The following is a 135,779-nucleotide window of genomic DNA, read 5'->3' as shown; positions in this document are numbered from 1 at the left end:
TTCTTCTTTCTCAAGATTGCTTTGACTATTTGAGGTTTTTTGTATTTCCATACAAATCTTGAAATTATTTGTTCTAGTTCTGTGAAAAATATGGCTGGTAGCTTAATAGGGATTGTGTTGAATTTGTAAATTGCTTTGGGTAGTATACTCATTTTCACTATATTGATTCTTCCAATCCATGAACATGGTATATTTCTCCATCTATTAGTGTCCTCTTTGATTTCTTTCACCAGTGTTTTATAGTTTTCTATGTATAGGTCTTTAGTTTCTTTAGGTAGATATATGCCTAAGTATTTTATTCTTTTCGTTGCAATGGTGAATGGAATTGTTTCCTTAATTTCTTTTTCTACTTTCTCATTATTAGTGTATAGGAATGCAAGGGATTTCTGTGTGTTGATTTTATATCCTGCAACTTTACTATATTCATTGATTAGCTCTAGTAATTTTCTGGTGGAGTCTTTAGGGTTTTCCATGTAGAGGATCATGTCATCTGCAAACAGTGAGAGTTTTACTTCTTCTTTTCCAATTTGGATTCCTTTTATTTCTTTTTCTGCTCTGATTGCTGTGGCCAAAACTTCCAAAACTATGTTGAATACTAGCGGTGAAAGTGGGCACCCTTGTCTTGTTCCTGACTTTAGGGGAAATGCTTTCAATTTTTCACCATTGAGGATAATGTTTGCTGTGGGTTTGTCATATATAGCTTTTATTATGTTGAGGTATGTTCCTTCTATTCCTGCTTTCTGGAGAGTTTTTATCATAAATGGATGTTAAATTTTGTCAAAGGCCTTCTCTGCATCTATTGAGATAATCATATGGTTTTTATTTTTCAATGTTAATGTGGTGAATTACATTGATTGATTTGTGGATGTTGAAGAATCCTTGCATCCCTGGGATAAATCCCACTTGGTCATGGTGTATGATCTTTTTAATGTGTTGTTGGATTCTGATTGCTAGAATTTTGTTGAGGATTTTTGCATCTATGTTCATCAGTGATATTGGCCTGTAGTTTTCTTTTTTGTGGCATCTTTGTCAGGTTTTGGTATTAGGGTGATGGTGGCCTCATAGAATGAGTTTGGAAGTTTACCTTCCTCTGCAATTTTCTGGAAGAGTTTGAGGAGGATAGGTATTAGCTCTTCTCGAAATTTTTGGTAGAATTCAGCTGTGAAGCCGTCTGGACCTGGGCTTTTGTTTGCTGGAAGATTTCTGATTACAGTTTCAATTTCTGTGCTTGTGATGGGTCTGTTAAGATTTTCTATTTCTTCCTGGTTCAGTTTTGGAAAATTGTACTTTTCTAGGAATTTTTCCATTTCTTCCACGTTGTCCATTTTATTGGCATATAACTGCTGATAGTAGTCTCTTATGATCCTTTGTATTTCTGTGTTGTCTGTTATGATCTCTCCATTTTCATTTCTAATTTTATTGATTTGATTTTTCTCTCTTTGCTTCTTGATGAGTCTGGCTAATGGTTTGTCAATTTTATTTATCCTTTCAAAGAACTATGTGTTTATAACAGTTAACGTGTGATAGGTGATTTTAACATATTTAAAAGAGTGCTATAGCATCTGTTCAGAAAAGATTATATACTGTACAAACTATTCGAGTCATACAAAACCATTGTTTTCAGTGTCTTTTCAACTGAGAAGAATCCTATTCAGCACGTTTCTTCTCCTGAGGTGGTTCATACTGAGCAAGCTTTGTTTTCAGTTTTTTATTTTCTTCTACAATAGCTTCATATTTCTCTTTCATTTCTGCCAATTCTAGGCGAAGCAGCTCTATTTCTGGATTTTCTGGGGTAGCAGCTCCTAAGTGATGCTTTAAAAAATCCAAAGCACTATTAGGTTTCTCTGGTTCTTCATACAAGGCTACCAATACCTTGGTCAGCATGTACAGCACCCCCGACTTCTCCAAGTACCTCTGGAACTGCTTGCGCTTAGAGTCGGTGGCTTTGTAATGGGCCATAGTGACAGTGGCAGCGGCGTAGCTGGCGCCGGAGACCGTGGCTCCAATTTTCTTTTTTAAAATTAATTTATTTGGCTGTGTTGGGTCTTAGTTGCAGCACATTATAGGGTCTTTGTTGAATCTGGATGCTATTTTCTTTGGGAAATAGCAGATACCATGATCTTAAGGAACCTCAGTACTGCTCTACCCTCCCCCATCATTGCAAGCTTCTCAAGGGTGCTAAACACAAATAAGGCTCCCACTGATATCAGACACCTCCACTCTATGTATGACACAATTCTTAGTGACGTCCACATTGACTGGATGATGCCCCCATGCTTCTTGCCTCTCACCCCCTGTGATTTTGACTTCCACCCTAGCTTAGTCATTCACTCCTGTGATTGCACTAAAGACCATTGTTTCTGAGGCTGTCTATGGGGAAGGACCATTTTTTAAAATGTTCAATCCATCATAGGCCAATTATTTTGTAAAACAATCAAATTTTGATGAAAATAAATGGAAAAGCATATAGAATACAAGGCTTGTTTTTAATTATTAGAACATACATCAAATTACTATTTCAAATTGCTTTCAGTTCAGTTCAGTTCAGTCATGTCCAACTCTTTGCAACCCCATGAACCGCAGCACACCACACCTCCCTGTCCATCACCAACCCCCGGAGTTCACCCAAACCCATGTCCATTGAGTCGGTGATGCCATCCAACCATCTCATCCTCTGTCATCCCCTTCTCCTGCCCTCAATCTTTCCCAACGTCAGGGTCTTTTAAAATGAGTCAGCTCTTCACATCAGGTGGCCAAAGTATTGGAGTTTCAGCTTCAACATCAGTCCTTCCAATGAACACCCAGGACTGATTTCCTTTAGGATGGACTGGTTGGATCTCCTTGCAGTCCAAGGGCCTCTCAAGAGTCTTCTCCAACACCACAGTTCAAAAGCATCAATTCTTTGGCACTCAGCTTTCTTTATAGTCCAACTCACATCCATACATGACTACTGGAAAAACCATAGCCTTGACTAGACGGACCTTTGTTGTCAAAGTAATGTCTCTGCTTTTCAATATGCTGTCTTGGTTGGTCATAACTTTCCTTCCAAGGAGTAAGCGTCTTTTAATTTCATGGCTGCAGTCACCATCTGCAGTGATGTTGGAGCCCAAAAATATAAAGTCTGTCACTGTTTCCACTGTTTCTCCATCTATTTCCCATGAAGTGATGGGACCAGATGCCATGATCTTCATTTTCTGAATGTTGAGTTTTAAGCCAACTTTTTCACTCTCCTCTTTCATCAAGAGGCTCTTTAGTTCTTCTTCACTTTCTGCCATAAGGGTGGTGTCGTCTGCATATCTGAGGTTATTGATATTTCTCCCAGCAATCTTGATTCCAGCTTGTGCTTCCTCCAGCCTAGCATTTCTCATGATGTACTCTGCATATAAGTTAAATAAGCAGGGTGACAATACACAGCCTTGACATACTTCTTTTCCTATTTGGAACCAGTCTGTTGTTCCATGTCCAGTTCTAACTGTTGCTTCTTGACCTGCATACAGGTTTCTCAAGAAGGAGGTCAGGTGGTATGGTATTCCCATCTCTCTCAGAATTTTCCAGTTTGTTGTGATCCACACAGTTGAAGGCTTTAGCATAGTCAGTGAAGCAGAAGTAGATGTTCTTTTAGAATTCTCTTGCTTTTTTGATAATCCAACGGATGTTGGCAATTTGATTTCTTGTTCCTCTGCCTTTTCTAAAACCGTCTTGTACACCTGGAAGTTCATGGTTCGTATACTGTTGAAGCCTAGCTTGGAGGATTTTGAGCATGACCTTGCTAGCATGTGAAATGAGTGCAATTGTGAGGTAGTCTGAACATTCTTTGGCATTGCCCTTCTTTGGGAATGGAATGAAAACTGGACCTTTTCCAGTCCTATGGCCACTGCCGAGTTTTCCAAATTTGCTGGCATATTGAGTGCAGCACTTTCACAGCATTATCTTTGAGGATTTGAAATAGCTCATCTGGAATTCCATCACCTCCACTAGCTTTGACCCTGCACGGCATGGCTCGTAGTTTCATTGAGTAGAAAAAGCTGTGATCCATGTGATCAGTTTGGTTAGTTTTCTGTGATTATGGTTTTCATTCTGTCTGCCCTCTGATGGATCATACATTTACAATGTAATAGTTTCTGCTGTACAGCGAGGTGAATCAGTTATACATATACATATATCCACTCTTTTTAGATTCTTTTCACATATAGGTCATTATAGAATATTGAACAGAGTTCTCAGTGTTATACAAAAGGTTCATCTTTTTTATATATACTAATGTGTATATGTCAATCCTGATCTAATTTATCCCTCCCCCCATTACCCTTTGGTAACCACATGTTTGTTTTCTACATCTGTGACTATTTTGGTTTTGTAAATAGGTTATAATCTTGCTTCCTGACCTGAAGATTTTACATTATTTCCTGTCTCTTCAAATGGTCGGTTCTCCCTCTTTTCTTCTTAACCTCAAACGATGATATTACCACACTTAACAGAGGAAACAGCAGCAGACGGGAACCCATCTTGCTATCTATCGCCTCATCCTCTATCTCAGCGTCATTTGCACCACACTTTTTGCCTTCCCTGAGTTGAAATGAACTGTCTTCGCCCTATCTGAGGCTACCCCCTCCACTTTGTTCTTCTTGTACTCTTTTTTATCTTTTGTTCACTGTCACCTCTTACCTTTGCAATGATGTCATCCTGTAATTTCATTTCTCTGAATCAGTTTCCACCTTTTCACCAAGTCATTCCCATCAGCCTACAAACTATCCCCCATAATTAAAAAGTCCATGCTTGGCTATCTCGTATTCCAGGGTTTACATCTCCTCAAAGCAAAATATGTTGTCACTGCCTCCCCTTCTATTGTTCCCATTCTCTCCTAAACTCACTCCAATTGGGCTTTCCTTACCCCCAACTCCATAGAAACAATACTCATCAAAAGTACTCAATGAGAGAGACTGTTGGCAAAAATGACCTAAATTAGGGACTTCCCTGGTGGTCCAGTTGCTAAGAATCTGCACTTCCACCACAGGGGGGCACAAGTTCAATCCCTGGTTAGGGAACTAAGAACCCACATACCACACGGTGCTGCCAAAAAAAAAAGAATACCTCCCTTGACCGTTCACCTAGTCTGCTTGATTCAGAGGAATCCTCTCTGAATATTTACTTTTAGTTTCCTCCATTCATTCCCTTCCACATCAGTCCATCATGAAATGCTATTGGCTCCATCTCTGCAATAACAACAGTATCTGCAATATAAGAGATGAATGAAGATTAGAAAAACTAGATCTATCACACATTGCTCATGGAAATATAAAATGGAGTAATTGCTGTGGAAAACAGTTTGGTAGTCTCTCAGAAAGTTAATTATGGAATTATGAATAACCCAGACCTAGATATATACCCAAGAGAACTGAAAATATATGTTCAAACAAAAGCTTCAACATTTTGTAGTTAGATAACAGCTAAAAACTCAGAAACAACCAGAATGAGTGACTGACTAAATAAATCATAGTACATTCATAGAATGGTATACTACACAGCAATAGAAATGAACAGCTGCTACATACAACTTGCATGGACCTCAAGGAAAAGAACGGAACTGACACTGATAGAACCATCTGCCTTCCAACTATGGGGAAATCTAAGGGATCGCAGGCCTGAGGGGTTTGAACCCATACTCCCAAGTCATGGGCATTCGATGTTGTATAAGAGAGAGAGTCAAGTCTACCCAAAGTTGCAGGCAGGGGAAGGTGAATTTCCACAGTTGTTAAGGATTCAAGTCCTATATCTGGGGTCTCTGCGCAAGGCAGGAGGTGGAGCATGTGGTGGACTCAGCATAGAATTTACAGAGAACAACCTACCCTTATCTTTCCCCTTTTAACTCTGATTACAGGAAAATGCACTGATGAACATGAAAGTAGAAAAGGAAAAGACAGAAAAACCTCTACCCTCCAAACCAAAAACTTCACCCTCTAAACCAAAAGTAAGTCAACAGAGCCCCTCAAAGTTGAGGGGGACCCCAACCTGCAATGTGTCTAAAGTCACCCAGGAGTGACAGTTGTCTTCTCTGTGGCCGATAGCATGGGATGAGCAGGGAATTTGTCACCCAAAGCAAACTCTATTTGTGAGTGAAAGATAGTGCTAGAGATTATTGTTCAGGAACAACAGTCATAAACTGAGAGTGTCCCAGTCCAACCAAGATGAGTGGTTGTCCTGTCCAGAGTTGGAATGAATAAAAATTGACTCATCCTCAGTTGTTCTTTTGTCCTACTTTCTTCTAGGTCTGAAAAGGTGGGTGACAGACATTGAGACATGGATTATAGGGAGAAGAAACCCTGCAAAGTGGGAACCTCAGGCTATGCCAAGTTGGGGGGTGGGTTGGTGAGGGCTGTGTTTGGGGGATACATAGTCAACTATAGGGAAACCCAAGTCTAGAATTGTGTGGGAGTGCCTGTGTGTTTACATGAGTGTATATATATGTGTTAACTGAAGTTCAAGATGTGAGAACCAAAAGAAGTGAAAGTGAGAAATAAGTGAGCAGGGCTCCAAACTGTGCAGGACAGGCAAACATCTAATCCCGTGATTTGACAGAGAAGCCAGCAGGTTGTGCATTGGAGCTGGTGTCAGGCGTGAAAGGAGAGCAAAGGATGCCCCTTCTCCAGCCTGTGGATGTGGTCTGAAGGGAAGTGATATGCTTCCCAGGTAGGTATCAGGCCCGAGGTGCAACAGAATAACCCTTTGACTCATAGACCGTGGTGTTCTTGTTCTAGACTGGCCAAACAAGCCCAAGGAACCAGGTGACAGCTAGGGCAAGTGTGCCCCCAAACAACATATGAGGACTGTGAGACTCCAAGTTCAGCTGTGATATGTCTGTTAATCAAGAGTGGCAGAGATGGGGAACTTGTCTGGTCTTCTGGCCCCAGCCAGTGGCCTGCCCAGTGCTCAGGAACTACTGAGGAACTGACCATTGTTGACGAAGTATCAGAACCCCTTCCTGGCTCATGCCAGAGCTGAGGTGGGTGGGGAACATTTTCTGAGTGTCCCTTCTTTTTCCTTGCAGGCCCTCCCTAAAAAGGAAGGTGAAGAACAGAAAACTATAAAGATTCAGGCCTGGTGGCGGGGCACCCTGGTGCGCAGGACACTGCTTCATGCAGCACTCAGAGCGTGTATCATTCAGTACTGGTGGAGACAGAGGCTGGAAGGGCTACTGGAGAAGAAGCGATTGTCTGCTGGAGTATTATGCTCGGGAAAAATGGGCAGTGATCAAGCTACAGTCCTGGGTTCGCATGTGGCACGTCCGGGTTTGTTACTGCCGTTTGCTCCACGCTGTCCGCATCATCCAAGTCTACTGGCGCTGGCATAATTGCCATACCCGTGGCATTTTTAGGGGCAGCTATGAACTCACAGCAAGCCAGCTAGGACTTGAGCTTGAGATCTGTCTGGAATTACGCATCTGTCGGATTACGGACTGCATCCCCTTCCCAATAAAGAACAGATTAGGTCGGCTCCAACACTGTCACAAGGTCTCTCAGACAAGCTTCAGTTCCGTTCAGTTCAGTTGCTTAGTCTTTGCGACCCCATGGACTGCAGCACGCCAGGCCTCCCTGTCCATCACCAACTCCTGGAGTTTACTCAAACTCATGTCCATTGAGTCAGTGATGCCATCCAACCATCTCATCCTCTGTCATCCCCTTCTCCTGCCCTCAATCTTTCCCAGCATCAGGGTCTTTTCAAATGAGTCAGCTCTTCACATCAGGTGGCCAAAGTATTGGAGTTTCAGCTTCAGCATCAGTCCTTCCAATGAATAGTCAGGACTGATTTCCTTTAGAGTGGACTGGTTGGATATCCTTGTAGTCCAAGGGACTCTCAAGAGTCTTCTCCAACACCACAGTTCAAAAGCATCAATTCTTCAGCACTCAGCTTTCTTTATAGTCCAACTCACATCCATACATGACTACTGGAAAAACCATAGCTTTGACTAGACGACCTTTGTTGGTAAAGTAATGTCTCTGCTTTTTAATATGCTGTCTATGTTGGTCATAACTTTCCTTCCAAGGAGCAAGCATCTTTTAATTTCATGGCTGCAATCACCATCTGCAGTGATTTTGGAGCCCCCCAAAATAAAGTCTGTCACTGTTTCCACTGTTTCTACTCTTTCCCCATCTATTTGCCATGAAGTAATGGGACCAGATGCCATGATCTTAGTTTTCTGGATATTGAGTTTGAAGCCAACTTTTTCACTCTCCTCTTTCACTTTCATCAAGAGGCTCTTTAGTTCTTCACTTTCTGCCATAAGGGTGGTGTCATCTGCATATCTGAGGTTATTGATATTTCTCCCAGCAATCTTGATTCCAGCTTTTGGAATTGGCCTAAATTAAATGGGAATGCTCTTGGGTTAGAAGAATTAAGTTAAAATGGTTATGTTATCCAAAGCAATCTGCAGATTTAAAACAATCCCTATCAAATTATTCATGACATTTATCACAAAACTGAAACAAAAAAATCCTAAAATTTATATGGAACCCAGAAAGACCCAGAATTGGCAAAGCAATCCTGAGGAAAAAGAACAAAGCAGGAGACATGACCCTTCCAGACTTCAGACAATACTACAAAGCTACAGTAGTCAAAACAACATGGCACAAAAATGACCTATAGATCAATGGGACAGAATAGAGAACCCAGAAATAAACCCATACACCAATGGTCAGTTAATCTTCAGCAGGGGCTTCCCCAGTAGTCCAGTGGTTAAGAATCCACCCTGAAATTCAGGGGACAGTGGATTGAGCCCTGGTCTCCACATGTTGTGGAGCAACCAAGCCTGTGTACCACAACTACTGAGTCTGTGCTTTACAGCCCAGGATCCACAATACTGCAGCCTGTGTGCCTAGACCCGAGCTCCACAATAAGAGAGACCACCACAATGAGGAGTCTGCACACCACAACCAGGGAGTTTGCTACAACTAGAGAAGGCCCTTGCACAACAAAGACCCAGTACAGCTAAAAATAAAATAAATCTTTAAAAAAATCTTCAACAAAGGAGACAAGAATATATAATGGGGAAAAGACATCTATTCAGCAAGTGGTGTTGGGAAAGTTGGACAACCCCATGTAAATCAATGGTTATGAGAGGGTAATAGGTAGGAAGGCAAGAAGTCCCCAAGCAGTAGGAGGAAATTAACTGCAAGTGGCATACATTTTTTTCCTTCTCTACAAAAAAATTAAAAGAGACACCTGGTTCTGCCTTGAGTTAACCAATGTGTTTTTCTCATGGAAATGTTTTTCTTAAGCTATCTTAACGAAACTATGTATTTGCTTAGGAATCTGCCTGCTGAACGCTGAAGAATTGATGCTTTTGAACTGTGGTATTGGAGAAGAATCTTGAGAGTCCCTTGGACTGCAAAGGGATCCAACCAGTCAGTCCTAAAAGAAGTCATTCCTGAATATTCCTTGGAAGGACTGATGCTGAAACTCCAATACTTTGGCCACCTGATGCAAAGAGCTGACTCGTTTGAAAAGACCCTGATGCTTGGAAAGATTGAAGGCAGAAGGAGAAGGGGACGACAGAGGATGAGATGGTTGGATGGCATCACCAACTCAATAGACATGAGTTTGAGTAAACTCCAGGAGTTGGTGATGGACAGGGAGGCCTGGTGTGCTGCAGTCTATGGGGTCACAAAGAGTTGGACACGACTGAGTGACTGAACTGAACTGAACTGAATTCCAAAAGTCCCCCCACCTGCCTTGGGCTACATAAGCCTGCACAGCATGGCCTTTCCCACCTCACTCTCTCAGTGCCCTTCCTGGTGGCTCTGCTAATACCAAATAAACCCAGTATGCCCCCATCTCAGTGTGTTTCTCTTGTTGCCTCATCTAGAATTTGAATGATCTGAGAGTGAATCTAGTCATGGTTTGGTCACCTGAGAGCCAGAAGTGGAGTGTTATGACTTGCCTAGTTCAACTAGTCAGCAGGAGGAAGCCATGGGCAATCACCAGCTGTTCATGAAACAGCTGCATGAGGAATAGATGAACTGGTCAGGTTCTTCTCTTGCCCTCTACTCTACTCAGGCAAAGCATGTGTCTGTCAGCCTTCACTCAAGAATAACCTCTGAGGGAGGGGGGGTTCAGGATGGGGAACACGTGTATACCTGTGGTGGATTCATGTTGATGTATGGCAAAACCAATACAATAGTGTAAAGTAATTAACCTCCAATTAAAATAAATAAATTTATATTTAAAAAAGAAGAATAACCTCTGCATTCTACCTTCTAAAGAAAGTGGGTAGTCTCACCATGAAAAGATCCTATCATGGGTCTACAGGGAAATTGTCAAGGCAATATTTTTCAAATTTCATCAATGGTCCCAATGACATGGAAGGTTTAATTAAAGCAGACTGTGAACCCCACCCATCATTTCTGGCTCAGTATATCATGTTCCCAAGAATGAGTATTTCTAACATGTTTCCAAGTGATGCTGTGGCAACTTGTCTAGGGAACACCACTGCAGTAGAAAAATCTACGATTCTTACCCTTCTGAATGGGAAAGGTCACTTTCTGCCTCCTGTGAGTCTTCTCCTATGTGTCTCCTTTACTGCTCACAAAAGATACTTAATATTTGACACTTGTGGAAAACCTTATTTCTGGCCTTTCCCTTCTCAAGAAAAAGGGTTTAAACTAAAAATTCTGTGTTTTAATCCTGTTTTGATCTTTTTGATGACCAGCCTCATCATTAGTCCATCCAGGAGCTCTCCCAGAGTCACCACATTGGAACGCAGGATACTTCTAACATCCAGGAAATCATAAGAATTTCAGGAACTCTGTATCAAAATCCAGTTCAAAGACCAAATATTAGAACAAAAGACACTCTTCGTGCTCTTATCACTTAAGAAATTATGAGAGTGCTTCCTAGGACTCTAGGCTTCTACCATTTCTCTGTGGTTCTTGTTTCTCCACTCACGCTATTCCTGCCTCTTCCCCTCTGCCTCCTGGATTTAACAATCTCTCTTGAGGCCTAGGCCTCCAAGTGTTGGGGGAAAACAGTGTCAGCCACATTGGCAAGATCAAAGCCATGTTCATTTCCAGGGCAAAGATCATGAAGCCCAATGGTGAGAAGCTGGACAAGTTCCAGTCTGAAATCTTCTACACCCTCCTGGAGTTGGAGATGAACTCAGACCTGAAAACCCAGCTGCAGGAGTTGAACATCACATCTGCCAAGGCCACTGAAGTTAGTGTTGGTCAAAAAGCTCTTTTAATCTTTTTTCTTATTCCTCAAATGAAATATTTCCAAAAATTCCAGGTCTGACTATTGCATGACTTGGAGAAGTCCAGCAGGAAACACGTCATCTGTTGCTCAGAGGAGAATTCTGCCTAAGCCAACTCAAACAAGCCATACAAAAAAATAAGCAAAAGCATCTCAGGAGCTGCAGTCCGACAACTGTGCATGATGTGATCCTGGAAGATTTGGTTTCCCCAAGTGAGATTACAGGCAAGAGAATCTGCAAGAAACTGAATGGCAGCTGGCTCATAAAGGTTCATTTGGATAAAACACAGCAGAACAATGTGGAACACAAAGTTGAAACATTTTCTGGTGTCTGTAAGAAGCTCATGGGTGAACTCCCCAGTGGTTCAGTGGTTAGGAATCCGCCTGCCAATGCACGGGACGTGGGTTCGATCCCTGGTCTGGGAAGATTCCACATGCCATGGGGCAACTAAGCCTATGCACCACAACTACTGAGCCTATGCTCTAAAGCCTATGAACCATACTGAAGTTCACACACTATGGAGCCTGCAAACTGCAAATACTGAGTCCACGCGTTATAACTACTGAAGCCTGCCCACTCTAGAGTCAGCATGCCATCTCTATTTATTATAATTAATACATATATTTTTGAGCAGCTAATTTTTAAAATATTTGTTTATTTATTTTTGGCTGCGCTGGGTCTTCATCACTGCTGGCAGGCTTTCTCCACTTGTGGCGAGCAATGGCTACTCTAGTTGTGGTGCACGGGCTTCTTATTGCCATGGCTTCTCTTGTTGTGGAGCACACACTCTCAGGCACAAGCATGGGTTCTAGGGCACTCAGGCTCAGCAGTTGCAGCTTTCAGGCTCTAGAGGGCAGACTCAGTGATTGTGGCACATGGGCTTTCTTGCCCTGTGGCATGTGGAATCTTCCTGGACCAGGAATCGAATCCATGTCCCCTGCATTGGCAGGTGAATTCTTAACCACTGGACACCAGGGAAATCCCAGCAAAGCAATCCTGAGAAAGAAAAGTGAAGCTGGAGGAATCAGGCTTCCTGACTTCGGACATACTACAAAGCTACAGTAATCAAAACAGCACAGTACTGGCACAAAAACAGAAATATAGATCAATGGAACAAGACAGAAAGTCTGGAGATAAACTGTCACTCCCGTGGTCACATAATCTATGACAAAGGAGGCAAGAATATACAACGAAGAAAAAGAGTCCCTTCAATAAATGGTGCTGGGAAAACTGGACAACTGTATGTAAAAGAATGAAACTACAACACTCCCTAACACCATACACAGAAATAAACTCAAAATAGATCAAAGACCTAAATGTAAGGCTGGACACAACAAAATTCTTAGAGGAAAACATAGAATGCTCCTTGACATGATTTCCAGCAAGATTTTTTAAAATTCACTTCCTATAGTGATGAAAATAAAAACAAAAATAAATGAGGTCTAATTAAACTTAAAATCTTTTGTACAGCAAGTTCAATTCAGTTCAGTCACTCAGTTGTGTCTGACTCTTTGCAACCCCATGAATCGCAGCACACCAAGCCTCCCTGTCCATCACCAACTCCCGGAGTTCAAGGAAACCATAAACAAAACAAAAAGACAAACTTAAGAATGTGAGAAAATGTTTGCAAGCAAAGCAACTGACAATGGATTACTTTCCAAAATATATAAACAGCTCATGAAGCTTAATATCAAAAAACAAACAACCCTATGAAAAACTGAGCAGAAAATTTACAAAAGACATTTCTCCAAAGAAGACATACAGATGGCCAAAAAGCACATGAAAAAATGCTCAGTATCACTAATTATTAAAGAAATGCAAATCAAAACTACAATGAAGTATCACTTGATACCTTCAGAATGGCCTTCATCAAGAAATCTACAAATAATAAATGCTGGCAAGGGTGTGAAGAAAAGGGAACCCTCTTGCACTGTTGTTGGGAATGTAATTTGATACAGCCACTGTGGAGAACAGTATGGAGGTTCCTTAAAACACTGAAAATAGAACTACCATATGACCCAGCAATCCGACTCCTAGGCATATACTTGGAGAAAACTTCAATTCAAAAATATACATACACCCCAATGTTCCCTGAAGCACTGTTTACAGTAGCCAGGAGATGGAACAACCTAAGTGTCCATCAACAGAGGAATGGGTAAAGGAGGTATCATACATTTATACAATGGACTATTACTCAGCCATTAAAAGAATAAAATAATGCCATTTGCAGCAATATGGATAGACCTGGAGATTGTCATATTAAGTGAAGTAAGTCAGACACAGAAAGACAAATATCATATGATAGCAGTTACATGTGAAATCTTTTTTTTTTTAAAGGTACAAATTAACTTTTTTTTTTTTTGGATCTGCTACAGCAGAGGTTCCCAACCTCCAGGCCAAGGACTGGTAGTTCCTTTTTCTTTTTTTCATATTTTTAAATATAAATTTATTTATTTTAATTGGAGGTTAATTACTTTACAATATCGTATTGGTTTTGCCATACATCAACATGTATCCACCACAGGTATACACGTGTTCCCCATCCTGAACCCCCTTCCCTCCTCCCTCCCCGTACCTTCTCTCTGGGTCGTCCCAGTGCACCAGCCCCAAGCATCCAGTATCATGCATTGAACCTGGGCTGGTGACTCATTTCATATATGATATTATACATATTTCAATGCCATTCCCCCAAATCATCCCACCCTCTCCCTCTCCCACAGAGTCCAAAAGACTGTTCTATACATCTGTGTCTCTTTTGCTGTCTCACATACAGGGTTATCGTTACCATCTTTCTAAATTCCATATATATGTGTTAGTATACTGTATTGGTGTTTTTCTTTCTGGCTTACTTCACTCTGTATAATTGGCTCCAGTTTCATCCATCTCATTAGAACTGATTCAAATGTATTCTTTTTAATGGCTGAGTAATACTCCATTGTGTATATGTACCACAGCTTTCTTATCCATTTGTCTGCTGATGGACATCTAGGTTGTTTCCATGTCCTGGCTATTATAAACAGTGCTGCGATGAACATTGGGGTACACGTGTCTCTTTCAATTCTGGTTTCCTCAGTGTGTATGCCCAGCAGTGGGATTGCTGGGTCATAAGGCAGTTCTATTTCCAGTTTTTTTTTTTTTTCTTTGGTGTCCTTTATTTTATTTTATTTTATTTTTTTAGTTTTTTAATTTTAAAATCTTTAATTCTTACGTGTGTTCCCAAACATGAAACCCCCTCCCACCTCCCTCCCCATAACATCTCTGTGGGTCATCCCCATGCACCAGCCCCAAGCATGCTGTATCCTGCGTCAGACATAGACTGGCGATTCAGTTCTTACATGATAGTATACATGTTACAATGCCATTCTCCCAAATCATCCCACCCTCTCCCTCTCCCTCTGAGTCCAAAAGTCCGTTATACACAGCTGTGTCTTTTTTCCTGTCTTGCATACAGGGTCGTCATTGCCATCTTTCTAAATTCCATATATATGGGTTAGAATACTGTATTGGTGTTTTTCTTTCTGGCTTACTTCACTCTGTATAATCGGCTCCAGTTTCATCCATCTCATCAGAACTGATTCAAATGAATTCTTTTTAATGGCTGAGTAATACTCCATTGTGTATATGTACCACAGCTTTCTTATCCATTCATCTGCTGATGGACATCTAGGTTGTTTCCATGTCCTGGCTATTATAAACAGTGCTGCGATGAACATTGGGGTACACGTGTCTCTTTCAATTCTGGTTTCCTCAGTGTGTATGCCCAGCAGTGGGATTGCTGGGTCATAAGGCAGTTCTATTTCCAGTTTTTTAAGGAATCACCACACTGTTCTCCATAGTGGCTGTACTAGTTTGCATTCCCACCAACAGTGTAAAAGGGTTCCCTTTTCTCCACACCCTCTCCAGCATTTATTGCTTGTAGACTTTCGGATTGCAGCCATTCTGACTGGCATGAAATGGTACCTCATTGTGGCTTTGATTTGCATTTCTCTGATAATGAGTGATGTTGAGCATCTTTTCATGTGTTTGTTAGCCACCTGTATGTCTTCTTTGGAGAAATGTCTATTTAGTTCTTTGGCCCACTTTTTGATTGAGTCGTTTATTTTTCTGGAATTGAGCTGCAGGAGTTGCTTGTATATTTTTGAGATTAGTTGTTTGTCAGTTGTTTCATTTGCTATTATTTTCTCCCATTCTGAAGGCTGTCTTTTCACCTTGCTTATAGTTTCCTTTGTTGTGCAGAAGCTTTTAAGTTTAATTACTACAGCTAATCAATGAATATAGTAAAGCTGCAGGATATAAAGTCAACACACAGAAATCCCCTGCATTCCTGTACACTAATAATGAGAAAATAGAAGAAAAATTAAGGGAACAATTCCATTCACCATTGCAATGAAAAGAATAAAATACTTAGGAATATATCTACCTAAAGAAACTAAAGACCTATATATAGAAAACTATAAAACACTGGTGAAAGAAATAAAAGAGGACACTAATAGATGGAGAAATATACCACGTTCATGGATTGGAAGAATCAGTATAGTGAAAATGAGTATACTACCCAAAGCAATTTATAGATTCAATGCAATTCCTATCAAGCTACCTACAGTATTATTCACAGAGCTAGAACAAATAATTTCAAGATTTGTATGGAAATACGAAAAACTTTGAATAGCCAAGGCAATCTTGAGAAAGAAGAATGGAACTGGAGGAATCAATCTGCCTGACTTCAGGCTCTACTACAAAGCCACAGTCATCAAGACAGTATGGTACTGGCACAAAGACAGAAATATAGATCAGTGGAACAAAATAGAAAGCCCAGAGATAAATCCACACACCTATGGGCACCTTATCTTTGACAAAGGAGGCAAGAATATACACTGGATTAAAAACAATCTCTTTAACAAGTGGTTCCGGGAAAATTGGTCAACTACTTGTAAAAGAATGAAACTAGAACACTTTCTAATACCATACACAAAAATAAACTCAAAATGGATTAAAGATCTAAATGTAAGATCAGAAACTATAAAACTCCTAGAAGAGAACATAAGCAAAACACTCTCCGACATACATCACAGCAGGATCCTCTATGACCCACCTCCCAGAATATTGGAAATAAAAGCAAAAATAAACAAATGGGACCTAATTAAACAAATTAACTTTTTACAAAATAGACGTAGAGTCATGGATGTAGAAAACAAACTTATGGTTATGAGGCCATGAGGGGGAGGATAAAATGAGAGTTTGGCACTGACATATATGCTCTGTGTGTGTGTGTGCTCAGTCCCTTCAGTCGTGTCTGACTCTTTGCGACCCCGTGGACTATAGCCCACCAGGCTCCTCTGTCCAGGGGATTTTGCAGGCAAGAAAACTAGAGTGGGTTGCTGTGCCCTCCTCCAGGGGATCTTCCCAACGCAGGGGTCGAACCTGCCTCTCTTAAGTCTCCTGCATTGGCAGGCAGATTCTTTACCACTGAGTCACCAGGGAAGCTCCAATTTGAAAGATATCACCTTCAAAATCTACCTCGCACTACTCATTATTGTTTTCTATTTAATTAGTTTTATATTGTTGCTTTTATTCTACTGCTTTCTAGATCCAGCTGGTCTCTCTTTCTAGTTTCCTATGGTTCACATGCTAGTGAAGTAATGCTCAAAATTCTTCAAGCCAGGCTTCAGCAATACGTGAACCATGAAATTCCTGATATTCAAGCTGGTTTTAGAAAAGACAGAGGAACCAGAGATCAAATTGCCAACATCCGCTGGATCATTGAAAAAGCAAAAGAGTTCCAGAAAAACATCTATTTCTGCTTTATTGACTATGCCAAAGCCTTTGACTGTGTGGATCACAATAAACTGTGGAAAATTCTGAAAGAGACGGGAATACCAGACCACTTGACCTGCCTCTTGAGAAATCTGTATGCAGGTCAGGAAGCAACAGTTAGAACTGGAATGGAACAACAGACTGGTTCCAAATAGGAAAAGGAGTACGTCAAGGCTGTATATTGTCACCCTGCTTATTTAACTTCTATGCAGAGTACATCATGAGAAACGCTGGACTGGAAGAAACACAAGCTGGAATCAAGATTGCTGGGAGAAATATCAATAACCTCAGATATGCAGATGACACCACCCTTATGGCAGAAAGCGAAGAGGACTAAAAAGCCTCTTGATGAAAGTGTAAGAGGAGAGTGAAAAAGTTGGCTTAAAGCTCAACATTCAGAAAACGAAGATCATGGCATCCGGTCCCATCACTTCATGGCAAATAGATGGGGAAACAGTGGAAACAGTGTCAGACTTCATTTTGGGGGGGGCTCCAAAATCACTGCAGATTGTGATTGCAGCCATGAAATTAAAAGACGCTTAGTCCTTGGAAGAAAAGTTATGACCAACATAGATAGTATATTCAAAAGCAGAGACATTACTTTGCTGACTAAGGTCCGTCTAGTCAAGGCTATGGTTTTTCCAGTGGTCATGTATGGATGTGAGAGTTGGACTGTGAAGAAAGCTGAGTGCCGAAGAATTGATGCTTTTGAACTGTGGCGTTGGAGAAGACTCTTGAGAGTCCCTTGGACTGCAAGGAGATCCAACCAGTCCATTCTGAAGAAGAGCAGTCCTGGGATTTCTTTGGAAGAAATGATGCTAAAGCTGAAACTCCAGTACTTTGGCCACCTCATGTGAAGAGTTGACTCATTGGAAAAGACTCTGATTCTGCGAGGGATTGGGGTCAGGAGGAGAAGGGGACGACAGAGGATGAGATGGCTGGATGGCATCACGGACTCGATGGACGTGAGTCTGAGTGAACTCTGGGAGTTGGTGATGGACAGGGAGGCCTGGTGTGCTGCGACTCATGGGGTCGCAAAGAGTCGGACACGACTGAGCGACTGAACTGAACTGAACTGAGGTGACTGATGGTGCACTGAGTTACTAAAACCTGAATCCAGGGAAGACAGGAAGTGCTAAGTCTGAGGAGACACAAGAGAGCTGAATGGAGCTATAGTGCCATGGTCCGTCTTGCCCTCCTGTATGACTAGTTTTAAGAGAGGATGTGGATGGGCCTCACTGGAGGAATGGTACACGAATGCCCTATCTTTCTACTCTGAGCTCTGATACGTTTCTGACAGAAGAGAAGTGGACAGGTAATACAAGTTCCCATGGATCTTGCTTCTGAGGAAGACTCAGCCTATGTGCAGATATCCTAATCCTCATGTCATAAAGCCATTGTTAACTCAGGGCTTTCCCCCTCATATGACTTGTGCCAGACCTTGGGAAGTAGACGAACGAAGGAACCATCAAGAGAGAAGCCATGGGGGTTCGGTTTTGTGTAAGAGACATGTTCAGATACTTCAAGCAGGCTTGAGGGTGGGTAGGACTCACCCAAGACTTTATGGGTTTGGGAAAAAGTGGGGATGTGAGGCAGTAGGTAGCTTTTATGCAGAGCCATAGAGAGAAACAGTAGCTTTCACTCTTCCATTCATTTCCCATTTACTTCTGATAACAGAAAGAGGGCCATTTAATTCAAATTGTCATTGAGGACTATGAAGAAATAACTATGATGAGGAAGAAAGAGCAGCAGAAGAAAAGAGAGGTAGGTAAAATCTCTGTATAATGTACAGATATCCAGGACATTTATGTCAGTGTCACGAGGATGTGGAATTGTGCCTCTTAGGCCACAGTTATCTTTGAGTTTAAGATAGTCAGGAGTCAACTCAACATTGGCTCCTTTTCCCTCCACTCCGTTCTCAGCAAGAACTCTGGGTCTGGGTTTGACTGTGACATGACGAGTGAATGGAGAAAAGGAAAGCCATCAAGAAACACACGAGCCGGGAGATGAGAATGTGAAGACCCTGAATTAGAAAGAATGTTCTCAACATGTAGAAGCTGGGAGTAGAATACATGATGAGGGTGTTAAAAGCCAACAACCATATTGAAATACACTGTTGTGGCAGAAAGCAATCAATCAGTAGGACTAGAATTAGCAGAGAATACCAGGCAAAAGCACTATGAAGCCAAACCTCCAAACCCAATGAGCACTGATGGGGTAGAATATGACTAACAAAGTCCCTCATACCCCTAATGCTTGCTACTAGTTACTAATGGTTTTTGCCTTGATCCATGCACCTGAGAGGTAGTCAGGAGGAGGCTGCTGTGACTCTGAGGGCAAGGAGATGTGTCCTTATTGGCAGAGGAGAACTCAGCACCTAGGGCCTCTTGATCAGTGTCCTGCTACTGTCCTGAACTCTCCAAAGTAGGGAAATGAAGAGAACCAGGCCCTTTCCAGAAATATCCTACAAGTTGGTGGCAGGCAGTTCTCTGAGTGGTCTCTCTTATCTCTGCCTAGAACACTAAAAATGGAAGAAGAGAAAGAGCAGCCAAGAAGATCCAGGCCTGGTGGCGTGGCACCCTGGTGCGCCGGACACTGTTGCATGCAGCCCTGAGCACTTGGATCATTCAGAGCTGGTGGAGACTGACGATGGACAGGCTGCTGCAGAAGAAGCGGAGGGCAGCCCTGATCACCTATGCACACAGAGAGAGGGCGGTGGTCAAGCTCCAGTCTTTGGTCCGTATGTGGCGCATCCACTGGCGATACTGCCAAGTGCTCAATGCCATCTATGTCATCCAGCACCACTGGCAGTGCCACAACTGCCAGACCTGTGCCCTCCTCCGGGGCCACTGTGTAGTCACAGCCACTCACCTGCAGTTTCACATTGAGATCATTAACCCCTAAGGGATGGCAAGAGGGGGCACTGTGTCTCCCGTCCCAGAGTAAAGGTCTAACCGGACATAAAGTATGTCTCATGGTTTCCCCTCTGCTAACGGAAATTTTAGGACTTAAGCTATGCTGCCTCCTCTTCTCCCTGGGAAAGAACTTCAGTGAGGTTCTCCCTTTGTGCCCACAAACCCTGTTCTGGACTGACAGCTCCATATGCCACGTACTTAGTTGTCAAAACAGAAACTGAGGTCCTAGTCTACCTATATATATAACAGGGTCAGAAGTCCCAGCTCCCAATTCCCAACCCCATTCCTTTCTTCTCACTGGGAATCTGAGACTCAGGTAAGCTGCATCTTCCTGAAGACTCTGGGTACCTTTGCACATGAGAATGGACACTGAGGCTTTTCTCTGTCCTCCTAAGGTTGGCGGGGGTGGCCTCAGATGCCTTAGACAAGGTGTCTTTGGCAATCACCTAGTGGAAAGGCCAACATGTGGCTGACTCTTCTGGGAGGAGTGTAGTGCAGCCCCAGGTGAAGGACAGGAGGCCAGCCTTAGTGTCGATGAGGCTGGGCATACTGATGAGCCGGTGATGACCCTGGGGACTGGCAGAAAACAGGAGTTCATGACACTTCAACTCTGTCTTCACAATTCCCTTACCAGAACTCCTCTCCCTGAGGGCCGTACAACAAACAGGGTTCCCACTGATTTTACCCCCATCCCTACTCTTGTCTCCATTCTCACTCCTGTCCTACTAATCCAGTGCTACTCAATGGAAATTTCTGTGATGATGGAAATGTTCTGTATCAGTACTGTTCAGTGTAGTAGCCACGAGCCACACATGGTTATGAAGGACTTGAAATGTGCCTGGTGCAATTAAAGAATTGAGTTTAAATTTTTATTTAAATTAATTTAAGCTTAAATAACCACACATGGCTAGTGGCTATTCCATTGAATAGTGTGGCTCTAGACCTTACCATTACCAATAATTGTACTGTTGTCCAAATTGCTTTTTCATTTCATTCTTTTTTTTATTCTCTTCTTCACTTTTCAAATATCACTAATAGAATATTTCTTCAGATGTGATAAGATATTCCAATCCATTTACTCTACCATTTTTTTATAGCCATCATCCCTGACAAGCCCTTGTATCTACTTTATCCAGTTCAGATTCTATATTTAATTATTGTAATCTCTGCAAAGGTGTGTGGAATGAACTTAATCATCTACCTGCTTTGTGCCTGCAGAAGAGTAGAATGACACACAGCTCGCACTCAACCATGACACGTGGTCCCAGTTCATACTCATGACTGCAGACCTCCACTGGACAGATTTCCCAATAAATTTCTCTGGTGTGTTTGCATTTCGTTTTTTCTGAATTGAATAATTCATAGTACCTCCTCTCTGAATGCCCGATTCTACTTCTCCCCTTGAACTCCAAAATGATGATGTATGTTACCACATACTTAACTGACGTAGAAGGCAATGGCACCCCACTCCAGTACTCTTGCCTGGAAAATCCCATGGACGGAGGAGCCTGGTAGGCTGCAGTCCATGGGGTCGCTAAGAGTCGGACACGACTGAGTGACTTCACTTTCACTTTTCACTTTCATGCATTGGAGAAGGAAATGGCAACCCACCCCAGTGTTCTTGCCTGGAGAATCCCAGGGACGGGGGAGCCTGGTGGGCTGGTATCTATGGGACCGCACAGAGTCGGACACGACTGAAGCAACTTAGCAGCAGCAGCAGCATACTTAACTGATGAAATGGGAACAGACTGGACCCCCATCTTCTTACCACCTTATTCTCCAGCCCAGCTCCATATGGACCACACATGCTGCCTTCCCTCCAGTTGAAATAAATGAAGAGTCTTTGATCCCATCAAAGGCTAACCCCTCCACTATCCTGCTGCCATCTCGAGGTGTTTGATCCTACATTCATAACCCTATTGTCCAAAGTATCAATGTCTACCTCTTCCATCTTTTAAAAATGCCATCTTAATTTCTTTCCAGTTCTCTGTTTCTCCTAACAGCAAAACATGCCATCATTGTTTCCATTTCTGTTCCCACTATTTTCTCTTCAACCCATTCCAATCAGGCTTGTGCCCAGCTCACTTCACTGAGACTGCACTGATGGACATCACCAGCATTTGAGCTGACCAAATCCAGTGGTCATTTCTCTGCCCTTATGCATTCTCTCTACATCAGGCTACAGAGTTAGCTACTCCATTCTTGTTAAAATAATTTTTAAAGGCAAACAATAAAAATCATACCACTCAATCCATAAGTGCTTTAATATATGTCCTTAATAGGAGAACTTTGTAAAAAATATAACATCAGTATTAAATCTTTCAACAGTCACGATTCCTTGATAGAATATATATGTACCCAATAACTGAGCTTCTAGATACATAAAGTAAGATTCTTCTGTACCCCTTTGTACTTGCCCACTACTCTCCACCAGACTCTAGTAACCACTGATCTGTACCTATTGTTTTCCCTTTTCCAGGACATCATAAAAGGAATATTTTGTAGCCTTTTGAGTCTGGCTTCCTTTCATCTAGCATAGTGTGTCTGAGACTTCTCTCTCCTATTGTGTGTACTCATTGGTTTTAATTGCTGAGTGATATTCCATTTTAAGAATGTTATCAGAAGTTTTTACCAGTTGAGAGATTTGGAGTTTCTTCCAGTTTGAGTGGTTACAAATTAATCTGCTATACATATTTGGTTTTGTGTGTGTGTGTAAACAGGTTTTGTACTCTATTTGGCTAAAAACCTAGGAGCGAGAGCTTCCATTTCTACAAGATGGTGTAACTCATTTTTCCCCCTTTCCTCTCCTCTGAATACAAACTAAATACTCTAGAAATAATTCAACAGACAATCATAAAAGGACTCTGAAATGTGGAAAGATGGCAGATTATCTAGGAATCTCAAGATTTTTAAAGGTGCACCTTGATGAATTCCCTGGGTTTTGTTTTCTCTGCCATTACATCTCAGACTGGACGTCAGATATGTCTGCAACCTAGTACCAACAACAGGCATAGGGAAAGCAAAACAAAACAAAGTGAGAAGCATGCTCCCTCTGGTCAAAATAAGAGAAGCCCAGCAGAGACTCAGCAGGGAGATCCATGTCCAGCGGCAGCAGCAGACTGAACTGCCTACAGAAGTGAGTCCAGTACCCATATAGGCCAACCCATCCCATGCCCCACACTCACTGGTAGCAGTAGGCATAATCTGCTCACAGCAACAGTGGAACCCAGGCTTATCCACCCACACCACACCCCGGATCTGCTAGCAGTGATGACGCAGTCTGTCCTCAGCAGCAGTAACAGCACAACCTACATGGGCTAACCCACTGCATTTCTCATCTGCTGACAGAAGCAGGCTTGATCTGCCCACAACAGGAACAGCAGAACCTGAGTAGGCCAATGCATCTCCCACCACAAACTAGATGGGAAGAGGGAGTGGGGTCCTCCTGTACCCCAGCTCCGAAAGGCCTAGAATCTCCTCGCTTTCCACTAAGTGGCAGAAGGCAATCCAGAGCCAGCAGCCCCTGGCTGTCTGTCCAGCCACAGAAGACCCAGAACAGGAGCCTTCTGGCCCTCTACCCAACAGCAAAGTGCAGTCCAAGTACGCCCTTCTCTCATCCAGCAGCACCAACAGAGACAGGGTAGGAAACCCGTTTGGCATCAGCTGGTCAGAGAACAGGCCAGAGTATTGCTCTCTACTTCAGAAGTCCAACATCCTAAACCCTCCATCTAATGACAAGAAGGAACCTAGAAAAATGCCTTCAACCTTGCAGGGGGCACCAGAAGGGATCCAGTGGAACCAAAAGAATAAAGCAGACCAGAACTGCATTGAAGGAACCCAGAAAAGAATGTTCTCATTGGAAATAGGGTCCACAAAAGTAGGCCAGCATCTACATGCTAAACCTAAACAGGATGCTGCCTTCTAGAACAGAAGATTTAAATAGCATCAAGAGCCTGCTAATATCCAAAATGTCCATCATACAGTAGAAAATCACTCACCATACCAAGAAACAGTAAAAGTATGATGTTAGATATAGATTTCTTTTTATCAAGTTAAGGTAGTTCCCTGTATTCCTAACTCACTAAGAATTTCCTTTTTATCATGAATGGCATTGGATTTTGTCAAATGGTTTTTCTGTCTATATTAAATAGTCATATGATTTCTCTGGCCCATTGATATGGTGGATCAATTAATTTTTGAATGTTTAAAGTAGCCTTGGGACTTCCCTGGTGGTCCAATGGTTAATAATCTGCCTTCCAGTGCGGGGGACACAGATTTGATCCCTGGTCAGGGAATCAAGATCCTACATGCTAGGGGACATCTAAGCCTGCCACACCACAGCCACTAAGCCTGAACCACAACTACTGAGCCTGTGCACTCTGGAGCCCACATCACAACTACAGAGAAAAGCCAACAGGCCACAACTGGAGAGACGCCCTTGTGCCACAATAAAGAACACAACGTGCTGCACTGAAAGATCCCACGTGCCACAGCTGAGACCTAATGCAGCCTGATTAATTAATTGTTTAAAAAGCCTCCTTCACTCTCCAAAAATAATAAATAAAAGTGAAGAAGCTTTGCTCACCTGATATAAATTTCCACTTGGTCCTGGTGCATAATTTCTTTTGTACATTTTTGGGTTTGATCCACTAACGTTTTGTTGTGGATTTTTACTTCTAAGGCCCACTAGCAATGTACAAGGATTTCCCCATCTCCACACCCTCGTCAACATGTACCATTTATGTTTTTGATAATAGCCATTCTAACAAGTATGAGGTTATGTTTCGCATGGCTTTGATTTGCATGTCCATTATTAGTGGTGTTGAGTATTTTTTCATCTGTTAGCCATTTGTAGGTCTTCTTTGGAAAACGTCTAATCAGGTCACTGACCTTTTTTAAATCAGGTTTACTTTTGTTGTTGTTTGTTTTTTGCTTTTCTTCACTATTGGGTTATTTGAGTTCCTTGTGTATATTAGCTATTAGCCCCTTATCAGACACATGTTTTACAAATATTTTCTCTTTTTCCGTAAGGTGCTTTTTCATATTACTGATTGTTTCCTTTGCTGTGCAGAAGCTTTTTATTTTATTTTATTTTTTTAGAAGCTTTTTAATTTGCTGTGTCTCACTTGGGTTTATTTTTGCTTTTATTGCCTGTGCTTTTGATGTCACATATAAAAAAAATAATTGCCGAGACCAATGTCAAGCAGTTTTTCCCCTCTTTTCTTCTAGAGGTTTTGTGGTTTTAGGTCTTACACTTAAGTCTTTGATCCACTTTGAGTTGGTTGCATGTGATGTAAAAGCGTGGTTCTATTTCATTCTTTTGCATGTGGATATCCAGTTTTCCCACCATTTACTGAAAAAGACAATTCTTTATCAATAGTATTTTCTTGGCACCCTTGTCAAATATTACTTTACCGTACATATATGTATGTGTTCATTATTGGACTCTCAATCCTGTCCCATTGGTCTATGTGTCTGTTTTTTTTTCTCCAATACCATTCTGCTCTGATTATTATGGTTTTATAATATAATTTGTAATCAGGAAATGTGATGCCTCCAGATTTGTTCTCTTTTCTCAACAATACTTTGACTGGCTCAAGATCTTTTATGGTTATATGCAAATTGTAGGATCTTTTTTTCTATTGATGTGAAAAATGCCGTTGTAATTATGATGAGGACTGCTCTGAGTCTGTGGATTGCTTTGTGTGGTAAGGATATTTTAACAATATCAACTCTTCTGAGCCCTGAACATGGGATAGCTTTCCGTTTATTTATATCTTCTTCCATTCCGTTAGTTTTCAATATATAGATCTTTTATCTCCTTGGTTAAATGTATTCCTAGGTATTTTATTGTCTTTGATACAGTTGTAAATGAGACTTAATTTCTTTTTCAGATAGGTTATTTTTAGTATACAGAAATGCAACCGACTTTTGTACATTGATTTTTGTATCCTGCAACTTTACTGAATTTATTAGTTCAGTTTACTAGTAGAGTCTTTAGGGTCTAGTTGAAGGCATAATTCCAGAAACTTAGACAGTAAATTGTGGCTAATTTTGGTTAATTTCTGCTCTTATCATGGTACAGGCTATCCATCCCGGACCCCCTGACCCCCAAGACTATGGCAGGCAGCCGTAAATGAGTTCTAGAGAAATGTGTACGAAGCGTGCAGAATCCAAGGTGAGCAATAAAGAGTCTGTGCTTCAATATTGGGGATCTGTGCTCAGATTGCTGATGGCTGCTTGTTATCACAGAGGTACAGAAACAGAGGCAGGGGCCACGGTTTCAAGTCCCACAGACAATTGTTGCAACGCCGTAACCCTCCACCTGAAGTGACTTCCAGGGGATTTAAAGAGAACCTTTTCTTCCTCCTCCTCCTTTCTTTTCTTCCCTTTTTGGAAGCCAGACAATCCAGGACTAGGACACTTAAAAGCAACCACATATAAAGGAGAATTTTAAAAGTTACCATGTATGCCCAGGGAAATGTGCAGGCCCAGAAAAACCCAAAGATGACCTTAAGTTTACACAGAAATGGCAACCCACTCCAGTACTCTTGCCTGGAGAATCCCATGGACGGGGGAGCCTGGTGGGCTACAGTCCACGGGGTCGCAAAGAGTTGGACACGACTGAACGACTTCACTTTCCCTTTGATCCTCATCACAGAGACTCCCTACAACAAACCAACAAAAACAGCAAAATCAGGGGAAGAGTGAAAATCTGACCTCTAGAAGAACCATACTGTGAGATTAAATGTCCAGCCTTTTTTTTAACATTCATTTCATATATTTATTGGGTGCACTGGGGTTAACTGTGGCATACAAACTCTTAGCTGTGGCATGTGGGATCTACTTTCCTAACCAGGGACTGAGCCCAGGCTCCCTGCTTTGGGAGCATGGAGTCGTAGCCACAAGGCCATCAGGGAAGCTCCCTCAATTGTCCAATCTTCAACAAGAACAACAATAGCAAAAAAAAAAAAAAGAAAAAACTACAAGGCATACAGAGAAAGGGAAAATTATGGCCTATTCAAAGGAAAAAAGTAAATCAACAGAAACAGTCCCTGAGAAAGGCAAGAGGGTAGCATTAATATAAAAATACTCTAAACAACTGAGCCTTTAAGACCTTATGCTAAGTGAAATAATCACAAAAGGACAAATATTGTATGATTCCACTCATACAAGGCATTTAGAGTAATCTAATTCATAGAGACAAAAAAGTATAACAGTGGTTGCCGGAGGTTGTGGGTACAGAGTTTCAATTTTGCAGATAAAGTTCTCGAGACAGTTGTGATAGCTGTGCAACAATGTGAATATGCTTAATGTTACTGAGCTCTTTACTCAAAAATGGTTAAAATGGGAAACTTTATGATGTATGTATTTACCACCATTTTTAAATAGTAGTTTTTAAAGACTTTGGGGAAAAGAGCAAAAGATGACACAGGCCTCCATGTTGCACGATTACATTGACGCACCATTTACACAGACCACACACTGAAGGAGCCTCCCTGGAACTGGCCGACTTGGCAGCCCTGCGACCTCAACTGTCCTAGCCATGGCAGCAGACATTGCTAATCAACCACAGACCCCACTCATCCAGCACCAGACTCTCAAAATCCTCCACACCGAACCCCAGGCAACTGCTGTCACTTCCTCAGAGCTGACTTATGAGATGCCAAGTATTTGCCATCCTTACCCTAATGACCTTCTTGAGGTATGTCTGACAAAAGAGCTGGGGACACAGACATAGAAGACCTGGTCATTCCTTTATTGGAAGTGGTATGCATTGTTGTACTCTACAAGCTTGTGAACCCAAAGAGATTTCAAGTTGAAGATTCAGTTGGTTTTCTTTGAGGTTGTAATGGCCCTGAATAAAACCACGGGTGTGACAACTATGCCAGCGCCAATAGACCTGGATGATGCGGACGGCGTGGAGCAAACGTAAATAACGGAGGCGGACGCACCACATGCGGACCCAGGATTGTAGCTTGACCACTGCCCATTCTTGCCTTGCGAAGGTGTCTAGGGCCACCCGTCGCCTGCTCTCCATCAGCTGCACCAGCTTCTGTTTCCACCAGCATTGAATGATCCACGCTTTGAGAGCCGCATGCAGCAGCGTCCTGCGCACCAGAGTGCCCCGCCACCAGGCCTGAATGGCAATAACCGCCTTGTGTTCTTCATTTATCATGATTCTTACTTTGGGGCCTTAAAAGAGAAAACAGGGACACTTAAGAAATGCATACATTTTGGCCCTAAGTTGTGGCAGAAAGGGGCCCGTTTCCCTACCGTTCGGGAGCTCTGTTGTGAGCAGCAGCTGCACCTCGATATCGACTAAGTGTCCTGCTTCTGCCACTTCCGGTTAATGGACATGGGAACCTCATCTTGTCCTCAGGGTCTCTGGGTCCCCGTCTGTAAAATGGAGGTGCACCCACACTTGCAACCTTGCCCAGTTCTGCACGGACCTGGTTGACCGTCTGCAGCAGGAACACCCTGATCAAGAAGTGAAAGAGACAGACATTTCGCCTGGACCTGACCACCTACCTGAGAACCAGGACTCTTGCCTTCAGCCACCTCTCGTCTGTGGGAAGACTGGCATTTTGGCTCTCCCTGCCGTCTCACCTCTGACTTCAGGTTAAACCTGCCTGCTGCCTCCCTCTGCCTCACCAAAACGTTAAAAGATTCCTGCACCTCACACACTTTAGGCTCTTAACACCAGTCAACACATACCTCACTACAAAATGCATGCGCATATGTGCACGCACACACACCCCAGTCTTCCTGTACCTTGCCCTTTGCCTTGCCCAAACACAATCCCCACTCTGAGACTCTCAACCCTGTGAAGCCTGGATTCACCCTCTCTGCCCTCCTCCTCAGTGCACACCTTGGCTGGACTCTCAACCTAAGGAAGAAATAGGGGGAAAAGACAGCCAAGGAGGAGTCAACCCCTCTCCATTTCCTACTCTGTGTGTGGTGGCCATTCGTCCCAGTTTGCCTAGCATATTCTGGGTCTATGCCTGTCGTCCTGGTGTGATGTTGATAAGTGGCCTTTTCACTCCCTGAAGCATCTGTCTTTGGAAAATAAATTACATGGTCACAGACCTTTGAGTCACCCCACTGGGCCCCAAGGGCCAGAGATTAAACAAATCAAGGCTCTCCCCAACACAATATCCCAGATCCCTCTTCCCAGGGAGGGGTGGGAGGGCAGTGGCACTGGTGTGTAGGGTGTTGGAAGTGGAATCCCTTGCTCTCCTCTCCTTTGCTCCTTCAAGCTCTGTTCTATCAATGAGACTTCATCATAACCTGTGATTATAATTTGGAAGGTTTGCTGTCCTTATCAGAGGTTAGAGAGAAAAACATGAAGGTAAGGAGGCTCTCCCCACCACTAGGTGCCAAGTCAGCCACACACGAGGCTTCCTGGACTTTCCTAGGATCTCAGACATGAGAAGGGGTCCCACCCTGAGGTAGCTATGGGAGATGTACCCAGCTCCAGGAAGCCTGGGTAGATCTACCTCATAAGACATTAAATGCCCATTGTTTGGGTTGGATAGTCAAACCGCCTTAGGTCTTAACTCTATGAAATTACCCATGGTTAGGGGCTAGATGTTCCCATCGCTTTCAGGTCTGCTGTCCAGCCAGTGCTCTGGCCGGAAGAGATGGCGGGGAGGAAGGAGAGAGCGTGATGTCATAAGGGCACCTATGACTCAGGCACCAGAATGACTCCCAACGGCTGAGCCTCTTCTAAGGAAAACTTAAGAACCTGTCCTTTCGTTCCTACCTAAACGAACACAGTTCTGGTTACAAAGAACACCTACAAATACTGACCCACTGATGCAAAGGTATGTAACGCTGCTCATTAAAGCCTGCCTGGTATCCGTTAAGAGGGTTTCGGTTCATTTATTTTTAAAATTTATTTTATTGAAGTAATTGACTTATAATGCTGTGTTAATGTCTGCTATACAGCAAAGTGGTTCAGTTATATATAATATATACACATTCTTTTTCGTATTCTTTTCCATTATGGATTATCATAGCATATATGATATAGTTCCCTGCACTACACAGTAGGACCTTGTTGTTTATCCATGTTATACATAATAGTTTGTGTCTGCTAATCCCAAACGCCCAGTCCATCTCTCCCCCACTCTTCCTCCTCTTTGGCAACCACAAGTTTGTTATCTATGTGAGTCTGTTTCTGTTCCATAGATAAGTTCATCTGTGTCATATTTTAGATCCTACATATGAGTATCATATGGTATTTGTCTTTCTCTTTCTGACTTACTTCACTGAGTATGATAAAATTCAATTCATTTAATTTCATGGTTATTTTTATTTGTTCGTTTGGCTGCGCCGGGTGGTAGCTGTCGCCCTTAGGATCTTTGATCTTCATTGCAGCATTTGGGATCTTTTAACTGTGGCATGTGGGTTCTGGGTCTCCGACCAGGGGTGGAACTGGGCCCCTCACGTTGGGAGTGCGGAGTCTTAGCCAGTGGACCACCAGGGCAGTCCTGATTTCAATTCGTTTAAACAATGGTATACCAAATAACAGTTAGAAGCAATGAGCGTGCCCTCTATGTACTAATATAGAAGCGTGTACAAGATTTAGCAGGATTAGCAAGTTCATCAAATCAAAATGAACTAAATAAAAGCATAGATTTATATACATATCTTGTAAAGGTATTATTTTAAAAGGTGGTAGAAATTAGGAAGATATCCACAAAAATTAACAATGATCATCTCTGATGAGGATATCAGAGTTAGGGGAACAAAGTAAACTCCCTTCCTCTGGCTAAACTTACCTATCTGTAAGTCTCCTGGTTATTAGGTCCCTGGGAAAGCGAGAACCACACAGGCCAGAAACCCCCTAAGACCTCAGGACCAGCCAGGACCCACATCTCAGGCTCAAGTGGCCTCAAACAGTTTTCTATCTTCTTCTTCTTTCCCTGCGGACCTCAAGGTCGCAGTGAGGAGACGGGGGGTCAGTCAAACACCGCACAAGCAGGGCCCCACCTCTGTCTGTTCTTGGCCTCTGAAGACCCACTTGGCTACAGTGAGGCCCTGGTCCCCTCAGGGTCACAGCCCCGGGGGTCACTGAGAACTGCACTGTGTTGTGAAGAGGGAGCGTGGAGAAAGTCAGTGTGGGGCTCAGGGGAGAGCAGTTGAAGAGAAGAGGAGGATGAAGGCTGAGTGTCAGTGTGAAGTTAATGAGTGGGAGAGTGGAAAGAACAAGATTACTGGAGAAGGGGGAAATAGTGGAGTTCAATGCACGGGACAGAGAGGGTACAGGAAGCATCCGTCTGAAGATAGAGGTGTTGGCCAGACCCCTGCGAGACCCACATCAGTTTAACGCCCCCATTAGCCTGCCGCCATAGTCTAGCCCCTAGTCACCACTGACGCTGATGACGTTCACCCCACTTCACAGATGAGGAAACTGAGGTGCGGAGACCTTACACCTGATTAGGGAAGAGCCCAGGGACTGGGGTGTTGGTGGATGTGGTGAGCCTAGAAGCAAGCAGGGTGTTGGGGTTTTGAATGCCACCAGGACCTGCTCAGACTCAAGCCAGTGGGCAGGGAGGGGCCTCCTCAGGGGTGGAGGAGCATAGGGCTAACATCATCCAAGGGGAGCTTTTGCAGGTGTGCTGGCTTGATCATGATGAGGGTACATCTCCTGGGGCCGGGGTAAGAGGCACAGCATGGGAAACCAAACACAGGCAGCCCTCAGGACCACTGCGGGCGACCCACAGAAGGGCCAGCATTCTGGGGTCTCTCTGCATTCTCCTACCCTATCCCCACCATTCTCTGCCACCTCTCCCAGAGTTTCCTCCTAGAGGTTCTCAGTAGATCCTTTCCGGGAGGGGCAGAAAGAAATAAGGAGGACTCAGTGAGTGTCAGTGGGATCAGTCCCTTGAATATACTCCCAGCCCCGAGCCTTAAGGGGAAGGAAAGCAGGTTTGCTGGTCCTAGGGGCCTCACAGAGGTCCCTGGTATTATATAAGCGGATCAGCAATTCAACTCTTCTCGCAGAAGACATAAGAGACGTGGGTTTGATCCCTGGGTCAGGAAGATCCCCTGGAGAAGGGCATGGCAACCCACCCCAGTATTCTTGCCTCCAGAATCCCATGAGCAGGGGATCCTGGAGGGCTACAGTCCATAGGGCTGCAAAGAGCCAGACACGACTGGAGTGACTCAGCACGCACCCTCGCACTCCTAATGTAATTATTGGTAGTAGTTTCATGTATATACCTTTTTTCCTTCTTTTTAAAAAATGTTGTAATGTCATGTATTTATTTACGGCTGCGCTGGGTCTTCGTTGCTGTGTGGGTTTCTCTTTAGTTGCAGCGGCTTCTCTCATTGCAGAGCACGGGCTCCGGGGCACTCGGGCTTCAGTAGCTGTGACGTCAGGGCTCTGTAGTTGCAGCTCCTGGGCTCTAGGGCACCGTCACAGTAGATGTGGTGCGCGGGTCTAGTTGCTCCATGGCGTGTGGGATCTTCCCAGACCACAGATGGAACCCATGTCTTCTGCACTGGCAAGCGGCTTCTTTACCACTGAGCTACCAGGGAAGCCCCAAGCATTTGCAGTTGATTTTGATGGTAGGGAGCCTTTGGTGTTCTTAATTGGACTAAACATGAGTCCCCTCCCACTCTGACTGCCGGTTTTTAAGGTGTGTAAATGTAACCTTCTTTCCTCATTCTTTTGCTAAGGCTGAATTTTTATGCTGCTTGACAATCACATTGAACGATGAGGATTATTAGCCCCACTTCACAGCTCAGGGAACTGGGGCTCAGATAGGAAAAATGACATATCCATGGCCACGCAGCAGTGAGTGGGGAAACCACGTTGGTGAGACTTAGCTCGGTTTGGTTCCAAAGTCCTTGCTCTTAACTCTGAGTCACTGAACACAAGAGAGGGAAATGAGGGGAGAGGGGACAGAAATCCTTCAGAGCAAGAGAGAAAGACCAGAACCTGAGCGAGACACAGGGCCAGGACACAGAGGGACAAAAAATAGGAGAGACACAGCTCAAGCCCCAGTGCAAGACAGAGAGCTGGAGCAGAAGGCCTCTGGGAAATGTGAGCAGAGGGACCCACTTGCCAGGGCAGAGGAGATGGAGCCGGGTCAGGTAGGGCTTCTGGGCTTGCAGCTTGGATGGGGAATAATGCAAGACCCCAGACCACCTCTCTCTGCAGAGAACCATGAAACAGCAGTGCCTGGATGGGGAGAAGGACAGCCTAGGCTTGACCTCTTAATCGGCCCTTTATCATCACTTAGGCCCCAGTCTAACCCCAGGTGGCACCTTGTCACAAGAAGGGACTGTCAGAGGACCACTTCTTGCAGAAACTGGGGAGAGGGTGAGGAAGACCCAGCTTCTGCCTTCTCAGCTCTGGGTCTGTGATAACCTAGAGGCTGACACTCACCAGAAGGTTCAGCTAGAAGTGGAATGCCTTCTTTCCCCACCCCCAACTCCAAGCCTATGGAACCTCCCACATCAGTAAGGTCTGGAAGAGAATGAGTCTAAGCCTCCATTCAGGGTCAGTGAGTGAGGGACAGAGTTTGAGGTAGGAATGAGGACAGGGGCCATGCACTCTAACCATTTTCACTTTGGGGTTCAGATTCTAACTCGGAGGCCAAGTGTGAAGTTACAGCCCCTAAAGTGAGCAGCAAGTTATTGGAAGGGGTCGTTGAAAAGACATGCTGCCGCTGACACACAAAAGAGACCTGGGCAATTGGATGCCCGTCACCCCCTCCCTGTCCTTGGAAGAAAAGCTGTGACCAACCCAGACAGCACAGTAAAAAGTAGAGACGTTACTTTGCCAACAAAGGTCCATCTAGTCAAAGCTATGGTTTTTCCAGTGGTCATGTATGGATGTGAGAGTTGGACTATAAAGAAAGCTGAGTGCTGAAGAATTGATGCTTTTGAACCGTGGTGCTGGAGAAGACTCTTGAGAGTCCCTTGGATTGCAAGGAGATTAAACCAGTCAATAATCCTCCAGGAAATCAGTCCTGAATATTCATTGAAAGGACTGATACCGAAGCTGAAATTCCAGTACTTTGGCCACCTGATGCAAAAAAAACTGACTCATTGGAAAAGACCCTAATGCTGGGAAAGATTGAAGGCAGGAGAAGAAGGGGACGACAGAGAATGAGATGGTTGGATGGCATCACTGACTCGATGGACATGCATTTGAGCAAGCTCCGGGAGTTGGTGATGGACAGGGAACCCTGACATGCGTCCATGGGGTCACCAAGAGTTGGACACAACTGAGTGACTGAACTGAACTGAACACTGCCTCTCTTGTCCTTGAAATGTATGATCTACCCACCATTCCCACAGTGAGAGGCATTTTCAAGGATGCAGCCTTGAGAGTTATGTGTTGTTGAGAATATCTGGATGGTATATGTGGCTGAACCCCATTAAGGCCTCTATATAAACTTTCAAAATGCTGGCACGCAAGTGCAGAACAGAGATCTAGTCTGCAGCTGCCCAAGACGAGCCTTGTAAATAAGTTCCCTTGCTTAGTAAACCTGCCACCTACTGATCTGAGGTGGTCTGCCTCTTCCATCTTTTCTCATCCTCCATTTACAGGGGGTCGGGTGGGGGGCACAGTTTATGAAACAACAGGAACCAGGATCAAGACCTTGGGGTAGGTGGGCTCCCCTCAGTCATGAGGATGGGAGATCAGGCCCGGAGCAAATAGACTGGGGTGAATGAATTCCTGGCAAATGTGCTGCTGTGTGGAACCACCCCATCCCTTCCCCAGGCTTCCATTATACCCAGCCTTGGGGAAAGGCACCATTTCCATTGACCAAACATGAGTGGTGCTCTCTGAGTTGGTGACATGGCAGATCTGTACTCCCAACATCCCTGCCTATGTCAGACATTGCTAATCAATCACAATCTAGAGTCCCTTGGACTGCAAGGAGATCCAAACAGTCCATTCTAAAGGAGATCAGCCCTGGGTGTTCTTTAGAAGGAATGATGCTAAAGCTGAAACTCCAGTACTTTGGCCACCTCATGCGAAGAGCTGACTCATTGGAAAAGACTCTGATGCTGGGAGGGATTGGGGGCAGGAGGAGAAGGGGATGACAGAGGATGAGAGGGCTGGATGGCATCACTGACTCGATGGACGTGAGTCTGAGTGAACTCCAGGAGTTGGTGCTGGACAGGGAGGCCTGGCATGCTGGGATTCATGGGGTCGCAAATACTCGGACACGACTGAGCGACTGAATTGAACTGAACTGCTCAGTCTGGACTAGGGCTCAGAATCCTCTTCCTCAGAAAAGCTCAGCGCCTCAGACAACCCGTGCCAACTCCTCAGAGCTAGCATGTGAGATGCTAACCATTTGCCACCCTTGGCCCCAACGTCCTGGGGTTTATCAAGCAGAGAGGGGCTGGGTAAAGACCACTTCACTGCTTTATTGGAAGGGGAATACACTCCGTCACAATGCAAGGCCCTGAGCCTAGCAAGATCTCAAGTTCGAGATGTAGCTGGTTGGCTGTGACCCTGTAGTAGCCCTTAATGAAACCCCGGGAAGTGCAGGGGCGGCACCTCCAGTAGGCCTGGATGATGCGGGCGGCACTGAGCAGAAGGCAGTAGCGCCGACGGATGCGCCACATGCGGACCCAGGCCTGCAGCCTGACTGCGGCCCACTCCTTCCGTGTAAAGGTCTCCAGAGCGGCCCGCCGCCTGCTCTCTTGCAGCTGAGTCAGCTTGACCCTCCACCAGGCCTGAATGATCCACACTCTGAGCGCCGTGTGCAACAGCGTCCTGCGCACCAGGGTGCCCCGCCACCAGGCCTGGATCTTTACTGCTTCTGGATCACTCACGGGAGGCTTCTTTTGGGGTTTTGTGACCTAATGAGAAAAAGAAATGATACATTGAGAGGATATTCCCCACCCACTTCAGCCCCAGGCTGTGCTATGAAGTGTCCCTGATGCCCTATGAGCAACCACTCCTCCTCTGATCCCCAGGAGCACTGTGCAGGATGCTGGCTGCACCCACAGGCCAAGTAGGTGTCCTTTCTCTGTTCCCTTCTGGTTACTGGGCATGGATACATCACACTGACCTCTGAATCTCATTTTACCCATCTGTAAAATGGGAGTATATGTGTCCTGGCTACCTGTTATTTTTTAAAATAATTAATTAATTTTTGCAGTGGTTTTTGCCACAGGTGTGCATGTCTTCCCCATCCTGAACCCCTCTCCCACCTCCCTCCCCATCCCATCCCTCAGGGTCATCCCAGCGCACCAGCCCTGAGCACCCTGTCCCATGCATCAAACCTGGACTTGCGATCTGTTTCACATATGATAATATACATGTTTCAGTGCTATTCTCTCAGATCATCCCAGCCTCGCCTTCTCTCACAGAGTCCAAAAGACTGTTCTTTACATCTGTGTCTCTTTTGCTGTCTCGCATATAGGGTCATCGTTACCATCTTTCTAAATTCCATACATATGCATTAGTATACTGTATTATTGTTTTTCTTTCTGACTTGCTTCATAATAGGCTTCTGACTTGCTGTATAATAGTCTCCAGTTTCATCCACCTCATTAGAACTGACTCAAATGTATTCTTTTTAACGGCTGAGTAATACTCCATTGTGTATATTACCACCACTTTCTTATCCATTCGTCTGCTGATGGATATCTAGGTTGCTTCCATGTCCTGGCTATTACAAACAGTGCTGTGATGAACATTGAGGTACCCATGTCTCTTTCAATCATGGTTTCCTCGGTGTGCATGCCCAGCAGTGGGATTGCTGGGTCGTATGGGAGTTCTATTTCCAGTTTTTTAAGGAGTCTCCACGCTGTTCTCCATAGTGGCCGTGCTAGTCTGCATTCCCACCAACAGTGTAAGAGGGTTCCCTTTTCTCCACACCCTCTCCAGCATTTATTACTTGTAGACTTTTGGATCGCAGCCATTCTGACTGGCGTGAGATGGTACCTCATTGTGGTTTTGATTTGCATTTCTCTGAAAATGAGTGATGTTGAGCATCTTTTCATGTGTTTGTTCTGCCTACCCAGTATTACATGGGTCAAGTTGGCCAACCTCAGGCCAGAATTCCATAATCAGCGTGTTATCGAAGTCCACCTGAGACTGCCCACCCAACCAGGATCCATGACTCTTCCCTTCAGACCCCACACACCTACTGGAGAAATGGCTTCCTCTGCTACCCTGCCCTTCCATGCTTGGTTGCAGCTCCAATTCACAACCTTCTCTCTTCCTCTGCAATATCACAGTGTTTAAAGTTTCCCCCATCCCATAAAATGCTGCCTCTCATCTCTTCCTCATCTTCACTTCTCTTGACTTTCAAACTTTAAATCTTAATTAGCAAGCAAACATAGATACGCACATGCTCAAACAGACACATACACACACGCACACACACACGCACACACGTGTGCACGCATGCACACATGCATACACACATGTGCACGTATGTACACACATGCACACATGTGCATGCACACACGTGCACGCACACACATGCACTCGCACAAACACATGCGCGTGCGCGCACACACGCACACACACACACACATGCACACCATTGATTAAACCCAGCTTCTAAACAGAATATTGGCCATTCCATTCCACAAACGCAACTCCCACATCCGCACTCCAGCCCCTGTCATCGGGGTGAGGGGATCACACTCCTCCTGATCTCTTATCAGCATCATCCACTCCCTTTGTTGCTGCTTCATCCTCTTGTTTAGCCTTTTTTAAAAAAAGTGGGAAAAGGGGGCAGATAAGAAAGAGTTTATTCCTGTCCTGGGCTCTGGAACATACCAAAGACACTAGCCACAGCATCAGGACACGAAGCCCGGAGACATCCAAGTCAGGGCTCCTCTTACCTCTGCCTTCTTTAATGTCGGCGATGGTTCTGAGGGTAAACTTTTCTCCATCAGCCCCTTATTCTCCTGAGGCTTATTTTCAGCATTTTCATCAACTGTCTTAGGCTGGTCTGTCTCCTGCAATCAGCAGAGAGAGGAAAGGCAAGAGTGAGGCTGCTCTCCCTCTCTCTCCAATAACCAAGCCACACAGCCCTAGTGTACAGGGCTTCCCAGAGTACTCAGAAGTTAGGGGGAGTTCTCTCACCCTGAGATTTATGGGGACATCCCCAAAATGCCTAGTGTGTCAGCCTCTGTCGTACTCACCATTGGTTCCACATGGATTGGGTGTAGATGGTTCAAATCCCCTCAGGTCTGTGTTCCTCTAGTCATGGCATGGGAGAAAAGAGTCAGGGGCAGACCTGTGATGTCATAAGGGCAGTTATGACGCAAGCACCAGGATGGCTCCCAAGAGTTGAGCCCCGTCCAAGGAAGAGGCAACAGTGGTGTCCGTTCTCTTCTGCTGGAAATGGCCAAAAGCAAGACACTGGAAAGAGTGGCCCACCGATATAAAGGTGTATAAAGACAGTCATTGGTGACATCCCCAGTTGGTAAAATTGGGCATTGATCTAATGGTTTATAGTCCGTTTATACTATAGCCTATAACATAACTGTTGAGAAATAATTTTATCAATATGTACTGATGAGAAAGTGTATCCAAGATGTATTTGTAAGTGAAAGAAGCTGAATATCATTATGATCCCATTAGATGAGAAATAAAACTATCACTGGATGGGACGGTAAGAAAATCAAGATTTATAATTATACATATATGCTATAAAGGCGAAGGAAATGGCAACCCACTCCAGTGTTCTTGCCTGGAAAATCCCAGGGACGGCAGAGCCTGGTGGGCTGCCGTCTATGGGGTCACACAGTCGGACACGACTGAAGTGACTTAGCAGCAGCAGCTATGAAGGCAGATAAAGAGGGAGAAAGGTATGCACGCAAACAGCTACCAGTGATTACCTTAGGAGAGAAGAGTTGAATTGCTGACCCATTCATACAATACAGCAGAACTCTGTGAGGCCCCTCAGGACCAGCAGACCTGCTTTCCTTCCCCCTCAGGCTCTGGGGCTGGGAGCATCTTCAGGGGGTTGATCCCACTGACACCCTCACAGACCCCCTCCTTTCTTCTCTTCTTTCCGCTCTCCCCTGAAGAGGTCTCCTTAGGACTTCTCTTAGAGGTGGAGAAGAATGAAAAGTTTTCAATTAGCAATAATCGCGCCTCGGATAAACCTCATTGGCTACGATACTGCCACTGCGCAAAGCTAATGGAGAAGAATGATAGAGAAGATGGGGGCTGGAGAAGGAAGCTCACCCCCCTCACGCTCGCCCCAGGCCCCTTGCTTGAATAGTGTCCCCCTCCGCTCCTTGGCCCCTGGGGCAGCGACTCCCTGCCCACTGGATTGAGTGAGTCAGTCCTGGTGGCATTCAAAGCACCAGTATCCTCCCTGCCCCTAGGGTCACCCCATTCACCAACAGCCCGCGCCCTGGCCTCTCCTGCTCGAGTCTCCCTCCACCCTGGGACTCAGCGTTACCGGGGCTCCATCTGTGCAATCCTGCCTGTGCCGCTGGAGTGCAGGGACTTTAATTTCTCCCCTCGCTCCTCAGATGCTCACAGGTCCAGCTACGAGGAGCACGTGTTTAGTGGCCATTCGTTTATCTTCTTTTATGAAGTATTGGCTTAAGCATTTACTCCACTTGTATTGGGCTGTTTGTCTTCATCACTGAGTCATAGAAGTTCTTATACCCTGGATGTGAGCCGATACCTGTATTGTAGATGTTCTTTTTCCCCGTGTGTGACTTTTTAAGTGCTGTCTCTTCATGAACAGATGGTTTTAATCTGGATGAAGTCCACTTCTATCAGTATTTTATACTGAGTGCTTTCTCTGCCCTAAGAAATCTTTGTCAACTCCAGGGTCACAAAATATTTCTCATGGGTTTTCTTCTAGAAGCTTTGGATCAGCTTTGCTTTAGTTTTTGTTTAGGTCTATGATCCATCTTGAATTAATTTATTTTTGGCTGTGTTAGATAGGGGTCAAGTTTTCTGTTCCATTGAACACATGTCCTTTCTGCATAGATTTAGCTTGGTACATAAAAAAATCAATAGACTGTGTAAATGTGAGTCTATTTCTGGCTTCTCTATTCTGTATTATTGATCTGTCTATCTCTTCTTACATTCTTACCTGTCCTGATTACTGTAACTTTATAGTTTTTCAAGACAATAAGTCTTGAAATTAGATAAATGTATCTCCTTCAACTTTGCAATTCGGTATTAAGAATTTCACAACTGCTCACACAGTTGATCTCTGTGTACTATAACCCTTGAATGGAAACTTTCCATTTCAGGTGTGCTTTTAATTTTTATTTGTTAACAGCTTTGTTAGAATGTATAATAATCCAGATGCTCTACAATTCATCCCCTTAAAGTACTTGGTTCGGTGGGTTTTTATCTTTTTAATGGTTTGTCTGCGTCGAGTCTTTGTGGCACACGGAAACTTTGTTGTGGCATGGGGCTTCTCTCCAGTTGTGGCTCACCAGCTCAGTAGCTGTGTTGTGGGCTTATTGCCCCACCACATGCGGGATCTTTGTTCCCTGACCAGGGATCAGACCCACATCCCCTGCATTGGAAGGTAGATTCTTTCCTTTTCTTTTTTTTTTAATGTTTCACATACTTATTACTGAGCAAATGGATCCCTAGTGAGGAAACACCCCTAGCCAAACATTCCATTGCTCCCATAAAATACTCATGACACGTTCAGACAGTGGTGATGTTCTCATTGCCGTGATTCCCTTAAGATGCGCGTGATCTTGACACAGCATAAATGTTTGCCACTTCATATGTGAGACTCCTTGTATCCCCAGCTTGGATCTTCTCCAGCGTCCTCTCTTGGAGCTTTGCCTGATTTTATTACCAGTTTTCATTCGAATCCACTAGGGAGTAGGATGATTCCGTTTTTGTTTCCTGGCCAGGAATCACTTGATCCTGCAAGTCTTGTGAGCAGACTGCAAGGAGCAAATTCAACCGAACATAAGACAGGATGGAGAAAAGACTGAGAGGCGGATTCTTAACCACTGGATCACCAGGGAAGTCTGTATTCCATGGTTTTTTTTAAGTATATTCACAGATACATGCACAATTTCCTTATTCCTGTATTTTTTTGGGTAGACTGGGGGTGCCTGTAGGCCATTTGGGGGATCCGGAGGTGAGGCATCCTCAGTGACATGGGCAGGCTTCCTGATGGAATCTGTGAAGTGGTTAGTGGGATCTGCATCCGTTTGATAAGTTTTAAGCCCTACCTGCGGAGAAGGCAATGGCACCCCACTCCAGTACTCTTCCCTGGAAAATCCCATGGATGGAGGAGTCTGGTAGGCTGCAGTCCACGGGGCTGCACAGAGTCAGACACGACTAAAGCGACTTAGCAGCAGCAGCAGCAACCCCTACCTGCTGTTGTTTCAGCCCCTCCCCACCCTTCCGTCAAGCTGCTTACCTGTGTTTTAGGAATGAGAAACGCACACTTCAGTGACCCTGGGGCTGTGATCTAAGGAAGTCCCAGGGCCTCATGACGACCTGGTGGTCTGCAGAGGACAGAAAGAGGCAGAGCCAGGAAGGGCCCCACCTGGTGTCTTTTGCCTGGTTCAGAGCTACAAACAGAGCTAAGAGTCTCTACAGTGGCTCACCTCTCTTGAGCCCATTGGAGTGGGCGGTGGGAGGCATAGTGCAGCACCCGAGTCACACGGCTTCGTATTTGTTATAAAACAGAGCAGTGAGCTCACTGCCTGCTCAGCTTCCCTGCATCTACCGGACACTGCAGACTGAAGTCTCGACCCTCCTCGATCCTGCTTTCCCCTGGGTCTTCCTCATCTTCGTAAATGTCACCACTGACTACTATGTTGCCACCTTGATCTCATTGCACAATCAACACATCAACAAGGTCTGTTGACTTCTCCAAACACATCCCAAACACAGCCCTGTCTCCCCGTTCCTGCCGCTGGGCCCTCTCACACCTCCATCACCTCTTACCTGCTATTACTATAGCTTCCTAAGTGGCCACCCTTCTTTCCCCCAAAGCTCTACTAATTAATTCCCCACACAGCAGCGAGTTGTATTTTCTCTTTACTGTGAACCAGCTCATTTTACGTTTTTGCTTTCAACCCTCTCATGGCTTCCCATCGCCTGGAAGGAAGGGAGTGAGGGAGAGAGAGATGGAGAGCCCAACTACAGAGTCTCAGCTGACCAAGGCCAAGAATAGAAGCCATAGGAGGGATTATTTTCAGTTTCAATTCCAAGGGTATTTATTTTCATTCTCCCTGGGAATGTGCTAATGGAAAAGGGTTTGTGGATTAAGGGGCATCTCCATATTACTTGCTATATTGTTCAGAAGGTATGTGTATCCCATCGTTAAGCTCAATTTAAGGCGGGGACATAGGGAGTGAATTCTAGTAACATCCTCTGATCCTAACAAGATTTTCAGGGATTTGGTCTGAACCTGACTCTTCAGGCCCCAAGAGAATGAAAGGAGCAGCTCTGTCCAAGGGGGAGGCCTGGGGGGGCCAGGGGGAAGCCTCTGCTGCTTGAGAACCACAGGCTCAGCTGTTGGACTCAAGGCATTAGAGGAAAGGTATGGCAGAATCCTTAACATTCCCATTTTCCACTGAGTTTCCAGAGGAGAGGCGGCTTCACTGCCCTGCTAGCTCTCCAGTCAAGGCTCTCCACCTCTTTACTCCACCCCACGGCCAGGAGCTGAATTATCCAGTGAAATCAGGAGAATGAACATTCCTTTGACATGTTTACCTGGCAGGGGCAGTGCTCACAGGACTCACGCAGCCTGGCTGTCACCTGGACCAAGGGCAGAGCTATTCCCACCTCTGACCCTTGTCCCCAAGCAGTGAGCAATGCAGGGTCCCACCTCCACCCCGACCCCCACCCCAAGGGCAGTCTGGCTCCTAAAGCTTCCTGGGTGGGGCCGATCAGCCTGACTTGTAGGAACACGTCCATGACGGTCTGTTGGGACAACACTTTAATTTTTATTTACTTTCGGCCGTGCTGCGTCTTCGTTACTGTGTGGGCTTTTCTCTGGCTGCGCCAAGCAGGGGCTGCTCTCCAGCTGCGGTGCTCAGGCCCTTCCCTGCACTGGCTTCTCTTGTGGAGCACGGGCTCTCGGGTGAGCAGGCTTCAGCAGTTGCGGTTCCCAGACTCCAGACCACAGGCTCAACAGCTGAGGTGCACAGGTTGGAGAAGGAAATGGCAACCCACTCCAGGATTCTTGCCTGGAGAATCCCATGGACAGAGGGGCCTGGCAGGCCATGGTCCACACGATTGCAGAGAGTCGGACACGACTGCAACGACTAAGCACGCACACACGCACAGGCTCAGCTGCTCTGCAGCACGTGGGATCTTCCCGGACTGGGGACTGAACCCGTCTCTTGCAATTGGCAGGCGGATTCTTTACCACTGAACCACCAGGGAAGCCCCCTGACTATCTTCCTTTCAGTCCTCAGACCCCATAGCCAGGCCTTTACACACACTGGACAGCCACAGCTTCTTAGCTCAGGGGTCAGCAGCTTCCGACCCCAATCAGCCCAGAGCAGGGGGTAGGAAGCTGGCCTAATGAGGTCACAGAGAACACTCAGGGTCCAGGAGCCAGAAGCCAGCTGAGGGCCCCATCCCCAAATTCCCTGAAAAGGCTAAAGCTCCTAGGCCTTTACTAAGCCATCTCTGCCCTCCCCACCCAAGAAGCTGGAGGAGACAAGGCCTAAAAGGGGAGACTTTTAATACAAAGAAAGCAGGGGATGACCTGGGGAGAACTTAAATAAAGGGGATGTGAGTGTCAGGAGCCAGCGGCCGGGGGCCTGGGGGCCCTGCGGAGAGGGATGATGCAAACAGAGTTCCGGGCCTCTTTGATCCGCCACCACCGGCCAAGCCTACGGGAGGGAGAGGTGCCACTGAGGCCAGGCCCAGCCCCCCGCAGTGTCCACCTCTCTTCCCACCCAGCCAGTGCCACCTGTCCCTCCCTCGGCCCCCGAGGCACGCCTCATACCTGTGCTCTTGCCCCACTCCAGCCACCAGGAAGTCCCCAGCACTGGAGAACTTGAGACTATTGACAAAGCCCACCTGAGAAGAGGGAAGGACAACGTAGTGAGATATGAGAAGAGACCCTCCACCACAGCCCCAGCCGCACAGTTAAAGGTCCACCCTGCTCTGCCCTCTGCCGCCTGGGCCTAAGCCTCCACATCTGTGAGATGGGGAAAGTAGATCGCAGGCCTTGCAGAGAGTTTGTGGGGATTAGGGAGACACTGTGCACCACGTACGGCCTGGATCCTGGCTCAGGAGACTCCATGACCAAGCCCTGAACTGCCACTCTGCCCTAGGCTGCCCCAAGTCTACACGCTAGCCTGGCATTCAGCCCGGCACCAGTCATGCAGAACCCATCACAGGGCCAGGCCATCTGTGCTCTGCGCACACTACCCCAGTACCCAGGACAGGGCCTGGGACTCCTTTGGGAGGGGAGTGGAGGCGGAGAAGGGAGAGGAAGAAGGGAGAGTTTCTGCAGGCCCTGTAGGAGCTGGGGCTACAAAGGGAAGTCACAGCTGGCCCTGCCCTGAGGAACCACCCTTATAGCAGGAAAAGACTGGTAAGGGGCTTTGGGAGAGTGGTAAAGACAGGCTGGTATTCAAGCCCCACTCACCAGGGGGATGTCGTAGAGAAGGTCAAGCTGCCGGAAGCCCTCTCCACATTGCCAGAGCCGCACAGAATTGTTGTGGGAGCCTGGGAGACAGGGAGACAGTGAGCAAGCCCCTCGGCACCCTACCCTGGGATGTGCCCCCTATCCCAGGCGGGGATGCCCCCCCATCCCAGGAGGGGATGCCCCCCTATCCCAGGAGGGGATGCCCCCCTATCCCAGGAGGGGATACCCACCCTACCCAGGAGGGGATACCCACCCTACCCAGGAGGGGATACCCCCCCATCCCTGGAGGGGATGCCCACCCTACCCAGGAGGGGATACCCCACCTATCCCTGGAGGGGATGCCCCCCTATCCCAGGAGGGGATGCCCACCCTGTCCCAGGAGGGGATGCCTCCCCATCCCTGGAGGGGATACCCCCACCCCCCCTATCCCAGGAAGGGATGCCCACCCTACCCAGGAGGGGATGCCCCCCTATCCCAGGAGGGGATGCCCACCCTGTCCCAGGAGGGGATATGCCCCCATCCCAGGAGGGGATGCCCACCCTGTCCCAGGAAGCCCACCTGTGGCCACAAGGTCTGTGTTGAGCAGGGCTGCCACTGACGACACCCAGAAGGGCTGCTCCAAGCCCGGCTCCCCCCGCAGCCCGTGGGCCTCACGCTGCAGGGCAAGTGGCCGCTTCTTGGAGAGGCCCCACAGGGCCACAGAGCTGTGGACAGGGAGCAGGGTGAGAGGTCAGGGGCAGGGCAGAGGCCACATGGCAGGAAGGGACCAAGTGCATACCAGCCATGCGAGGCAGACAGGGCGACCTGCGCGCTCTGCCTCAATGTCCCCAGCTATGGAAAGCGGCTGCTCCAGCTCCAGAAGGGGATTTTCTCTGCAGCAAGCCGGGGCAGGGGCGGGAGGCAGCTCTTACCCGTCGTCTGCGCCCGACACCATGTGCTCCTCGTTGATGAGCTGGACGCTGTCGATGGAGCCCCTGAGAAAGGAACCGTGAGGGGCATGGCCCAGCCTCCCCACCAGCCCAGGCTGCCCCCCACGCTGGGCACAGCAGGCCGCCTTACTGGTGGCCACAGAAGACAAGCTGGGTTTCCTCGGGGATCTTCCACACGCGCACGGTCCCGTCCCGGCCCCCGGCGGTCACGCAGCACTCCCTGCTTAGAGCGTCCAGCGCGGCCACGGCGTCCTGGTGCCCAAAGCTGGAGCAGGGGACAGACGGAGGACGAGGTCACCCGTGAACCCGGACACACACGTGTGTATGCCCTCCCCCCGGGCACACTCACAGCGTCTCCACGTAGGAGTTCTCTGCCACATTCCACACCTTCACAGAACGGTCGTGGGACGTGCTGTAGAGCTGGTGGCTGCCTCTGCGGAACGCCAGCCCCTGGGGGTTCATGGAAAGAGGCAAGAAGGGGACCTGAGCTGCAGCAGCCAAGACAGAGGTCAGGCCCAGGGAGGACGTCCTGAAAAGCACGCCACGTGGCACAGGGAGCCCCCCTCAAGAGCGCTCTGTGGGGCTCTACGTGGAGCCAGAGGGACACTCTCTTGCCCTTGTCAAGCAGGTACAGACTCCTCGGAGGCCTCCTCCTCCCTAGGCAAGCTCGCCCCATCGCTTCCCCTGTCTCTGTCCTATACACCAATGTGCAGGTTCTATGATGAGCACCCTCTGCCTCTTTCACGCCATTCCCTGGAGCCCAGCACCAAGCCTGGCCCACTTAGGTGCTTGAGAAATGTCCACTAAAGGAGGCCCAGCTCCTTACCGACACAGCGTCCCGGTGACCGGTGAAGGTGTACAGGTGCTGGCAGCTCTGGGCCTCCCAAATGAGAATGAGCTTGCTGCGGTCGCCTGAAGCCTATGGGGACAAGGACCATGGCCAGAGGCACCCACTGTGTGCCCACACCCCCCACCCCCCCGGGGCCAACGCAGCCTTACCAAGTACTTGCCATCGGAGGAGATGGCCATGCAGAGGACATGGGTGCTGTGGCCGGGGGGTTGCCCCTCGGCGCCCTTCTTGGCTCGAGGGATCACATGAAGTTTCCGTCCACTCTCCACACTCCCTGGCACCAAGGGGAAGACAGATGCTGCTAGGACTGGGGTAGGCATCTGGTAGCCCCCTTAAGGGCCCCATGGGACCGTGGAAAGTCCTGGCCTCAGGTCAGAAGACCTGGCTCAGCCACTGGGAGCCCCTGGACAAGTCACCTCAGTTTCCCCATCTGTCAAGTGGTGCCAGTAATCCCCAAGGGCAGCCAGGAAGCCCGGAAGAGAAGGGACAGGACAGTGCTTGGGGCTGATGGTGCGAGCTCTTCCTGCTACTACTTGGGTGGAGGAGGCCAGCCCTCAGCAGTCAAAGGCTGGGAACCCAGGAGGACCAGGAACTCAATCCCAGGGCTGTGCAGAGCCTCAAGCATCCTCTGGTCCAACTGCCCACCTGCAGCATCAGTCCTGTTAAATCACCAGCCCGCCTCTCCTACGTCATCTCTGATAACAGCGACAGGGAGCTCACAAAGCCCCACTCCTGAGCAGACACTTCCACCGTCACTCAGAAAACACCTCTCAGGGAGCAAACCTGCCTCCAGAAGCTTTCCCCATCAGGCCTCCATCTTCCCTGCTTATTCCCTCCTCCCCAGACCAGCCCTCCCAGACGATCCCTTGGGGCTGCGCCCCCACCCAGCCACTCACTCACACTTAATAATGGTGCAGTCTTTGGCAGCAGAAAAGATGGCCAGGTCGTCAGGGGTGACAACCAGACACGTGATAGACAGCTGGTGGCCCCGTAAGATTCGAATGTCAGCCGGGTCTGGGGCCTGGATCTAGGCAGGCAGGGGCTGGGTCACTGCGACTGGGGGCAGGAAGGCCCCCTTCACACACACACACCCACACGCTACCCTTTCCCACCACGCTGCCAAGAAGGAAAGCCAAACCCAAGATTGCAAGGACTGATCCTGTCTGGCCAGGTGCCCACTACGTTTCACAGCGAAGACCCCACAGCCCGAGTCCCCAGTTGGGCCATTTGCCCACTGCCCCAGGTGATTCCCTCCAATCTGACACCCAAGTGCCTTGCCCACTCACCTCCTTTGCCACTGACTTCTGCAGCCTGCCCCTCTGCTCGAGCTGTGTGGAGAGCAAAGGAATGAGATCCCAGAAGCAGACCAATCCCATCCCTTCCCTGCCACCCCTCTCCCTCCACACTCACCACATCCTCCTTCAGCCTCCCTGCCACCTGGTCCTCCTCAAATTCGTGGGCCTCAGCCTTCTCCTCCTCTGTGGAGGACAGAAGAGCACAAGTAAACCCAGGCTAAGACCCCACTTCTCCCTTCCTGTCCCAACCTGCCGCCTCAGTCCTAAGGCCCTGAACACTTGGGCTGTGTCCCATGGAAGTTCAGGCCACCTTGGGCAAAGGCAGCGGGGGTGGGGGGTGGGGGGGGGGTGGGACAGGGAGGGCTGGATGATCTCCTCCTGCCCACCCTCTAGCTTTGCTTATCAGATCAGTCTAAAGCCCCATGAAGCCTGGCCCGCCCAGGGAGGTCCATCAGAGCGCACGCCACCCTCGCATAGGGCAGCCAGCACCTGCAGCCCCAGCTGCCCACCAGGTACCTGCATCAGTCACCCACCAGGGGGCACAGGCCGTGTCCCTCACCTGCCCAGCCCACGGGCTCACCTTGCTGCCTGAGCTGCTCCAGGTAGACCTTGGCCAAGCGCAGCTTCTTCTCCTGTGCGGTTTCCTCCAGCTCCTCCTCCTCCTCCTCCTCAGTCCTCCTGGGCGCTAGACTGTGGGCAGGAGCAGCCTGGGTTTGAGGAGGTTTGGCCCACTCCTCTGGCCATTAGGACTCTGCCCCTCACTGCTTTCCCTGCCACTTGACCACCTCCATCCCTGCCAGCCCTCATAGCCAGTGACCACACACACAGAAAACTGAAAAAAAAGAGGTGACTTACCAAACTGAAAGGGCCCATCCAGGGACCAACATAAGGGTGAAAATAGACCCCAAACCCAAAGACACAACTGTGAAGTCTCTCAACTCTGGAGGGAAAGAGAAGGTTCTATAGGTCCAAGAAAAATCAGATCATGTTCAAAGGGTCAAGAATCAAAATGACTCCAGACATCCCTCAGAGCAGGACACGAAGGAACTGCACACACAAAATTCAGAGTGAAATGCCAAGTACTGGGATGGCGCCAAGTTGAACCATCCATGATGAGTGAAGATATTTTCAGGGATACAAGGTGCCACAGAACTGGCCCCTTCTCCTCCTTTTAAGGATGGAGGGTGTGCTTCCCAAACAAGAAGACTGACCTAAGAATGGGGAAGGTGTGGAAGTGTTAGTTGCTCAGTCATGTTCGACTCTCTGCAACCTCACGGACTGTAGCCCACCAGGCTCCTCTGTTCACAGCATTCTCCGTGAATACTGAGAGTGGGTTGCCATTCCCTTCTGAAGGGATACCAAAGCGGGCTGGGAATACTGAACAATACTGAAGTGGGCTGCCATTCCCTTCTCCAGGGGAGCTTTCCGACCCAGGGATAGAACCTGGGTCTCCTGCATTACAGGCTGATTCTTTACTTCCTGAGCCAGGCATGGGAGACAGGAAACAGAAGATCCAACATGGAAAGTGGAAAAGATAGATCTCAAAACAACAACCACCCCCAGACACAAGGGAGTCGCCAACCCAGATCTGACGTGAGGAACCAAGAGGCAGATGTATCGGGACTGTCACCACCCCATCCTCACTGCCGAAGCCCCACCCTCTATCCTGAGGATGGGATTCCAGGTGAAGCTTAACTGGGTCTGGCTGGACCTTGTGAAGATCTTGATTTCCCCTCCACACCCCTCACTGAAGATGAGTCCTACGCTGACTTGCTCCTGGGAGCTGGAGGTAGGTCATGGGAACTCAGAAGCAGAAAGCCCAGGGCCGCCCGTTCCCTCTGATCACGTGCCTGCAGATATCTAGTCCCTGTCAGGTACCCCAACTGTTTCCAAGACTCATCCATGACCTTACCCGCAGCTTCCCCAGAAGGGACATTGGAAATTCTCAAGGAAGCCAAGGCCTCATGCTCTTGAGACCAGTTAGTACCCAGCACCAAGCAAATCTTCAGCCGACAGACTTGCTGCCCTTCCCTCATATAACCAAGGACTACACTTCTACTCAGTTTACTCAAACGAATAAATCTGTTTAGTGTTCACACATAGGAGACAGAACTCTACAGAAAATCAAGAGAAGCATACACCATTATAATTCCATCCATATAACATTCTGGAAAAGGCAAAATTCTAGGGATAGCAGTTACCAGGGGAGAGAGAGAGAGGAACTGACTACAAAGGAGCCAGGGGGAATTTTGGAGGGTGGTAAAACCCTTCTATATCTTCATAGTGGTGGCAGTTTATGAGTCTGTTACAACTCACAGAAAGGTACACTAAGAAACAAATATCACTGTATGTAAATTACACCTGAATCAGAAAAGGAAAAAAAAAAGAGAGAGATAAAAAGGAAGGAAGGAAACCAAAGAAATTATTAACTCAGGAATGGCAGCTGGGTCTTCCACGTTTCTGCACAGGTCTAGTTCTGGTGGGTGCACAGAGGTCCATCATTTCATCATTACTGTCTATGGTACAATTACATTTCATTAACTTCTGTAGCTAATAAATTCCACAACACATTTTAAAAATATTTAAAAAGTGTTTCACACAGGGCCTGGCACACAGTAATCTCAGGACTACAAAAAGTACATAAAGTCCTTCTGCAAGCAGGTTAAGACCAACATGTACTCAATATTTTAGAGGCAGAATTTCTAAAGCCAACTTTAAAAAAATAACAATTTAACATTTGTATTTATTTATTTGTTGGCTGCGCTAGGTCTTTGTTGCTGTGCCCGGGCTTTTTCTACTTGTGGCAAGCGGGCACTATTCTCTAGCTGTGGTGCATGGTTGCCCTGTGGCATGTGTAATCTTCCCAGACCAGGGATTGAACCCATATTGGCAGGTGGATTTTTAGCCATTGGATCACCAGAAAAGTCCTCTAAAGCCAACTGTGAAGGAAGGCACCAGGATTTCCTGGTGTGACAGCTTCCATTCCACAAGGTCAGGCTTGACACCTTGCTAGCCCCCTTTGAACTCTGCAGTATGTTCCACCCCCATCACCTGAGGAATGAAGGAGGTACACAAAGCCCTTCACAATCTGGATGCACGCACCACCTGCCCTTCCACCCTCTCCGTCTTCCATCTGGCCCGTTTAACCCCTAGACTTTTCTCTGATCCCTGAATGCCTTCCCTACCTCTCCATAAGGAAGCCCTCCTGATCTCTCCAAGCCCTATTTAAACTCCCCTTCTCTGTTCCCACAACACACAGCTCTAAGATACACCTCCCATCACAACACACTCTGTCTTCACCTGCCGGCTTATCTCTGTTCTCAAAACAATGAAACTAGTGCCTGGCACTCTCAGTAACTGAAATTGTGAAGAACTAACGAGCATTTCTTGTATCCTCCCCTTGCCTGGAGTTCAGCTCCCTGTCACGAGCCAGGAAGGTTCAGCAGGTCTCCCATTGGGACTGGGGGTCCTCCCCACACAGAGACCCTGCAGAGAAGGAAATGATAGTTCTCAGGGTCAGAAAGTGGAGGAAAGAGTCAAGACCTGAGATCCTGGGTTCTGGCCCAGTTCTAGCACCCCTTCAACTGAGGATTCCTTCCATACACCATGGGTTCCAGGGTTCCTTTCCACTAGGTGGAAAAAAAGAGCTCACCTCTCACTCTCCGAGTCGCTCGAGATCTCCTCATTCATCTTGCCGCCACCCTTGGACTTGACCTTGTCCCCAGAGGAGTCGCCCTGGGAATTACATAATACGTTTTTGGTCAGGGGTCCCGACCACTCGGGCTCTGACCAAGAGTCCCTTAGGGTCCCTCGAGAGCCACTGGGAAAGGCAGCGGCCCCTGGCTCAAGTGAAAGGCTTTTCAGGATTTGACGCACGAAGAAAGGGACGAAGCTGACTCCAACCCGGGTCCCGGGGGCGAGACCCCCGGATGGGATTAGGGTGGTCCCAATAGGAGCGATAGACCCCCGCCTGCCAAATCGCCATGCTCACCTTTCGCCGCCGCTTGCCGGCCCCCGCACCAGCCCCGGCCCCTGAGGCCGGCTTTCCCCTCTTACGAGCCGCCCCTGTCGCCAACATGCTGTCCATGGTGCGTGTTGCAGCAGCACTGGAGAACTCACGTGGCGGCTAAACCCTGGCAGTCCCACCAGACTCCCCGCTGTGATAGGCTCCCACCGCCCTGTAGGTCCCGCCTCCCACAGCTCTATTGGGTCCTTGGATAGGTTCTGCCTCGCCCCCAAGCTCCCATAGGGTAAATGCCTGTGGCCCCGCCTCCTAAAGCTCCTATAGGCTCCCGCGCCCTGGCTCAGACGGTAAAGGAAGCAAGCCTCTTCCCGGAGCTTCCGGCCAATGACTGTGGCGCATGCGCCCCGCCGCTGACTGACGTCAGAAGAGGGGTCGGACTCCGACGCCTTCTCTGTGTTTGCGCCCCTTGGACGCTGGGGGGCGTCAGAGATGCAGGGTTCCTTGCCCTGGACCGTGACTCCTCCCCGTCAGGGGCGGGGACCAGGGTGAGAGTCTGACTCCCTAGTAACCCGGGGAGAGGGAGCCGGGCAGTCCCTGGGAGAGGAAGGCAATGCCTGCACCTGCGGCCAAGGTCACTTGACAAACCAGTGGACACGTATTGCATGCCTCAGGCGAGATGTGCACCGCTAAGGGTGCGTCAGTCCCCTGGGCCTTAGCTGTGTCCAGATCAAGTGTCCACCCATCTATGGGACAGGCTGCCTTGGCTCGGCCTGCCCAGCCTCTGACTCACCAGGCTGGTGACCAAATAACGGGAAACCTATCCACACCCAGTTCATCCCTGCTCCCCTAAGGCTTACAGAGGGTTGTTAGAACTGACTGCCTGGGAGGTAGACCCGGTGGCCACCACTTCTCCCAGGTCCGTGCTTCTCTTAGGTGAGTGCCCTATGGCCCTGCCCACAGCCCTCCACAGGGCAAGGCAGGGCAGGGTGGGTGTGACTGGCTTTTACCCTCTGGCAGTTCAGTGCCACTGGTCTAGAACCTGGACTGGCATCCCAGAAGTCTTGAGTCTGATGGGAAGAGTTTCTGTGCTACTGGGTCCCAAGCTCTGGAGAGATAGAGCTCGCCTCAGGAGTGCTGCCCCCTGGAGCCGCTGCCCTCTCTCCTCCATAGCTCGGGTGACTCAGCCCAGCAACCATGCCAGGTCCAAGTCAGCTGAGAGAGGGGAGGAACAGAGAGTGCTCTGCGAGGAGGAGCCCAGAAGTGGGAGGGGGGAGATTTTCCTTTCACTTTCCCTTCCACCTCAGTACACACAGGAGAGCTAGGGAGGGTGGAGAGCCCCTCTTCCTTAACCAAACTGGGAAAATTGTACAGAGGCCGGGCCTGGCCCCAGTGACTAGAGAAAGGAGTCTGTCCAGGGTGGAGAGATCTGGGCTTGATGAACTATGGAATGAGGTTCGTGACATTGTACAGAACACAGAGATCAAGACCATCCCCATGGAAAAGAAATGCAAAAAAGCAAAATGGCTGTCTGGGGAGGCCTTACAAATAGCTGTGAAAAGAAGAGAGTCGAAAAACCAAGGAGAAAAGGAAAGATATAAGCATCTGAATGCAGAGTTCCAAAGAATAGCAAGAAGAGATAAGAAAGCCTTCTTCAGCGATCAATGCAAAGAAATAGAGGAAAAGAACAAAATGGGAAAGACTAGAGATCTCTTCAAGAAAATTAGAGATACCAAGGGAAGGCAATGGCACCCCACTCCAGTACTCTTGCCTGGAAAGAGTACTTGCCTGGAAAATCCCATGGACGGAGGAGCCTGGTAGGCTGCAATCCATGGGATCGCTAAGAGTCGGACACGACTGAGCAACTTCACTTTCACTTTTCACTTTCATGCATTGGAGAAGGAAATGGCAACCCACTCCAGTGTTCTTGTCTGGAGAATCCCAGGGACAGGGGAGCCTGGTGGGCTGCCATCTATGGGGTCGCACAGAGTCGGACACGACTGAAACGACTTAGCAGCAGCAGCAGCAAGGGAACATTTCATGCAAAGATGGGCTCGATAAAGGACAGAAATAGTATGGACCTAACAGAAGCAGAAGATATTAAGAAGAGGTGGCAAGAATACACAGAACTGTACAAAAAAGATCTTCACGACCCAGATAATCACGATGGTGTGATCACTCATCTAGAGGCAGACATCCTGGAATGTGAAGTCAAGTGGGCCTTAGCATCACTACAAACAAAGCTAGTGAAGGTGATGGAATTCCAGTTGAGCTATTTCAAATCCTGAAGGATGATGCTGTGAAAGTGCTGCACTCAATATGCCAGCAAATTTGGAAAACTCAGCAGTGGCCACAGGCCTGGAAAAGGTCAGTTTTCATTCCAATCCCAAAGAAAGGCAATGCCAAAGAATGCTCAAACTACCACACAATTGCACTCATCTCACACGCTAGTAAAGTAATGCTCAAAATTCTCCAAGCCAGGCTTCAGCAATACATGAACCATGAAATTCCTGATGTTCAAGCTGGTTTTAGAAAAGGCAGAGGAACCAGAGATCAAATTGCCAACATCCGCTGGATCATCGAAAAAGCAAGAGAGTTCCAGAAAAACATCTACTTCTGCTTTATTGACTATGCCAAAGCCTTTGACTGTGTGGATCACAATAAACTGTGGAAAATTCTCAAAGAGATGGGAATACCAGACCACCTGACCTGCCTCTTGAGAAATCTGTATGCAGGTCAGGAAGCAACAGTTAGAACTGGACATGGAACAACAGACTGGTTCCAAATAGGAAAAGTAGTACGTCGAGGCTGTATATTGTCACCCTGCTTATTTAATTTCTATGCAGAGTACATCATGAGAAACGCTGGACTGGAAGAAACACAAGCTGGAATCAAGATTGCTGGTAGAAATATCAATAACCTTCGATATGCAGATGACACCACCCTTATGTAGAAAATGAAGAGGAACTAAAAAGCCTCTTGATGAAAGTGAAAGAGGAAAGTAAAAAAGTTGGCTTAAAGCTCAACATTCAGAAAACGAAGATCATGGCATCTGGTCCCATCACTTCATGGGAAATAGATGGGGAAACTGTGGAAACAGTGTCAGACTTTATTTTGGGGGGCTCCAAAATCACTGCAGATTGTGATTGCAGCCATGAAATTAAAAGACGCTTAGTCCTTGGAAGAAAAGTTATGACCAACCTAGATAGTATATTCAAAAGCAGAGACATTACTTTGCCGACTAAGGTCTGTCTAGTCAAGGCTATGGTTTTTCCAGTGGTCATGTATGGATGTGAGAGTTGGACTGTGAAGAAGGCTGAGCGCTGAAGAATTGATGCTTTTGAACTGTGGTGTTGGAGAAGACTCTTGAGAGTCCCTTGGACTGCAAGGAGATCCAACCAGTCCATTCTGAAGGAGATCAGCCCTGGGATTTCTTTGGCAGGAATGATGCTAAAGCTGAAACTCCAGTCCTTTGGCCACCTCATGCAAAGAGTTGACTCTTTGGAAAAGACTTTGATGCTGGGAGGGATTGGGGTCAGGAGGAGAAGGGGACGACAGAGGATGATTTGGCTGCATGGCATCACAGACTCGATGAACGTGAGTCTGAGTGAACTCCGGGAGTTGGTGATGGACAGGGAGGCCTGGCGTGCTGCGACTCATGGGGTCGCAAAGAGTCAGACACGACTGAGAGACTGAACTGAACTGAGGGGAGAGGTGAGGAAATGGAGGCAGAGGGAGGTTACCAAAGGCAAACTCAGGGTGGGCAAGTTGGTGCTGTGCCAGCCAGGTCAGGTACAAAGGTCGTGGAGGTCTGAGGGATCCTCTGTGCCACAGAACAGCCATGGCTCCAAAGCGCAAGCTCCAAGTGCAGCATGAGGGTCCTGAGAAGAAGGGGCGACAGGGGGCAGAAGAGGACAGTTTTCGTTCCACTGCTGAGGCCCTTAAGGCCGCGCCCGCAGAGAAGTGCATAGCCCGAGTGGATCCCTCATGTCCACTCAGCTGCAACCCTGGAACCCAGGTAAGCTGTAGTCCCCGGCCAGTCCCAATGCCTGTTCCTGCCTGGGTACAAGGACACTCAGACCTGCTCCCCACTGCCTTGGCTCTGGCCAGGTGGTTCCAGGCTCCCAAGAAAGCTGTGTTCTCCTGAGACCCCAGAGGTCAGGCAGGGCTGTAGCCCATCAGATCCAGGCAGGTCAGGCAGATCCAGGCAGTGTCTGCTCTTCAGACCACAGGGCAAGCCCCTGAGCTGCTCAGGTGTTCCCCTACCACATTTAAGGCAGGGTTCCCAGACAGGGCCTTCTCTGACGCCCCAGTGCAGTCTGATTTCTGTCAGCGTCCAGCCAGGTACCCCTGGGGTGGCCTGAGCCAGCCTGCCCTCCCTGCACCCCCTCTGGCCACAGGTGCATGAAGACCATGACTGCACGCTGAACCAAACCAACATTGGGAGCAACAACAACAAGTTCTACATCATCCAGCTGCTGGAAGAAGCTGGCTGCTTCTTCTGCTGGACCCGCTGGGGACGCGTGGTGAGTGCCACCCACCCATCCTGTGCCCACCTCCTCCCCACCTCTCCCTGCTCAGTGCATGCCTCCTGCCCCAAAGGGTCCCCACAGCTTACGCAGGCTGAAAGGCCACAGCCACTGACTGTGGCCCTGCCCCATCTCTGACGCCCAGGGGCACTTGGCACAGGCTGGCACAACAGAGGCCAGCAAGCATTGATGGCAGGCACTGTGGCTGTGTCGCTTACAGGGAGAGGTGGGCCAGTCAAAGCTCAACCGCTTCGTGTCACTGGAGGATGCAAAGAAGGATTTTGAGAAGAAATTTCGGGACAAGACCAAGAACAGCTGGGCAGAGCGGGACCGCTTTGTGGCCCACCCCGGCAAGTATACACTTATTGAAGTGCAGAGAGAGGACGAGGCCCAGGAAGCCGTGGTGCAGGTGAAGTGGCCAGGGAGGAAGGGTGGGCCTGGGCCGAGAGGGGACACTACTGCTTGGCTGTGCGCCCCTCAGGACAGGCCTCACTCTGTAGCCTCGACCTGCTCTGGCTGCAGGTGCCCAGCCCAGCTGCTCCTGCCCATGTGCGTCCTCTACCCCTAGGTGGACAGAGGCCCGGTGAGGGCTGTGGTTCAGCGGGTGCGGCCCTGCTCCTTGGACGCAGCCACACAGAAGCTCATCACCAACATCTTCAGCAAGGACATGTTCCAGAATGCCATGGCGCTCATGAACCTGGGTGAGGAGTTGGGGGCGGGCAGGGTAGCAGGGGCCTGGGGGTGGCAAGGCTGCGGGGTGGTCTCCTCACGCTCCCCATCCCCCCAGATGTGAAGAAGATGCCCCTGGGGAAGTTGAGCAAGCAGCAGATCGCCCGGGGTTTTGAGGCCTTGGAGGCAGTGGAGGCGGCCTTGAAAGCCCCCGCAGACAGTGGGCACAGCCTGGAGGAGCTGTCCTCCCACTTCTACACCGTCATTCCCCACAACTTCGGCCGCAGCCGGCCCCCGCCCATCAACTCCCCCGAGCTTCTACAGGCCAAGAAGGACATGTTGCTGGTGAGGGCTGGCAGGTCACAAAGCAGACAGACGGGGCAAGGGAGATGGGGGACAGAGAGATGGACTGTGACGAGCAGGCCGAAGGACAGAGGAGGGGAAAGCCAGGCAGATAGATGGGGTGCAGCTGAGTAGGTGGATACACAGGTGGGGAGCCACAGCCCTAGTCAGATGGGAGGGGGCGGGAGGGTCAAGGGGACAACCCAACTGCCAGTGCCCCTCACCTTAGGTCCTGGCGGACATCGAGCTGGCCCAGACCCTGCAGGCCACCCCCGAGGAGACAAAGAAAGTGGAGGAGGTGCCGCACCCACTGGACCGAGATTACCAGCTCCTCAAGTGCCAGCTCCAGCTGCTGGACCCTGAGACGCCTGAGTACAAGGTGGGCTGGGCCCCACAGAGGAGCCAGGCTAGCAGTAGGCACTGTTCCTCTGCCTGTCTGCCCTCCAGGTGCCCAGAGGGGTCCCTCGCCCTGGGCCTTCTCTCACTGTCTCCAGACCCTGAGGAGAGCCCTGGGACTGGGGGACGAGAGGAGGTTGGTCCACGTGCCTCTTGCTCTTGACACCCAACTTCTGCTGTCTCAGCAGGTGATACATGCCTACTTAAAACAGACTAGCAACAGCTACAGGCCCCCTGCTCTTCAACATGTTTGGAAAGTGGACCGAGAAGGGGAGGTAAGGGAGAGCCCCCCATCACCACTACCTTCTCCCTGAGGGAGAAGACCTTGGCTTACCCACTCCTTAGGGAGTAGGCTGAGCCACTCTGACCGGTTTCCACCAGGCCTAGGTCTTGTGCCTGTGTGCATGAGTGTGTGAGTGGCCAGGGGGCCCTTGGCCTTGGTTATCTCCTCTGATGGCAGCCAGAAGCACCTGAGCTTGGGGGCGTGACTCTCCTGGTTCCCACCTCCCCCGACCCCAGGCAGATCGGTTCCAGGTCCACGCCAAGCTGGGCAATCGGAAGCTACTGTGGCATGGCACCAATGTGGCCGTGGTGGCCGCCATCCTCACCAGTGGGCTCCGCATTATGCCACATTCTGGAGGCCGGGTCGGCAAGGGCATCTACTTCGCCTCAGAGAACAGCAAGTCGGCTGGCTATGGTGAGGCGTCCCTCAGAGCCAAGTCCTGGGTGGGCATGGGGACACTAAGGAGCACGGGGCCTGGTGCTTGTCCAGGTGGTGGGGGACCCAGGAGAGGATCTCTTGGATGCTTACTGACGCAAGAGCGCAGTGGGGAATCCTGGCGGTTGGGGGACTCAGGAGGCATCCAGTGGTCAGGACAGCTTCCTGAGGGAGGCAATATGGATAAGATGAAGATGCCAACCTGATCTGGGGAGGGGGATGGTGAAAGAGGAGGCTTTGAGGTAAAGTAGCCCAGGGGTGGCACAAAGCCTGGGAGGCTGCAGCAGGTCAGCATCTCTGAGCACAGCCTGAAACAAAGCTTAGAGAAAATGCCTGGTATGGAAGGGGGGCTTGGGGCCCAGGATGATCAAAGGAACCTATTCAGAGAAAGATGGGGAGTACAGTTGAACCTGGCTGCAGCCACATGGAGGGTGGTTAAGGTCAGAGGCTGCTGGGAGGCTGTGTTCCCATCCAGGCCAACTATGATGGGTGCCCAGTCCAGGGCAGTGGAGCTGGAGGAGGAGAGAAGCCAGGAGATGAGTATGTGAGAGGTGGGATGGGCAGCATGTGGGAAAGGGTGGAGGGTGTCTCTCATGCCCCCCAAGTTTCTGTCCAGAGGTGTCCTCACTGAGGTGCTCTCCCTATCCTGGCCCTCGGGCCAGGTTGACCACGTTATTGGAGACCACCACCTGCCCCCACTCAGGAGAGCAAGGTCAGAGGAGTCGTCTTAGAACAGATGGGGCTGAAGGTTGCTCAAGGCCTGGGAGCCCACTAGGAGGGCAAAAGAGCCTAAGGAGAGGAGGGTGGCCTCAGGAGATCTTTGCAAGAGGATCCCAGGATAGAGGCTGAAGGAGGCCAGTGGCAAAATCAGCAGAGCAGGCCAGAAGAGCCCCCGCCCCAGATAGGGTCACTGAAAGGCCATTACTGACCTTGCTGATGGTGGCAGAGGCCTGTCCTCAGGGAGCTGAGAGGAGAAAAGAGGCAGGCAGGGACAAGGAGCCTGGAGAAATGGTGGGAGGAAGGATGGAAGAAGGCCTGGGCAGCAAAGCCAAAGGAGATGATAGTGCAGCAGAGAGGGGCCCCAGGAGTCAGGCAGAGGCCAGTCTGCCTACCCTGAGCCTTCCTGTGTCCCCAGTTACTGGCATGTCCTGCGGGGCCCATTGCGTTGGCTACATGTTCCTGGGTGAGGTGGCACTGGGCAGAGAGTACCAGATCACCGTCGACAAGCCCAGCTTGAAGCAGCCACCCTCTGGCTTCGACAGTGTCATTGCCCGTGGCCACACAGAGCCTGGTGAGTCTCAGGAAGCTGGACAGGCCTAAGCATAGAGGTGAGGCTGAGATGAAGCAGGACGCTTTCAGGGAGAAGGTGAGCAGGAAAGGGACTGTGAAGAAGGATAAGAAGAAGCCGGCTTCCTCACCGTGGTCCTTCACTTTGTCATTCAACATACGCTCACTGATTCAACAAATCATTTCTGGGCATCCAGGAGGGCTTCAAAGAGGAGGTGTCCATTGGCTGAGCATGGAAAGATGAGCAAGCATTTCTCAGGCAGAGAAATGCGGGAGGAGATTCCAGGCAGAAGGCCCACCCTGTGCAGCAGTTGGGAGGTTGGCCAGGGGGGAATGAGTGGGCACTCCCTGTGACAGAAGAGCATAGGGGGTAGGGCTAACTGGTAAAGCCAAGGACCAGTGGCCTTTGGGTCACCCATGGCCCTTGCTGTGCCCTGCAGATCCAACCCAGGACACCGAGCTGGAGCTAGATGGCCAGCGAGTAGTGGTGCCCCAGGGCCAGCCCATGCTTTGCCCAGAGTTCAGAAGCTCCAGCTTTCTCCAGAGCGAATATCTCATCTATCAGGAGAGCCAGTGCCGCCTGCGCTACCTGCTAGAGATTCACCTCTGAGCTACGCGCCCAACCCTCCCACCCCCGGGCAGGAGCTCGACTATCACCCTCAATCCCATAGCAACCTCCGGCTCTCACATCTCCCTCCTGTGTTCCAGTGATTCCCTCTCCCTCTGATCCTTGTTGGTTCTGGCATGCCTGTGGCCTCTGTCTCACCTCCTAAGGTGATGGGTGTGATGGACTGCAACATGAATACAGCAGCCTATTCAAGGCTGTGTAGTTAGAGGGGCACAAACTGAGAGTGGGTGGGTCCCACATCCACCCAGGCCATCCACTCTGGCCACAGGGGTTCCCTAGAGCAGGAGATGATATTGAGAATCCAAGATCCGGGCAGAGGTATGCTCTTTGGAACTGTGTGCCATTGCTTTTAAGTCCTGGTAGCAAAGAGGACTAGGAAATATGTGCATGTAAATAAACACATCATCTCTGTTTTTCCAATTCCAATGTGTCCTTCCATTGTTTCCCAAATCTATAATTATACTCCCTTCTCCTATAGTCAGAACCTTGGTTCACATCAACCTCAAATCATTTACCTGCTGGCTTAATTCCACACAAAAGCAGTTTCAGAATTGCTGTACCCATAACCATTGTGAAAAACAAACTTGCTAAGTAGAGTTCAAGATTTGTGAAACCTTATTCAAGCTAAGTTTTTTGCCTTTAGACTGAAGGTCAATGGTCAAAGTAACAATTTGAACACAGGTTCAAATATTACTTGTATTAGTTAATTTCCCTTCATCGTGGTGGTTATTCATTTGAAATGCAGGCAGGTTCATTTGTTTCTGTATATATTCACTTTTAGGGGGCTTTCTCATCTTTGTTTATTTTTTTCAACACATAGACCATTAATATGGTCCTCCAAAGTCCAAATCTGTGCTCAGAAGAGTGTTCTTCTCCTAGCCCTCTCACTCCATGCTCCATGCCCACCAACCTACTGTAGTTTCTGGTTTATCCTCCCTGCATTTCTTTTTGAAAAAAAAAAAAAAAAAAAAGATGATAAACTACAAAATGTTTTCACTGTTAATTTAGTTGAACAATTTTGGAGGGAGAATGCACTCCCCAACCCACCATAGTCCCCATCCCTGCCTATTGCCTTCCCCAGGCACCTGTTCTCATTTTCTTTCCCATCTAGTCCTGCTGAGTCCTCCCTAGGCTCTACAGGCCTAACTGGGCAGTGGGAAAGCCAATGCCCTCTCTTTCCTCTGAACCAGGTCCTCAGATTCACCTCCTAGAGGCAAATACCCACATCAACGTTGTGGTCAGGTACGGGAAGTAGTGACTGTGTGGACGGAACATAGGAAGCAGGTGACCCAGATTCCAGGTACAACTCAGCTGGGTAATCTAGAACACACTCCTTCCCTCTCTGAGCACCAGTCTCATCCAACTAACAGAGAACTAGACCAGGGCCCTTCAAATTCCAGCAGCAGGTGAGTTAAACCCAGAGATCCATGCCCTGTTGTCTGCCACCCAGATCCGTGCCGGTGCGGACTGTGCGCCTGCAAGACACAGGCACAAGCAAGGCACAGATAAGGTCCCTGCTACCAAGGGGCTTGCATTCTAGTAAAACAGGCTGTAAGCAGCATGTGTGTAGATATGAAATGCAATTTCAAGTAGGAAAAGGGCCAGTAAGAAAAATAAAACTGGGTTAAAGAAGTATTGATGGGAAAGTGGAAGAATTTTAGGAAAGATGGTCACTGAAGGCAGAGACCTGAATTAGGTGAGAGAGCGAGCGATGAAGAGATCTGGGGGAAGGGTGTTCTGACGGCAGAAACAGCACATGCAAACTTCCTCAAGGGAAAAGGAGTTTGACATGTGGGCCCAGCACAAAGACTGCATGGCTGGAAGTACGGGAGGCAAGGAGGAGGCGGGTGAGGTCAGAAAGGTGAGCAGGCAATCTCAGCACAGAGGAGCTGAGATTCTGTTTTGATGATAGGAAGCTCTTGGAGAGATGAGTGCAGAATCACGACCTGATCCGATCTGTCTTTAAAGAGATCCACTTTGGCCAGCTGCATAGAGAGTGGATCTATGTTGTCAGTCAAGATCCAATCAACAAAACACAAATCACTCTGTGTATTCCAGACAAGAAGAATTTGATACAAAGAAGGAGCTGAACTACCAGAGGGGCTGGTGAGTCAATCCCGGGATGAGCAACAGCAGGAAGTTGCTACCATTCTTAGGTTGGAAGGATGATGGAATTCCAATGCCCAAGACTGGGCTCCTCCAGCAGGTGCCAGAATCCCAGAGGGGGCTGCCTGAAGGGAGCCAGGGCTATGGAGGGAGATGAAGGCTTCCACAGAGACAGATCGAGGCTGAGCATGAGAGGAAAAATACCCTGGCTTCTTCCCTCCTGCCACCCTCCAGTTCTGCTGGTAACTTCCATTGGCTGAATATACCCCAAAACCAACTGACAGAGGAGCCTGGGAAATCAGTTTCTTGGAAGGCAGAGGAGTGCTGGGGAATATGGGAGTGGATCTAAGGGCAAACAGACAAATGACCACCATGAGGTGCAGGAACGAAGATCAGGAGATCAGTGAGGAAGACGCTGCAATGGTCCAGGTGAGGGTTGGCAGTGCCTGGGAACATAATGGCGATGAGACGTGGCTGAATTTAGACAGGTTGATCATTTGGATGTGGGGTGAGTGGGAAAGGGAGGTGTCGATGGAAACTTCTGAGACGGCATTTACTTAGAAGGGGAAGATTCTGTGGAGAAAGTTGGGGTTGGGGCCATGAGTCAGGCCCTATTTTGGGGTGTAGAACTTTTGAGATGCCCAGTAGTTTCTGTACGGGAGTGATGTTGAAGAGGCACCTGGGCATCCAGACCAGGCTTCAAGGAGAGGAAGGAGCTTCAGACACAAAGGCAAGCTATCAGGGTATAGATGGGGTTTTGCCATGGGACTGGGCGACATATCCCCATTGGAGTCACATGTCTTTCCCTGAGCCAATACCTTGTTCGGGGGGTGCCATATCATGGCTAGGGCTGGGTTTTTGTGCCTGGAGTATGATATGAAAGGTTAGGATCTTACCCAAACCACATGTCCTGAGAGTTGGGAAAGGTAGCTTCCTAAAGAAAACTCAGGGTGTTCTTAGCAGAAGCAGACTCATTTGCTAACAGCAAAAACAACCAAAAAAAGCCTTTAGTTGCCTCTAAGGCTTCCTCTCATTAATTCCACAGTGTCTTGAAGCACCTATTCTGTGCCAAGCTAATACCAGCAGAGCAGCCTACTATGTGCCAAGTCCTGTGCTTACCCCCTCACTTTACCTAGAGAACTAGCCCTCCTGAGGACCAGAGGGTACTTAGGGGTCTCCCAGCTCTTCTGTCCCTGGTACCTCAGGTTCCCCTCAGTACCAAGGCTGAATGATCCAGTTACCCTCATTGAGGAGGATGGCATAAGAGAGCAGATTTTCTGCCTGGAAAAAGCAGAATAGGACCTGGCTGACTCCAAAGCCTACACTCCAACGTCCTCAGTCTGCACTCAAGCCTATGGCTGCTCCGGGCCTCCTTCCCCAGGCACCCCCAGCATTTCCACAGCACAGCCTCCAGCCTCAAGCTGGCAGCTGCTAGGACCCAGGGGGCCGGTGCCAGGCCCTGCCCCTCCCTTGCCAGCTCTGTGTGTCTCCAAAGGGCAGCATCAGAGTGACAGCCGGTACCATCTCCAGCAGGGGCTGAGTCGCTGGTGTGGAAGGGAGAGCCACAGTCCCCGGCTTGCACCCTTCCATGGGGCCAGGCAAGCCCCCAGAAGGATGGCAGCCCGGGCGTCTGAGCCAGCGCCTGGGCAGCCTGTGAGGTGAGAGGCCAGAGGAGCGAGGGATGGATGGTGGGCGATGGGAATGAGGGTAATGGGGGACGGGGAGGGGAAAGCTCCATCTCTCTCTCTCTGCCTCCCAGCACAGGGCGAAGCCTAAGCGCTCGAATGGCCAACGCCACAGGGCTGAGCGCCCCAGAAGTCGCAGCCTCGATGGGATTGATCCTGGCGGCTCTCGTGGAGGCGGCGGCACTGCTGGGCAACGGCGCGCTGCTGGTGGTGGTGTTGCGCACGCCGGGACTGCGCGACGCTCTCTACCTCGTGCACCTGTGCGTCGTGGACCTGCTGGCGGCCGCCTCCATCATGCCGCTGGGCCTGCTGGCCGCTCCGCCGCCGGGGCTGGGCCGCGTGCGCCTGGGCCCCGCACCCTGCCGCGCGGCGCGCTTCCTCTCGGCGGCGCTGCTGCCCGCCTGCACGCTCGGCGTGGCGGCGCTCGGCCTGGCGCGCTACCGCCTCATAGTTCATCCGCTGCGGCCCGGCGCGCGGCCTCCGCCCAGCCTAGTGCTCACGGCCGTGTGGGCGGCCGCCGGGCTGCTGGGCGCGCTCTCCTTGCTCGGGCCGCCGCCCGCACCGCCCCCGGCCCCGGCTCGCTGCTCGGTCCTGGCGGGGGGCCTCGGGCCCTTCCGGCCGCTCTGGGCGCTGCTGGCCTTCGCGCTGCCCGCCCTCCTGCTGCTCGGCGCCTACGGCAGCATCTTCCTCGTGGCGCGCCGGGCCGCCCTGCGGCCCCCACGACCGGCACGCGGGTCCCGGCCGCGCTCCGACTCTCTGGACAGTCGCCTCTCCATCTTGCCGCCTCTCCGGCCTCGCCCGCCCTGGGGCAAAGCAGCCCTGGCTCCGGCGCTGGCCGTGGGCCAGTTCGCAGCCTGCTGGCTGCCTTACGGCTGTGCGTGCTTGGCGCCTGCTGCCCAGGCCGCAGCGGCCGAGGCGGCCGTCACCTGGATAGCCTACTCGGCCTTCGCGGCTCACCCCTTCCTGTACGGCCTGCTGCAGCGCCCTGTACGCCGGACGCTGGGCCGCCTTGCCCGCCGAGCGCTGCCGCGGTCCCCGCGAGCCTGCACTTCAAGGGCCTGGCACCCGCGGGCCCTCCTGCAGCACCTCCAGAGACCTCCAGAGGGCCCTGCCCTTGGCCCTTCTGAGGCACCTGATCAAGGCCGGGATTTGACAGAAAGGGAAAGCCTGAGCATGTCAGAGGCCACTTGAGAGATGTCTCCCAGGTGAGCGGGACTGGAGAAAGCAGGGTGGTATCGGAAAGGGCCCGTCCAGCCTCCAGCACAGCTTGCGCCAGGTGCCCTGCCTGGAGTTCTGACCCTGGAATGGGAAGAAGGGGGCCTGTAGCCTGGTGAGGCCCAGATTCTTCTGGGAGCAATCCTGAGTGCCGGGCCCAACTCTGCATGGCCTTGTACACACACCTACCCTTCCCCAGGCCTCAGTTTTCCCAACTGTACCCGGGACTGTGTCTAAGGGCTCCTCCAGCTTGAGTGATCTGGATAGATCTGGACACTCACAGATGGTCCCCAGGCCAAGGAAGAAGCGGAGGTGGGCAGGATCACAGAGAAGAGGGCCCTAAGGGCTCACAGCCAAAGGGAGTGGGCCAAGCAGGGCAGGGTCTGGGGTACAGCCACAGCAGGAATGAGTGGAGGGACATTCGGAAAGACCTCTACGACATATGCACCAAGAAGAGGCTGGACAGAACTACTGAGGCTCCTCCATCAGCTTCTAAAAATGCCCAGAAATAAACTGGATCATTTTGGTGCCAGAGACAGGAGGCTGGACAACATGACCCCCAAAGAGCCCTAAAGCCCCAGAACTGGCATGTGGAAGGGGCTGAGACCCAGGGGGGCTGATGGAGTCATAGATGGGGGTCCTCTGGGGCCTCAGCTGCACCCATATTCTGTAGGTTTTGCCAACACCCACAATGTTTCACAGCTTCCTGGTCTCTGAGAATATTTATTCAAAAACAGGAATTGAAAAAACTGTACAGAGTATCTGCTGCTGAGAACTCGGCCCCTGCCCCCATGCCACTCCCCCAGCTGCCTGGCAGTGCCCCCTCTTCAGGCTGCCCTCTGCCAAGCCCAGCCAGTCCATTCCAGTCAAAAGGGTATCAGTGGAAGCAGCAGGAATCTGCAGGGAGGTGGGGAGAGAAGCAAGGCCCCCAGCCACCCCCGGGCCTCCTCCATGATCCCCACGCGGGGGACAGCAGAAGGGAAGCCCTGAGGGATGGGAAGTGCATGAGTGACCCCCCCAAAGTGGGGGCACTTAGGATGCTCCCTGCATCCAAGCACAGAACTAGAGGGGGGTCAAGCCCCCTATCCTGGGGCTGCCACAGCTCCCAAAACCCTGGGCCAGAAACCACCCCCACTCCGAGAGCAGGAACTCCCACAGACTGGGTCAGGGTGGGGGGGGGGGTGCATCCATGCGTCTGGGCATTAGCGGCGTTTGGGACCCCCTCCCGGGGTGGAGTCCTTGGGCAGGTAGCAGAGGCAGCCCCCTGCCGGCGGTCCTGCCTGCCCCCGCACCTGTGCCTCAGCCAGCCTCAGTAGGGGGAGAATTTCTGCCGCTCAGCTTTCTTGCTCCCATTGGCCGCTGCCATCTTGGCAGTGTAGGCCGCCAAGCCCGGCGGTGGCCCTGGGGAGGCAGGTGGTAGAGCCAAGAAGGGTACGGGCTTGAGGCCGATGAAGTTGGAGAGGGAGATGGCATAGGGTGTGCCCAGCAGGCCTGGGGGAGCGGTGGGCAGGGCCGTCAGGGGTGGCGAGAAAGGGGCAGGCAGGTCTGTGGGGGCCGAGCCGGGTGTCCCCCCAGAGGTAGACTTGGCCGTTTCTAGACTGGAAAGAGGGGCAGAGGGGGGAGATGAAGGGAAGGTGGGGGCGGCGAGACAGGGGGCAATGAGGGCAGATACAAGGGATGAGATTAGATGAAAAACAGGAATTGAAAACAATGACATGGATGGGTGTGTTTGGGGAAAAGATGGGACAGGTCGGAAGGATGGGGACGGGACACAGCAGATAAGGACACGCAGACACAGCATAGGGTAAGGGGAGAAATGGGGAGACCCAAGTGCCAGGGAGGAGAGACAGGGATGGACAGAGGGCACGAGGGACAGACGCAGGGGAAGATGGCGCAACGTGGATGAGTGCGGCAGGGTTAGGGAGGCAGAGGACAGGCCCGGGAGAAGGGAAGTCCACTCTCTCCACCCGACCGCTGCCTTTCTCAGGCAGAGACGCCCCCTGACCTATGACACCCCCACCCCACACTCACCAGGCAGTGATGAGGTACTGGGCCAGGGCGATGGAGACGGGTGAACCAGTGATGGTCACGTGCCGCTCACCAGCGCCCTCGGCTTGGTTCCCGATTTTGATATGTGCCCCTGACATCTGCCGGATCTCACTGATCTTGCTGCCCTGGCGCCCGATCACGCAGCCGATCAGCTGGGGAGAGGGTGGGATTCAACCCTAGGTGAGGCCCAGACCCCCCCACCCCGCTGGGCTCCCCTATTCTCCCCCTCAAACCACCCCAATCCCATGCTCACGTCATTGGGAACCAAGAACTCCTGTGAGCTGGTCTGTGTGCTAGGATCCAGTCCTGCAGGCGGGAAGAAGAGGGACTGGGCGTGAGTCTGGGTCCTTCCTGCCTCCCCTCATCCTTTCCAGAGGGGGCTGCCCGGCCCCCTGGGATCTGCCCCTGCTTGTTTCCGCAGGGACCGCTCACCTGGCACCATGCTGGGTGAGGCGAAGGGGACTGCGTGGCCCGAGAGCTGCTGGAGCTTGGTGACCTGTGCCAAGAAGAGGGGTCAGGAGTCAGAGGGGGCTCTGTTCTGGAAGGGGTGCCGTGGGCTTTGGGCACTCACCTCAGCTGGAGTCACAGCGCCGTACTGACCCTGGACAGAGAACCCCTGTGAGGACAGAGTGGGTCAAAGGGGGTCACTGTGATAGGGCAGTGTGGGCAGAGTCACCCCTCCCCACCTCTCCCTGGACCCCCCATTCCTTCCTCCGCCCCCCTGCTTCTCCAGTAACACGTCCCACTCCTGCTGTTCCCCCTCACCTGGTTGGTGGAGAGAAGCACAGTACCTAAGGAGAGGCTTGGATGGTACGGGATAGTGGCTCCTTTGGGTGGGGACTGGAAGGCACACATGGGGAGGCTCGGTCAGGACCTTCTCAGGGCCCCCGGCCTCCCCAAGGGCCCTCCCCATAAGCCCCAGATAAATACAGCTCGATGTCCTTGAGCGTCTCACACGCAGCCCCGCAGCCCCGCCCTACCCCCACCTGGTGCCACAGGCGTAGGTCTGGGGGGCATGACAAGGCAGCCCCAGGGCCCAGCCCCTGCCCTCTCGCCCTGCTCCCGGGCCCACCTCCAGGATGACAGCACAGATCTGGCGCACACAGAGGATGATGGCATCAGGCACCCCGGACACGGTGACGGCGCGCTCTGTGGAGTTGGGGAGCAGGTCCCCTGCCACCTGCACCTGGGCACCTGTAGTCTGTGGGCAAAGAACGGGGCCACTTCCGGCTACCCCCATAACCCAGAGCAGAGTGCCCGGGCTCCTAGCTCCCCAAGGGATAGGAAGCCATAAGCCCAGCTCTCTCCTCGAGACCCCCTCCCCTCACCTCTCGGATCTCCTTGATCTTGGTGCCCGCCTTCCCAATCAGCGAGCCACACTGGCTTGCAGGGATGACAAGGCGCAGGGTCACTGGAGGCCTGGAGACATTCCCTCCGTTTGCAGGAGCAGCGCAGAGGTCCTGGCCAGGAAGACGCGGTTGGCCGTGCGTGCCTGTGCTGCTCTCCCACCCCTGGGACACCTTCCTGCCGGGGGGCCAAGGAGGGGAGCCCACCCACATCCCACTTGGCCTTCCATCCCGCCCGTAGCCACTCTGTGGGTCAGAGTCCCCTTCCTCCTAGGGGACCACCCTTGGCCTCCCTCCAGCCAGCCACAGACCTCATCCAGCTTGAAGGCGATCATGGAGACCGCGTGGAAGACGGCGGCTGTAGACCCAGTGATGGTGGTGATGCGCTCAGGGCAGGAGCCCTCAGAGATGGTGATCCGGGCACTGCTCTGCGGGTATAGGACAAGCGCCGGGCAGCGGGGCTCCTTCTCTGCTTCCTGGCCAGGAACCTGCCTGCCCGCCACTCACCAGGCCCCAGCCAAGGCTGGAAGTGGCCACCTTCTAGGGGCACTGACCGGTGGTCCTAGACAGTGGATTCAGGGACAGGGTGGGGCAGGCATCTCCCCTCCCCTCCAAACTAGGTACCCTGGGCTCTTCTCCCAAACTGCATCCTCACCTGTTCCCGGATTCGCTTTACAGTCTCTCCTTTCTGCAGGACACAAAACAGAGAATGGCTCTTAGGCCAAGCGGTTGTTGCTTCCTTTCCTAGGCTGAGGTCTCGGGTTGAAGGGGACACACAGGATAGAACGAGGCACCTACCTTCCCAATTATGCTGCCCACCTCCTGCAAACCAGACAAGAGTGCAGTCAGCAGCATACCCACACCCCAGGCACCGCCCTTTCCCCCATTGAGGGTGGGGGTGGGTTGGACTCCACAGGAGACAGGATACCCAAGATCAGACTCCCCGCCACAAGCCGGCCAGCTCTTGCTTCACCTTCCCCTTTGCCCCCTCCTGAGCCACAGGGAAGCCCCCTCACCACGCCCCCACCGCCTCACCTTCCCGTGCATCAGCATCCGCAGTGTGAGGGTGATGCTGAGCTCTGGCTCCTCCTCCAGCCCCGCATCTGAGCCGCTCATCCTGTCAGGCGGGGCTGGGGCTGAGGCCGCCTGGGAATGCGTCCACACTGTGGCCTGGCTGGCTCTGCGGGGGCAGTGGGAGAGGGGTTAGAGAAGAGCTCCACTCTCTTTCAGGTCCCCTGCCCTTACATGGGAATCCTAAAGCCAAGCTAGACCAACTTCCAGAGCAGGGAGACAGCGTGGACCACAAATTTCAAGTGTCACACTGACCAGTTCGCTGTGTGCGACTCTCCAGCTGTGTAAGCCTGGCCAGCATCTATAGCCCTTCTGAGCCTCAGCTTCCCCAACTGTACAAAGGGGATACGAAGTCCAATCCCCAGAGTTCACGAAAATTAAAATGAGTTGGGTGCCTGTGTCTCCACAAGTATTCTTCCCTTTCCCTGGTACATCGAAAAAAAAAAAAAAAAAAGAACTCGGAGGCCTGTGGGAATCCAGAGAGAGGTAGCCTCCTCCCTGACCTCCTGGGAGAGGGGACCCCTGTGGACTGGGCCTTGAAGGTTGGGTTCAAATTGAAAGGTTACTTCAAACAAGAGGCACTCGCGTCCAGGAAGCAAAGCCCCCGCTGGCTAGAGCCTAGTTGGAGCAGGTGGAGAGGGAGCCGGAGCATCCATGGGCGGTCTCGAAAGGTGGGTGGAAATGGAGGTAGCAAGACTCCGGGAGGGTGGGCTGTGCCTGTCCACTAGGAGTCGAGAGCAGAGGCTTCTGCGACAGCTGTAAGCAGGGTTCACTTAGCACAGGGGGTGGGCGTGGGGTGTCTGGGGACCAGCAGCGTGCACAGTGGCTTTCTGAGCCCTCTCCTAAGTCCCGGGGAGGTTAAGTGTCCAAGCTGGCGGTGTTCCCAGCCTGGAGCACTTTTTGCTCCAGAAACAAATTACTTGGACGCTAAGTCTCAGTGTTCTCACCCGTAAAATGGAGGGACTGCTTCCCCTGTGGGACTGGGTGATGGGTAAGAACAGGACTGGGGGCCGGTGGGAGAACGTCAAGGCTGTTAACTGATGGAGGAAGGAGGAGCCAGAGATTAGCTGCTGGGATTAGCCCGGCCGCCAGCCCTCCCCACCCGACCCCTTTTCATGCCCCGACTTAATCCTGGACCTTAATCCTGCTTGGAAATCCCTCTCCTTCAGCGGCTGTCTGCCGCCGAGGCTCAGCCTTGATGGGGAGCTCATGGGGGACCAGTGCCCGAGCAGGAAGACAGGGAGGGGACCACCTGGTGCCCAGTCTGAGCCAAGAGCAGGCCCTGACCCTAAAAATCCCTACCACCAGGAGGGGCAGGGGCTCGAGTGCCCCCAGAGACCTCTAGGCACCTTCCTCCCCAGCCTCCTGCCCTATCCTGCCTCCAGCATCAAGAGTATAGAGCTCTTCTGTCCAGTGTCCCCTTCAGAAACCCGCCCTCCGCCCCACACACCACTAGCCTGAGGTTGGGCACGGAGGAGGAGGGGTGGGTCTCCCAGCCTGGCTGACTCAGGAAGCCACTGCATGGCCGAGACCTCTGTTTCTTCATCCGTGCTAAGGGGGTGATACCCTGACCCCCCAAACAGCCAGTAGCTGTTGCCTCCCCAGAACCTGTTCCTTCCTCTGCTCGAGTTCTGTCGGTAGGCTTTCCAGAGTTCAGAGGGCAACAGTGGATGCAGGGCTGGTGCTCTCTGAGCATCCTGGCCAGCGTCACGCTGGCTGCCCTTGCTAACACTCCCCCAGCTGCCAGCACTTCCCCCAGTAAAGCATTCGTGATGACGTGCTTTGTTTCGGTTACCCTGGCCAGCCTGGGAGCCCCTTAGAGCAGAAGCCAAGACTGCCACCTTCTCCTTGTGTTCCAGAGCAGGCCGGAGAAGTTACTCAGAACACACTGGTTATCTGAATGGAAGACTTCACCAAGCAGAAGGGGAGCCTGGTGCCCAGAGAGGGTCTGTAACCTGCCCAAGGTCACAAGAAAGGTGGGGTCTGCTGAGACTAGCAGGGTCCTGCCTGCCTCCTCTGTCTGGCTGTCCTCTTTGGGGTTGGGGGAAGGTTGCAGGGGCAGCTCTTCAAAGGTGGGGAGCAGGCTTCAGTAGTCCCTCAGATCCCTGCCTGGTTAGTAGACATGGGCTGTGTTTGGAAAAGACTGTACTTGTCCAGAGCCACATCTTAAGCTCTAGAATTTTCTGGGGCTCACGCACCCCTTTGGGGTGATAACCAGTGGGAGACCTGACATCTCCACATCACCTCTTGTGAGTAAAGGCTCCTGGGAAAACAGGGCAGGAGGGCTGAGATGTGGCCAAAACTAGGGCTCTCGCCCTGAAAAAGATAAACTGGGTCTACAGCAGAGCCCCACTGCCCCAAGTTCAAGTGACCTTGGCCAGGCCTGCACCTGACGGACCTCAGTTTACCCATCTGTGCTACGTGTGTGTTTGTGGGGGCTGGGGGGACAGGGGAATGGCTGGTCTCTCTGTGTCCTTCCTGTTCTGATGGACCCTCAAGGTCTTTCCTGTCTTTTGGGGAGAAGAAGGGTCTTGATACAGGTCTCTAACTCTTCTCCCAGGAGCTCTGAAAACAAGCAGCTCTACTAGGCATACTGGCTCCCCTTCTGCCCTTACAGGGGCTCTAGGGAATTGTTTGCTGCTCCAGCCTGGTGGGCCCTAGGTCCCTGCTGGGCCACCCACATGGCAGCTACGCACCATGCCACACTGACCTCCAGCTCACCTCTGGGGGTGCCCAGCCCCCTCTGGTTAGCAGGGCTCCCTGGCAGAACATACCAAGCTCAGACCCGGCCTCTGACCTCAGGCGTTCCCTCCTGCTCCCCAGACCCCCGCCCCAGATCCAGTGCCCACTCCTTCTGTCCCTGGCTTCCTGCCACTCAGGCTGCAGGGGGCGGAGAGGGGGGTGACAGCTGTGTAAGCCATGGCGGCTGCCCCTTCCTGCCCCTCCCCCCACAGCTGTCTCTCTCATGACAGCTGCCCAATCAAAGGGCCGGGGGCTTAGCCAGCTCCCCCCTCACATGCAGGGATCAAGTGTCCACCCTGGCTTTGTTCTGGAGCAAGAACAATCCAGGGGAAGGGAGGGCTCCTGGGGCTAAGCAACTCAAGTGGACTGGCCCGCCCCTTGGGGGATTCCCTTCGCTCTGTTAGCCAGAGTGTCGGTCCCAACTGGGGCTTGTAGACCCACCTGGGCTGGGAAGAGAGTGAAGGGTTCAGTCTCCAAGTTCATCCCCACCTCACATCCCAACATCCCCTTCCAGCCCCCAACCTAACAGCCTTCTTCTATACCCACTCCAAAAGCAGCCATGCTGGCCACACCCAGTGATGCTGGGGAATGGCTTGGGGCATCAGGCGAAGCAGGGTGTGGTGGGGGGGTGGGTCAACACTGGGCCTAGAGGGGATCAGTACTGAGGGACCCTGACTCCCCTGCCCATCCTTTTCTCTGGGCACACTCAGCCTTTCTGATTAGCTAGGCCTCTACAAGAATTGCCCCAACATCCTCGGATCCACAGGCCCATCCTCTCAGTCTTACAGCCTCCCAGGATGGCCATTCATACCTACTTTATGGGAGAGTCCAGGGAGGAGGGGCCTGCAGGGGAGCAGCCTGGGGTCCTTGAGCTCCAGCCTCTGGTTTCTTGACCTAGAACTGTCCTGTAGACTCAGTACCAGGCAGAGAAGGAATCTCTGACAAGCTGGCTGGTACCAGAAATGCTACAGTCTTCCTTAGAGCACCATTAGGCAATGCACCCCACCCTACCCGCTCCCAAGAGTCCTCAGGGCCAAGGGAAGCAAGGCAGGCCCAGGGCCAGACTGGACTCCAGGAGAACGGGCACAACTTCATGGTACAGCCCCCTGGTACCCATCCCCTCACTGTCTCACCCCAGTTGAGAAAGGTCTCTCTAGCTTCTACTCTCCACGCTGAAGACTGGGTCACTCTGCTGCCCAACAACCATCCTTGGTTCCCCAGTCTCCAAGGAATAAAGCCTGATCTCCAGACAGCCCGTCAAGGCCCTTCATGATCCGGCTTCTGCCAACTTCTCTTGTCTCATCTCTCCCCCATCCCCCACACACACCAGACTACAAAACATGCCTAGCACCTCGAGGCCTCTGGGCCTTTGCCCAGGCTGATCCCAGCTTCAACTGCCCATCCTCCCCACTCTCTGTCCAAATCCTTCTCAAATGCCACCTCCTCTATGAAGCCCTCCCCAAAGCTTCCAATCACTCAGGCCTCTTTGCTCCTCAAAGATGCCTGTCACTAAGAGCCCCATTTAGGCAATTCTGAGTCTGCCTTTCCACTCTGCAGAGTTCCAGGAGCCAGGACCAGGCTCAGTATGAAGGGAGAAGAAAGGACTCAGGGCTTGGAGGCATTCGAGACCAGCAATGAGGCTAAGGATCCCAGAGAAAACTGTGAGAGCAGGGTGAGAAGACTCAGGGTGCAGGGGACCAGCCGCATGGGAGAATCAGGATCTGCCTGGGCAGGACTCCTAGTTCCCATTCCTCAGCACCCCAGCCCTTGCTCCTACTGTCTTTGAGTCTAGCTGGCCCCCGGGCATATCACTGGGGGGTGGGGGATTTGCGCTTTGCTTTGAGACTTCTGGGGGGCCCTGAGTGAGTTTCCCCATGGAGAAGGGAGGCTGAAGGAAGAGCTGCGGTGTGGGATAGGTTTCACAAAGTCGGGCTCAACCTGTCTTAGCTGTAAGGGCCTTGCCAGACAGGAACCTGAGGCCCTGAGAAAAAGGGGCTTGTCTGCAAAGCTACATGAGAATGAGGCAACTGGCAGAGCTGGCGGAATCCCGGGGTCCACCTGTGCGGCTCAGAGCTCTTTCCTCAAGAGGTCAGTGCCACCAGGCAACGGTGATGGAGCCTGGGGGTGTGGAGGGGGGGCCGCTGATGGGAGTAGGGAGGGTGGACAGAGCCTGTCTGGGGACACAGGGCGGGGCAAAGCCAGCCTCCCTGTGGCCTGGGCCTGCCAGGGTGTGTGGGCCGCCTGCTCCCAGCCCCCCACCCTGAGCATGCAAGAAGAACAATCCCCTTGTGTTTGGGCAGCCTGAGCCTGCATGCTGATGAATGCTAGGGGGTGGGGGCAGGGATGGGGGCGCCTTGGAGTTTGAGGGGGTTCCAAGGCCCAAAGGGGATAGGGGACTGTCTGATGGGAAAACAATAGGGTCCCAGGTGCTGGCTCTGAAGCAGAGGGGGTAATCCCAGGGAAGAGTGAAGACTGGAGTTGATGTTTAAGGTCCTGGGGAGTCCCTGGGGTCTAAAAACTCTTTGTGGGAGAAGAAGAGCCCCTGGCGACACATGTTCTGTTGAACCCACATGAAGGTGATCATCCTGGGCTTGGTGGGGGACTAAGAGCCCAATTCTGGGAGGAGGGAATGCACCTGGTCCTAAGTGCATCCCTTTGAAGACCACTCCCCAGGGCGCTGGAGCCGGGCGGGGCACTGGGTGCCACAGGTCCCAAGATGGCGGGCCTAGGATAGGGGAATGAGGAGGCGGGCACCTCCCTCTCCTGGCCAAGCAGGCTCCAGGGCCAGGCTCAAGTGAGTAGCCAGAGCCCCCGCACCTCCTAAGACTCCAGCTAAGAAGCTAGGTCAGAGCTGAGGGGCTCAAGAGCCACAGAGCACCAGGGACCGTTCTGAGCCCAAACCAAACTGACATCTCCACACACCCATGGCCTGGAGGTCTGTGTCTGGCGCCCCCAGGGACTGCAGAGAATGGGAAGGGGTGTGTGCTGAGCCAGGAACTGCAGGGGAGTGGCTGATGGGGACAGAGGTGGAGCAGAACCAGAAGCCAGGGCAGGAGGTCTAGAGAAGAACAGGTCCAAAGGACAGAAACAGCAGGTGGGATGAGGGCCTCAAATCTGGGGTGTCGGGTCCAGAAAGCCCCTCCCTGGTAGCTGGGGGCTCCTCTGGCCGACCAGCGCCCCCCACCTGTGCAGGCCTGGGCCCGTGTGGGACAGAGAACGTGTTCCTCGCAGTCTCCCGGTCTCCCAAACCCCGGACCCTGGCCTGTGGACTCTGGCGCGGGCTCCCCACCCCCCGGCCGAACCCCCAAACTTCGCGACCGGTGGTGCCCCGCCCGGCCCGCGCCCTACCTCGCTGGGGCTGTCCTGCGGCGGCGGCGGCGGCGGCGCGGCGGCTGGGCCGCTCAGTCCCACATTGTCCCCGGGAGAGGCGGCCGCTCACAACTGCGAGTGACATCAGCTGCGAACAATGAGGGGTTTGACAGGCGCGGAGCCCGGCCGGCCCGGAGCCCGGCTCCGCGCCCCCCCCACCCCCGGCCCGCCCGGCCCGGCCCCTCCCCGCCCCCTCCCCGGATCCGATTACAGCGCGGCGGGCCCGCCCCAGCCGCCCCAGTGCCGCAGCCGCCCGCCCCGCCCCGCGCGCCGCGGTGCGCCCCGAGCGGCGGCCGCTTCCGGGAGGGCTAGCGCGACCCTCCCCCGGCAGCTCCTCCAGCCCCCGGGAGTGGGGAGCGAGGGGGGATCCGGCTTGAAGCGCGGGCCCGGTCACGGTTCTGCCCGCGCCGCGCCCCGCTCCCAGTCCCTTCGCTCTCGGCCAGCTGGTCCTTCCGTCCCGAGTCCCCTGCACCCCCATCTCGGCCTCTGCCCAGCTCCCGCTCGGATCCCTCGGAGCTCAGGTTTCGACCCATTGCGGGGCCGAGTTTCCGGCGCTCCTGGCTTCTGCGCCATCCATCCCCGCGCGGGGCTCTGGCCCACCACCAAGCCCCACACCCCTCAGCCGCCCCCAGCTTCCGCCAGGCCCGGCCCTCGTGCGTCCAGGACAGGTTACCGGACCAGCTGGAGGAGGGGCCTGAGAGCGGTGTGACCCGGGGCGCCCGCCCCGTGCCTCACCCCAAAGCTACCCCCGGAATTCCTTTTCGGGCCAGGGTCGCGGCGTAGTTGAGTACTCGACTAGGGACGGGATAAGAGTAGGCGGGGGGGAGCTGGGCGGTTCCCGAGCTCTCGCTTTCCCCGCACGGCGCCCCAGGCCGACGCGCCCCCTGGGACTCAAATCTACGTCCCCTTGTCTGTAATCGGCTCAGCCTGGTCCCACTGACCTCCACCTCCCCTACAGCTGAGTCTCTTGGCACCTGGGTGTGTGGGGGTGGGGAGGGGAATCCAATCTCCCTTCCCCTCCATCTGGCCGGGTGGACAAAGGGCAGGGGGACCATCTGGTCCCGCCAGGGTGGGGGAGGGGCTCGCAGTGGCGGTCCCCAAGGGACGGGGGAGGGGCGGCGCTCTGGAGACAGCGAGAGCCTGCGGGTCTAATTGCATCACTTTATTTCACAGACCTTCACTCTCGGTCTCCCCACCAAGCAAACTTCAGAGCAGGAAACTAGCTAGGCCGAGAAGACCCAGGCCTGGGGAGCTGATCTGAGGGTCAAGTGGTGAGCCCCCTCCTTTGGGAGCATTTGTGATCTCGGGCCAGCTGCAACCTGTGGGTTAGTGAGGTTCAGAGCTAGCCATACCCTAACCCTGGTAGACGGTCTCCTGCAAGGCCTGGTCTCATGGGATCCCTGCCTTCCCAGACATGGGGTGCTGCTTGGGTGGGGAGGGCAGAATGTGCCTGTGTAAGTACTTGTGTGGTGGCAGAGTAGTGTGTGTCTGTGCGTGCAATGCAACGCTGCCGTGAGTGTCAGCTCAGAGCTGTGTGTATGGCCCAGTGAAGGGTCATATTTGGGAACATACATGACTAATGTGTAAGCATGCATGTGGGTATGTATATTTTTGTGGCCTAAGAGGTGGAGTTAGGGGCTGTGCTACCCAGCAGAGCAGCCAAAGGAGGAGGTGGTAGGTGGGGAGAAGCTGGGCAGAGCAGAAGGAATGAAAGCTGAGCAGGAAAACTTATAGGAGAAGTTCATCTAATGGATTACCCTCCACCAGATTATGTCCCTTGATTCCTGAAAATTTTTTCCTCTTGATTTCACCTCTTCAGCCTGTCCCTTCAAGAGAAAGAAGAGGAAACGACAGACCCTAAAAGAAAAGAACCCAGATAAACATACCTGTGGCAATGTACAGGATGAGAAGGAACCCACAAAGGGAAGGAGAGGGAATGAGCAAGAGCGAGACCAGGGCCGGCAAGTGGCCCATCCCCATCAGCAGGGCTGGTCCTCATGCTAGCCTGCGCAGGAAATCTAGCAGCCCTGTGTGCCACTCCTCGGGTTTGTCAAGGTAACAGGGGTGCCCCGCCCCCTCCATGACCAACACCTGGTGGTTGGGCAGCTGCTTCAGGTGCTCAAAGCTGGTTTGACCCATGGGGTCTTGGTCTCCATAAACGATAAGAACTGATGCCTAGAGAAAGAAAAAGGCAGAGTCAACAGGGACCTACCATTCCAGACCCAGCCTCCTGGAGATCAACTCCAGCCCTCCCCATCACTTTGGTCTCTCCCTGGGGTCACTGCAAATGATGGGAGACAAGCTGGCCCAGTGAAGGGGTTGTATGGAAAGGCATAAATTTGTGTCTGCCCCAGTACACAGCACAGGGCTTGGCATAGTAATCTGCTGTCAGCTTACCCCAAGGGTAGAGATTTGTGGTTCAACTCGTCTCAGAAACTACCCGTTTGGTTACTCAGTCCCCCCCAGGGCCCCAGGATGGACTCATCCTTGCTCCTGGCAGGGGCATCTCAGCCTCCCACACAGGGGTACCTTCACTCTGGCATAGTCGGCAGCATTGATTTTGTCAGTGCAGATGGGGGCCACTGGCACATAGCCCCGGAGCTGGGAGCCTGGGGCTGTGAGGAAGGGCAGGGAGTACATGCCACTCAACGATGGGCTGATCACGACCGGGGGGCCCAGATCCAAAGCATCCACCACAGCTGCCAGGAAGCTGCTGGGGACCAGCTCCCCAATAGGGGCAGGTGCTTTGGCTTCCTTGGAGCGCCCCAGACCTGCAGGGATTCAGGTGTGGGAGAGACAAAGGTGGTGAGTAAGAAGACAGCAGAGAGATGGTCCCTTCCTCCAGAAAGCCCTCCTGGGTCAAGCTCTGTGTCAGGTTCCTGCAACATGCATGCAGTTATTCCTACAGAAACCTAGGTCTGTTGTACCTGTGGCAAGCATAAGCCATTTCCCTCCATGTTTGTGCCCACCTCCACCAGAACAGTGTCCTCAAAGAATCAGGCTCTGAAGCCCCACATGGCTGGATCCAAGTCCCGGTGATCCACTTACTATGTAAACCTGGGAAAGTGCCCTTAGCCCTCTCTCCGCTGTTCAGTTTCCCCACCTGGGAGGTAACAAAAGTATCTGCTGTTTGAGATTGTTGTGAAAATTAAGTGAGTTAACTGCTTCAGAGGCACCTGTCCCAGGGCTGGCAGGGTAAATGCCCTCCAGGACAGGGGACGAGGGGTGGTCTCTGCACACATATCTCCCCTGTGGTTAGTCAGTCCCTACCTTCTGCAGAAGGATTAGTTCATTGCCTTGGCTTGGAAGTTCGGCCCAACCCACTGTCAAAACCAATCCTGTCCCGTCCTGGAGGCCCGCCCTTGGGCACTGAAACCATACCAGCTATGGCCAGAGATGGAAGCAGGTCGGCTATGCTGCCCCTTTCACACTTGGTACTGTGGGCTGGAGCCTGCCAGTTGAGGTTATGACTGGCAGTCTGGCGCTGCCCTTCCCTCCCTCGGGACCTAACTTAGGCCTTTGTAGGTGGGATCATGACCAGGGGCTTAGCCACCCCCAAAGGTGCCAGTGGACACTTCTTAGGGCTTCCAACAGGGCCGGTGGTTACAGCTCTTTCAAAACATTTTACTTGCCATCTGCTGATTGCTAATTATTCTGTGTTACGTACTGGTCACATACTCACATTGGGCATCTCAGTGCTTTCCCATTAAAACCATCCTCCAGAATGGGTGTGGTTATCTCTCATTACAGATAAGGAAACAGGCTCAGAGACACTAAGACACTGCACCAGGCAACACAGATGCAGCTGAGCAGTGTCCAGACCGCATCTGGATGGACTAGGGAAGCTTGAAGGCCCTTGTAGTGTGCGCTCTGACCTGTCTAGCTCTGGGATCAGCCTGGCTACATCCCCCCAGTCCCCCAGCCCCGGGTGCCCAGTGAGGCCCCCACAATCCCTGTCCAGAAGCCTGCCCCCGCCCCCCGAGTTACCTGGCAGGTCAATGGCCACAGCCCGATAGCCAGCCTGGGCCAGCCTGTGCAGCGTGCCCAGGTTCTGCCAGGTTTCGGAGGAGAAGCGTATGCCATGCAACAGCAGCACGGAGAAGCGGGCGGCCTGCCCACCGCTGGGGAGAGCCTCTCGGAAGAAGAGGCTCTGGCCCTGCACCTGGATGGCGCCCTCGCGCTGCTCCACGCCCGCCATACCTGCTGCTGTGCTGGTGCCACAGAACGCCCTGCCCACGTGGAGCAGGGAGGCTGCCCTAGAGAGGGCAGGGGTCTCTCCTGTAGCAGCAAACGAGGCTCCCAGAACTCTAGGCGCACGCCTTGGGTGAGGAAAACATAGGTGTTATTTCTGCCTCTGCCACTGCCTAAGTGCCTTAGTCTCCTCATCTGAACTATGGGACATGAATGTCCACCTCAAGAATGTATGAGCTAAAAAAACAAACAAACTGATAATTGAGTGGGCCTGCCTTTGGAAAGAACTCAATACATGGGGCTCCCATGACAATTATTGTTCCCATTGTTATTATCCTTTCCTACCTTTGGGGATAATACAATAGAACTTAGCTCCTAGGTGGTAGATAGGATTAAATGAAGCCAGGCGTGTAAAACACTCCCTGTGCCTAGCACACAGTAAGCATAGTAAACGTATCAACAGTAAGTAGCTGACTATTCTGCTTATCAGCGTTTTCCTCCTCCAGGAATTGCTATAGGTCATGGATTGGCACCGCAGTCCCAAAGGAGTCGGGGCTGGAGTGAAAAAAAAAAAAAAAATCTATTTTCCGGAGCCGGAAACCGGAGCGCTGAGCGGGGAAAAGCTTTGGAGTTCCGGCCGACGAAGCCCGCGAGGTGCTCAGCGCGCTGCCCGCTGAGGCCCAACACACGGTCGCCGAGGCCAGGCGCGCTCTCCGGCACCGCCACCTCTGGCTCTCTCCCCTCCGAGGACCTCGGCTGTGGATCGCAGGGTCTGGTAAGGTGCACGCAAAAGCCGAGGAGGGCAGACCCTAGTAAGGGGGCCTGGGGAGCCAAGATAAGAAGGGGAGAAACTTTGCGGTGGGTGGGGGTGGGGTCTAACTAGAGAAAGGAAGAAAGGGTCGGAGGGCGGAGGATAGGTACCTGGGGAGCTGCGCGAGGAGGCAGGCGAGAAGACGGCGACTGGGGCCGGGGCGGGGAAGCAGGGAAGGGGCTGGTGCGGGGAAGGAGGGAGGTGGCCCGCCAGAGGGCGGGGGCTGGGCCGTGCTCCAGGGCGCCCGCTTGTGGCGGCAATCCGTCGCAGGGAGGTGGGTGCTGCTATGCTAGACCCATCTTCTCACAGCGGTCTCGGTTTCCCCACGCCCCTCGACCCCTTGTACCCCAGACTGGGTCGGACCCAGAGACCCTGAGCAACCTGCCCCAGGTGCATATGGTTTATCTTGAGAAGAAGGGTTCCTTTGGGGTCTCATCGCTCCTGCTCCCTCCCCACTCCCCCGCCCCCTCTCATCCCCTGACTGAGCTGCCCAAGCCCAGAGTTTTCAGTCTGGAACACAGCGGAAGCCAGACTGATTAGAATGCGAAGTTTTGCCAGTGTCTGGCCTTGATCGATTTCCCAACTGCCCTGAGCATATTTCCTTGCCTGTAGAGTGGGAGTGGTGCTGCCTGCTTCACAGAGTGCTAATGAGGGAATGCTGCCTGTTCCCCCTATCCTCCCTGTTCCAGGCCTGGCCACACAGGCTAGGGACAGGTCGGAGCTGGTCACATGTCACTAACCAGGATAGATGACTTATAGAGACATGAAGGAGCCTAGAGGCCACCAGGGCCCTGGCTGAGTGCATGCGTGTCTGTGTGTGTGTGTGTGTGTGTGTGTGTGTGTGTGTGTGCAAGGGTCAGGGAAGTGGCTGACCAGAGGCCCGGGGCTGCTTCAAAACAATACTAATATCTGGCAGTTACACAGTGAAGCTTCCATTCCAGACGTTAGGTCCTTAAGACAACCTTTGTGGGCCTAAAGACAACCCTTATCCTTAACCCTGCCATACAGACCGGAGACTAAGGGTGGAGACCCGCTGGTAGGAAGAAGTCGGGTGACTTCTCTTTATGCCCCAGCTCTCAGGCCGAAAAACAACCTGGAAAATCTGGACAGTGGGAAGTGGGGCCGGGCCTCTGTGCTTTGGGGGTGCCTCCCCCCAGTGTCCCTTGCAACTTGGCTGCCAGGCGCGGGACTGAGAGCGCGGACTGCGCAAGCGCACTGAGGCTCTCCGCCACCTAGTGACCGCCGCGGCCCACAGAGTGGTGGAAGCAGCGCCAACCTCGCGGCGCCGTTTGACCGCTGGTTGCATCCGAGCAGAGCCCGCCCAGCGGTGGCGGGTCCAGTCATCCCGGTTGGCCCGGTAAGTGGGTAAGTGTCCCCGGCGAGTGAGGCCAGCAGGTTGCCCGGGGCGGCCACTCTTGCCCCGCCCCTTGCCCCTTGTCCCCGGAGCCTGGGGCAGAGTCCTGCCGGAGGGGCCGGGCTAGGGCAGCCAGTGTGCTTGTTTGTGTCCCTTTGTCACGTGTGTGCACCCGCTCAGTTGTTGGCAGTGTGTTCTTGGAGGCCTGGGGGGGTGTGTGTGTGATGTGTGTCCGTTGCTCTGTGTGCCTGCGCCGGGGCGGGGGGCGGGGGGGGGGGGCAGTATGTCAGTCCATCTGCCCGCTTGTGTCTGTGTATGTCTACTGTGTGGCTTTAACGGTGTATATCTACCTGTATGTATGTGTATTTCTGAAGCTCTGTGTTTGGGTGTCTGCCTGCCTGTACCTCCAAATACATGTTCTTGTGTACGTGTGTAGTTTTAGGATTGTGTGTATGACTGTGTGCTTGAGATATGAGGGTCTGCATATGGTTTTAAAAGCGTGTGTGTGTGTGTGTGTACCTGTGCATCTGCCTTCCTGATAACTGATGTATGTGTGATTTTGAGGGTGTATTTCAAGGTATCGATTGTACACAGACCCGTGCATGTGCAAGGAGGCTGTGTGTCCATGCAGGGACTAGCCTGTACAAAGGAAAAGTGTTTGGGGACAAGAGTTTGTGTGCATGTCTGTACACCTGTGTGTCATTGTTGAAACGGATGCCGAGGACCTCATTTGGGTACAGTGCCTCCTCTCCCCCTCTTCCATCTCTGTAGCATACTGTTGTTTATTGCCCCAGCTACCTGGGTTGCCATAGCAACGGCTGCAGTCCCATTCCTCCCTACCTGGAGAGGTGCCCCAGGCCCACCACAGGAGAGGTTCAGCGTTGGATACTCTGCTTGGTGGGAACCTAGGCTGATGTGTTGGATGCTTGCATCCGAGGCTGGTGGTGGGCAGAAAGAACAGAGGAGTGTATTCCTCCACGCAGCTCCTGGTTCTGCTCCAGAGGGGCTGCCACTGCCCAGTCACCACCTGACCCTGGAGACTGGGGCTGGGGGCTTGGGAAACATCCCCAAAACTTCTGGGAGAGGTGGGTAAGGTCCAAGGTGATTTCTCAGCTCAGATCTAGGGCCAGTGCCCAGCAGGCACTTAAATAAAGACATGTTCACTGGAATCCAGGAACAAGGATTCCTAGACCCAAAAAATGATGATAGGCTAGCCCTTGGTCAGGCCCCCTGTATTACTGAAACCTCATAGAAGGCTTGGGAGAGCAGCTGCAAAGTCATTTTCTCCATTTTACTGACAAACAAGGTACACAGCCAGGAATTGGCAGAGGAGTCTCAAAGTCAGGGCTGACTGCTCTGGGTGTGGGTCCTGAGACCTGTCTTCTGGGCTGGCAAAGACTCAGACTGGAGGAGTCCATGAAACAGGTCACTTGGCGTAAAAGCTGGGGGGTAGGAGGCATTTGTCGCTCCAGCCTCCTGCTGCCCTTTCCATTTGTAAGTGTGCCATGCTTCCTGCTAGCCCCATACTCAGGCCTAGGCACTTTCTCCATCAGGGATATTCTCCACGAGTTCTCTTCCCACTTAATATCAGTTGGGGTAGAACATTCAATATTGCCATCCCATTCTGATTTTAGCATTATTGGATGCAGTCTGATAAACAGAACTGTTTGCAAACATGCCCTTAGTGGGACATTGCTTTGCCCTTTGCTCTTTCACCTTTGATGACCCTCACCCCTCCAACCACCAGTTCATCCATCACCTCCCAGCGCCAGTTTCCTTCCTGGCAAAGTTAGTGTGGCCTGGCAGTTGGGAGGCCGGCCCTGGGCTCAAGCGTCAGTTCTGCTACTTGCTACTCTGCACATCGGGCAAGAAAATCTACCTCTCTGAGCTTCAGTTTGCTCTTTTATTAAGAAACCTATAATCATATCTGTTCCCTAGCGTTCTTGTGTGGATTCATGAGTCATTACATGTGAAGGGCCTAGCACAGGGCTTGGCTGTCATAAGTCCTTGATGAGTGGAAGTGGTTTTAGCTGGCACAAGGATGGTGGTGGCCACTGATGCCAGGGGGACATCTCAGATGCTCCTCACACTTATGGGGTATCTGAGCCCTTACCCTGGCATGTGGAATACTTGGGTGTGAACTTGCAGACACTTGCCCAGAGCAGAGGAAAGGGCAAGGGCTGAGCTTTGCCTCTGCTGGAAACTCCTGGGTGGGATTTGAGGGGGTTTTATGGGGACTCAGCTCTACCCTCTTCTCCATCTCCTCTTCTCCTCCAGACTGTGGTACAGAGCTCCATGAGCCGGTCCCAGGTTGCCCTGCTGGGCCTGGGCCTGGGCCTGCTGTTCATGCTGCTGCTATATGTGGGGCTGCCAGGACCCCCTGAGCAGACCTCCTGGCTCTGGGGAGACTCCAATGTCACGATCCTGGCTGGTCTCACCCCTGGCAGCTCCCCCATTTATTACCGTGAGGTGCTCCCATTCCACCGGGCCCACAGGTAGGTGCTTACCCTAGGGTGTAGTGGAAGGACTAGGCCCAAGGAGAGTCCCCGTGTGGGACTCAACTCAAAGTGCTCAGGGCCTGGGAGGGCGGTGGGAGAAGCCTTGGAAGAAACAACTCCCAGGACACACGCACTCCCCGGTGTACCCACAGGGCGGATGTGGTGCTGCTCCATGGAAAGGCCTTTAGCTCTCGGACGTGGGAGCAGCTGGGCACACTGCAGCTGCTGGCGCAGAGAGGCTACCGAGCCGTGGCCCTTGACCTTCCAGGTGAGCCCCCGCCCCTGGGTCCAGGGAGGTAACATGCAGCAGGGACAAAGGGACAGAATGTCAGAGGGTAGAACTGGAGGGATAGGAAAGCCCTAAGGTGTGGCTGGGGAGCATCTGCACCCCAGGGTCTAGACAGGCAGTGGCAAGTCACAACACAAAGGGGCAACACGAAAAGCTGTTTTTATTTTCTACCTTGAAAGCTACAGTGTGGATTGTTGTATGTCACAGAGCACTTAGAAACATGACCTGCCTCTCAAAAGACCACATGGGGAGATCTCACTGTATTTGTTATGACAGACTAGGTAGCTTTATGTCTTTTTCAGCTATACAAATGATTTCTTGCTGTTATCCTTGTCATTAAAAAATCAACCAGGAGTGACCCCTCTCAGAGACCCATGCCACTTCTCTTTCCCTGTCACTTCTCTAAGCAGTTTGAGGGTGCCAGATCCTCAGGGGGCTTTTAGACCTAGAGATGTAGGGTCCTGTGGTGGGGGTTGTAAACATGACTGGTGTCCTGCCTGCTTAGCGAATCTCTCCGCAACCTGGTTTTCTTCCCCTCTGCCGTGTCTCATGGGTCATGCCAGGCACTGTAACCCTCCCTTATCCTAATGTGTGTTGTTGGAGGGATGAACAGATTTCACTTAGCCGCTCCTCTACCAGTGGCTGTGTAGGCTGGTTTAGGGTTTTCAGTGTCAGTCAAAATGCTCAAGTAAGGAAGCTGAAGCATCTTTGGGCATGCCTCTTCTTTTCTTTTTTCTTTGCTTATTTTATTTTTTCACCATGCCACACAGCATGTGGGATCTTAGGTCCCTAACCAGGGATGGAATCTATGCCCCCTGCATTGGAAACACAGAGTGTTAAGCACTGGATCACCAGGGAGGCCCCTGAACATGCTTCTTTGAGCATATGGGCAATCATTTCTTTAGGGTAGCCATCAGGGACAATTGATTTGTCAGAAGACACACATTTAAAATTTCTTGACAAATATTATCTTACCCTCCAAAAATGCTATATGGATTTACTCTCCAATCAGTCATGCATGAAAGTATCCGTTTTCCCTCATCTTCCCTAACACTGTATTATCAATTTTTTTTTTTTTTTTGACTGTGCTGGGTCTTAGTTGCGGCACACAGGATCTAGTTCTCTGACCAGGGATTGAACCCAGGCCCCTTACATTGGGAGCATAAGGTCTTAGCCACTGGACCACCAGGGAGGTCCCTATCAATCTTTAGTTTTGCCAATATAATGAATGAAAGATGGTTTTCTTAACAGCCCTATCACCTTACAAAAACATAACTTCTGGGGATTTGGGGGTAGCAGATGTTATGTGCCACTGGTCCCCATCTCTTTGACCACTATGGTGAGCAGGAAGTCCTGACCACCTCCCCAGCCTCCCTCAGCTGGTGCCTTCTGCTGTTCCCAGGTTTTGGGAACTCGGCACCTTCAAAGGAGGCAAGCACAGAGGCAGGGCGGGCAGAACTGTTGGAGCGAGTGCTGCAGGACCTACATGTGCAGAACGCCGTGTTGGTGAGCCCTTCACTGAGTGGCCGCTATGCCCTGCCTTTCCTGATGCGAGGCCACCACCAGCTGCGTGGATTTGTGCCCATTGCACCTGCCTCCACCCAGAACTACACCCAGGAACAATTCCAGGCTGTGAAGGTATTGGGAGGAGGGTCTCTGAAAGTCCTGGCTTCCTGTCCCTGGCTTGGGTCATGGGGGGAAGAGACATAGGTTGTACTTGGAGGACACATGGCCCTATCCTTGATGTGGATGGAAGAGATGGGGTGTATCGGGAAGATATCCTAAGGAGGTGGCTTGAGGGTCAGTCCCCCTCAGGCCCCAGGATCATGGCCCCTTGCCTTACCCTGCAGACCCCGACTCTCATCCTGTATGGGGAGCTGGACCGCACCCTGGCTCTGGAGTCACTGCGGCAGCTCCGCCATCTGCCCAACCATTCCACGGTGAAGTTGCGCAATGCAGGCCATGCCTGCTACCTCCACAAGCCACAAGACTTCCACCTCGAACTTCTTGCTTTCCTTGACCATCTACTGTGAGCTCACCCACTGTCCAGGCCCCAGGCCTGGCTGGAACTTGGAGAGTCTGGACAAGTCCGTGCCAGGGCAGTAGCCCCTGTGCTTAGAGGGCAGAGGCCAGAGGGCTAGACCCAGTTGGGACCTTTCATTTTATCTCAGAGGCACAATAAAAAAAAAAAAGCATTTTTGTCATACCTGGGGAGTGACACGTCCTGTTTGCTGGCATTGCTGCAGGTGAGGTGAGAGTTGGAGCCAAGTGTGGGACTGCTCGGGACTGAGAGCTGGAGGGAGTGCTCCAGCAGCCTGAGAAGGCTGAGGACATAGGCTACTTACTAGATGGCCGCTGAGTGGCTAATCTGTGACTCAGTTTCCTCATCAGTAAAATGGGCATGATGTAACACCTAGTTCAGAAAGTGGTTTTAGGATTGAATGAGTCTGGGTAAGCAGAGCACTTGGTTTTAGGATTGAATGAGTCTGGGTAAGCAGAGCACTTGGCCACACAGGGCCGGCAGGTGGGACTGTCATTGAGAGGGGTCATTACTCCTGCTAAATGATCACCGGGATTGATGGGAAATCCAGGGTCTGGTGGCTGAGATGAGTGAATCAGGATGTAGGTTCCATGGCCAAAAGGGGCAGGATGTGTAGAGGAGGGGATGGCGAATGTGGTTTATCTTGTAACATAGTATTGGGGAGCGGGAAATTTCCCCCTCTCCCTATCTTGAGTTCTTGGCTGGACTAACAATAAAACTGACACAAAACAGATTAACAGGAGAAAAAGAAATTTTAGTTGTGTGCAAGGAGGTCTCATAGAAATGAGACCTAAGAAGTGACCAAAGCAGGCAGCTTTTATACTTTTTAGACAAAGAATAAATTTGTGAGGACTTGACAGGACAAAAACATATTTTGGATGCTCAATTAGTAAAGAATCTATTAACAAACAGAGTTTGGGCTTGGGGGTAGTCAATTAAAAGAAGTAACAAAGCTGGTTTATAGAGGCTTCTCGGCCTACATTCCCTATCCCTGGAGATAAGGGTGTCCTATCTCCAGATTCAAGGAGTGTACCTTTCACAGAGATTTCTTTCCTGCTTTCAGGGAGACAGAGAGGAGGGTCAGAATGTCCCTCCTGCATTGGACATTTTTTAAGTGACTTTAATTCAAAATAATCAACATGCCAACAATAGCATTGCTGGTGAACCAGCAAGCCTGCTTCTGTCTGGGAATATGTGGGTCGGCAGCTGAACTTAAACCCCAGAAGGGTTGGATGGACCTTACCCTACCTTCCTAGCCTGCCTCCCCTGTGCCCAGAGGTTGAAGTCTTCAACCCCGCCCCTCTCCAAGCTGAGTCACCCTCTGGAACAGAGGGTAGAACTGGCTGAGACGTACAGAGGACAGCCGGGCACACAAATGGGCAGCTATAACTGTGTGCAGCCTGTGGGTGGCCAGTGGGACACCTGTGCCTCTTATCGTCCTTCTCCGGTGGCTGCAGAAGAGCCAAGGAACCCGGCCCAGGATCAGCAAAGAACGTGCCACACGTATGCTTCTGTGCAGTCTCCTATCTCTCCTTCTGTCTACAGCGTCACGATTACATCCTCTCAGCGTGCCATCTGTCACATCCATCTCACACTCACGTGGTCATACACAGTCACCCACTGACACACAGCTTTGCCCACAGAGCGGCGCGATCACACAGGCGCTCATCCGTTCACTTCTCCGTGCCTGGCACGCCGTCCGTCTGCTCCGTGCTCTGCCAGGAACAAGATCCTGAGGGTACCTGGACCAGCCTCCTGGCGCTCACAGATTGTTAACCAGTAAACCTCTCCACACAGGGAGCGTGGAAGCCGTCAGGGAGGCCGTCCCTAACGAGTTGAAGCGTGAAAAGGGGAGAAGTAGAGACTCGCGGGTGGGGGTGGTGGAGCAGGTGGGGACCAGCTCCAGCAGGATTTAGCGGGACTGAACCCTGAGAGCGAGGGGGCGCCCAAGCGGGCAGCCGCGACTTTTCCAGTCGGTGCCCGCCCTCTTCTTTTCTCGCCCAATCGGGAGGTTGCAGGAGGTGGGGCGGGCTATCCAGAGCCAAGGGCGGGGCCGGGGGCGTGCCCTGCTGGGCGGGACTGGGCCTGCGTGGGCGGGGTCAGCCAGGAGCTCGCCTCCGGGTGCGGGGCGGAGCTGGTGGCAGAGGCAGCTGCCCCTGGGCGGGCTCCTGAATCCCAGCCTCAGGTAACTGGTGGAGGCTGCAACCACTGGCGGGCGCGGGGACGCCCTCGCCGACTGGGCTTTAGAGTCTGGGACGGTCCTGATTCGCAGTCTTCGGTTCCGCCCTGCGAGGTCCGGCCACGTGGTGGGCGGACCAGGGCAGTTTTGATCCTGAGACCTCACAGGACCCCGAGTCCCGCCCAGAGTCCAGGGCGGACGCCAAGCGGCGAGCGCGGGCCAAGACCAGCCGAGAGCGAGGTGGGGGGCCTTGGTGAGGGGTAGCGGGATCTGGAGCTCCCTGAAGTGAAATCCAGGCAATGGGGAAATTTCTTTTGGGGAAGGGCGGCGGGAGTCAACTTGTGGGTTCAAACGTGGCTCAGTTACTTTCTAGCTGTCTCAGCTTCTTTGCGTTTTCCTCTGTAATGTATGCATTCAGAGGCACGAACTTCATGGGGCTCCTTGGGGGATTAAATAAGGAGCTGTGCTGAAAGTGGTCAGTACAGCGCCTGAAACAGAATGGGGGCTCTGTAACGGGGGACGCCCGGGGAACCGCCTTGGGGAGGGGCGGCGTGCAGATGGAGTCCACCTGCGCCAGGTGCGGGGAGGAGTAGGCAGCCACTCGATTTGCCCCCAGCTCACCACGGCAGGGCAGCGCCATGGCCAGCGAGGGTAGCGAGGGCGAGCACCCATCCGTGACGCTCTTCCGTCAGTACCTGCGCATCCGCACCCTCCAGCCCGAGCCGGACTATGGTGAGAAAGCGGCGGTTTCATTCAGGATGTGTGGCGCGGCTTCGGGGGCGGGGTCTGTGCTCTAAACCGGGCAGCAACCTCTGTCACCCAGCTGAGCCTAATCTGCTGCCTCAGATGTCTCCTCCACTGCTCTAAGTCGTTCCCTGGGCCAACAGACTTCTCAGCAGCCCCTCCAGTCTGTGCTGCTCCAAAAGTTACAACCGGCGTTTAGATAAGGAAATCTTCCCCCTCACTCCCCAGGACTTGCGGCTGGGGAGGGGAAGCTGAGGCTCCCGGAAGTCTCCTGGGGTTGAACAAAGGCCACAGCCCTTAAGGAATCAGGCTTGGTGCCAGAGAACTGTGTACCTAGGTCCAGTCCAAATCCCAGCTGGCGAGACTTGTGTCTCTGAGTCAGTTTCCCCAAATTTAAAAAAAAAAAAAAGTATTTATTTAGCTGTGCCAGGTCTTACTTGGTATGTGTGGGAGCTTTCATTGCAGCATGTGGGGCTCTAGTTCCCCTACCAGGGATGGAACCCGTGCCCCCTGCATTGGGAGCCTGGAGTCTTAACCACTGGACCACCAGCAAAGTCCCAGTTTTCTCATCTTTAAGGAGGGTAACGATGACACCTGCTTCTCACTCTGGACTTGGCACCTGGCCTTCCACAAAGGGTCACTGGCCAAGAAACATCTTCTTCCTTGGGGACCGAGATGCAAAGGTCTCTTATGGATGAGGAATTGTGTGGAGGCAGGTGTCTGCTCCCCTCTCTGGATGTCCGCCCATCTCTGCCTGGGCCCGTGGGAGGTGAGGCTGGGTGGGGAGGCAGAAGTGGCAGCCAGGCTCTCTGTGTCCCCAGGGGCAGCTGTGGCCTTCTTTGAAGAGAGAGCCCTCCAGCTGGGCCTGGGCTGTCAGAAAGTGGAGGTGAGCATGCGGCGCTGCATGGGAACGGGGAGGTGGACCTGAAGCAGCTTCTCGCCCTGCACTGACGACCCCTCCTCCTGGCCCTCTCTAGGTGGCACCTGGCCGTGTAGTGACCGTGTTAACCTGGCCAGGCACCAACCCCAAACTCTCCTCCGTCTTGCTCAACTCCCATACGGATGTGGTTCCTGTCTTCCAGGTGTCTTGGGGGTGTGGGAACACAATGTCCCACAATGGAGCAACCCTTGTGGGCAAAGTACAGACCCTCCCGTTCAACTGCAGGGCGCCCACAGTGCTGGTCCTGGCACAAACTTGACCGCATAGAGCATTACTCCACTCTGGCAGCCTCTGCCCAGTAGCCATTCCATGCCAGGGTGGGTTGGGGGTGGTGGAGGTGGGAGGCAGAGATGAGGGATGACGGCTGTCAGCAGCCCTCTTCAGGGCGGGACCACAGTTGGGCAAAGTAGGTTAATTTGGGGCTTGGGTCCCCCTTCCTGCCCATGCCCCCAGGAATATTGGAGCCACGATCCCTTTGAGGCCTTCAAGGATGCAGACGGCTACATCTATGGCAGGGGCGCCCAGGACATGAAGTGTGTCAGCATCCAGTGAGTGCCCTTCATTCCCGGTTTCCTTGCAGGGCCCAGGCGTGACTGGGGAACCTCAAGGCCAAGGAACATCTTGACCCCTTACCTTGGGCAGGAGTTCCTGCTGTGACCATTGCCTGGATGGGGAGATGGGGACAGAGACTTGCTGGAGTCACCTGCTAGGCTGTGGCGGAGCAGGGCCCAAGGCTCCAGCCTGCCTGCTCAAGCATCTCAGGGCTCCCCCCAGCACCCAGCTTACACCCTCTCCCTGGCCCTCAGATACCTGGAGGCTGTGAGGAGGCTGAAGGCTGAAGGCCACCATTTCCCCAGAACCATCCACTTGACCTTTGTGCCAGGTAGGAGTGGCTGGTGGGGGCCACCTTCAGGGGCAGGGAGAGAGTGTTGGGGCCCACCCTGTCCCACATTCTTGCTGCCTTTACAGATGAGGAGATTGGGGGTCATCAAGGCATGGAGCTGTTTGTGAAGCGGCCTGAGTTCCAGGCCCTGAGGGCTGGCTTCGCCCTGGATGAGGGTGAGCAGGGTGGCAGGCCACTGGGCAGCCAGCAGAGGTTAGGGAGGCTGCTAGTGGAGGCTGGGCCACTCCACCCTCTGAACCGCCTCTTCCTCCTCAGGCCTGGCCAACCCCACTGACGCCTTCACTGTCTTTTACAGTGAGCGGAGTCCCTGGTGTGAGTATGCACTTGGAGGGTGGGGATCACTGTGCAGATGGGAGGCTGGGCCAGAAGGGACGGGGTCCATCCGCCCAGGGCTCCCCAGCACATTGGCGCCTGAGTAGGCCTTGAACCCAGGGCCTCTGCCTCCCAGCCCCTTCCTACCCCGGCGTGTCTTTCCTTAGCTTGAGTGGAGGCCCTAACTGTGGGCAGAAACCAGCTCTACCCTGTGCATTCTGAGGGTGGCAGAGCCCTGCCTGAGGAGTTTGGAAGGAGGGGAAGGCCATGGGCCCATCTCGGGGCTGGTTGCTTTTCCAACCTGTCCCATTCTGAAGCCACCCCCTTCCCCCTGCCTCTCCCAGGGGTGCGGGTCACCAGCACTGGGAAGCCGGGCCACGGCTCGCGATTCATCGAGGACACAGCAGCAGAGAAGCTGGTGTGTGGCCCATGGGGAGGGAGTGTGGGGGTTCCTGAGGCTCTGTCCTGGGGCCCCTGTCACATGTCACCTCACACTCTCCTAGCACAAGGTTGTGAGCTCCATCCTGGCTTTTCGGGAGAAGGAGAGGCAGAGGTGAGGCAGCCTGGAAAAGGGCATGGGGCTCTGGGAGGGCATGCAAGGGAGGAGGTTGGGGTTGAGCCATCTTTTTATCTGTTCCTCCTCCTTGCTGCCGGCTGCCCCTGTCCCCTCACCACAGGCTGCAGTCAGACCCTCAACTGAAGGAGGGGGCTGTGACCTCCGTGAACCTGACTATCCTAGAGGGCGGCGTGGCTTATAACGTGGTACCTGCCACCATGAGTGCCAGCTTTGACTTCCGCGTGGCCCCGGATGTGGACCTGAAGGTGCCACCTCCACCTGGGTTGGAGGAGGGAGCCTGGATCCTCAGCCCAGTCCTCGGGGTCAGCTCACCTCCCTTCTCTTAGGCTTTCGAGGGGCAGCTGCAGGACTGGTGCCAGGCAGCTGGCGAGGGGGTCACCTTCGAGTTTGCTCAGGTATGGACGGGGGCGCCTACAATGGGGGAGTCATAGGAGCTGGGGAGACTGGGTTTGCTGTGTGTTGCTGTATACTTGGTATGCCTGCATACATCCTGACATTTCTTTAGCTGTGAGAGTTTTATTAACCAACAAGCATTAGTTGTAGAGGCCACTGTGGGTGCTGGGGAACACTGGGGAGTGGAATTAAACAATTTTTGCCCTCAGTTCTTACAGCATGAAGAGAGGAATAGACATGAGTCAAATAATTATTTATATAAGTATGAACACATGTGATCCAGGAAAGGGTGGGACCTTACACTGTGTGGACTTGTAATTGGAGTCTTTAACCAGACTGAGGTCTGGGACCACCTTCTTGAGGAAGGGGCACTTGGGCTAGAATCTGAGGACGGATGGGAAGTGGAGGACAGAGGTCCTTGGCCTGTGGCCTTTGAAGGACTAAAAAAGGGCCTGTTGCTGGACTGGCCAGCTGGATGTCTGGGTAGGTAGGTAGGGGTGTGTCCTGTGCCAGGCACAGCCTACTCTATGAATAGGGCAAGATGCCCAGACTCTGTCCTAATCCTGCCATCCTTCTCCCCACAGAAGTGGACAGAGCCCCGAGTGACACCTACTGATGACTCAGACCCTTGGTGGGCAGCATTTAGCGGGGCCTGCAGAGACATGTGAGCACGCTGGCCAGCCCTCCTCTCCCCTTCCCCTCTCCTCCACCTTCCTTTGCTCCTTCAATCCTTCCCTTGCCCTCCCTGCTTCCACATTGACCAGGAACATTCACATTCCCCCTCTACAGGAACCTCACTCTGGAGCCAGAGATCTTCCCCGCTGCCACGGACAGCCGCTATCTTCGCGCGGTGAGCTGCTCGCAGGAGGGTGGGCATTGGAGTGGTTCCTGGGTGCTGGCCTTCCCCCTAATAGCTTCCCTCATTCCCTGCAGGTAGGGGTCCCGGCTCTGGGCTTCTCACCCATGAACCGCACACCCATACTGCTCCATGACCATGATGAACGGCTGCACGAGGCTGTATTCCTCCGTGGGGTAGACATATATACTCGGCTGCTGCCTGCCCTGGCCAGTGTGCCGGTTCTGCCCAGTGAAAGCTGAGCCCTGTGCAGTCCAACCTCCACCCTGGACCACTGCCAAGGAGCCCTCTTCCCTCCTGCCCTACAATAAAGTCTCTGTGGACTGGGGCCACTTCCGAAGTACTAACAGCAAGGATGTTCAGGGAGCATCAAAGATATGCTTTACCGGTTTCAAAGATAACTACCTCAGAGATGAGGGACCATACACCATACCCGTTGCCCCGGTATATCAGTTAACTCCTTTTGAGCCTCCCAGTGTCCCAAATGGTGGACTACAAATGACCCCCATACTCAAAAGCCAGTCTTGAGGATCTGGTGTGACTGAATGGTGCTTCACTGGCTGCTCGGAGGACTAAGACAGTGGGCTAAACAGCTGATCCAGGGGGCAGAGAAGACAGCACAGTCATACAAGTAAGATAGTGCCACCACTGCTTGGCCTCCTGGGGGCCCGTTCACCTCAGAGTAGTGAATGCTGCCCAAGCCCGCTAGGAACCTGGAAATCCTCAGGCCAGAGTGCAGAAGTCCCTTCTTCTGGGTAAGCTTGAAGACCTGACGAAGGTGTTCGGGTTTTTTCTCTTTCCTCACCATCCTGCCCAGTCCAGCAACCTGTGCGTCCCAGTATCCCAGAGGCACCCACCCACTCACTCACCAGGTCCCATTCTTCCACTTCAAGGCCATATTTCCCCCGACTCACACACGGCACCAATCCAGGAAGGCTAAAACTCTACTCCCACACAAAACATTGGTACCCACCTGACCCAAACCCTAGTTCCAGCTCTGGGATCACAGACACAGGCTGACTGACAGAGCCTGTCTCAGATTTATTCGTACAAATAGCACAGGAGGACACCAGCCCCACGCAGACAGCAGCCCAGGGGGTCACACCAGTCCTTCTGTCCTCACACTGGCAGATGAAGGTCCCTACTCCGGAGCTTTGGTGGGGGCCTGGGCACCCTTGGCAGCTGGAGCCGCAGCCGCAGCCGCAGGTGGCTTGGCCTTGGTTGGAGCCTTGGCCTGGGACTTTGGCCGGCAGAGCCTGAGGCCCTTGGCGATGCGAGCACGGGCGCGCTTCCCGAGCTTGGGGTGGGCGATGTAGGCAAGTCGGCTGAGCTTGCGGCTGCCGCCTGTTGGCATCTTGGGCTTGACCTCCTTGGGCTTCACGAGGGCCTTGGCAGCCTCAGCACGTGCACTCATGGCCTTGGCATTGTTGGCCTGCATCTTCTTCAGGCCCTTCCTGTTGTGCTTCTTGGCAAAGCGCATGTTCCTCAGGAACTTGGGGTCTACCTGGTAGGCAAGAAATGTACTGACAGCTGTGAGTGCAGCATGGAAGGGCCAAGTCACCCTTGGTCCCCCTCTCTATAGCAGCACCTTAGAGACTATCAGGCCCATTGGGAGTCGCGACAGCATCAAGTCAACCTTAAATGCAGAAATAACCTGAGCCTTAGAAACTACCTGCAGCCAAATGCGTACCACCAACCCAAAAGTCAGTAATGCCACCCTGCTAATGCTATACACAAAATACATTTTCAGGGTTACATGCCCAGAGCCCAGGAGAGTTCAAATGCAGGCGCAGAAAGAAAGAAGAAATTCCTATAGCAGGATTTTGGTTGAGTCTTCCCTGAAAACCCCTTCAGGGACACCCCACCCCCTCCTCCTCAAAAAATGTCAAATTCCAAGGTTGGTACAACAGAGTCACAGCAAACAAGCTGTAAGAGACTAAGGGAGGGAAAAGGGGGAGGGGGAGAGACCAATGGTACAGGGGAGAAGCAAAGTGGAGAGAGGGCACAGTTCTGCTCAGACCCCAAGGCATCAGCCTTCCTAGCACAGAGTCAGATCAAGTCATATGGGTGGTCAAAGTGGAATGGAGTGCTCACAAGGTACCAGGTACACACAGGCAAGCCATCCTTTCCCTGGAAAGGCTCTGGGTGACCAAGGGAGATGATCAGACTGCCCTCAGGTAGCAGGTTACCACGTGACCAGGGGGTTATACTCCAAGCCGATAAAGGCCAAGTAAAACTTTATTACAGGCCTGGCAAAGCTTGAAGTCCAACTGAAACGAAGGACAGTTAAGCACAGGAATGAATGAAAGACCCTGTCTATGCAACTGGAGCCAAACAAACACACTCATGTGATTCGGTGCACACACTCACCCCCTTAAGAGATTCGTATCGTTGTGATCGGGGTTTCTTGATGCCGTTTCTATGCCATTTTCGGGCTGCGGGATAGGGAAGGAATTAGACCAAAGAAAGAGATTTCCTCTAATATGACAACCATCACAGCTGGCAAGCCGGGGAGAACTTCCCATTACTTAGTACTTGTTTAAGAAACCCTTTATCACTGGATGCAAGTGGGTATCTCGAGGCTTATTAAATCTAAACCCCAAAGGTAATGCTGAAAGTAACATCAGCCTCATGCCCATAGTAGAAAATGTGCCTTCTTTCCCTGGCAAGTATCCCTAATCGTTGCTAGGACCTGGAGCATTCGATGAAGGTTGGGCCAGGGAACTTACACTGGTTGTGCGTGGTGTGGTTCTTGGACTTAGCCATGTCTGCACCTGGAGAACGAGAGCGGAGATCAGAGCTGGGGGCTCGCCAGACTGGGTCTACCTTTTCGCCCTGATCTAGAAGATCGTGCAGCCAGAACGAGGCTGAAACAGAGGCATGTGCCTCGATTCACTCTGCAAGACCCGACGCCAGTCTCTCCCTTCCAAACTCCGGTAAGGGTACCTTGAAACCAACCCCCAGCCGCAAGATTGCGCTCTCCCCCTAAATCTGAATTCTCCCTACTCGCATCCTCCCGGTGAAAACCCATGAGCACCGCCCCCGCCCCGCGGCCTCCGCTCCCCACAGCCAGGCGCCGGTCTCCCAGTCCTTCCCAGGCCTCGCGCCCCGCAGCCATCCAGGAGTCACGGATGGCTCTGGATACCGCGCGGCTAGCACTCACCCAGGCCCTCAGATGCCGAAGCCCGTGGGACCGGAAGAGAAAGAGGAAGGCCGCGGTGCAGCACGGGAAATAGGCTCGTCGCAGCAGGAAGGCACTACTGGAAAAGCTTCCCCCAACGCTGTGAAGAAAGGTTCCTAAGCCCGGAGGATACAATCCAGACAGGAAGGCAAGGCTAACAAGCCGGGCCGGCTCGTTCAGGTTTTGCCTCCTATTTTTCCTGGACTTGAGTCTCAGGTCTCATTAAAGGTCTTGAAGGCGACGGGGGTCCTTGAGGAACACACGTTAGGCGGGAAGTGACAGGAAATTAGTGTGCCGAAAAAAGTACCCTTGGCTACTGTGTGGAGAGTGAACTGTAGGGAGCAGAGGAGAGGAGGCAGAGCTGGGAGGAATCTGGGACAGGACTTGACCTGGAGCTGAGTGGGGACACGAGGGGTGGATCGGAGTGGATAAAGAAACACACTAGACTGGGCTTGGGATGCAGAAGGTTGGGGAGAGAAAGAAGGCCAGTGTAGCGCTTCAGTTTCTGGCTTGAACAAGCGGGTGAAGATAGGGGTCTTGTTGCTTTATTCTGAGGGAGTCAATGGCTCCGGTGTTTCTTTATTTTTTTTAAAAAACTTTTAATGTATATTGGAGTACAGCTGATTAACAGTATTGTGAGAGTTGCAGGTGCCCAGCAAAGTGACTCAGCTATACCTATACGTTTATCCTGGATGTTTTCTTTTTAGATGCATTAAATGTGATATGTCTGTTGATACCCAAAATGAGTAAACCTTGCCTCCTGATAACTCTATTGCCCTGTAAAGTCTTACCCCTACATTTTTTTTTCTTCCCCACACAGAGGTGGGGTCTGAGGGCACTTTTCTTTATTTTTTCTGGCCACACCATGTGGCATGTGGGATCTTCCCCCAAACCAAGGGTTGAACCCCTGTCCTCTGTACTGGGAGCGTGGAGGCCTAACCACTGGACTGCCAGGGAAGTCCCTGAGCGTACTTTTTAAGATACAAATCAGATCTTGTCACTTAAAGTCTGCAAGCACTTCCCCTTGCATTAGAGATGAATTCTTTACCTCCCCTAATGCTGGCAACTCATCATTCACTTCTCTCCACCCCTATGGACTTCTTTCTTTCCTGCCAAGCACAAATACTTGTTCCTGCTTCAGGGCCTTGGCACTTGCTATCCACTCCACGTGGACTGCCTTCTTCCTGCTCTTTGGATCGTGTCCTAGACTGCCCCTAGAACAGAGATCTCTGCCCCATCTCCGCAATTATGCTGTGTCCTCTTATTCTGTTTGCTTCCTTCATAGAACTTGCCCAGCCTCTAATTACCTGTTTTATTTACTTGTGTATGTGTTCATTGGCTCAAGCACCATGAGTTCAGGACTAGTTTGGTCACTGTCATTTTCCATTGCCTGGCACAGCACTTGATGTAGAACAGGAGATTAAGAACCCTCCACCCCCATGACCCCCCACCACCACCACCACCCTGAATGGACACTCCTTGCACTCCTTGGCAGGCAAGTTCATGGACTGATGGACACATGTTGCAGAGAGTTGGGGAGTGAAAGAGAAAGGAGGATGTGGGGGGCTGGACACACAGGTGTCTCCTTACTGAAGCATTTCTGAGAAAAGGGAGAGAAATCTGGCAGGTTGAGTTAGGGGAATGAAGAGCAGGCTCATATGCTCCAGGGGTGACCGAGTGCCAACAAAGAAACAATTGAGGGTTTTCCCTAGCTGTCCAGTGGTTGAGACCCACCCTTCCACTGCAGGGGGGCACAGGTTCAATCCCTGGTTGGCGAACTAAAATCTCACATGCTGTGTGGTGTGGCCAAACTTTTTTTTTTTTTTTTAAAGAGAAAGAACAAAAATCAGTTGAGGCCAGGAAGAAAGGTGTCTCTACAGCAGCTAAGTCCTTGAGGGGTGCTGAGAACAGGCGGACGGAGCTGGTGGGAAGAGGTAGGGACGATAGGAGGTGGGAGTGGTGCAAGGCCCCAGGGTGTGGGAGAGGTGGGGCCAGAAGTTGGGGCAAAGAGGGGTTTTTCTGGTTTTGGGGGGTTTTTTGGTCACACTGCACCTCTTGTGCAGTGAACTCCGGGAGTTGGTGATGAACAGGGAGGCTTGGCGTGCTGTGATTCATGGGGTCGCAAAGAGTCGGACACGACTGAGCGACTGAACTGAACTGAACTGAACTGCACCTCTTGTGGGATCTTTATTCCCTGACCAGGGATTGAAGCTACACCCTCAGCACTGAGTCTTAAGCACTGGACTGCCAGGGAATTCCTAGAAGAGAAGGTTTTTGACTCTCACACCTTGAGAAAGGGAATCACACATGGTAGGGGCTGGCAAAGGAGGCTGTGGCAGCTTTAAAGGAACCAGGCTGCCCCACTGTGTGGCTTTAGCTGGTAGTAGCTTTCACAGCTCCTAGAAAGTGATCAGTGACACACGCTGAGGACTTGTTGCCGGGTTGTTTTGACACTGGCAGAGTGAGCAGTGAGCAGAGAGCCATAGCCGGATGGGGAGGCAGATTCAGAGGTGGATGACGGCCATGCAGTACCCATGGAGTTGCTGTGGGGATGGGCCCAGGACAGAATCCCAGCTGAAGGGCAAGGGAGGAGCCAATGACAAGGATGAAGAGTTTGGGCTGTGATCTGAGGGGCCCATTTTGGGGGCTAAAGGGAACCGTGATTGGGAGCCATTGGCCTGCCATGCTATGCATAGTGGGAAAAGATGGTAGGGCCAGCCATAGGTATAAAGAGAGAGTTTTCCCACCTAGCTTCCTTTCTTTTTCCCTTTCCTTCTCTCCTTCCTCCTTTCCTTTCTTCCTTCCTCCCTCCCTCTCTCTTTCATTCCTTTCTTCTTTCTTCTTCCTCCTCCTTTTCATTCCCCCCTCCCAATCTGTCTCTTTTTCTCTTCATAAATGTACAAAGAGCGTATACAAGCTCTTTTGTAACCTGATTTTATTCATTCATTCGTAACCTGTGGACATCTTTTCCTCTTCATGAAAACCCTTTGTAATCCTATTTTATTTTACACACTTAAAAAATCTTATTCTGAGAGGAGGTCAATAAACATCACCAAATGTCAAAGCGGTTTCTAACCCTCAGCCGGTTCCCCAGGGACTCACCCTCTGTCTGTGCGGAGGCTTCTGTGGCATAGCCTTGGGCAGAGCTGCTAGCTGGCCTCAGCAGAATGTCTGTCAGCCAGGTCCCTTGTGCCTTGGGCACAAGACAGACATGTGAGGCCCCTGTGACCCAACAAACCTTGGTCTGGGTGGGACCGGATGTGATGCGCCTGAGCCTTGCGGCCTGCAGAGGCGTGGTCTTGTCCAGGCCTTGTCCAGGCCTTGTCCAGCCACAACCCAACCCACAGCCTGAGTGGGATCCACTGGGGCCTACTTATTGAAATTTACAGGGTCAGAGACGTCTGGGGTTATTCCAGGGTACCTGTGGGGACCTGATAAATGTTTGAGGAATTAAGTGTAAATCCTTCACAAATCCAGGCAGATGGCTGAATCAGTGGGCAAGACATCAGTCAGCTTGGAGGGAGTGCACAGAGACAAATCAGTTCTTTTTATTATTATTATATTTCTGGCTGTGCTTCGTTGCTGCCCAGACTTTTCTCTAGTTGCAGAGTGGAGGCTACTCTCTCGCTGTGGTGCACGGGCTTCCCATTGTGGTGGCTTCTCTTGTTCTGAAGTAGGCTCATGGGCTTCAGTGCCTGTGGTGCTTGAGCTTATTTGCACTGTGGCATGTGGGATCTTCCCGGCCCAGGGATCAAACCTGTGTCCTTTGCATTGTAAGGCAGATTCTTATTCCCTGGACCACAAGGGAAGCCCTATTTGTAGACTTTTGGATGATGGCCATTCTGACCTGTATGAGGTGAAACCTCATGGTTTTGATTTGCTTTTCTCTAATAATTAGTAGTGTTGAGCATCTTTTCATGTGCGTGTTGGTCATTTGTATGTCTTCTTTGGAGAAATGTCTATTTAGGTATTCTGCCCATTTTTTTGATTGGGTTGTGTGTTTAACATTAAGTTGTATGAACTGTTTGTGTATTTTGGAAATTAGCCCCTTGTCAGTTGCACTGTTTGCAAATATTTCCTTCTAGTCCATAGATTACCTTTTCATTTTGTTTATGGTTTCCTTTGCTGTGCAGAAGCTTATAACTTTATGTCCCATTTGTTTCTTTTTGCTTTTATTTCTATCACCTTAGGAGACTGACCTAATAAAATATCGGTATGATTTATGTCAGAGAATGCTTTGCCTATGTTCCCTTCTAAGAGTTTTATGGTGTCATGTCTTTTATTGAAGTCTTTAAGCCATTTGAAGTTTATTTTTGTATATAGAGTAAGGGTCTGTTCTAACTTCATTGATTTACATGGGGTTATCCAACTTTTTTCTCTGCAAGGAGATCCAACCAGTCCATCCTAGAGGAGACCAGTCCTGGGTGTTCATTGGAATGACTGATGCTGAGGCTGAAACTCCAATACTTTGGCCACTTCATGCGAAGAGTTGACTCATTGGAAAAGACCCTGATGCTGGGAGGGATTGGGGGCAGGAGGAGAAGGGGACGACAGAGGATGAGATGGCTGGATGGCATCACCAACTCGATGCACGAGTTCGGGTGAACTCCGGGAGTTGGTGATGGACAGGGAGGCCTGGCGTGCTGGGATTCACGCGGTCGCAAGGAGTCAGGCACGACTGAGCGACTGAACTGAACTGTCCAACTTTTCCAACACCACTTGCTTGAGACTATCTTTGCATATTCTTGCCTCCTCTGTTGAAGATTACTTGACTATAGGTGTACAGGGTTTATTTCTGAGTTCTCTATTCTGTTCCACTGATACATGTACTGCTTTTGTGCTAACACCAGGCTGTTTTGATTACCGTAGCTTTGCAGTATCATGTGAAGTCTGGCAGGGTTATGCCTCCAACTTCATTCTTTTTCCTTGGGATTGCTTTGGCAATTCTGGGTCTTTTATGGTTCCCTGTGCATTTTAGGATTATTTGCTCTTGTTCTGTGGAAAATGTCATGAGTAATATGATAGAGATCACATTAAATCTGTAGATTGCTTTGGGTTGTATGGCTGCTTTAACAGCATCAATTCTTCTAACACAAGAGCATGGGATACCTTTCCATTTCTTTGACTCATCTTCAGTTTCGTTATCAGTTAAACCGGACAATTGGAGTGAAGCACTGAACACTGTGCTGACAATACACTGAATGTTTAGTCGTTATTCAGCCCAGCCACACTATTCCCCATAAGGCTCCTGAGGAGGCAGGCATGGCTTCAGGGAAAATGTCAGCGTGAAGTAAATGCTAACAGTGAGCACAGGTTCTGAGGAAGGTTCAGGATGGAGGGCCACCACAGTCCTCAGGGCTGCTGAGTCCCCTCAGTCCTGAAGTTACAGAAGGACAGAGTGCCAGTGTGCCCAGACAGGAGGAACTGGAGTGGCTCGTCAGAATCACAGTGTTTTAGGAGAGAAGACTGGAAGTCGGAGAGGAGGCCCCTGAGACCGGGTTAAGCTTTGCATCTGGTTGAAAATTCCTGTGAGAGACCACCTGGTCCTTGTGCCCCCAAAGAGCAGAGCTATGGCCGAGGGAGGCAAATACCAGCTCCACGGATCAGGGTCATTTTTGCAATCAGAACTTTTTCTGCATCATGGGCTGCTCCCAGAGTGACAAGCTCTCAGGTATTAGAAATTACTGGGAATGGAGGTTGAAATATGGGATGGAGGGTTGGAAATATAGCTCTCAAGTTCAGTTTCCTCCAAAAGTCTCAGGTCCTAAGCTCCTGGAAGAAGGAAAGGTGGTGGGCAGTCTGCAGTGCCAGGCTGGGGCCCAGGATCTGTCAGGCAGAAGACCGGCCCCACAGAGGCTTGGGAGTAGCACATTCCTCCGGTCACTGAGACAGCTTCACAGCCCCAGGCCACATATTCCCTCTGGGGGGTTCCTGCCCATGAGGTGATGTGACATCTCCAGCCGAGAATGTTAGCTTGTCAGCCACGTGGGGGCAGCACAGGACCGCGGATGGAATGCGGCCACCAGTCGCCGCCTGGAGCACCCGTCCTTTGGGAAGAAGCCCTTTGAGCCTTCAGGACCTCTCACACCCCAGCTTCCAGCACCCATCACCCCCACAAGCCCCCAACCCCATGCCCATTCTCAGCAGGTTCTCTGTGTAGGTAGAATCTTCCCTGGCTCCAGGCTCCTGGTAGTGGTGGTATAGGGTGTCTCACTTATACCATATATATAGAGAAAGTGGAGCCTGTGGGTGTCCCTGGGAAGCCCCTGCTAGTCTACATCCGAGTTATTTGAGGTTATGCCTATCGAGGGTTAAAGGAATAGGTTTCCATATCAGACTGACTTGAGTTCAAATTCTGACTGTTGCTTCCCAGAGGAGTGACTTCACCTCTCAGAGCCTCAGTCTCTCCACCTGTGACACTGGGGGAATGCTGAGCAGGCAGGAAGCCTCCCAGGGTCTGGCTGAGCATTTCCTTGGGAAATGCTTAGAGCCTCAGGAGCTGCCAGGGTTTTCATCATCCTATTTCACAGATGAGGAGATGGAGTCCTTGGGCCTGATTTGCTAGAAGTCCCACAGCCAAATGGAGAGCTGTGCTAAATCACTTCAGTCATGTCCGACTCTTTACAACCCTATGGACTGTAGCCCGCCAGGGTCCTTTGTCCGTGGGATTCTCCAGGCAAGAATCCTGGAGTGGGTTTCCATGTCCTCCTCCAGGGGAATCTTCCCGACCCAGCGATCGAACCTGTGTCTCTTATATCTCCTGCAATGGCAGGCAGATTCTTTACCACTAGCGCCACCTGGGAGGGCTATTGTGGTCCAGATGCCCCCACCCCAGGACCAGAGGAACATGGGATGGTACGTGCCCAGTGAGGTCATGGAGGAACCCGTGATACTGACAGGTGACCTGGGAGAAACCCTGGCCTCTGCAGCCAACAGATGCTAGAGTAGTGGTGTCCACTATGCTGGCTCTGCTTCCGCTCAGACCCACTGGCCCCTCCCAGAAGATGCCTAGAAAGGAAGGGGTGTTGGTGGTGGTGGCAGTGTCCAGGACAGAGGGGAGCTGGAGAGGCCACAGCTGCCAGCTTGGGCTGGGCTGGGTTCTGTGGGTCTCAGACACAGGCACTGGCTGGGTGTGAAGGCGGAGATGCTCATCAACACGGAGGCCTGACCTACCAGAAAGGGAGGGATGGAATAGGTGGGCATGAGAGGAGGCCGGATAGGGCAGGACTGTATTCATAAGAGGCTCCCCCAACTCTCAGCCCTGTCTCTGAGGTGAAGAAAGAGCATCTGAAAAGGAAGGATGAAGCTGAGGGCTGGGAGGGACCCTTTCCTTCCCCACTAGCAGCCCCCAGTGGAGCCAGCACCGCAGTGCCATGGCAACTGTGGCCTCTCCAGCTCCCCTCTCTCCTTGAGCCCCATTGCGCCCGGATGCCCCTCCAGCCTGTGCACACCTTTCTAGCTGGGGCTAAAGAGAAGCTGGGGAAGGGGAAGGCTCCTTTCTCAGCCCCTGTGACAGCCCAGGGGCTGAGTCCCAGGGCCACCCTAGGCTCAGGATCATGTGGAAGATTCTTTAAGGGGCAAGGGGGAAGGGAGAAGTGGCCTTTGCAAGAATTCTTCCGAATGAAAGAAGAATGAATGATGAAATCACCTCCCTAAGACTTCAAACCCCCAACTCTCAGTCTGTACTCTCTCCCAGGTCACAGAGGCTGCGACCCAGGAGCCCCTGGAAGGGATGAGAAAACCAGCGCCGGGGCAAGGGTCTTGAAGATCGCCTGGATCCCCTCTCCACGCCTATAGGTAGGGCAGCTGAGGTCTAGAGATGAGCAGGGACTTGCCCAAGGCACACAGAGAGTATGTGGCAAAGGCAGAACCGGGGTGGTCAGAGTGGGGCAGGGCAGGGGGCATTCTTACTGTTGGCTTGAAGAGCAGGCAGTGAGGACCAGGAGGGCTGTGCCTTAGTGTGGAGGCGGGGGTGGTTCTGGGCTTGCCTTGCCTGCTGCCCACTTAGCGCTTCAGTAAGCCCACTTCCGGCCTCAGGGCACAATGGAGTGAGTGAGGGAGGAGGCCTGGCCCTGATTAGGGAGGAACAAGGGACACCAGATAGAGCCACAAGGAGCTGGGGATCCGACGAGGGGCACAGGAGAGCTGGAACCCGCAAGGTCCCACTGAGAGCCCCTGAGTGAGAAGCGCCCTGACCCAAGTGCTGCCCTTTCCAAGCTCTGGGCCCCTGGGCAAAACCCCCAAACTCCCAGCATCTGCCCCTCACTCTCCCCCACTCCAGGTAAAACAGGGTCAGCCCACAGCCTGGAGGGAGATTCTCTGTGATGCGCAAACAGAAAGAATGACCCCTGGCTCCACTTGGGAGATGAGTGGCTGGGCGTGTGAGCTTGAAATCCTTCATCTGCTGGCCCAGGGCTACTATCAGGATCACCTGGAGCATCTGTGAAATGCAGAAGCTGAGGGCTGGGACAGGAGGCGGCTGTGGGCACAGCACCCCAGGATGCAGAACAGAGAGAGTCCGTCTAGGCAGGAGGCTCAGGTTTGGAAGAGGGGGTCTGGAGCCTTCCTGGGAGAGGAGGGGGCTGCTGGGGTGCAGGGGCAGGCCTTGTGAGGTCAGGGAGAGGTGGGGGTGAGGTGAGGAGGACACTGTGGGCCGAGCAGACTCAAGCTGGCATTTGCTCCTTATGGCTCTGGCACAGGACCCCAGCTGATGAGGGCCTCCAGGAGCTGTCGCTGTAGCCCTGAAGCCCCCAAGGCCTGGCCCACAGTGGGTGTCCTAAATCCAGGGCCTGGGCAGGAAAGGGGCGTTCTGCTAGGGCCAGGAGCCAGGAGCTCTGCATTGATCCTCGCCACACCTGCAGACTGGCTTCTTCTGTTAATCCTATGTTACAGGTGAGGAAACAGAGGCCCAGAAAGGTAAAGTGACTTGCCCAGGGTCACACAGCTATTTCTCTGTCAAGGCCACTCCTGGAAGCTCTGCTGGGCTTGGATGCTGCTGGAGACACACGCTGACGACAGCTTGGGAAAAGGAGGGCCACGTCCTAGCTGAGGAGCAAGCCTCTGGGAGAGCGTGCTGTGGTGTCCACGGCAGGTGGGTCCAATGCAGCATCCCTCCTCCGCAGCACTGTTGGTCCTTCTTTCCGTGTCCCCCCCAGTGCTCATTCATTAGTGGGTCGTCACATTCTCAAGCACTCACCGTCTGTCCACTGGTGAAGGCTGGAGGGCATGACACTTAGCAGCTGGGTGACCTTGAGCAAAAGCTCCATCCGTTTGTAGCTCCGTGACTCCTCCTGAGACAGGGATGAGCGTGCCACCTACTACACTGTAGGTTATGGTGAGGCTCCGGGGATCCTCACAGGGCCTGGCCGACGGGGGTCTGTCCCATTTGATACCCCCCCCCACCCCCGCCCACAAGGCTTGAAACGGCCAGAAGGCTAGGCTGGTGATACCCGGCTCTCTCCCTGACCCCCAAATCTCCCCTGGAAACATGTAGGCTGCCCACCCCCAGGGCACCCCGCCCAGAGGGGGCTGAGAGAGTGGGGATGGCTCCCCAGGTGCTCTCTTCACCCCCCAGCAGGCAGGGATGATGAGATGACGGTGGCGGGGGTGGAGCCAGGAGAGGGCGGCTGAGGACGTTTGCTGAGAGGAGGCAGTGAGGGCCCGTGCGGGCCCCTGGCCACCCCTGACAACCAGCCCGCAGCACAGGGAGCCGTGGCTGAGGGGCCCAGGGTCGTCGCTCCGCCTGCCACAGCGCTGGCCCTGCCTGCCTGGCGCGAGTCCTCCAAGCACTAGTTTTAAGCGATCTTTTTTCTGCAAGAAGCTCCGAAGCTCCCGGAGGCGCGGGGGCGGCTTCCCCTTGACTTGCGTCTCTTAGAGGATGCGGCTGGCTAAAAATAACTAGAATTACTGTGCGCCCGCCCCCGGCGTGGAGGAGGGGCCCGGGGGCCTGCGGGGGCGGGAGCCTGGAGGGGATGGAGCTGCAGCCGGGAAGGGGTCCCCTGTGAGGAGGAGAAAAGCGGTGCTGGCAGGTGGGAAGGGGTGCCGGGGGCTGAAGGGAACGGCCCTGTCTCACCCACTTCTCTTCAGGCCGGCTCCGGAGCAGAGCTGGGGGTGAAAGCTGGCCCTGATCTCGGGCCGCGCACCGCGTAGGGAGCCAGTCTGGCTGGGTAGTAGCAGCGGGCTCCTTCCAGCAGGAAGTCTGTGTTTGAAGGAGACCTCCTTCCACTCAGGTCAGCGCTATTGAATGCAAGCAGTGACAGCAGGGGGCGCTCCTGGTTTCCGCTCGCCTTGCTTGCGGTGGGACACGGAGCCCCAGATCCTTCTCCAAAAGCTGGGTGCAACTGCAGCGTGAAGCACTAGACCCCTGGGCAAGCCGAAGCCTCCTCCCGCAGCCCCACCTCCTCCGTCTGTCTGCAGAGGCAGCATCAGGCCTCCCTCATCAGCCTCTGGGTACAGGGCTGAGACAGCTACGTGTGACCACCCCTCACAGCAGGCTGGGGGCTGTGGTAGAGTCCAGGAGGCCCTAAGCCAGCAGGACCTGCGGTCCCCACATGAAGGGGGCCTGGTCAGGGAGGGTGGGGGCTCCAGTGCCCATGGGACGGGGGAGGTCACTGTGAGGCCCAGGAAGGAGCCTGAGGTTGGGCTGCACAGTGGGCTGCCAGCCCTGCTGGGCTCCTGATGCTGGCCTCTGCCCTCCCCAGCTTCGTACCGCAGGGCCGAGGCAGAGCACAGGAGGCTCAATGGCAGGGCCAGGGTCTCAGGGTGGAGAGGGGACGGCATGGCGGGCCTTTGTGCACATGCAGACCCGGCAGAGGCAGTGGGGGACACATTGGTGGGGGGGACCAGTCAGCCCTGCAGGAGGAATGGTCTGGGACCTCTGGGGCGCTGGGTGGGGGTCCTTCATGCTCTGCATCTCAGCTTCCTTATCCGTAGGGGTGGTGGTTGGATGCCCTGGCAGTCCCCTTAGATGGAGAGGAGGAGCCAAACTGCAGTAGGGAAACGAGCAACTACCCTGCCTGCCTCTCACCTCTCAGCACTCACGGGGCTCTGCAACATTCTGTCCTAAAGTCACCCTCACTTTGCACACAAGGAAACCAGGGCTCAGAAAGAAGAAGTGACTCCCCCGAGCTCCTGGAGCTTGTACATGATGAACCGGACCTTTATTTATTTGGTTGCGTGAGGTTTTAGATGTGGCACATGGGATCTTTAGTTACGGCAGGCAGCATCTAGTTCCCTGACCAGGGATGCCACCCAGGGGCCCCTGCATTGGGAGCACGGAGTCTTAGCCACTGGACCACACAACTGGACCTTTGAACCCAGGACTGTCCAGCTACACAGTCTGTTTTCTCATTTCATCTTGTTCTGAACATGGAGCCAGATGCACTTGTGCGGTTGAGTCGAATTGGGGTGCACGGGTGTGGATCCAGAAACGAGATGCACAGTATCACGTAGCTGTGGACCCATACCCCGACCCACCCATCCCCTACCCCTCTAGGCTGGGCTCAGGTCACAGGGCACCTTGTTCCAGGGCACAGTGTGCCTGGGAAGTGTCCATGTGTGCGTGGGGGGGTCGGGGAGAAGAGGGAGTGTATACCCTGGCGGAATGGGAACATTAACAATAATGATAATGCAACCCACCCCCCAGGATGTTTTTAGCAGCTCTGTTCCTGAGGAGAAGCTAAGAACACCACAAACATCCAGTAACAGGAGATTTAAGAAATCAGCGGCCGCTCCCGCAGCAGCAGGCGTGAACCCTAGAGCGTGCTATGAGGGAAGAGCACACGCGGCAGGAACTACGCTCGGTTCAAAGCCGCTTTATCAAGTCCTCCACCAGAGTGAACAACGCTGTACTGTGTTAGACGTTCAAACGTGGATGATCGAGCTCTTACCAAAGAGCAAAAGGGATAAACGGGCATTCTTGGTCTGCTGGGGGAGGTAGGAGTCGGGGAGGGGTGTCACACACAGGGAGATTCCCCCGACGAAATCTGTCGCTGGCTCACGGGGTGCCCGGGGCTGTTTGTGGTGCTGGGGGCAGGGTAGGTGGGCACAAGCAAGACAGACGTGAACCCCAGGTCTCACGGCGCTTACAGGCTCGCGAAGCGCACTTTGACCCTATTCTCTTGTTGCACGGTAGGTCACCAGCGTCTGTTAGGTGATCATGTATTGTCGCAGACATTCCTTTGTGGTGGTGGTTCAATCACTAAGTCGTGTCCGACTCTTTGCGACCCCAACGGACTGCAGCACGCCAGGCTTCCCTGTCCTTCACTTTCTCCTGGAGTTTGCTCAAACTCACGTCCGTTGAGTCAATGATGCCATCCAAGCATCTCATCCTCTGCCGCCCCCTTCTCCTCTTGCCCTCAATCTTTCCCAGGATCAGGGTCTTTTCCATTGAGTCAGCTGTTTTCTCATCAGGTGGCCAAAGTATTGGAACTTCAGCTTCAGTCCTTCCAAAGAATATTCAGAGTTGATTTCCTTTAAGATGGACTGGTTGGATCTCCTTGCAGTCCAAGGGACTCTCAAGAAAGCCCCTTATGTTGTTACTCCTTGCTGCTGCTGCTGCTGCTGCTAAGTCACTTCAGTCATATCTGACTCTGTGTGACCCCATAGATGGCAGCCCACCAGGCTCCCCCGTCCCTGGCATTCTCCAGGCAAGAACACTGGAGTGGGCTGCCATTTCCCTCTCCAATGCATGAAAGTGAAAAGTGAAAGGGAAGTTGCTCAGTCGTGTCCGACTCTTCGAGACCCCATGGACTGCCACCCCTTATGTTATACCTAAAAGAATGTCACAGACATTGTTTTACATTAGTCAAATACTATACTTAAAGAAGTAAATAAGAACCACAAAGGTAATCAACCTCTCCCTCAAATAATCCCACCCAAGTGGGTGAGGTGTGGGGGCTGAGCTCCTCTCTCCGCCTCTTCTCACTGATACACCGTCACATTCATCCAGGAGTCCCAACCCTTGGACCCACATCCCCCCCGGGTGTCCAGTTCCAGCTGAATGCCCCACAAGGTTATCCCCTCACTCATCAGCAGGTGAAGGTCAGATTGGCTTGGAGTGCAAGGTTGGTGGCGGGGGAAGGTACCCAGCTTCCGGGAGAGCCAGAGCCAGCTGGGGAGGTAAAATGCAATGGAGAGAGGTACAGAGCCTGGGGAAGATCCCCTCTTTCTGGCCCAGGGCTCTTACATGACAAACAGGTGGAGGGTGCCAAAGATGGGGAGTAACAGGTCGGCTCTGTCTCAGGCTCTGCACCTTCACCCAGGGGGTGTTAGTCTGCCATCCACCCATCCATCCAGCCGTCCATCATATATCGGACACTGGTGATCTATCACACACCACCACAACAGGAACATTAAGTACCTTGTGAGACCGTGAGCTGCACGAGGCCTGGGGTTCATGTCTGTCCGGCTTGTGCCTGCATCCCCGGCACCCAGCCCACGTTCCCTGCACAGCCCTCCTGGGGCAGGGCCAGTCTGGCCGCCCTCACTCAATGGCCTGGTGCCTGGTGGATACTTGCGGAGGGGTGCCCTGCCTCTCCGTCACTGCTCTCAGCAGGGAAGGATGCACCTCCAGGCCCTCACATGTGCTGTCCCCCTCCGCCTGCAGCAGTGCACCCCCACCTGGCCCAGCCTAACCGTCAGCGCCACTGGGAGGCCTTCCAGGACCGCCCTAGCCAGGCCAAGCCCTCCTCTTCACACCTCCTGCAGCACCACAAGCTGTACCCTGGTCGTGCTCTGTCTAGGTCCAGCTCTCCTGAGTTGGGGCACTCCCCTAGGTCAGGCCCAGGTTCCCCAGAGCTGGGCCAGGGGTGCCCCCCCAGGAGGGCTCTCAGCTTCATCCTCTCTGGCATTCCCACTCCAGCGCGCAGTCTGGTATTTTCTCCCTGGAGGAGCCAAGCACGAAGGGGAGGTCAGTTTCTTCACCAGCCCCCACACCTCTTGGACTCCACTCTCTGGGTCTTCCCCCTCCCCCCAGCAGTCCACCCATCTTTCCCTGAGGGCTACCAGGGCTCCACGTGTCCACCTCTTTTCTTCCAGAGGTGCCCTTGGCAGGAGAGATAGTGGGCGGGCAGGGTCCATGGCTGGGGAATGGGATGACAGGAAGCTCCCTGAGAACCCTCCCCCCAGCTCTCTATCTCCACAGCCTGTGATAGATGCAGGGTGGGGGATGGGAGAGAGGGCAGTGACTGGTCCCCGTTCCAAATCCAGGTCACTCCCGGCCTGCTCAGCAGTCATCGGTAATTAGGGGCCAGCAGGACGTGGGCAGGCGGGTGGCAGGAGGCCTAATTGTCTGATTTTTCAGGTAATTAACGGGAGGTTGTCTGGCCTGTCCCCGCGGGGCCCAGCATCCGCCACCCCATCCCCTGGGCAGCCCCAGCCGCCTAATGAGGCCAATTATTGAGGTGCCCCAGCCGTCATTAGCCACCTGGAAAGGTCATGTGGGAATGGCACCAGGGGTGGGGCTCAGCCAGCCGTGGTGGAGGTTGGGAGCCGCCAGCAATCGGGTTCGGGATGCGCTGGCTGTAGGTCTCTGCGGCCGCTCACTGAGCCGTAGCCCACCGGCACTTGGGACCTCACTTCTTGCCGCTGCTCTCAGGACAGGCAGGAGCTTTAGGTCAGATCTTACCCCCTGCCACTTCCCAGCCGTGTGGCCTTGGGCATGTCCTCCGGTGCGACCCTCTGTTTCCTGAATCAGAGATGATGGAGGTAAAACTCCGGGGGCACAGGGGTTTCCCCGTGCATAGGTGCTCACCTTCCTCCCATGGGGTCAGCTCCTTTGCTTCACTCTGAGGAAATGTTGGCCCAGAGCTGGCAGGGCCTAGAGTCATCAGTGTGTCCAAAGCCCACTCTGTAGAGTGTCTGGCGGCTGAGGGTAGGGGCCAGAGGTGGCCCTCCAAGATTCACCCCTAGGGACGTCAGCTACTGGGCGGGGAGTCCTGGAGGAATCACAGAGGTGATCCAGCTTGGGAGGGGGGCCCCAGGAACAGCTGGACTTGCTGGACACTTGAGCAGAGTGGCGATAGGGAAGCAGGAATTCTCCAGGAAATGAGGGGCTATGGAGATCATGATGGAGCCGGAGGCTCTCCACCCGCTCCAGGACATGAGACGGTGCTGCAGCCTGCTGTCCAAGGGAGGGCTCCGTTCTTTCATGGTTGGTCCATACCATTCTTGGCCCAGGAGATCACTGTGCCTTCAGATGTTGAGTTTTTTGGCTTCTGTGGCTCCTCTGTTTCAAGAATTCTGTGACCTAATTCCATGCTGACAAATTCCATGCTGTTCCAGCTCCTATAAATCTTCAGCTAATGCTACTTTTGGTCCTACAGCCAGCCCAGAATCTAGGTCAAGAGTTTCCAAACTGTGTCCCCCAGGAGCCCTAGGGTGGGAGCGGAAGTGAGAGGCCACTGACCTTCCAGTTGGAACAGCTGGACTTCGATCTTTGATAAAATATTAGTAGGTGCTCCTTTGTGAGCTGTAGCCACGTGCCAGACATGCACTGGGCCTCTGCCTCCGCGTGTGTCCTCAGAAAACCCCATGAGGAAGGCAGCGTCACCTCCCCACGTTATAGTTTGGTTCGCTGACACTTTCGGAGGCTGTGACCAGGCGGCACGCCCCAGGGCTCACAGCCTGTGCAAAGGAGAGCCGGGACTTGGACCCAGTTTCCATTCTGAGCTGCTGGGAATGTGGGTTCTGCAGCTAGGGAGAAAACTTGGTGCAGGACTTGAGGGGAGTGTGCCACTCATTGTCACTGGCTTCCTCCGGATTGGAGAGTGTGTGCACACCTGCCTCTCTGCTCTGGAAGAGCGTGGCCCCAGCCCCAGGTCACGCAGGGCCCCTGCGCCCCGACACGTGGTGTCTGTGTGCACTAGGGCCCATCTGCCCGTCTGTTTCCCTTCCCTCTGCCGTGGGATCTGCTTCTCCGTGGTCCAAACAACAAGCTCCAGCCCAGAAATAGCATATGTTTCCAGCCTCTGCTAGCCCAAGTCATAAATCGCCCAGTGTGATGTGCTCCTTGTGTCAGCTTGCTTCAAAACTCGGCATGGGGGTGGCTGAGTGAGTGTGAGGAGCGTGCAGGGCCTCCTCCAGGCTGAGAAGCTGGGAGCCGGGGTGAGTCCAGGACTGAGGCTCAGGAAGGCAAGCAGGGACCGGAGCTGGCCTGGGGGCTCAGCCTGTGGCGGGAACCAGCGGGTGGCGGCCCGGTGTCAACCTGGGCCTCAGGGCTGAGACTTAAACGGGAGCTGAGGTCAAAGGGTCAGGCATCAGTCTTGTCCAGGGGCCAGAGGACCAGACTTGGCTTGGAGTCAGGGGTCAGAGGGTAAGGGCTGTGATTCATAACTTCATGAGGATGGAAAGCTAAGCTCAGTCTGGGGTCAAGGTCAGGCCTCAGGCTGAGGTAGGGTCAGAGGTTAGAGGTCAGAATCAGTCCAGTGCCAAAGGCCAAAGGTAGCTGAGAAAAAGGTCTGCAAAGACTCAGAAGCCGTCCTAACTCTGTCCAGGAAGTGACCGGTGGTGAGATGGCGACAGAGAGAGCCCCGTGATAAATAAGTCAGGATGTTGTATGCAAAGCCACTAGAGACCCCAGTCCCAGCCCCTGCCTTCAGGAAGGGAGCTGTGGCTGCTGACCTCTGAAACGTGGAGGATCGTGCCCCTGCCTCCGTGTTGATCACGCTCTGTCGGTGTTGCTGATTTCTACCCTCGGGACTGTAGGCCCTGGAGTAGGGGTAGATAAGCCAACAGAGTAAGGGGCGGTGGTCAAGGCGGGTATGTGAGATGCTTCCATGGCACCAAGTAGGGGTCTCGAGAGGAACCGTGCCAAGGCCCTGCGTCCCCAGTCACACCCCAGGGCCCTGTCACGCCCAGGCTGCCCCTGAGAGGCGGCCGTGCAGCCAGTTCAGGCCGCCGCGGCCCGCCCTGAGCCACGTGCAGGCAGCACTGTCCAGGCCTCCATTCCGTCAGCTGGGTTTTCCCGCCTCTTCTCCGTTCAGGGCCCAGTGTGGCCGGAGATGTGGGGAGAAGCCCACAGAGCAGCCGGTGAGGGAGCTGGGGTGGAGGAGGCAAATAGGAATGAGAGGCCAGCGGGCAGAGGAGAGGGTGCCAGGGAGGAAGCCTTATCACAGGCCGCTCTGTTCTCATCTCCCACGGGGCCTGGTCACGAACCAGCCTCGGCCACTCACCCACCCCTGACCTCAGAGGTCACCCCCCTCCCCACAGGGTAGCCCAGGGAGGTTCAACAAGGCGGGGGCACCAGGCATGTGCGTGGGTTGGGGGCTGGAGGGAGGTGCGAGAACCCCTAGGGGACGGGAGTGGTGGGGAGCAGTGGAGGACAACAAGAGGGCGGCCCTGCCTGCCCAGGATGCAAGGCCTCCAGGCTTTGGCTGTGAAAGTCCCGGTCACCTCCCCCGGCTGAGCTATTAATACCCAGCCGGGACCCACGCACCCTTGCTGGGAGCACGCCGAGTTCCTTGGGGGCTAAAAATGGTCTGCGATGGGGGTGGGCCCCGTGTCCTCCCTCTCTGCTCGTCAGAGGAGCTGGGGCCAAAGGTCAGGCTAGCCTGGAAGGGGCTGGAGCCAGGGTGGGGGTGCCGAGGGCGACTGAGCCCTGGTGTGGCCTGAGGATTCCAGGCTGGAGCAGGAAGGCATGCAGCCAGTCCAGTTGCCGAGGGTGGGCGCGGGGGGCTTGCCAGTGGTTCCACCTGGAGGGGACCAGCACCTGGCCCTCCTGGCTCCTTGCCCCCACCTGGGCCTTCTCCCTTACCTCCTCGGCTCAGTCTGCCCCAGGCTGCAGAGGGGCTGGAGGTTGAGGGCTGGCTGCCTGTCTCTTTCTGCCAGGAGAGACCTGGAAGAGAAAGGGGACTCTGGGGAGCAGGGAGTTAGGAGCCTCCAGTGGGATCCGGGCGCCGAAAGCAGAGCCTTTCAATGCTTCAGCTTCACGTGTGTAATCTAGATTATTCACAGCATTCTCTCAGCAGTAAGTAAATGGCAGTACCATTTTATAGATGAGGAAATTGATGCTTGGTCATCTCCTCAGAGCCCAAACTGGACAGACCCGGTTTGTCAGAACTGCAAACCCCTGTTGGAGTCATGTTGTCCCCTGTTAATGTCACTGCGAAAGGAGATTTCTTGATTTGTCTCAGGGATCCATGAAACAGATATTTCCATGAAAATGCCCTGATCACCATAGTGTCCCCAGCCTACCCTGGTGGCCAGACAAAGAATGAAGGGCCTGCATGGGCAGCTTTGTCCTACATTGGTGAACCCTGCTCCCAGGGATCATCGGCAACGTCTTCCCTCCTTCCTGGGGCTCAAGGGCACATCCGGGAGCCTGTGCTAGTCTTCTGAGCTCAAGGCTACCCGAGGCCACCCGCTCCCTGCTATGTCCCCCTCCCTTCCCATGACAGATGCTCCAAGATCCAGAGCCGACCCCGGAAGAGCAGAGACTTGGCCAGGAGAGTCCAGATGAGAAAGTGGCTGAGAGGTGTCAGCCCTGGAGGCCCCCTGAGCCGGAAATCCCGACAGCTGCCTGGCTCATGGGTCCTGGGCACTGGGCCCTGACCCAGGGCAGGCAGCGGCCGCGTCAGGTGTCCAGAGGAGTTGGGGGAGGTGATGGCTGGAGCCAGCAGCACTCCGCCTGTGGTTAGCGAGGCTGTCAACACCTCCTGGGGTGTGAAGACAAGAGTGAAGCCAGGGACCTGGGGGCAGGGTCCTCCTTTAGCCTGGAGGGTCCGAGGGGAGAGACGGGCCCTGTCTTGAGGGTCTGGGAGAGGAAGCACAGCCCTGTCCTAAGCTGAGAGGAATCTGGCCCTGCCTGAGAAATCTGAGGAGGGGGACAGATCCCCCATGGGGGCTGGTAGAGGGCATGTGTTTCCTAAAGGCTGGTGGGGAGTAAGGTGTGGGAGCTTGCCCGAGCCTGACACCAGGGAAGGCTGCCATATCCTGGGCTCAGAGGGCAGCTCTGAATCTGCCTGCCACCCAGTCCTGTCTAGGAGGTGCACGGCTCTGCAGGACAAAGCAGGCGGCCTCTGTGCTCAGGCTGACCGCACAGACAGCCCCAGGGTTTCACTTCCCTAGGAGAAAAGGAGAAGCCAGCCTTGCCTGGATTTTCCTCAGCCTCTGGGGAGGCTCTTCGCCTCTGTGCTGGTGGAGATGGGAGGTGGGCTACCTCAGAGAGCCTGAACCAGGGGAATCCTCCCAGGATGGGCCCCTCTGCCCATTTGATCCAGGCACCTTTGCTCTCCTGATGCCCACGTGCTCAGCCCCTCTGGAGCCACCTCCCCAGACAGTCTTTCTGGATTGATAAGAAACAAGCAGGCCCCATGCACTCACTCCCATGCCAGGCCTGCAGTGTCCAGGGGCACCCCGTGTCCTTAGGACCCCCACCCACAGAGCCTGACCATGTGAGGCCTTGGACCTCCACCTCTCTTCTCTCGCTTTCAACGCTCCTTCTCTCCCAGCTCTTTCCTGGACCCCCAGGCCTCTGGTTCTCTGACTGAAGCAGCCCCTTGGCCGCACTGGGTCTGGGGTGCTCTCCTACCTCAGCTGTCTCTGCTGCTCTGTCGGGGGCTCTGTCCCCTGCCCTGGGTCTCTCTCTTCTCTCTGGGTTTATCTTCATCCTCTGGGCTCTGACTCAGACCTGACTCTCTCTTGTTTTGGTCTCCATCTCTGCCCCGTCTCTGTCTCTGTCTGGCTTCCAGACCCAGTCTCAGATGTCCCAGCCTTTGTGTCACTGTTGCTCTAGGACCCAGTCCTGGCAGTGTCTCCTCTCCCCACCGGGCTGGGGCACCTGCTCAGACATCTGCTCTGCTGTCTGCTCACTGGGCCCCACCAAGTGCTCAGACACTTGTGGTCTCAACTCTGGCCAAAGTTCCAGGGGAACCACTGTGATTCCCAGAAGGTGGGTGAGGGGGAGACAGACCAGGGGGACCTAAGCTTGCCTGTCCCTTGAGGGACTCATGGCCCTTGGCCTCCCTCTGCTTGGGCCACTGGCCATGGTTCCTACCACACACAGCTACCAGCGCCACAGGCCTCACGTTTCATCCCACCACTGATGGTTCAGGACTCTGGGCAGAGTCTTGTCTTGTGTCTTCTGGGGCCAGTAGGGCTGATTTGAGCAGGTGTCAGGAGGGAATGTCCGTGCACTTGGTGGGCACTGGGCACCGTCCCCAGCATGCAGAGGTGCTCCACGGAGTCCCCATGACTGCTCCTGTGACTGTAGCTCCCCAGGGTCCCCAGCGTCACGATAGGTGGGGCGGGGGAGGGGCTGAGCTGCTGCTGCTGGAGGCGTCCCCTGTTCACCCACGTCCCTTCCGCTGTGGGCCAAAAGACCTCTCCCCACACCTGGGACCTTGCCGTCCTCAGAGTCTGTCTGAATTGCACACTGGCGCTCACTAAGTTAATTACTGCCGTCTTGGGGATATATTTTTTTAAGAAGACATTTTTTCCAGGGGGAAAAACACGCAGTAGTTATAATTAGTCAGGAAGAGGAAAGAGGAGCGGAGCGTGTGAATCACCAGCCCCGGTGACAGACGGTTAGAGCCGAGCAGAACTTTTTGGGAGAAGCTGATGGGGTGTGGGTGAGCTGGGGCCGGGGTGCTGCCCCCAGGCAGGCTGGGGTCCTCAAACACAAGGTGTGTTAGGGGATGGGGACGTCACCTGTCACCCGGAAGTCTTTATGCCCTCCCCCCAAGGCTCTGTCCCCCATCACCATCAGGGTTCCAGCTGGTCAGCTCCCTTGCAGGTCCTGTCGGCTGTGACCATCCCCCGGGCCTTCTGTCCACATCATCCCAAGGCCAAGGCCAGTCCCTGCTGGCATGTACCTGGGCAGAGAGCCTTGCAGCCTGAGTGAGGAGAGAAACCGCTGAGGGTTTGATTTGCATCTAGACTAGCTTCTCATTCATTCACTCACGTGTTCATTGAGTACTAAAATCCTGCCGTGTGTGTGTGGTCCACAGACAGGCAAACCGAGGCCCAGAGAAGCGCTGCTCCTAGCCCAAGGCCACACAGCAGTCAGTGGAGCAGCCTCTCTGCTGAACCAGACCCTGGGCAGAGCTCTGGGCTACCAAGGTGACCACAACCAGGCCCATATTCTGAGCCCTTTCTAACTGAGCCCATATTCTGATGGGGGAGGCGCCTCTAAGGTAGAACACCCAGTGCCATGAAGTGGGAAGCACAGTGGGAGTCCAGAAGTGGCTCTTGATCCAGCCTGGTGGTCAGAAAGGGCTTCCCAGGGAGGAGGTGAACGGTGTCCAGTGGCTGGAAACGGCATGCTGGCCCAGCACACTGGAGGGATGTTGAGTGACTCTGTGATGGTTCAGGCAGCGGCAGGAGCGGGGAGTCGCTGCGGAGTGTGGCCTCTGAGCCAGGGCCTCACAGTCCCCATCTCCCCGCTGCTTCTCTGGAGTGGCTGTCTGGGGCACTCTCGGACCCTGATCCTTGCTGACCCTCCGCGAGTTCTTTTTGATGTCTGAGGCCCGCTGACAAAGGTAACCTCTGTCTGGGCAGTCAGTGGCCAAGGGGACTGGACCCAGGGTTCTCCCTCTCTCCTTCCCCTCTGTCTACCCAGTGCTCTGGGGGCTCCGCCCAGGCCTTGGGGTCCACTGGAGCAGCGTGGCCTATGCCTGAGAGCAGAGGAGAGGACGCTTCCTCCCCTGGGAGGGCGTGGCATCATTGAGCACACAGAGCGCTCCCTTCCAACCCTGGACCGAATTAGCCTTCCAAATTACAGGCTGCATGTCCTCCAAATTGGGGATTGGGTAGGAGAACAGAGGGCCAGCTCTCCTTCCTGCTTCCTGCTCAGAGGGCTCTCGGTTGGCCCATCCCTAAATAACAGGACCACTTAGGAAAGAATTCTGGACGCGCACACCCTCCCACCCCAGGGTGCAGGAAGCCCCAGTCTCAGACCTACATCAAGGCTCAGGGCGAGGCTGTGTCCTCCTGGGGTTTGACAACAAGCTTAGAACCAGAGCATCTAGTTAAGGCCAGTTTGTTATTCTGAGGGCAACTGGGGGATCAGACATTCATTCATCAAACACTTTCCGGACACGTTCTCTGTGCCAGGCCTTGTGCTGAGCTCTGAGACACTGAGTGGCAATGGAAGCGACAGACATGTGACCAGGAAGTACATGTCAGAATAAGCAGGCCTGTGGCAGGGGCTGTTCCCAGGTGGCCCTGGGAACCCTTGATGAGGTCAGGGAGAGCTTCCTGGAGGAAGGGGTACATAAGCTGAGTCCCAAAGGATGCATATGTCCTTAGCCAGGGGAAGAGAGTTCCGGGAGGAAAGAACATCAAATGCAAAGGCCAGGAGCAGAGAGTGAGGGAGGGGTGTGAAGAAGTGGGTGGAGCCACTGGTTTGTTCAGATCCAGGGGCCTTGTCAGTCATGCTCGGGGATTGGATTTCATCAGAAGTAGAAGGGGAGAGGAGGCCTGTGATCCTGGGAGTAGAAGAGGATTGTGTGTGTGTGTGTGTGTGTGTGTGTGTGTGTGTGCACAAGTGGGCAGAAGCAGAGTTGGACCCACAGCCCCACCCCGGGGTCTCCGGTATAGGTATAAAGGGGTGTGGGGGCAGAGGAGGGGGCCCTGGGACCTCCCACATTGGCCTCCCCCCTCTTCCAGACAGCCTAGGGCCTTTGAAGAAGCAATCTGTTTTACCACAAGGAAAACATGGGAGCCTGATGGTATTTCTTTGTGTCCTGAAATTAAGGTGCCTTCCTGTGCTTTCACTAATTGGCTGGAACTTTTCATGTTTTTGTTTTATGGATGTCGAGCATAAATGCAATCCTTGTGTGGTGCTGAGAGCAGAGAATGGAAGGGAAACACCTCCTGAGCTCAACCACGCCTGTGTCACAGAGGACGCAAGTGAGGTGGGGGTGGGGGTGGTGCCAAGGCCACACAGCCACAGTGGTGGTCCCCTGGGAGCAGGAGGGGTGGCTTTTGGGGCTCCTTGGAGAGAGGATGCTTGGTGAGGGGTTCTTTCAGCAGGGCGGAGAGAGAACGAGGGTTCCTCCAGCTTCTGGTCTTGCTTGCACCCCTCCTGGAACAGAGAGCTCACTGCTTCCTGTCCGCCTGTGCTGAACTGGCCCACTGTTACCTGGTGGGCAGTTCTCCCTGAGTGGGCTGTGCTGCCCCCTTCCAGTGCCGCCCAAGGTTCCCTGCATTCTGACCTCTATCCCACCCGGGACCTCTTGTCTCCACCTCGGCTATGAGAGGACGCTGGGGCCCCAGGTGGTCTCAGCAGGCAGGACCCTGGGCCTCTGCAGCCTGCCAAGGCTGAGTCTGATCTGGCCCCAGTGTGGTGCCTGCAGTCCTGAGCCTGATGCTGGGAGGGCTTCCGGGCTGGAGCTTCCCCGGCTGGTGGCCAGCGTGGGAGCGTGAGGAAAGGCACGGAGCCCGCTTCCTGGATGTGTGACCTGCTGTCTAGCACGTCCTGCAGGGCCCGGCCCTGCTCAGCCAAGGACACGAGCCAGTGGGTAGAGTCAGGGCCTGGCGGGCAGTCCATGGGCCGTGCTGGGCAGACGGGTGGGGCGCCAGGTCAGTGCGCGCCCTCACTCAGGAGGCTTCTGTTTACCCCTTGCCATATGTCTGACCCTGTGATGGCTGCTGGGCCCTCAGAAATGAATTAGACACCGACCGGCCCCTGCCTTCGAGAGCCAGTGGTGTGGACGAGCAGGAGGAGATGACAGAGCAATAAAAAAACTTGCCTCCCTGGCCATAGCAGCGAGATTGGCTCCAGACTGCGGGTTCGTGAAATCCTACCTTACCAACTTCCAGCAGCAGAAAGGGACCTCTCAAAGTCACCTCTGGCCTCCCGCTCGTTCTGCTTGACCTGCCATGCCTCCCCTTTGCCGGTCCCCAGACGGCCTGTGTACTCTGGTCCAGCCTCCCTGGGAACTCAGCTGCAGTGAGCACTCAGGGTTTAATGGCCTCTCTGGCCATCTGGCCTTTGCCCAGGTTGTTCTGTCTGGAAAACGTCCCCTTCCTTTTCACTTGCTGACGCCTACTCACTCTTCAGAGTTGGCTTCCCAGCTTCCTCTCTGGGTAGCTTTCCCAGCCTCCAGATCAAGACAGCCCCCCGGCGCCTGTCCCTGTAGCCCCCTACACTGCTCCTCAGAGCACACACAGACCCTGTAATTAACCGTGGGCTAGTTCCACTGATGGTGGCCCCCAGGACCCAGAGTGGCCGGGTTTCTCATGGCCGCCACTGGATCCAACGGTCTCACCCCACGTGAGCCCAGAGCACGTGCTTAGCCAATATATGTTGAATGATGAGTAAATGTAAAAACCAGTGTTTCCATTAATAGAAATTTAAGTTCAGGCACAGACGTCAGCTAAGATTGAAAGGCACTCTCATACCCACAAGCTGAGGATGTTGCAGAGATGATTACCCTGGACCCTAAAAGGTAACCACCCCCACGCCTGGTCCCCAAAGTCATTGGCAGCAGCTGGTTCAGGGCGGCTCTGAAGTGAACAGGCACAGCAGTGACCCTGGCTGTGTGTTGGGAGCCACCTCAGCACCAAATAAGTGCAGAAATTTTTTTCAATGAAACATTATGTTTGGATGCCAGAACCTAGAGTATCAAAGATGTGTGTGGAGCCAAGATTCATTCATCAACAGACATTTCTTCAGAGCCAGCTACGTGCCAAGGGTTGGCTGAACACTGCGGATCTGGCCGTGGACAGACGGCCTGCCTTTGCTTGTATCGGCGTCAGGCTGAAGCCAGAGGGAACGTGAGATCAATGGACCCACGTTCAGCCGTGGACCAAAGGGAAAGGAAGACACGTCCTCCATGTGTGCTCTCTGAGTCCATCTCTGTCAGCAAAGAGGTGCAACCTGACCCTGTCCTGCAGGGCCCTGGAGACTCTGGTCGTTCTGCTGAGGGGCTGGGCCAGTCACCCCCACCCCTCCCCAGGACCAGTGTTGAGGCAGCTGTTCTAGCTGGGAGGTCCCAGAGGACCTGGCAGACATGTCCCTGCTCATGTCTGCCCCCCTTCACGGCCTGTACGCGGATCCAGCCCCCAGCCAGCGTCTGCCGACAGTCACATTAGGGTCACGTGCAGATCAAAGCAGCCCGTCTCTGCTGCCAGGTCATGGCTGGGGTGTCCTGCTGCCATGTGTGTGTCAAAAGGGGGGCATGCAGGGGCTGGGGCCCCTGGGAGAGGATGGTGAGTGCCTTGCGAGAACAGGGCCTTGCCTTCTCAAGGTCACCAAGACCTGGCCTTTCTCATGCTTCAGACCAGAATCCCCCCAGAAAGGTAGCTGGCAGCGAGACAGCCACCTCCCTGGGGCTGGAGCCCCCAACCCACCTGGCAGGACTTGGGTCAGTGGCCTGGGATCTCTCTCTGGCCACCATGCTGACGTGCCAAGGCCCAGGTCCTCACCGACAGGGCCCTGCCGGAGCCGCCGGGAGGGCTCTGAAGGACACAGACAGCTCTTCCTCTGGCAGGACAGTGGGGCCATTTATCAGGGAGATAAGCAGTAGCCAGAGGGCAGAGCTGGCGGAAGGAGCTGTCTGGAGGAGATAATCTAGGGTCACTCAGAGGGCTCAGTCCCCACCCCACCCTCTGCCACCCAGACCCCACCCCTGTGCCTGCTGGCCAGGGAAAACCTGATGCCCTCCGGGGGCAAGGAGCTGGGCTTCGTTGGGCATGGAGTGAAATGGGCATTTCCTGTTCATTTTCTGTGCCATGGCAGGGCCCCTGTAATTCTGTCTTGCCCCTTCGCAGCTGCGGAAATCAAGGCCTGGAGGAGTGGACTTTGGGCTGGTCTCGTCAAGGGGAGTGAGCACAGGGTGCTCAGCCTGCCTTCGGCTTCCTGCACCGGGTGGGAGGGGAAATCCACGGGGTGCTGGGTCACTGGGCACTCGCCACGTCCCAGGAGCTGCCTGCATGGGGTCTGTCCTGTCCTCTACCTCAGGGGCCAGGCATTACTTTGTCCTCCTCTTCCAGAGGGAGGCAGTGCCCAGAGAGGAGAAGGCACCAGCCCAAAGGCAGAACTGCTAGGAAGTGCCCCAGGGAGGGTTGGAATGCAGGGTTCTCAGAACTGTGTCCAGAGCACTGTCTGCCCAGAGGGGCTTTGGGTGCCTGGTAGAGACCAGAACAAACCAGCTGGGTGGAGGAAAGCTCTGGGTCCCTCTGGCCAGCTAAAAGCTGGTATCCCCAAACTGTCAGAAACCCCAGCCTGCTCTGCTTACCCTACCTCCCTACATTGGCGCTCGTGTGTGTCAGTTTCTCAGTCGTGTCTGACTCTTTGCGACTCCATGGACTGTAGCCTGTCAGGCCCCTCTGTCCATGGGATTCTCCAGGCAAGAAAACTGGAGTGGGTTGCCATTTCCTTCTCCAGGGGATCTTTTCAACCCTGGGACTGAACTTGGGTCTCCCACATTGCAGGTAGTGGTGCTCAGTGGGGCTCAATATACATTTCTGAACAAATTATTAAGTCTAAAACAAGCAAACTGATGAGCAGAAATAATGACATTTCCCCTCTGTGAGTCCCTGGAGTTGGTTAGGCCCCTCTTGGGCCTGGGCACACTGGTCTCGGTATCTCCCTACCAGGGACACCTCTGCACACTGGTTACTGGCTCTTCATGGTAGTTCCATCCAGAAAGACAGTATCACCTTTGGGAGTGTAGAGAAGAACCCAATTCTTGGACTGTAGAGGGAGGAGGGGGAGGATGAAGGAGTGAGGAGACCCCTCTCCTGGGCTGGAAGCCCACTGGTCTTTGCCCCACCGTGGACACTTCAGCCCTGCGGCCCTCCCCTTCGGTATCACTAAGGTATCACTAAAGGGTGATATGTTCACGGTGGTGCCAGGACCAAGGGCTGATCTTGGAGATGAACCCTGGATCTCCTCTCTCTGCCCTAATATCCAGGGTAGTAAATTTGACCCAGAACCAGCCAGAGGCTTTTCTGGAAAGTAGCTGCAGAATACTTTCTGCAAATGAAAGGTAGCGGGGGGAGAAGGGGGCAACCTGGGAGCCTTGGAATTCATCTGGCAGGCCTAGGGGCCCGGGGGTGCTTTTGAGAGCCTTTTTTGCCCATGACCAGCTTCGGGGGTTCTGGGTACTCTTTAGCCTGGGCCGTGCTGGGCAGGGAGAAGGGTCTGGATTGTGCAGGAAAGGGCTCCAGGGCCAGAGGGAGGAGCCACTGGGCATGAACACTGGTGCAGAACGGAGCCCCTGGGGGCTTTGTTGTGGAGGGACAGGCGGACAGACAGACACAGCTGTGTCAGCCCCACTACCGCAGCCCCCTGGGAGCCCCCACACCCAGAGGGGCCTGACCTGGGTTTTCTTGGAGGCATTGGGACCTCAGGTGTGGAAGGGCTTTTACCCTCGGACACTGGGTCACCTCACATCAACCCAGGGGGAGATGCATACAGACCTCCACTCCTCAGGTGACACGCACCTGGCTGCCTCTGCACCAGTGCATAGCAGCCCTGGGCAGCCTCCCCCAGAAAAACCCCCATCCTAGGAAGTCCCCTCCTTGGTGGTTTGTGGGGGGGGGCACATTGCCAGCAGTAGGACCCCACACTGAGCTGGCCTAGCCCCTTGGGGGACAGAACAGGCACATGACAATTTTAGCAACCCAAAAAGAAACCCAAGAAACGCGGCTCTTACTGTGCCCCGGGCAACGCTGAGCTTGGCCTTATGGGCAGTCTCCCACGGCCTTTTATTCTCCTGACCCTGTGAGGTGTGCGCAGCATTGGTCCTTGTTTTCCAGGTGAGGAGCCAAGGCCCAGAGCCGCAGAGCATCCATGATCCTAGCGGCAGACTGCACGGCGCTCCCAGAGGGGCCTCAACGCACTCTCCAGGTATGTCCCTCTGCTCATGAGTGTCCTCCTAGCAAGAATCCCTAATGGGGACGGGGGCACTGGGTGACCTGAAACACCCAAGGTCGAGTCCTTGTGCAGGACCCCAACGAGGTGGATGTGGAAGCTGGCACAGAAAGTGGGCCAAGCCTGTGGCTGGGGGGAGGTTGTTGCTGCCGGTCCAGATGGACTCCATTTGGGTAACACTCGTGTCACAGATCTAAGACCTGGGGTGACGCGGGGGCAGATGGGGCATCCCAGTACACACATGCTGGGGGGCACCCATGCAGAGCCCAAGGGCCACACCTCCCCTACCTTAGCATTGAGCACCCACACAGACCGGATCATGGCAACCTGCCAGGGCACTCTTGCCCTCTCTCTTTCTTTTTCTCGCCACCTGGGCCTCTCTGCTCAGCTGGCTGGGGACAACGACTGGAGGTGGGCTGGGCCTGGTCTTGGGCACAGAGTCCCAGCTGGGGCTCCAGGCCTGGTCCAGACATAAGGCGGCCGGGAGTCTTGGCTTAGCCCCTGCCCAGCATCCCGACACCTCCCTCTCTTCCTCTCTGCCTCTCTGTCACTTGCTTCATGTTCCTCTCACATCTTTGGGGTTCTGAGGGGTCCTGCCCTCAGGGGCAGCAGATACACTGGGGACACATGCCTTTCCACCTGCCCCGGAGACCCACGCTGCCTCTGGGCATCTGTCTGGGGTCAGGCCGACCCGTGGTGGTTACAGCCTCCTTCGAGCTGCACTCCCAGCCTGGTCTGGCTGCAGTTGAGCTGGATGGAATAAAGGAGCCACTGGGGTTCCCTGGCCCTGCCCATGCCCCCCTGCAGCAGCCCTGGGCCCAGGGGACTTGGGGGTGGATGAAGGCTTCCGAGACGGTGGCAGTGCCCAGAGTGGGTGTTGTGCCCAAGGACAGGGAGGGTGTGAGGGTGGAGGGCTGAAATGAGGATGGGGTGAAGCGGGGACAGGGCTGAACACTCACAGGCAGGCCTCCCTGGGGCAGGTCTGTTCCTCGTCTATGCCCTGAGCCCAGTGCCTGCCTGGTGTTCCCTGCAGGCCCAGGACACCGAGGGGCAGGAAGCTAGATAGCTTCAGGTGCAGACTTCCTGTGGTCTTGGGCCAGGCTGTTTCCCCATCTCTCATCTGGGGCAAGGTGATGGCAAGGGGAGGGGAAGGCGCAGGCCTGGGCATGCCCCCCAGGTACCAAGGAGACAACTACCAACCACTATAGGGTATCCACACGGGCCTTTCTCGTCCGTGCCTCTGGCGTGGAGTCACCCTGGCGCCGAGTACTCTTGCTGTCCACGTGGACACCCGCCCAAGGCCACACAGATGTGGGATGCTGGTGTCAGGATTTGAACCTGTCACCTCTCTCAGGCTGCCTGCTGTCTGAGCAGAGCAAGAGGCTGCCAGACACTGGCCCAGGACTGGAGCCGTCTGAGCCCTGCACTGGCCAGAGGAGGCACCACACATCCCCCCTGCATGTCCACCCAGTCCACCCTGCTCCGAGCTGTTGCCCGCATCTCAGCTTGACAAGGCAGGACCTCACCCACCCCCACAGAGAGCCCACTGCAAACGGGCCGGGAGTCCAGCCATTGCCCTCTCTCAGCAGCTGTCCCCAGAGCCCGAGCCTAACCCACTGGCACGTCCTGCCCCTTGTTCTTCCCAGGGGGCGTTGCCCCTCTGTCCCTGTCCTCTGACTGAAGCTGGTCACCTCACTTCCAGCCCTCGTCGGCTCTCCCTGATCCCCATCCTTCAGCGGGTCTAGACTTCGTTCGCATGCCCAGAATCCCACCTCCAGGCATACAGGGGCCTGGGACTCCAGATGGTGGCCATGGGACCTAAGAGGACACCCCCCACCCCCCAGTGACAGGAGCGGAAGGGCTGGAGGCAGGAAACCCCTTACCGGTAAGACTTACCAGCAAGTCTCTGCTTCGTGTCCCATAAGATGGCGGTGTCGGGGGTTGGGGGGTAGAATCCCTTCCTGGGAGGCTGAAATGAGAGGACGTGTGCCTGGAACAGAGCCCGCATGGGGGGTTTCCTCTTCCTTCTCTGGGCTGGCCTATGAGCTCCCGGGAGGCAAGTAAACCGCCCGGTGCAGCCCACGGCGCGGATGGATCCATGACTGAATCACCAAGCCGTGCTTGTTGCCCAGCAGCTTGTGTTCCTGGCTTTGGGACTCACACGGAGCACACAGGCCAGAAGTCCCACTTCCCTCCTGTTGGAAGGTTTGCAGGCCTCAGAGCCTGGCGGAGGGGGAGGGACAAATGGCCCCTGAGGGCCTGTGCAGCCCTGACCTTCCCAGGGCCTAGACAGGTGTGTCCAGGTGTCCCCCCGCTAATGCTGTGTTGAGGTTGGGGACTCTGAGGGGGACCCTATGTGGGTCCCCGGTGGGCTGTGTTGTCCACGTGCCTGCTAGCCTGTCCTAGAGAGGGCCTCAGCCTCATGCCTTCCTAGAGACCCTTGGAGTTTAGCAGAAAGTGGTAACCCAGCGCTGCGTAAAGAGCCCATCCCTGCCCAGCCCCGATCAGACTCCACCGGGAGGGCAGAGGCCTCTCACTGTTGCTGGAGAGGGAAGTGTCACGTCCTGGGACCCGCAGGAGTCCTTAGGACAGACCACTGCCAAGTAAGGGTCCTTGCTTCTTCGCAGGAGAGAATTCAGGATGGAGCCAGAGAAAAGCGGAGGAAAGTTTATTTAGTGCAGTGCACTTACTCTATAGTCAGAATGCTGACCCTCGGAAAGTGAGAGCAGCCCCGGGGGATGGGGGTCGTAGATGCTTATGGGCCAAGTAATTTCGTATACTGACAAGTGGGAGGAATATTCCTCTTGTTTCGGGGAAGGGGGGATTTTTCCAGGAATTGGGCCACTGCCCACTTTTTGGCCTTTTACAACCATCTGGGAACTATCATGGCATAAGGGGGAGTGATTTTGAGTATTACAAGGAAAGTATAATGAGCTGAAGGCCAATGACCAGGCCATTCTCAAAGACTGCTTGATTTCAGCGGGTTCCATTTGATCTTAACCGCATCCCAACCGACAGCTGCGCCCCTTCAATATCTAGTGGTTGTGTCCTGCCCTTTCCCTCCTATCTCATTCCCCATCAGAGATTTTCTCCTATATTCTTTTTTTTTTTCAATTTCAAATTTGTTTTCATTGAAGGATAATTGCTTTGCAGAATTTATTTGGTTTCTGCCAAACATCAACATGAACCAACCATAGGTATACATAAGTCCCTTCCGTTTTGAACCTCCCTCCCTCCGTCCTGTGTTCTTAATGTTTACTTATTTCTTTGGCTGCGCCAGATCTTAGTTGTGGCATGTGGGATCTAGTTCCCTGACCGGGGATTGAACCCGGGCCTCCTGCCTTGGAAATAGGGAGTCTTAGCCACTGGACCACCAGGGGAATCTTTTACTCACAGGGAAATATTCTTACGGGAAGTAGAAGGACAATAATCTGGTTTCTGTAGCTGTTTCAGGGTTGAGTAGGGGCATTGACCCTGCCTGTCAGGTAGTAAAAATTTCTGGATGTCTGGTATAGGGGTCCCAAGGGCAGGATAGCTTCTTATTTTAAGTCAGAGGGTGGTATGGGCTGGAATCCTCTGCTAACCGTCACTTTGATGTGGAACTGTTGTAACCTGGAAGACGTGAACTTTCCCAGGAGGTTAAAAAGGCAAGGTCTGAAGAGGAGTATGATCTTTACTTGGGGTCCAAGTAAGGAACCAAGTAAGGCTAGGGAGGGTGCTCTTGATGGTGGACCAGATGGCATTAGGGTCTACTCCCTGCTTGTAGCGGTGTAACCATGATACTTGTTATAAGTCCTTTAAAAAAATATTTATTTGGCTGCACTGGGTCTTAGGTGTGGCACACAGGATCTTAGTTGTGGCATGTGGGATCTAGTTCCCTGACCAGGGATCAAACCCAGGCCCCCTGCATTGGGAGCTCAAAGTCTTAGCCACTGGACCACCAGGAATAAATCTTTTTGATGTCCATCTCAATCTGGCCTGAATTGTTGATATAGGTGCAGTAGGTTTTGTTTATGACCACACAGACGCCACCCTGCGTGGCCAGCAAGTGATCCAAGGCTAATCTATTATCCACAACAATGTTGGCCAGTGAGTTGAAAGAAGTTAAAAGTCTACTTAGGGCATTGCCAGTGGTCTGGGGTGGGATGCCTAAAGTGTAGGTTAGTGTAGATTTCTAGGGTTACCTCGTGGTAGGCACAGCCTCTCAAGCAGCTGCTAATCCACCTGCCAGTCCTGTTCCTGCCAGTATTAATCCAATAACCCTCCTGGGATGATATTAAATATTATTCTGTATTGTGACAGTGACTAGAACCAAATGTCCTAAAGTACAGGCTCCCCTGCGCACACATTTTATAAGGATAAGCATGTATAGGGGTGGGATTACCCTGGAGTAGCTTGTCTTTGGGCGCTTACTCTGGGGAGTGCTGCTATCCAGACATATCCTGAAGGTGCAGTCAGAGGTCTGAGAATAGGGACTTCCCTGGTAGTCGATGGTTAAGACACTGCACTTGCAATGCAGGAGGCGTAGGTTTGATCCCTGATCGGGGAATTAAGATTCCACACACATGCATGGTTGCATGCTTGGTTGTGTCACGTGCCGCATGCAAAGAAAAAAAAAATGGGGATAGAAGAATTTAGCCAGGAAGCAGCCATCTAGATCCATGGAAGGGAAAGTTACGAATGCAGTGCAGAGACAAGGGCCCATTAGTATATCCAAGATAGTTACGTCTGGGAGTATTCCATGCCCTTGGCTTAGATGAGATGATGTAGTGAGAAGGTTTTAACCCACAGCTTCCATGAAAGTTAAGTTGCTCAGTCGTGTCCGACTCTTTGCGACCCTATGGACTATAGCCCACCAGGCTCCTCCGTCCATGGGATTCTCCAGGCAAGAATACTGGAGTGGGTTGCCATTTCCTTCTCCAGGGGATCCTCCTGTCCCAGGGATTGAACCCAGGTCTCCCGCATTAGAGGCAGACTCTTTAACCTCTGAGCCACCAGGGAAGCAGGTTCCATAGAGCCTAACAATTTCCAGCCCCAGGTTTAGTCCATTCCATCCCTATCTTGTATGCACCTGGGGTCAGGGCTTCATTCTAAGCACAGAGAGTGGAGACATTTGTGGGAATGCAGTTTGGGTCTGGCTTCCTAAACGCTGTGGTAATGTTATCATCTGGTGCCCATGGATTGTTCTCAAGAGGCTCACCGTAGCCAAGAGAACCTATAGAGGTGTAGTGGCGCTGGAAGCATGACTGCCTTGTGTGTGTGATATATATATTTTATTGGAGTATAGTTGACTTACCATGTTTCAGGTGCACAGCAGGGTGATTCAGTTTTGCAAATACACATATATTATATTTGAAATTCTTTTTCATCGTAGATTATTACAGGATGTTGACTATAGTTCCCTATGCTATACAGTAAATCATTGTTGCTTATTGCAATCTTTTTAAATTATAAATCTAGCCTTCTATGCATACTAAATCAAACAAGTAGAATCAAAATATCATAAATTTTTTAGTTAGACAAAAATTCATAAGTTTTCTGAAATATGTGTATTATACATATTTATATATACAAAAGCTTTTCTACTACACTTGATAAAGGCTTGAGAAAGAACATTAAAAAAAGGGATGGAGAAATTGGAAAACATAAACTAAGTGAAATGGAAGCACTGAACATGAAATAGAAAAGTGAAATGAGCTAGATAAAAGAAAGAGATCATCATATAGTCCAGTTGTTTTTAAACATGACTGATCATTAGAAACACTCCTGGAACTCTGGAGAAAAAAAGCAATACCTGGGCATTTTATTTTATTTTTTTTAAATTTCAAGATAATTCTGATGTGCATCTGGATTTTAATATCGGTGATTACAGGTTTTTCTGTTAGATCCCGGTTTTGGTGATATAGAGTTCTGTTATTTTTCTGTTGACTAATCATGATGCAATGGTATTAAGTGAGTAATAGTTGCATAATCACAATATAAGATGTTTATCAGTTTTCACAATTAATAGCCAGACAAAAGATAAAAGATAATTGCAAGCCATAATGGAACCGTGGTTAACATAACAATGTAAAATAATTACATGCGATTTGAGGCGGGTCAAGCAGAATGATGTGGTAAGTGGAAGTGCATACATGCACGTTTTCATTCATCCAGCCAGTCTACGGTCTTTGGTTGGTGCATTTAATCTATTTACATTTAAGGTACTTATCAATGTGTATGATCCTATTACCATTGTCTTAGTTGTTTTATTTTCTGTAAGTCTTTTCCTTCTCTTGTGTTCCCTGCCTAGAGAAGTTCCTTTAGCATTTTTGTTGTAAAGGTGGTTTGATGGTGCTGAATTCTCTTAACTTTCGCTTGTCTGGAAAGCTTTTGATTTCTCCATCAAATCTGAAGGAGGGTCTTTCTAGGTAGAGTATTCTTGGTTGTAGGGTCTTCCCTTTCATCACTTTAAATATATCAAGCCATTCCCTTCTGGCCTGTAGAGTTTCTGTTGAGAAATCAGCTGATAGCCTGATGGGAGTTCCCTTGTATGTTGTCATTTTTCCCTTGTTGCTTTTAATATTTTTATCTCTGTTTTTAAGTTTTGTCAGTTTGAGTACTATGTGTCTCAGTGTGTTCCTCCTTGGGTTTATCCTTCCTGGGACTCTGTGCTTCCTGGACTTGCTTGACTATTTTCTTTCCCATGTTAGGGAATTATTCAGATATTATCTCTTCAAATATTTTCTCAGGTCTTTCTCTCTCCCTTCTCCTTCTGGGACCCCTATAATGCAAATGTTAGTGTGTTTAATGTTGTCTCATAGGTGTCTTAGGCTGTCTTCATTTCTTTTCATTCTTTTTTCTACTTTCCGTTCTGTGGCAGTGATTTCCACCATTCTGTCCTCCAGGTCATTTATCCATTCTTCTGCTTCAGTTATTTTGCTGTTGATTCTTTCCAGTGTATTATTTATCTCTGTTTGTTTGTTCTTTAGTTCTTGTAGGTCTTTGGTAAACCTTTCTTGCATCTTCTCAATCTTTGTCTCCAGTCTTTTCCCGAGATCCTGGATCATCTTCACTATCATTATCCTGAATTCTTTTTCTGGGATGTTGCCTATCTCCACTTCATTTAGTTGTTTTTCTTGAATTTTGTCTTGTCCCTTCATCTGGGACATACCTTTCTGCTTTTTCATCGTGATTGCTGCTGCTGCTAAGTCGCTTCAGTCGTGTCTGACTCTGTGCGACCCCATAGACGGCAGCCCACCAGGCTCCGCCGTCCCTGGGATTCTCCAGGCAAGAACACTGGAGTGGGTTGCCATTTCCTTCTCCAATGCATGAAAGTGAAAAGTGAAAGTGAAGTCGCTCAGTCGTGTCCGACTCTAGCAACCCCATGGACTGCAGCCTACCAGGCTCCTCCGTCCATGGGATTTTCCAGGCAAGAGTACTGGAGTGGGGTGCCGTTGCCTTCTCCGTCATCGTGATTAACTTTCTGTAATACCGATTTTGTTTTAGCTGCTGTGAGACTGTGCTTCTTCTTGCATCTTCTGTCTGCCCTCTGATGAATAAGGCTAAGAGGCTTGTGTAAGCTTCTTGATAGGAGGGACTGGTGATGGGAAAAACTGGGTCTTGCTCTGGTGGGCAGGGCCTTGCTCAGTAAAGCTTTAATCCATTTATCTGCTGATGGGTGGGGTTGCACTCCCTTCCTGGTAGTTGTTTGGCCTGAGGCCACCCAGCCCTGGGGTCTGTGGCTCTATGGTAGGGTTAATGGTGAACTCCAGGAGGGTTTATGACAAGGGGACCTTCCAGTGCCCCCCGTACCCTGTGGTGAGCCCCTGCTGATCCAGAGGAGGCCCTCCAACACTAGCAGGTAGTTTGGGTTCAGTCTTCTGTGGGGTCACTGCCCCTCTGCTCTGGGTCTTGGTGTGTGCAAAATTTTGTTTGTGCCCTCCAAGACTGGAGTCTGTTTCTCCCAGTCCTCTGGAAGTCCTATAATCAAATCCTGCTGATCCTCAAGGGCAGATTACCTGGGGATTCCCAGTCCCTTTGTCAGATCCCAAGGCTAGGCCACCTGATGTGGGGTTCAGAACCTTCACAGCAGTGCGAGAGCTTCTGTGGTATTATTGTTTTCCAGTCAGTGGGTCACCTACCTGGCAGATATGGGATTTAATTTTATCGTGACCTCGCCCCTCCTACCATCTTGCGCTGGCTTCTTTGTCTTTGAACGTGGGGTATCTTTTTTTCGGTGGGTTCCAGTGTCTTCCTGTCAGTTGCAACAGCTAGTTGCAGTTTTGGTGCTCTTGTAGGAGATGAGCACACGCCCTTCTGTTCTGCCAGCTCGAACTGGAAGATGATTGCTTTTCTGGGTAACAAAAGTAGCCATGATTGGGACTTCCCTGGAGGTCCAGTGGTTAAGACTCTGTGCTTCCAACGCAAGGAGCATGGGTTCGATCCGTGGTCAGGAAACTAAGATTCCTACGCATGGCGCCACCAAAAAAAAAAACAAAGTAGCCATGATTAACAGAAAAGTTATGTCACTTTTTAAAAAAGAGTTTTTAAAAAAACGTGGGCAAGGTATTGGGCCTGATAGAGATATTGTGTGTTACACTTGTATTGGTTGGGGTTGGTGGGGAGATGGTTTCCATGTGTTGGAAACTCATGGGACTGGTAAAACTCCTGTTGTATGTACTTGTTTGTACCTGTAATGATGGTTGTAAGCCAGGCTTTTATGGTAAGCCCAACAATTAACTAGGTTTTCTCCCTTGGCGACTATTTTATATTTGTTTATTAAAGCATGGTTTTCTCATTCCCCTCGAGCCATGACCATCATCATAAGTCCCACCAGGAATATTATGGCTTTTAGCCTCATATTACTCTGTTATTTTATTTCAGACCTGGCAGAGGTAAAGATGTTTACTGGGGGAGTGGCTCCTGAAAAGTAGCAGAATAAGAGCACGATAGTCAAGAAACACAGGGATGACTAGGCCAACCCACCACAGCCACAAGAAGTCACTTATACCTCTTCTCTTGAACAGGTGTCTGAAGTCTTCCATGGACTCACAGGAGTAGGTCTCCTAGTTCCTGCTGGGACTTATAAGATACAGGTTTTATTCTAGACAGATGAACCCAAGTAGTAATTCCCCATAGGTTGACAGCAGATGGGGTACTTTGGAACACTTGATATGGTCCCTTTCATTTTGGTTGTATCTGGTCCTCAGTGACCCTTCCTTCCAGGTTTTTAGTGGGACAGAGTGCCCTGAGTGGATGGAGACCTCAACCTTTCCCCCCCTTTTTTTTTTTTTCACTTTAAAGAATTTTTATTTATTTATTTATTTTTAATCAAGGGATATTTGCTGTACAATATTGTGTTGATTTCTGCCACATATCAACATAAACCTGCCATAGATATACTTATGTCCCCTCCTCTTGAACCTCCCTTTCACCTCCCACCTCTTCCTACCCCTCTAGGTTGTTACAGAGTCCCAGTTTGAGTTCCCTGAGTCATACAGAAAATTCCCATTGGCCGTCTATTTTATATATAGTAGTGTATATGTTGACCTTTCTCTGTGGGGTGGGCAGCACTTTGTTTCCATATTCATGGAGGGCACTTTGAACTTGGCTCAAGATGAATTTGTGGCTTTCCTCATCAGATGATATCTGAACTCACAAAGGCCTTCCCATAGGTCATTTCAAATGGGGTAAATTTAAAGTTCCCTTTAGGGCCATCCTCATCCATGGAAAGGCTACAGGCAGAAGGGAGACTCAGATTTCTGAAGTCTCTTGGCATAGCTTAGCAAGTGTCTTCTTTTTTATCTTGGACGCCTTCTTTTTAGAACATGATTTGCTTTTTCCACCTTGCCTAAGGATTGGGGCCTCCAGGAAGAGTGGAGGTGGTCGTGAGTACCCAGAGCAGAGGAAGCCTGTTGGGTCACCTTGGCAGTGAAAGAAGGTCTGTTATCATTCTGTAAGCTTTGGGATCTCACAGCTCTCTCTGTAAGTAGAAACTCGGATCCGTCTATTCCCTTTTCAGTCCTGATAAGGAAAGCTTCTGTCCCCCCTGTGAAGGTGTTCTGTGAATGCCGATGGGTGTTTCCATCCCCTGCATGTGAGTATGTCCATGTGCCAGGCTTGCCCTGCATAGACTCCCCGATGTTGTATGGGCTGAGTGAGGGGAGAAGGTACACGGTAGCTTCTTGGGGCATGGTGGCCACAAAGCTCACAAGACCTGCTGACATTTTTAACAGCATGGGACAGTCCTTTGCCCAGGAACACCTAAGTAACCAGTTTGGATAGGGAGTCTCACCCTAAAACGGGAGGACTCGTGGAAGTGCTTAATTATTTTCCATTCCTTGATGCAGGAATGAGAAGCTTTTCTCTTTAGTCAGCCACCCTGAGGGCTCTCTTTTCAGCCCCTTGTGTTTAGTCAGCCCACTCGAGTTCTTCCGCTGTACAAGGTGGCACTGTCAGGAAGGAGGTGCTGTCAGGCGTGAGAACTGCAGCTGTGCCCGAGTGCAGCCTTGCTGGCCTTGCTGGCCAGGGTGTCTCTCCTTGTAAGGAGGTGTGGCCCCTTTGATGACCCTGCAAGCTCCTTTGAAAGCTGGAATGCTTCCAGTTCTTCAGTTTCTGGTGGTGTTTTATAGGGACTCCTTTGTAAGGAATCTTCTTTCTTCCCACATGACAGCATGCACGTGTAGCAGTAGGAATCCTTACTTGGAATCAGAGCGCGTGTGTGTATATTATATATATATATTTAGAATTTTTATTTCATTTGTTTATTTTTGGCTGTACTGGATCCTCACTGCTATGAGGGCTTTATTCTAGTTGCGGAGCTTGGGGGCTACTGTCTAGTTGCGGCACACGGGCTTCTCATTGCAGTAGATTCTGTTGCAGAGGACAGGCTCAGTAGTTGTGGCTCATGGACTTAATTGCTCTGCGGCATGTGGGATCGTCCCAGACCGGGGATGGAGTCCGTATCCCCTGCATTGGCAGGTA

At 52.3% G+C, this 135,779-nt stretch overlaps 11 protein-coding genes and 3 pseudogenes across 24 annotated transcripts; 6 read left to right on the top strand and 8 right to left on the bottom strand.

Moving 5' to 3' along the window:
• Nucleotides 1-1,647: 1,647 nt before the first annotated feature.
• LOC138087787 (c-Myc-binding protein pseudogene) lies at nt 1,648-1,959 on the bottom strand (annotated as a pseudogene).
• Nucleotides 1,960-11,049: 9,090 nt separating this feature from the next.
• Nucleotides 11,050-11,693, top strand: LOC138087786 (small ribosomal subunit protein eS7-like; annotated as a pseudogene).
• Nucleotides 11,694-18,538: 6,845 nt separating this feature from the next.
• Nucleotides 18,539-19,960, top strand: IQCF2 (IQ motif containing F2). Its single transcript, XM_068983024.1, has 3 exons — nt 18,539-18,556; nt 18,734-18,820; nt 19,574-19,960. Exons 1-3 carry the CDS (start codon nt 18,539-18,541, stop codon nt 19,958-19,960), a joined length of 492 nt encoding a protein of 163 aa, XP_068839125.1.
• Nucleotides 19,961-27,721: 7,761 nt separating this feature from the next.
• Nucleotides 27,722-28,706, bottom strand: IQCF5 (IQ motif containing F5). The gene is made up of 4 exons (XM_068983118.1): nt 28,690-28,706; nt 28,397-28,452; nt 28,249-28,314; nt 27,722-28,167 (listed from the first exon to the last, which is right to left on the bottom strand). Exons 1-4 carry the CDS (start codon nt 28,704-28,706, stop codon nt 27,722-27,724), a joined length of 585 nt encoding a protein of 194 aa, XP_068839219.1.
• Nucleotides 28,707-35,364: 6,658 nt separating this feature from the next.
• On the bottom strand, nt 35,365-38,139 carry IQCF1 (IQ motif containing F1). The gene is made up of 3 exons (XM_068982757.1): nt 38,116-38,139; nt 37,813-37,929; nt 35,365-35,811 (listed from the first exon to the last, which is right to left on the bottom strand). The coding sequence occupies exons 1-3, from the start codon at nt 38,116-38,118 to the stop codon at nt 35,365-35,367; spliced, it is 567 nt and encodes a 188-aa protein (XP_068838858.1). The 5' UTR covers nt 38,119-38,139.
• An 858-nt stretch (nt 38,140-38,997) lies between these two features.
• LOC138088028 (U4 spliceosomal RNA) lies at nt 38,998-39,118 on the bottom strand (annotated as a pseudogene).
• A 4,515-nt stretch (nt 39,119-43,633) lies between these two features.
• On the bottom strand, nt 43,634-51,691 carry RRP9 (ribosomal RNA processing 9, U3 small nucleolar RNA binding protein). The gene is made up of 15 exons (XM_068982459.1): nt 51,603-51,691; nt 51,264-51,346; nt 48,192-48,301; nt 47,727-47,794; nt 47,603-47,644; nt 47,217-47,343; nt 46,466-46,590; nt 46,293-46,385; nt 45,816-45,916; nt 45,597-45,731; nt 45,449-45,511; nt 45,096-45,241; nt 44,538-44,617; nt 43,890-43,963; nt 43,634-43,773 (listed from the first exon to the last, which is right to left on the bottom strand). The coding sequence occupies exons 1-15, from the start codon at nt 51,687-51,689 to the stop codon at nt 43,680-43,682; spliced, it is 1,428 nt and encodes a 475-aa protein (XP_068838560.1). The 5' UTR covers nt 51,690-51,691; the 3' UTR covers nt 43,634-43,679.
• A 640-nt stretch (nt 51,692-52,331) lies between these two features.
• On the top strand, nt 52,332-62,317 carry PARP3 (poly(ADP-ribose) polymerase family member 3). 4 transcript variants are annotated; one of them, XM_068982271.1, is made up of 11 exons: nt 52,332-52,508; nt 55,407-55,590; nt 55,973-56,098; nt 56,322-56,510; nt 56,670-56,802; nt 56,889-57,115; nt 57,342-57,491; nt 57,697-57,783; nt 58,028-58,205; nt 59,362-59,517; nt 62,200-62,317. In XM_068982271.1, exons 2-11 carry the CDS (start codon nt 55,414-55,416, stop codon nt 62,229-62,231), a joined length of 1,455 nt encoding a protein of 484 aa, XP_068838372.1. In that variant the 5' UTR covers nt 52,332-52,508; nt 55,407-55,413; the 3' UTR covers nt 62,232-62,317. The 4 variants fall into 4 exon arrangements, with proteins under 4 accessions (XP_068838372.1, XP_068838370.1, XP_068838369.1 ...); XM_068982269.1 differs by lacking the exon at nt 62,200-62,317 and adding an exon at nt 61,332-61,446; XM_068982268.1 differs by lacking the exon at nt 62,200-62,317 and adding an exon at nt 59,954-60,468 and having other exon boundaries at nt 55,412-55,590.
• Nucleotides 62,318-64,031: 1,714 nt separating this feature from the next.
• Nucleotides 64,032-67,788, top strand: GPR62 (G protein-coupled receptor 62). Its single transcript, XM_068982967.1, has 2 exons — nt 64,032-65,137; nt 67,618-67,788. Exon 1 carries the CDS (start codon nt 64,032-64,034, stop codon nt 65,121-65,123), a length of 1,092 nt encoding a protein of 363 aa, XP_068839068.1. The 3' UTR covers nt 65,124-65,137; nt 67,618-67,788.
• PCBP4 (poly(rC) binding protein 4) lies at nt 65,938-75,823 on the bottom strand. Of its 6 annotated transcripts, XM_068982961.1 has the most exons (15): nt 75,704-75,816; nt 73,167-73,255; nt 70,561-70,650; nt 69,578-69,722; nt 69,341-69,364; nt 69,198-69,230; nt 68,854-68,970; nt 68,525-68,656; nt 68,269-68,397; nt 67,962-68,036; nt 67,768-67,812; nt 67,629-67,692; nt 67,450-67,502; nt 67,179-67,348; nt 65,938-66,745 (listed from the first exon to the last, which is right to left on the bottom strand). In XM_068982961.1, the coding sequence occupies exons 4-15, from the start codon at nt 69,656-69,658 to the stop codon at nt 66,457-66,459; spliced, it is 1,212 nt and encodes a 403-aa protein (XP_068839062.1). In that variant the 5' UTR covers nt 69,659-69,722; nt 70,561-70,650; nt 73,167-73,255; nt 75,704-75,816; the 3' UTR covers nt 65,938-66,456. The 6 variants fall into 6 exon arrangements, with proteins under 6 accessions (XP_068839062.1, XP_068839063.1, XP_068839061.1 ...); XM_068982962.1 differs by lacking the exon at nt 73,167-73,255; XM_068982960.1 differs by lacking the exons at nt 70,561-70,650; nt 73,167-73,255 and having other exon boundaries at nt 75,704-75,823.
• Nucleotides 75,824-76,892: 1,069 nt separating this feature from the next.
• Nucleotides 76,893-80,875, bottom strand: ABHD14B (abhydrolase domain containing 14B). Its single transcript, XM_068983223.1, has 4 exons — nt 80,837-80,875; nt 79,712-80,043; nt 78,254-78,495; nt 76,893-77,899 (listed from the first exon to the last, which is right to left on the bottom strand). The coding sequence occupies exons 2-4, from the start codon at nt 79,920-79,922 to the stop codon at nt 77,720-77,722; spliced, it is 633 nt and encodes a 210-aa protein (XP_068839324.1). The 5' UTR covers nt 79,923-80,043; nt 80,837-80,875; the 3' UTR covers nt 76,893-77,719.
• On the top strand, nt 80,486-87,197 carry ABHD14A (abhydrolase domain containing 14A). Of its 5 annotated transcripts, none has more exons than XM_068983220.1 (6): nt 80,486-80,690; nt 81,800-82,091; nt 84,358-84,575; nt 84,731-84,846; nt 86,270-86,505; nt 86,718-87,197. In XM_068983220.1, the coding sequence occupies exons 3-6, from the start codon at nt 84,376-84,378 to the stop codon at nt 86,898-86,900; spliced, it is 735 nt and encodes a 244-aa protein (XP_068839321.1). In that variant the 5' UTR covers nt 80,486-80,690; nt 81,800-82,091; nt 84,358-84,375; the 3' UTR covers nt 86,901-87,197. The 5 variants fall into 5 exon arrangements, with proteins under 5 accessions (XP_068839321.1, XP_068839323.1, XP_068839322.1 ...); XM_068983221.1 differs by having other exon boundaries at nt 80,487-80,690; nt 81,908-82,083; XM_068983217.1 differs by having other exon boundaries at nt 80,487-80,690; nt 81,800-82,083.
• Nucleotides 87,198-89,255: 2,058 nt separating this feature from the next.
• Nucleotides 89,256-94,104, top strand: ACY1 (aminoacylase 1). 2 transcript variants are annotated; one of them, XM_068983215.1, is made up of 15 exons: nt 89,256-89,327; nt 89,704-89,819; nt 90,653-90,717; nt 90,809-90,913; nt 91,225-91,319; nt 91,578-91,654; nt 91,741-91,830; nt 91,931-91,987; nt 92,332-92,405; nt 92,491-92,540; nt 92,665-92,809; nt 92,891-92,959; nt 93,542-93,621; nt 93,747-93,807; nt 93,891-94,104. In XM_068983215.1, the coding sequence occupies exons 2-15, from the start codon at nt 89,726-89,728 to the stop codon at nt 94,053-94,055; spliced, it is 1,227 nt and encodes a 408-aa protein (XP_068839316.1). In that variant the 5' UTR covers nt 89,256-89,327; nt 89,704-89,725; the 3' UTR covers nt 94,056-94,104. The 2 variants fall into 2 exon arrangements, with proteins under 2 accessions (XP_068839316.1, XP_068839317.1); XM_068983216.1 differs by having other exon boundaries at nt 89,284-89,340.
• Nucleotides 94,105-94,825: 721 nt separating this feature from the next.
• RPL29 (ribosomal protein L29) lies at nt 94,826-97,038 on the bottom strand. The gene is made up of 4 exons (XM_068982650.1): nt 96,977-97,038; nt 96,543-96,587; nt 96,184-96,248; nt 94,826-95,317 (listed from the first exon to the last, which is right to left on the bottom strand). Exons 2-4 carry the CDS (start codon nt 96,577-96,579, stop codon nt 94,955-94,957), a joined length of 465 nt encoding a protein of 154 aa, XP_068838751.1. The 5' UTR covers nt 96,580-96,587; nt 96,977-97,038; the 3' UTR covers nt 94,826-94,954.
• Between the last annotated feature and the right edge of the window lie 38,741 nt (nt 97,039-135,779).

The sequence above is a fragment of the Capricornis sumatraensis genome, chromosome 10 (genome assembly GCF_032405125.1).
Source record: "Capricornis sumatraensis isolate serow.1 chromosome 10, serow.2, whole genome shotgun sequence".
In the NCBI taxonomy this organism is placed as follows: Eukaryota; Metazoa; Chordata; class Mammalia; order Artiodactyla; family Bovidae; genus Capricornis; species Capricornis sumatraensis.
This window is presented reverse-complemented; position numbering and strand designations above follow the sequence as displayed.

Bases quoted from the DNA above. Each gene is read 5' to 3' on its own strand.
- IQCF2 (XM_068983024.1), top strand. The intron at 18,821-19,573 runs GTAGGTAAAATC...ATCTCTGCCTAG, and splicing joins AGCAGCAGAAGAAAAGAGAG to AACACTAAAAATGGAAGAAG.
- IQCF5 (XM_068983118.1), bottom strand. The intron at 28,315-28,396 runs GTGTGGGTGCAC...ATTAACCGGAAG, and splicing joins AGAACTGGGCAAGGTTGCAA to TGGCAGAAGCAGGACACTTA. The intron at 28,168-28,248 runs GTAGGGAAACGG...TTCTCTTTTAAG, and splicing joins CACAACAGAGCTCCCGAACG to GCCCCAAAGTAAGAATCATG.
- IQCF1 (XM_068982757.1), bottom strand. The intron at 35,812-37,812 runs GTAAGAGGAGCC...TTTTCTCATTAG, and splicing joins CGACATTAAAGAAGGCAGAG to GTCACAAAACCCCAAAAGAA.
- RRP9 (XM_068982459.1), bottom strand. From the start codon at position 51,689: ATGTTGGCGACAGGGGCGGCTCGTAAGAGGGGAAAGCCGGCCTCAGGG. The intron at 47,344-47,602 runs GTGAGTGGGCAA...CTGCCTGCCTAG, and splicing joins AGAAGTCAGTGGCAAAGGAG to ATCCAGGCCCCAGACCCGGC. The intron at 43,774-43,889 runs GTATGAGGCGTG...TCCCTCCCGTAG, and splicing joins GGAGTGGGGCAAGAGCACAG to GCTTGGCCGGTGGTGGCGGA.
- PARP3 (XM_068982268.1), top strand. From the start codon at position 55,414: ATGGCTCCAAAGCGCAAGCTCCAAGTGCAGCATGAGGGTCCTGAGAAG. The intron at 56,803-56,888 runs GTGAGGAGTTGG...CCATCCCCCCAG, and splicing joins CATGGCGCTCATGAACCTGG to ATGTGAAGAAGATGCCCCTG. The intron at 57,492-57,696 runs GTGGGCTGGGCC...CTGTCTCAGCAG, and splicing joins CTGAGACGCCTGAGTACAAG to GTGATACATGCCTACTTAAA.
- GPR62 (XM_068982967.1), top strand. From the start codon at position 64,032: ATGGCCAACGCCACAGGGCTGAGCGCCCCAGAAGTCGCAGCCTCGATG.
- PCBP4 (XM_068982960.1), bottom strand. From the start codon at position 69,658: ATGAGCGGCTCAGATGCGGGGCTGGAGGAGGAGCCAGAGCTCAGCATC. The intron at 68,971-69,197 runs GTGAGGATGCAG...CTATACCCGCAG, and splicing joins TAAAGCGAATCCGGGAACAG to AGCAGTGCCCGGATCACCAT. The intron at 67,503-67,628 runs GTGAGCGGTCCC...TCCCGCCTGCAG, and splicing joins CTCACCCAGCATGGTGCCAG to GACTGGATCCTAGCACACAG.
- ABHD14B (XM_068983223.1), bottom strand. From the start codon at position 79,922: ATGGCGGGCGTGGAGCAGCGCGAGGGCGCCATCCAGGTGCAGGGCCAG. The intron at 78,496-79,711 runs GTAACTCGGGGG...GAATCCCTGCAG, and splicing joins TGTGGCCATTGACCTGCCAG to GTCTGGGGCGCTCCAAGGAA. The intron at 77,900-78,253 runs GTACCCCTGTGT...TTCTTTCTCTAG, and splicing joins CCGACTATGCCAGAGTGAAG to GCATCAGTTCTTATCGTTTA.
- ABHD14A (XM_068983222.1), top strand. From the start codon at position 84,376: ATGAGCCGGTCCCAGGTTGCCCTGCTGGGCCTGGGCCTGGGCCTGCTG. The intron at 84,576-84,730 runs GTAGGTGCTTAC...GTGTACCCACAG, and splicing joins CCATTCCACCGGGCCCACAG to GGCGGATGTGGTGCTGCTCC. The intron at 86,506-86,717 runs GTATTGGGAGGA...CTTACCCTGCAG, and splicing joins AACAATTCCAGGCTGTGAAG to ACCCCGACTCTCATCCTGTA.
- ACY1 (XM_068983215.1), top strand. From the start codon at position 89,726: ATGGCCAGCGAGGGTAGCGAGGGCGAGCACCCATCCGTGACGCTCTTC. The intron at 91,655-91,740 runs GTAGGAGTGGCT...CTGCCTTTACAG, and splicing joins CCACTTGACCTTTGTGCCAG to ATGAGGAGATTGGGGGTCAT. The intron at 91,988-92,331 runs GTGAGTATGCAC...TGCCTCTCCCAG, and splicing joins CAGTGAGCGGAGTCCCTGGT to GGGTGCGGGTCACCAGCACT.
- RPL29 (XM_068982650.1), bottom strand. From the start codon at position 96,579: ATGGCTAAGTCCAAGAACCACACCACGCACAACCAGT. The intron at 96,249-96,542 runs GTAAGTTCCCTG...CCTATCCCGCAG, and splicing joins CCACACCACGCACAACCAGT to CCCGAAAATGGCATAGAAAC. The intron at 95,318-96,183 runs GTGAGTGTGTGC...CTTGCCTACCAG, and splicing joins GATACGAATCTCTTAAGGGG to GTAGACCCCAAGTTCCTGAG.